This window comes from Chamaea fasciata, unplaced genomic scaffold (assembly GCF_029207755.1).
Source record: "Chamaea fasciata isolate MVZ Bird 193981 ecotype frontalis unplaced genomic scaffold, bChaFas1.0.hap1 SCAF_9, whole genome shotgun sequence".
NCBI classification, from domain to species: Eukaryota; Metazoa; Chordata; class Aves; order Passeriformes; family Sylviidae; genus Chamaea; species Chamaea fasciata.
The window spans coordinates 19397260-19507080 of record NW_027094094.1 but is presented as its reverse complement, the minus strand read 5'-3'; the positions used below and the strand labels follow the sequence as shown (position 1 = coordinate 19507080).

At 41.3% G+C, this 109821-nt stretch overlaps 1 protein-coding gene across 3 annotated transcripts; it reads left to right on the top strand.

Annotated features, from left to right (window-relative positions):
• Nucleotides 1-5869: 5869 nt before the first annotated feature.
• Nucleotides 5870-107097, top strand: GBF1 (golgi brefeldin A resistant guanine nucleotide exchange factor 1). Of its 3 annotated transcripts, XM_066191309.1 has the most exons (42): nt 5870-6089; nt 11544-11649; nt 12904-12970; nt 63763-63894; nt 68940-69058; nt 69687-69795; nt 70157-70217; nt 71881-71935; nt 73368-73442; nt 74800-74835; nt 78625-78760; nt 79988-80217; nt 80661-80829; nt 81007-81218; nt 81887-81985; nt 82387-82581; nt 82894-83080; nt 83568-83708; nt 84263-84351; nt 87364-87566; nt 87988-88111; nt 88411-88536; nt 89126-89208; nt 91434-91670; nt 92580-92673; nt 95262-95438; nt 95938-96002; nt 96102-96225; nt 96800-96871; nt 97768-97862; nt 98304-98457; nt 98674-98896; nt 100146-100309; nt 100630-100876; nt 101272-101471; nt 102420-102570; nt 102918-103048; nt 103403-103504; nt 104080-104193; nt 104422-104599; nt 104802-104939; nt 105258-107097. In XM_066191309.1, the coding sequence occupies exons 1-42, from the start codon at nt 6082-6084 to the stop codon at nt 105542-105544; spliced, it is 5715 nt and encodes a 1904-aa protein (XP_066047406.1). In that variant the 5' UTR covers nt 5870-6081; the 3' UTR covers nt 105545-107097. The 3 variants fall into 3 exon arrangements, with proteins under 3 accessions (XP_066047406.1, XP_066047404.1, XP_066047405.1); XM_066191307.1 differs by lacking the exons at nt 73368-73442; nt 74800-74835 and having other exon boundaries at nt 105258-107096; XM_066191308.1 differs by lacking the exons at nt 73368-73442; nt 74800-74835 and having other exon boundaries at nt 101272-101459; nt 105258-107095.
• Nucleotides 107098-109821: the final 2724 nt, after the last annotated feature.

The following is a 109821-nucleotide window of genomic DNA, read 5'->3' as shown; positions in this document are numbered from 1 at the left end:
TGGTTCAGTGCTTGGCGAGCCGGTACCCTGGAGCCAGTGCTGAGCACCCGCTCCTCTCAGTCCTGGCGCGGCGAGCCTGTTCGGGTTTTGCAGTTCGAACTACCAGGCAGACAAAGGTTTTTTGGGGGAACCAAGTCCGTAGTCAGTTGGAAGCAGTCGGAAGCGTTCCGCTGCACGATGGAGCAGCAGTTGCAGGGGATGCTTAATCACAGGCCAGTTACTGCACGCACTGTTGCGGCTCTAGGCGGTACCGGGGAAGCGCTTCTCTGGCAATACCGTGCCGCTCCTACCGGGACACGGTAGCCTCGCCGGCTGTACGAAAAACACCGCGCTCCAGCCCGCTGATAGGTCTTTTGGAGCCCAAATGCTGCTCGTAGTTTAGATTCCAGCCTGGCTTCTACTGAAGTTCACGGCAAAATCCCAGCGCAGGAGTGTAAGGTGCTGTCACTCCCTGAAATGTCCCCAAATGCTTGTACCTGCTACAGCAAGCCTTGAACGTGTTGGCACACACATTTTACTCCAACTAAACAGGTCCCCTCTCTCCCAGCGCTTACAGAGAGAAGTCTGTAGAAGCCGGGCTTAGCCTCTCTGTCCTGCTCCGGGAGCCCAGGGAAGACGCTTATCCCTGTCAGGCTCTTCTGGAGCCCGGTGTGTGAATCTACGGTCTGCTTTTCTTGAGGTCATTCCCATGTCAACCTGCTCTCCAATTTATGATGTCAAAGGTCACCCTCAAACTCTTCCACTGACATATTTTAAAGATTAGGAAATAATGTTGTGAGAATAGTAGTGAATTTTAACCCTGAATGATTTACCAGTCATACTTATGGAGCCTAATAAATGCATAACATGACATAAAGATACATGGGAAGACATGGGAAGACAAATGCACACGAAGCAACACAGGATGTTAAAAGAGGTTAAGCATTGTGGATTAGTGTTCAAAAACATGCACTGACATGTTAATTCAGTAGAAACACAGAGAATTTAAAAGGAATCACAACATTGGCACACTTGCGAGAAATTACTGTGGTTTTTCAATGGTAGTAATCTGCGGTTTATGTTTGCCTTACTGCTCTTTTGCCTGCCAAAAATGACACCAAGCAAGACCATATCTGTTTCTAGCTCAGATTTTAATCCACCCCGGCATAGGTTTGTCTCCATTATGAGAAGCAGACACAGTGTAACAGCACTAGCACTTTCCACGGGGCAGTCTGTCTCTATCACCACATTCCACAGGGAAGCAAAAAACAGTGCATAAGGTCTGCAGCAATGAAGGGACCGTATTTTCAGTTGCCTCCCCCTCCCTCCAAACCTTTCACCATCAGTAGCCTGCAGCAAATACAGTTTGTGCTCACACGTACAAGTAATAATGAAACAAATGTATTTTTAGCTATTTCCCTTGGGGACGATGTCACAAGTCAGTTCCCTGTAGAGCACAGTGTAAAGACTGTTGGATTAGACCATCCAGGGACCTGCAGAAGGAGTCTGTCATCAAGGCATCCTCAGTTCAACTGCTGGACTGACTCCTGAAGGCTGTCTTTGGGAGGGAGGTCTCTAGTGCTTGTGTAAATGTAGAGCTTGTTGGTTAGTGCCAAGACCTCTGACTGTATTGCATCTTGTCTTGCCAGCAGGATACTTCATTGCTGGGGAAGAGACCAAGAACTTCACATGGGTTCAGGAGACAGATGTATTTTAGGTAAAATAAAATAAAATAGAAAAGAAAAAAGCGCAAAAGCAAACTAAACCAAGAGCGACCCTGATTCATGTCTTGGCAGAGAGATGGGATATGCAAAAGAAGGGAATTACTCAGCATCTTAGACACCCTTCCCTTTTCAGCAGCTGGGAAGAGTTTGTTCTCAGAGAAGACCCTGTCTCCGCCACAGACAAACATGGTCCTCCTGTTGGATGGGTTCACTGCTCCTGGAGAGTGGTGCAGTTGTTGATGATCACAGTTTCCATCTCTGTGTCTTAACTGATCTTTTAACCATGCTGGGTCCATGCCATCAAATACCTTAAAGATCAGGACTCAAGCTTGAATTTGGCTTGGCTTTCATGCTAAAAGGTGGCCTAGAGAGCAGAGGTAGGTTTGATGCACTTGTGGCAGCCAGGGCTCCCACTGCAGCATGCTCTCCTTGTTGGCATTTGACAATCACTGTGGGCTTCATGCCCAGGTGTATCACGTAGCTGTAGTCTAGCCAAGAAGTGACAAAGATACGACTAACTGAGCCTGGCTTGCTCCTGCCAAAAAGGCATGGCTTGCTTTGGCCAAGGAGAGACAATGAAAACATTGCACTGGGAAATTCACGGTGGGAGTTTGATGTCACTCGAAGTGCAGGAGTGTTCTGGAGACACAGGCTAAGTTGAACAGCTGGAAGGGTATTTTAGATTTAGGAGTCTGCTCTGCAGCTTTAATATTGTACTTGGTATAGTTTGTACAGTTTTAAATAGTTTGGGCAGTTTCCAGAGAAGTGTTTTAATACTTTTAATTGTTTCTGCAACAGCAGCTCTGTTGTTTCAGTTGTAGGTAGTGTCAGATGCTACACATCAGTTTTCCTTTGGAGATCAGCTGGCTTTGGGCTGATCTCCACGAGAGCTTGCTCTGGAAAGGAACAACTGGTTAGAAACACTGTGGGCTGCACACATTCAGTAGTGGTTTTGGGATGCTTAGCTCTGGGGAGAGTGGCTGCACATAGTTTCTAGCCATGACAACTGCTTGTACCTTCTGAGAAATTCCATCTTTCTGCCCTTTTTTTTAGAGACCTTACTAAGCCTCTGAGGAACAGCAAAAGCCTCCAAGAGGATGGGAAGAAGTTTAATCTCTCTCAGACTACTTAACCTGCTGGAAAATTTCCGTGTTACAGGTGCCCATGGGTGTGATATCTGGGCTCTGCAGATAACCGTGAACTGGTTGTGCCTGAGCAAGAGTAATGGACTGTACAAGGTTGGTGCAGATTGCAGAGGTGCAGGTGGTTGGCAGTGTGGATTTCTGACAGTCTGACTAAAGGCAAGCAGTTGGTGTGACATGGAGACACAGTGCTTTGCAAGGGGCTGGCTGCTCAGATGTCTCAGATGAAAGCAGGTGAGCTGACCAGGTATCTGGGAAAGGCCTCGGGGGACGATTGTCAGTGAGTTTGGTGAGTTTGCAGCCCTTCCATATGCTCCTTGTGGGCTAAGGAGGAATACTCAAGACAGAAGCTGCTGAAAAGCTGCATCTTTGCAGTGAAGAAAAAGCCGAGCTTTCCTGACCAGATAGCAGGACCCTGGGGGATTTGCACAGACTGCTTGTCTGAGCTTTGGTTTCATTGTACCCTGTTGTGCGTAAGAACTAGTGCATTATCTTGGAAATAAAGGGACAAAGGATTATCCTGTGTCCTGGTCCTACACCCGGATCTTTTGGTGCAGAATGCTCCCACTTGCCCACACGTGTCCATAGCTGTGCACCACTCACTTCAAACACTGCTGGATCATGCAGTCCAGGCAATCCAGGTTTCCTCACTGCTGCCAAGCTGGGGACGTAGGTGCCACACTGTCACATCAGCAGGATTTTCTGTGCAGCCAGGGTGGTGCTGGGCTGTCTGAAGGCTGACTAACGCAGTGCTGTAGTGCGTGTGAATGAACTCTCCTCCCCAGGCAGTGTGGGGCCACGCCACATTGTTTTTCTCTCCAGACAATGCAGTGCGGGATTGTAAGTAAAAATGCAAAGCACATTGCAATGTTTGCTCTTTATTAATGCACTAAGATGCATTTGGGTGAAGCAGAAGGCTCCTGCCTGGCTTGGTTTCAAGCTCCGTGACAGGCTTCCATAAATAACACCTTAGCAGTGTCCAATTCACCAGATCTGACTGGGTGGGAGCCTGAGCTACACAGTGGGCACTGGAAGGGGCAAGAAGGCATGGAAGGGGGTCCAGACCCTTTCTTGGCAGGTCAGGCAGGCTTGATAAATGTGGACTGAGCTGCAAGGTGTACAGTGGCTCAGCCAGCACCTGAAATCCCCTTTCCAGAGCAGGGAGCAGAGGGATGGAGTGGCAGATGAACTCCTGTGGATTTCAAAATGCCTGGCAAATATCACCAGGGTGTTAGCATCTGCTAGAGTGGGGCAAAAAGGAAGGAGAAAACACTAGCAACTAATTTGATTGTTCTGCAAACCTTTACTCATTGCCTAGGTGGCATCTGAAATCTGGGCTTGGTGAGTATTTGACCGTCTGTTTTATAGCTGAGAAATTCAAGACAAACTGCATGTACCATGGCTGCAGCAGAGGCTGGAGAAATACATCTTAGCTTCTGAGCCTATGGCTAGACCACTGGGGCATGCTCTTTCTTGTTTCACCTCTAGGGAATGTGGCTGCTTAATGCAATTACAGCTTAAATTTCCAAATCCAAAGACTTCCTACATGCTGCCAGGGAAATGCCAGCGAAGGAAGGTCCCCTGGTGGTGTCAGAGCTGGGAGGTAATGGCAGTTTCAATGTAAGACATGTTGAATCCCGATCAGGCAACAGTCTGACAGCTAATGATGATACCTGACATTTTTCAGGGCAGAATTGGAGTCAGCCTCAGATATTTATTTGGCTGCCCAGGGAACAGTCCTCTTGGATGCTCCCTTGAGCCTTTGTCTGAGAACCTTCCTCAGCCGCACTGTGGTAGATGAAGTTGTGATGAAAACTGAATGAATACTTTTTGACCCTTTCACTTGGCTCCAGTGATTTGTGCTTTCCCTACAGAGTGTAAGATTTTGGGGTAGCTGTTGCTTTGACAACTCCAACACCTGCCACAGCCAATCCCCAGGCTGACCTGACTGAAGATCCTAGAGCTGTAAAACTGTAAGGTAACTACAAGGACCTTCTGTCCTCTGTCCCAAGTTCAATGGGCACAGGCTTAAACAAATAGTGACCCCTGCAAATTTCTGCCTTTATGGCACACCGCATTGCTACTGGAGCATAGACATCAAACGCACCTAAGAAGGTGGGAGCAGCACCAAGAATTCATTTGGCCAAGCGCTGTACTAGCTACAAAGCTGTGATTGTTTTTGCTGCAAAGAGCCGGCCAATAAAGTGGCTTCATAGAGCAGTTAAACTCCACGGTGGTCTCCGTCTGCCAGGATCGCTGAGCTGGATGAACTAAGGCTGCAGCACGTGGCTTACAGCCCAACTTGAGCAAGGAATCAGTTGTGTTCAGGCTTGAGAAGAGTTACTGGGGAGCAGGACCGCAGGGAAGGGAGAAGCGGCGTGTGCTCCTCCGGGCGCTGTCGTGCGCGATCTCGTACCAGCTGCACTCTGCATTCTCCTGCTCGCTCACGGGAAACAGCACAGCTGGGACACAGGAGCGAACAGAACGCTTGCAGAGGATCATCTCCCAAACGGTTTCAGCGGAGGCGCTGCAAGAGGCTGTAGAACAAATTGGGAAATACTCGCGAAGCACGGCGGAGAGGCAGTGCTTGCCTTCGGGGGCTGTGCAGCCGCAGCACCGACACCCACGGCAGCACACCCACGGCAGCACACCCACGGCAGCACACCCACGGCAGCACACCCCGCGTCGGGCCGGCCCCGGCTCCCCACACGCCCCGGGGAGCGGCCCGGAGCGGCGCGGCCCACAGTGCTTTGCGAGGACAGCCCTCCCGCCGCCTTCCGCCCCGCCGCCCTGGCTGCGCCCGCTCAGGCGCGGCTGCGGCGCCGCACCGCATCGCGATTGGCCAGCGGATCTGCTGCTTCTACCCTCTCGCCTCTCATTGGCTTTCCTCTGCTGTCACTGCAGGGCCCGCCTCCTCCGGTGGCAGACCGTGTTCCCATTGGGCTCCGCGGGGAGCTGCGCGGCGCATCGTGCGCGGGTTGGCTGTCCGGGCTGTCTGTCTGCGCAGTAACCAGGCAGCGGGTCACGGTGCACCGGTTTCCACGTCAGTGCGAGGGAGCGGGGCCGGTGTCCCTGCCCGTGCCCCGCGGACCCCGCGCTCCGCGGCCTCGCCTCCGCCGCCGCCAGCAGGGAGGGGCGGACAGGGGGCGAGCCGAGCCCTTCCGCCCGCGGTGCCGCCCGCCCGCCCGGTTATGTGAAGCGGCCGCCGCCGCGGGGAGCTGGCGCCGCCATTTTGGATGCGGGGGTCAGTGCCGGGCAGCGACCGCCTGTCGCGATATTGTGGCGACGTGGGGGCGGACGGGAGGGAAGCGGCGGCGGGGGAACCCTGCGGGACCTGCGCGGGGCGGGGACGGGGCCGGGGCAGCCCCGGGGGCCGGGCGCGGGTGGGAGCGGCGGGCGCCCCTCCGGCCGGCCCGGGCTGACACGCGTGACGGTGCCCGCGGGGCGGAGGGCGCCTGGCAGCGGCCGCCGCGGGCTGCGGGCATCGGGGAAGAGCGGGGTCAGGGCTCCGCAGGGAGCTGCAGGGTGGGCGCTGCACCTGCACAGGCATTCGCTGCCCGTGCGCCACGGTGGCTTGCTGCTTGAAATCGGTGGAGACGGGCTTCTCCTGGCATATGGCTGTTGGGGGGGAAAGCTCCGAGCTCACTTAGCGTCTGTGTTGTGCGGTCACCCGGTGGCATGTTTCATAGTTTCAACAGTATGAAATAATTGGAAGAAAGAAAATGCCCCTCACCATAATAACCTTAGGTTTCATTTTTACTATGCAATTTTGACAGGTAAATGCGACTTGCCTTTCTCTGCTTGATTCCCAGGCCCAACCTCACTGCTGCAGCTGAATGTGGAGGCTTGCAGAGAATCTTGTCCCTCCCTTCCTTTCTGATGTGCCACCTCTACCGTGTTGCTGCTGCTTATCTTTTAAAGGGCATTCTTAAGTGCCCAGAATTGCATTAAATGCCCAGGACTGCACAGTTCCTTTCCATACTTACGAATTATTGCTTTATATCACTTTTGTCTAGGCATTAGGAGCTAGCCTTTGGAGAAACATCCTGACTTCTCTGAACTTTTGCTGCCTGTGATGCTTTTTGCGGAACAGTTACTACTTGAAAAACCCAAGCAAGTTAAATTTCTGTATAGGGGTTCATGTACCTTCTATGGGAGGTTTAGGAGAAAAAAAAGGAGCTTTCTGGTTGCCAGTTGGGCTTCTGGGAAGCTGGCTGTGAGATTCTCAGGAGTTGTTTGTGATTCATGGGGTTGTGTGTTCTGTTTTGGTAGCAGTGTATTGTATCAGGACTTTGGTGGCCAAATCTAGGGCAGGGGCTATCTAGATTACTCTAGATTGTAAATTAGAGTTGTCATAAACAGTAAAAATTTAGGTCAGCAGAAGCTTACTTTGAAATATTACCTTTTCTATCTTGTGCTTATGTTGTTTTTCACTGCTGCTGTTTATTGGAGTAGTGTCACTGGGTTTACATCAGGTGCCATAGCTGAAGGCTAAAGTTGATGATAGGAAGGAGTGACCTGATGGAAGTCTGCTAGACGTTGTTGCTTCTGATGCTAACTCTTGCGTGTTTCAAGAAGAATTGCAGACATTTTGCTGCAGAAGAGGGAGTGTTGCCCAAAACCGTACCCAAGACTTCCTGTGGTAATACTAGGAATAATTTGGCTTCCTATCTATTGGGGTGTATAGGGGTAACATGTTCCAAGGTTGAGAAATGGATTGGTTCAGTGCATGTATGAAATAACATTTGCAGGTGTAAATCTTGTCAGTGTTCTCATAGGAAGATTCTACATGTGATGCTATTTCAGAAGTCTCAGAATAGTGGTGATTATTATTATCCACAGAACACTGTTGAAGGTTTTGACATTACGAATATGAGCTTTTGTTCTTTTTTGACATTATTAGGCATCAACCTTTTCCCACTTAGTGTTCCCAATGCTGTTATCAATGTGAAAGTTAACAGCCTCCCTTCTTCTCATGGTGGCCTGGGTGCCTTGTTGCCTTGGTTTGGAGCTGTCATTTTCACTGTGCTGCCTGTTGAACTTCTATACAGGAGCATATCTGAGGACTAGTCTGCAGTTTTAAGCAGATGTGTGAATCTGTCTTGATGAAGAAACAGGAGTTTATATACAACTAACTGAAAGATTAAGGAGCTAAAAAGCATTCAAAATTTACTAGGTACCTTTCTTTGTTTTATTCTTTTCCCTAACTTAAGACCACAGAACTGAATCCATTTGTTTATGTATTGAGCCTGCCATCATTTTGTGTTTGATTAAAGATTGCTTGCAGGAAAGGCATTTATTCTTGATTTGAGATCAAGAGATACTGAAAGAAAGCCTTTATTAGGGAGGTTGTTTCAAATTTTTTAATGATCTTCAGTGTTAGTTCTGTTAACCTGTTCAACACTTTTACAATATCCCATTCTTCAGACCATACCTTTGTAATATTAAGCCTGAATTCATGTTAACATTTTTTTCTTCTCTAAGTTGAATGAATGTCTAGTGGTTTTGCTTGACTCCCACCATGCTCTTGTAAACCCAGCTGATCATTCAGTGCTGGTCTGGTAAATCATTTAACTCCTTTGCTGCTTCACAGCATTCATTTCGATCTTAGAACTTCTTTAGATACAGGACATCTATACTGAGCTCTCAAGTGTGGTCAGTTATTGCTTGTGGTGATGCTACAGTTGAAGGAACACATACAGAAATTATCTAATCATTTAAAAGGGGGTAGCCTTTGGGAAGTTTGGAATTTAGTGAAGCTATAGCCATCACTTGAAATAAACTTTTACGTTTTTACAGGGGTGGATGATTCTTTTGGTGGGCTTAGTTTGCAAGGTGCATCTCTGTGAAAATAGTTGTCTGTCTTTCCTGCTCACTCTGTAGTTATTTTCTGTTTCCTTTTCCAACATGAAGTTGCAAAGGTCCTTTGCGTAAGTGAGGCTTTATGGTTTACTTTGAAATGTGTGTATGCTACTGCTTGGTTAGCTGCAAGCTTAAATATAGAGCAGTATTTCCCTCCATCTCTACCCAATGTTGGTGGGGAAGTGAGCTCTGTGTCTGATGTTCAGAGTCTGAGTGTGAATTTGCATCCCCAGCATGATAGGTTGTTTCAGTTGCACTGATCAAGTGGGTTTGTTGGTGTGCATAAAGTGAGTTTTTGTACTTGAATAAAGTTATATTTAATGGAATCCCCAATAAGGAAAGGAGTGCATTTTCATTACGTCTTCTCAGACAGTTAGCAATGAAATACTGCTCTAAGTTTTGCAGGGTTTTAGTATGTCAGGAGAGCCCTGCCAAGTAACAAGGAGTTTTTGCACCCTTGCTTGAAAGGATCAGGTGAAAAGGAAAAGGTGTGTTTTGGAGGTTTTTGTCTATTTTCTTCATATTTTGCCACTTGCAGTTAGCTGGGCATTTTAAGTTTCCTACATTCAGGAGAGATGGAGTTTAAGAAACTTTTTATTTAATTATTTTATGTTAAAAATAGAGAAGAAGAAATAGAAGTCTTACAAGCAGATTCAGTAGTATGCAGAACAGCATTTAAGCTTTGGCATCACTTTAAATACTGTCAAAACTATTGAGTATCTATATATGTGCAAGGTTTGTAATATGTCTGTCTGGTATTTGCATGCTTTTTGAAATAATGTTTCCATGCTAAATGCCTGGAATGGTGCTGCAGAATTTACATGTTCAGTACTGTTTTGAAGCAGTGAAGACAGGAAAAACTTAGGTTTGACAAATATGAGTGTATAAAGTATTTCCTCAGAAGTACTTCCTTGGACTAGAATTTTGAACCCTGAAATTGCTGATGTGGAAATATGGAAAACAATGGAATTACTGAAAGAAAAAAATAAATAAGCAAGGAATTTTACATGAAGGAGAAGTCTCTCATTCATGGCATGTACTAAAGCAAGGACAACAGATGAAATAGCAAAATTGTGATCAATGGTATTTCAATGCAATCCTATGAATAATGTATGGAATAATTTACTGTTGAGGATGGGTACGTTTCTCAAGCATTAGCCGCACGAGTAGGAAGTGTATTGGTGGTTCTGTTACATGCAGCTGTGGAGGAAGGATATAAACCTTTGTTCTTCAGGGCACAAGCGAATTACTTGGAAGCACTATTTGTCATGACTGTTCTTACAAAATACTTTTGTCTTTGCTCTTAAATTATCGTCTTACACCTGGGAATACCATTATGTATAATTTATTTAATGAAATGAACAATTTTGCCATAAGATTATTCATTTTATTGCAAACACCTGGAAAAATGAAGCAACAAATATGATGTTGTGCTTTGATGAGGTATCTTTTTATAATGCTTTGCTTTCTTTCCATTATTTATGGAGTCCTGAAGCAAATTAGTCTCTTTCATTCAGAGGATATTTGTGTATTTCAAGCGTTGTTGGTAATTCAGACATGTTAATTAACATGAAGCCTGACAGATCCAGGATGTATGTTCTGAAATTTCTGTGGTGATCTTTCTGAGGTCTTGAGTAATCCACCAGAACCATTTCCTTCCAGCTTTGCTTTTGTTACGTAGGCAAGTCCTTCTCATATTCTCTGTGCTTTTATTACCCCCTGCCTCCCCTTCTCAGCTGAGCCTTTAAATGAGCTTGTCAAATTTCAAGTGTTACAATCAGTGTTTCATCTGTTTTCAACCTTTTGCTTCCCTATGAATGACCTGTTGTGATTTCAAACTGGAGTCCTCGGTTTCATTCTTCTGAAAAAGTCTCATTATTTGGCTACTGTATCACTAAATCTTTTCATTTACAGACATGGTGTCATCTGACTCTTAGGCCTCTTCGTAGGTCCTGTTTATTATTTATAAACATCTGTCTGTTCATTCCCCTTCATTCTTACTTCTTGATGCTTGACTGTGTCTGGGCTACAGCTAGTATGAAGAGAACAGTAGTTTCCTCTTCTTTTCTTTTTCTCAGACTTTTACAAATCTTTCTTGCTTTTAATTTCTTTCCCCCTCTAATGCCTCTTTCTGGGTGCATCAGTTTAAGTTTTTTCCCTGAAAGAGCTCAGACTACAGGAGAGTGTCTGCCTTTACCTTTCTCACTTTTTCTCTCTTTGTCTCTAGTTTTGTCCATTTCTTTGTGGGGTTTTACTCACATCTTTTTTACTTTGCTGCTTTCTTGAAAGCTTTGTTTTGTGAAGCAAGTGTGGAATCAACATCTGTTATAATTTAATTTATTTTGTCAAAGTTTTAAGTCCCAAATAGGTTTGCTTTGGCCATCTTATTCAACCCACTGATGCATATTTAAGAGAGTATATGGTTAGCTTGGTGTTCCATGTAGGGCTGCAGGAATTTGCATAAGTGCTGGAGATGCATGTGTTATTGAATTGCCATGGATGTCTGTCCTGATACCCCAACACTTTATCTTTCTATGAACTTACGTAGAAGGGAAAAAAAAATGAGGAATGTGCCTTGGCAAAGTGATCTCTTGCATTACAAAGACCCTCTTAGAACTAGTTGTCTGCTGTCATGGTTTTGAAAACACACTATGGAAAAGTGTCTTCTTTTAATGAAATACTTGTATTTGTTACATATAATAACTTGTATTTTGTGCACACATTAAGCAAATCTGAAAGAGTTTCTTGTATCACTGCCTGCCTTCTCTTGGTTAGAGTCAACTTCATTTCATCTGGGAGGCTAGAGATTAATTTGAATTATCTTTTTTTTTTCCAGAATTGTCAGGATGGTGGATAAGAACATTTACATTGTACAAGGTGAAATCAACGCAGTGGTGGGAGCCATAAAGCGTAATGCCCGATGGAGCACTCACACACATCTGGTAAGTTGCCTTGAATTGTTGCCATCTGTAGCAGTAGGTAGAAACACCTATGACAGAAACCATGTGGCTTTGGAAAAGTACCTCAGTTTTTTGTAGCACTTGTCATAGTACTTTTGTAAGTAGAGTTGGAATAACTTTATGTTGTTTACATTGTTTTGGGCTGCTCATGTGCCAGTGACTGCAAAAGCCACAAAGCTGGACGTCTTCTACCTTTTTATCCTGTAAATCTGAAAACCCCTCATTGTATTCTGTGTGGGAATCATTTCATTTAGACTTTTTCAACCAGGGATGTCAGGGAATTTGCATTTATGATTTTATTTAATTTAGCACAGTGTTTTTGTGTATCTTTTGTACCCTCTTGGAGAAGACAGTCTTCACCACAGAAGCCATGAAATTAAAATTGGCAAAGTCATTATATATAGAGTATTTTTAAATTTTTCATATGGCATAGTATCTGTTTTCTGCTGGGTTTTTTTGCTGCTATCTAAGTACAGAGTTTCTAAGTCTAACCATGCTTTGGCTTGTTTATGGCTGCCACAGTGTAAAGGTGTGGATGTGGCACACTGTATCAGTGGTGCACTTCAGAATGTCACATGAGTAGCAGATGGCTGTCATCCAGCACAAGTGGTTTCAATTTGTCAAAGGGCAGGGCCCTTTTCCTTTCTAAGAGGCATTTCTTGATTAGAGCTCCCGGCCTCTCCCTTTGAGTTGTGGGTGCGGCTGCACTCAGCTTGGAGAAACTGCTGCTCCTCCTTATTTTAATATCATAAAGATAGACTAAGGCTAAAGGATGCAGCTAATTCAAATAAATATTGCACTGTGATTCTTTATCTAAGTTATTTTAATGGCATAAAATGTCATTGTATTTCTGTTCCCATTACAATCTGCATAGATTAACATTATAGCAAATCCAGATGAGCCATTTCAATATGGTATGAGTTAGATTTGCAGTGAAATTTATTGAACAGCAGAAGGCTAATCAGAAATACTTCTAAGGACAATAAAACCAAACCAGAATGCTCAGTCTTGGACCTGTGCTTTGACGTTTGAGCTGTATGATATTGGGGAGCACTGACAGGAAAATAAAAATGCTTCTCTTGGATCTGATGGTGTAAACATGCAGACAGTGATAAACTCTAACCACAGCACTTCTGTGAATGTGATGGTGAGGTCTATAACAGACCCATTATTAAGATTTGTGTTCAGGAATATGTTTGCCTCATTAATGACTTACTTCCTATATATTGCCTATAGGATGAAGAAAGGGATCCCCTGCTGCATAGCTTTAGCCACCTAAAAGAAGTGCTGAATAATATAACAGGTAAGCTTCTACAGAAATCATCAGGTATATGCATCTGCTAGGGTATATGCAAATAAATGTACAGGTATACTTATTTGTCTTATTTACTATCCAGAAGTCATTTATTGAAGAACAAGAAAAGAGGAAATATGCATATACTTTTAAAATGATACCAATGTAAACTAGCACAGAAATACCACTGCTGCCACTGTCTATAGGGATATATATATATATTGTGTGTGTATGCACACACGTTTTTTTTGTTAAGATGCATGTTTCTTTGATATACTGAAGCTTGTAGTAATATATGAAATGTGGCGTATTATCATGCATAGCTTTTTTTGTGTTTTTTTTATTCTTTCTGATCTGTGAGTGATGGAAAAAATCTGCTTAGAAAATGGTTTCTGTCTGTTTTTTCCTCACATTCTTCAGTTTGTTAGCTTTCATCATGTATTATCATGTAAGAAGTGAAGCATAGACCTCTGTTTCTATTTGGGTCTCTTGGATTTTAAGTGAAAGACTTACTTTGCGGTCACCTGCACTGAAAGAAACTGGAAATCTATATTGATTAGAAAAGCAGAACGCAAGGCTATGGTGTGTATTCTGACCGTTGTTTTTCTCACAATGCATTTTCTGGTTTTGTAGTTTCAGGAGTGATTGTTTAAGTAACCCAAATATATGTTGAGAGTGTGAAGGTGAAGCTAATCCTAAACTCCATATGGCATTCTGCATGTTCTTCCCAGGATTTTTCTTACTGTTTGTAGTATTTGAAAGTAAACTTCTTTTCTGATCCCTTTATTACAGTGAGTGTTCAGAACTGCACTCAACCTTAGTTTGAGATGAGCCTTTTGCATTTCTAACTGTGAAGCATGCTTATTCTTGCATCAGTGCTGAGTCTGGAATCCCGTAAGTGTGTTCCCTAGAAGCACAGTAGTGCTACTTCCAGGTGATGGTGACAGGAGGTGCTGAGGATATGTGCCAATTCTAGGCCTTTATTCCTACCTCTTTTGTGTCTGTCTGTAAGTGTAATGCTTTGCTTTTCTTTGCCGGGTGAACTTGCTCTGGTTATGAGCAGGATTTTTCTGTCAGATCATGACATCTTAGGGAACTCCTGAACAGCTTGCATTTCTGGATAGTATCTTTGTTCTGGATGTTATGCTTGTATCTGAACTACATGACAGTCTGGATTTGGGGTTTTTTTGTAAGCTCACTCACCTTCTGTAAGATATGTGTGCAGTCACCAAATGTGTATTGAGAAGAAATTTTACTTTTCTCCCTTCTATGAGATAATATTTTTTCTTAAATAAGCTTCCTGAAGTTCTGTGCCATTATTGCAAATATCTCTTCTCATCAACAAGAGCAGGGATTGTCAGGATGCTCAAATAAATGCAGTATAAGTAAATGTCAAGGACTGGCCATTTATCTAAAGCAGCTAGGTAAAACGTGCTGTTGACTTGTTGGGGAAAAAATGCAAGTTCACTATCAGCTTATGTTAGAGAAAGCAAAGTTTAATGTCCTGAGAGATTCAGAGACTCCCTTTCTATTAGTCATCGCGTAAGTGTGGTTCCTGCTGAGATAATAATTGCTTATATGTGGAGATGATAGCATGTTTGTTTGACTACATGGAATTCTTTTATATGGGTGATTTCAGCTGCGGAGACTGCTATTTGCTGACTTGTGTCTTGAGATAGGACATCATTGCTGTGCTCCATCTTTTTTCCATTTTAGACATGAACTTGTTCCCAAGCAATCCTTTGAATGATACAGAGTCTCCTGCATCATCTTCCAGGCAATCGAAAGTCCTGTCCCCAGCACAGGGGGTTTTTCGTGATTTTTTTTTCTCCTAGACCTTCCTTTCATGTCTCTTTCATTAGCTCATGGAAACGCATTGCTTTTATATTTAAATTTATTCAAGCTGTAATCTTTGACATTTGAGTTAGCTTTTAGTACAATTTTGCATTTATAGTAATATATATTATGTATTTTCTCAATCCCCCAAGAACCCATTTTAATCTGTTCCGGATGCAAATTTCAGGCTGCCTTGTCCCATCTCCCCTCTTGCTCTCTCCCTCCCTTCCCCTCCCCCATGGAGCATGTTTGATCAGGTGTGGCAGGAATATCCACTGTCAAGCTGCGCCCTTTATATTAGTCAATATTATCCTTCCTTCCCTCCCACTCCCTTCATTCTCCTCTGGGCTTTACCAGTTGATTTATAATTTTGGAATTCTCATCGGAGTCTGTAATACAGTTTGTTCATTATTTAACCAAAACCTGTTTAATGAGCAAAGAGAGGCAATGTAAATGTTAGGCATGTTGCAGTGGAGTACCTTTTGTTCTCCTCTGAGCTAGTGGGTATTAACTCTGTCATGACTGTGATGCTGAAATACCCTGGTCAAGGGTATAAAGATGCACTGTATGGCCCCAGTAGCTAAAGATCCCTGTTTCAAAGTATTGCTCCTCAAGAGTAACTAAATTACATTCTGGAAAGCTTGCCTGCAACTGAGTATGGTATCCCATGGTGTTGTAACATCTACATGTGCTCTTGGAGGAAGCATATAGAGATGTGTTGCTCAGCACAAACAGTCCTGTGATTATGGTAAGAGTACCTTCACTTCTACAATTCAACATACCTAGCTAAGGGCCTTGAACCTGAATTGTATTTTGAAGTTTCCCTTCAAAGTTCTGATAGAGAAACTTAATTTCTGTGGGAATTTTACATAGATTTATAAAAAGAGTTTAATAATTTGAAAATGAACAACATGTCTACTGTGATCCACTGTCAATTGATTTATTGGATGCCATTTGTACATATTCATGGGCTGCATGTATTTTAGCTGCTATGGATAGTGGTTGCCTGAAAAGCAGAAAGGAAACATAGAGGTTCTGTTGTCTTGGGTGATGCGTAAGTTAATCCGAGATAAATTTAATAGCTGAGTGCTTGCAATGCTAAGATGGCCACAATGAGCTCAAGTTTGGTGTGTCTCATATTTCTAGTGCTTAGAAAAAGCAGAAGTCAGTGTCGTGGATTATGACCATATGGAACCAGTGACTATCAAGGTTTTTTGAAAAATTGAAATATAGCTACGTTTTCAAAGGTTATTTTAAAACTGATGAAAACCTGTATTGATACAAGTTTGGATCTAGGGCCGCTTTCACCACAGCTTCCATTTGACTACTTTTTAAAGTGAACTGAGTACTGTGAAAAATATGTCTGCGTGTTGAAATATTCGTTCATTTTTCAGTTTTGTTATGGATTTAGGTCACCAAAAGGAAGCTTCTTTTTAACATCCAGTGATAACTGAGCACTGTCTCTTTGATGAGTGGTTCCAACTTAGGATGCTCTCTAGGTCAGCAGAGAAAGGTTTTATAACCACAAATAATTGCAAGTATGAAATATTTATAAGCCTGCTTTTCCTTGGTTTCATGAGGATTGGGTTTCTTTAAGTGCTTCTCTGGCTGTTGAAGTCTTCAGACCATTCTGATATGACGTGGAAGTAGATACTTCTGTAGTCATTCTTGTCGTTACAGAATTTGTGCTTTGCTCTGACCAGGGAGATGAGTCAGTAACCAGGATTTTCACGCCTGAGGTGCTGCCTGCTGGTGTGTAGGATGGCTTTAGGACAGGAATGGCTGGGTACAACTGCCTTGTACAAGTCATGACTGCAGTGGGAGAAGTAGGTGTTCATGGAAAGTGTGTGCATTGAGAGTCTATTTAAATAAGGTTTAAACTAGGTAAACACACCTGTGAAGAGGTGCTTGTGTATATTTTAGGTCCATGAGTGCCAGACTGCCAGGTTTGAGTCCTTTTATCCTCTGGTGGTTTAGAGTTAGTGCATTTAAACAGAAGCTGCAAAGTAAGCTGTTAGAAGCACTCTGATTTCATGCACATTCATGACATTTTAAATGAATGCTTGTACAGTGGGTTCAGAAGAATCTTTTCATGGCTTATTTCAGACAAGAAGCTGCTGCAAATCTCCATCTTTAGAGGGTTGGCTGGGGCATTAAGAGCTGGCTAAAGGTCAAATGACTGTAACCGTAGGAGAAGCTTTGCCCAGTGTACTGACTTAATATACTTGTTACTGTAGCCATCAGTTTTCTGGTATGTAGACTTGAAAGCACACTCATTTTCTCATGTCTGAGCTCTGGAAACTGTTTTTATGGAAAACCTGAAAGTTGTATAAAACAATACAGGAATTTTTTCCTGATTTTGGTTTCATGTCTGAACTTTTTCTGAAAGATCTAGTTTTAGGAAGTGGTGAATTGGTAGTAAATATAAATTTGTGGCCTCTTCTCAATGCTGTTGGTTAGAATATGGGATGTTCATTCAAGTTAAGAAATCAGAAAAAATAGTGTTAGAGTTTTTTTGTTAAAAAATGTAGGAATAAGGCTAATGAATATGCAATATGTAAAGTGCTGTCATGCTTATTGTTTTGCAGGTAACAGCAGTACCTTTTAATTTATTGTTTAGATCTTGAATTTCTGCTGGAAGAGCCTGAACTTAATGGCAAATAACAAATATGATGAACTGCATACTATGATATTTCTCCCATTGCTTTCATTGAAGGATAGAAATGTTGTCTAGATCAGCCATTAAAAAAACACTTTTTTTTTTTCTGTTTCATGTCAGCTTCCTATCAAAGATCTAGAGCATTCACTGATCTTATAGGTCATGTCTGTTTTTGTGATAACTCAAAAAAAAAAAAAAAAAAGGATTTTTTTTTTTTTAAAATAATGGGTATCCATAAGTGTTAACTTGGTATTTTTGAATACCAAGAAATTCAGGCTAACATTTAACTTTCGTTGCGTTCTCTATTTTTAAAGAAGAATGGAAAGGGTATAAGGAAGGTTAGGAAACTAATAGAATAAGGCTTCTTCCATAGCTTTGACCTGGCCTCACTCTAGTTAGTGGATGACAATACAATTTTAGTCCATATTGAATGACGTGACACTGTGTACAGAAGTGGTAATTTATTTCTCTTCGTATTTTCTTACTGTAAGAAATATGAATGTTAAGGTGCCAACTTAAATTTGATGCTTTGTTTGCAGGCTGAATCCAGATTTTTGCCAACTGTGTACAGACAATACAGTAATTATCATTTAAAAATTGTCATTTTAAAAGCAAGTTTCTAGTCTAAATGAATGCAGACATCCTCCCAACTGCACAGAGAATGTAAACCAGTGCAATATTTTTGCTTTGAAGCTGCAAGTAGTTCCAAATACTTTGAGCGAGCTTAATCTTTTTAATCTCATTGTAGCATCAAATGAATCAAATCACTGTCTTATGGCTGAGGTCTTTGAATTTTCCTCAGAGATACTTTTAGCATAGCTGGTGATATTTTGGTATTGATTTTCTTGATGTTTTCTTGGAGAAATAATAAATCAGACTTTTCCCCAGTTCTTTTGCTAACCTTGTGCTTTACTTTCTGAGTGGTTTTCCCAGAGTGACACTGATGTGTTCTAAGACACTGCAGCTGGCATGGGAACTTCTCAAGCCCAAAAGGATCACAAGAATTGTCATCATTTCACTCAAGGTTTTGTTTACTTTCTGTGTAAAGGAAGGAGGAGAAATTTCCTTGATTAAGAATGATTTACAGATGCACCAAGACAAGCACCATAGCCTTTTTCAAGGCTTTTTTCGTGTGTGCAGGACAGCATTTATGCAGAATGTGTGAGGAGTGGTGGTGTCACTCTGAGCTCTAATTGATTCTGTTGAACTGTACACAGAGCCCTTCAACACAGGTTACTGAATGAAATAAGAGCCCCTGAGAAGGAGAAGCTTGTCATTGAGATATTTGTAACTAATACTGACAAACAGAAAGGGATAAACTGTGGTTGTGTAGAATCCTTAATTTGATAACTTTTTAGCTCTTGTGTTAATCTTCTGTTTTGTGTTTCTGAGTAGTAAGAAACTTAATAAATAAAATCGAAAGAAGTGGAGTGAATCTATGAATATTTAGAGGAAAAAAACCCCCTAACCAAACCAGTAAGGTGGTCTCCACACTAGGTATTTCTGCATGTCTCCTGAAGTCCCTTATACTGTTCAGCCCCACAACCTTTGTGATACCTCTTAAGCATCCTTTCAATACAGTTCTCTGAGTGCTAATGACTGGCAGGTACGGGCAGGAGGTGGAGCTGTTGGGAGGAATTGTTTCCTGATCCCTAATCCTTAAGGACCCAAGGATTTAGATGGACAAGCACTCCTGGCTGTTGCTTGGAAGAGTTCCCACAGTGGGCTTGTTCTGTAACACCAGCCTTCTGTTACCGCTGCAGGGCTGGGCTCTGAAGAGCTGCCACATGTGTGTGGTGTGCAACTGACTCTCTCTTGTTCCACGCTTGTTGAGCAATTACTTTCCCACTTGTTGGGCACTCCATTATTTCCTTCAGTTACTGCTTCTGTGTGAAGTGGAGCCATGAAGGAAATGGCTTAATGGATATACATTAGGAGGCAATAAATTGCAGTTTGATTTGGTGGACAGGCAGTACCAGATGCTGCATAGAAGCTAAAGTTCCTCCTAAGTCAGCCATTGACGTTTTATATCAAGATTTTTTAATAGTGATGTTTTTGTTTGATGTTCAAGAGTAGTGGAAAGGAATTGTGCCCGTTTGCACAAACCCTCTGGAAGTAGGAATATACATGAAATGGCTTAATTCTGCTCGTAGTTTACTAAGTATATAGCTCTTCTGTTCCGTTAGCTTCCGTCTTTTAGCTGTCTTCTTTCCTCACTCAATAGTTGCCATCTAACCTGTTAAAAATATTGTCGCAAAGGGGATTTACTTCAAAGAGGCAATAACTTGTGTCAGAAAGTGCAGGTGCATATTTATATAGTTGCATAATGTGTAGTAGGACTGCCAAGAAGTGTTGATTATGCATACACAAGAAGCATACTGAAGTATTCCTCATCTCAAAGTCTGTGGCTTAAGAGGGTAGCAAAAGAGAGAAATCATTAAGTATACAAAGTTGTTAAACACTTGAGGGTTTTTCTTAATTGGTACCTCAATTTGTCCTTCAAACAAGCTGTTGTTGGCTAATCCCTAATATGGTTTATACCAAGATGTGAGTTGGGAGGAGAGGTTTGAAAGAAGTTAAGATTGGGCAAAATGTCCTTTACTTCAGGAGTAGTGCAGGGATCTGTGATGAAGTGCTGCTTCTCTCAATGATTAGTGTGGAATAAAAAAGTCAGGAAGAGGTAGAATGGCAGGTATTAAAAGGTAAGTGTACAAGTAGCAGACTAATGGAGAATGTTGTTATTAAAATAGCAGATTGATTGGTTAAGGAGCATTGTTAGTGAGGGATGTGTACTTGGTGGCTTGCCTGTTTGAGGTAAACTTGCCGGAGCTTTTTCTTTTTATGGTAACTATCTAGGTTTTTAGCTGATTGAGTGTTGTGGAATGGACTATTGCTGAAGGGTTATTTTTTATTTGTACTTGGTTTGGGGGGGTTTTCTTTGCAATCAGGAAAAAAAGAATCTTCCAATGTGTTATGGACCTCCTCATGGTAAGTTCTTAAAAGAAAGTTGGATGGACAGTCAAGATGATATTAACTCAGCTGGTCAGAGCACAGTGCTGATAACACCAAGGTCATGGGTCCATATGGGCCATTCACTCAAGAGCTGGACTTGATGCTTCTTGTGGGTCCCTTTCAACTCAGAATATTCTGTGATCTGTTATCTTGCTTTTGTAATTTGTCTTTGGAAAATGATACAAGACAGTAGATGTGTCCATGAAAGACATAAAATTGATGTATACAGTCCTAGGAAAACTGGTCATCTTTTAGATGACATGATTTTAACTTGCTGTTCAGCACATTTCAAAGTTACAAAAAAAGACAAAATTTGATGCATAAAGTCTACAATAAAGTGGCTTGAAGATAGGGTCAGAGGTTTTGTGATGTGATGGATTCTGAGGTGAGAGATGAAGGTGTCATGGATGAGCTTTTGTTGGTATCAACAGATTCATTCTGAGTAAGAGCTTTGTGAGTGAATAGAAGTCTGTTGTTTTGTTAAAAGAGTGAGGAAGGCTGAATAATGAATTAAATATATGTAAATGTTTTAGGGACAGTGAATCAGTACCTGTCATCACAAAATTATAGGAGATAAAAAACGCATATTGAGAAGGAACATTTTTCAAGTGGTTATTGTAGGAAATGGATAGATCTACACTGATATTGTGTGATGTACTGTATCCATGTTACTTGGAAGTGGTACTGGAAGTGTTAGAGCAACCTGCTCTTGCTTTGAACTCCTGGTTTGTAGATATTTGTTCTTTAGTTGAAGGGCATGGATAGACATAGAATCCTCCTCTGTTGAACTTTCTGAAGTAAATATGTCTGTGCTTTTTGCATGGTTCAGTTGTGAAGTTAAAACTTGTCAGTTCAAACCACTGTTGTATTCAACATGCTGTAAAAGAAAAAGCAGGTGTGTAGTTTTGTGACAGTTGAGGAATAGGTGAGACATTACAAAAACACCCCAGTGTGAGATGAGTAAAAATGAAAAAGTAAAATATATTAATGAGAATTTGCACATATATGCCACAGAACTAAAGTTTGGGGTGAGACTGGCTTTAGCTATCCTGTTAGAATGAACAGATTGATAAACTGCTAATTCTAATGTATTTTGCACTGTAATTGCAGTTACACAATTACAGTGCCCAAGGGGTGTACTTCATTAATGCTTTTTAGTTGAATATGTTAAATTCTCCACTGATGGTAGTTCTTTGATTATTTGAACCTCTAGCTATATCCTAATGCAAGCACTTAAGAAGTTCTGTTTTCCAGAACTACTTTTTTTGTAGCAGTAAATTGAAACTTACTCCTAGACATATTGAAGTAGGAAGTCAGAGTATTTCAGAAAGTGTCAGCTGGTGCAGGAGCCTAAGTGCTTGCATGACTGTAAATAACTCTCAAAGCTTGTGCTACTTAAATGAGATGAGATACTTGGAAACAGTGCTCTTCTCTTTTAATCACATTTAGCTTGATTCTGGGAGGATTTTTTTTGTTCACATGTGTCTTTGTGCCCTGTTACTTTTCATGAAATTATATTTTGTTTTGATACAGTGACAAAGTCTGCAAAGTGAATTAGATTCCACATAAAGCTTGATTAACTGCCTAAATAATTCAAGGGTCAAGTTGTAAATATGAGGAATTGTTGAAACAAAGAAAGATGTGGTTATTACCTTGACCATGGTGTACTGAAAGAGAATGGTCTATTGGGTCTGGCTAAAGCCTACAGGAGGAGTTTTGTTGTAGAAATAAATGAGTGACAGTGGGAAAATGTGGTTGCTTGTGTAAGCATTGTTAGTAACTGCAGCTTAGATGTTCTTCAGAGTGAGATTAGACAGTTTGTAGTGGCCTGTAATACTTTTATAATAATGAAAATTACTGTCATGATAGCATCCAGGAGCCATCATTAGCTGGTTTTCACTTCAGTCTGAGGTTTTCATGTTTTTCTTTTAGAAACACAATGTTTTTCTTTACATACTCAGCTCTTACTGAAAAAAATATTTTGTCTATCTGAAGTACAAATATATTCAGTCAGATTTAAAATCTAACAAGCACAGTCAGATTTTACTGTTGTGCTTCCCTCTGTTAAATACATTCTGCCTCAGCATGACGTTAGCCCTTCAGATGTGATCAGGCTGGTACAGGGAGTAGGAGAACACAGTCCTGGGAATATTTACTTTGGTGGCATTGTTGATGGTGAGCACTATGGTAAAGGAAATATATGTGCTCAAATATTTACTAGTCTGTTAAAATATAGTCAACAGAAAGAGACTTTTTCATTTGAAACAGAAGTACTAATTTAAATTTGGCAAAGCGATAAGTTCTAAACAACAGAATTTTCTGAAAGCATGTAACTTCTTTGTGTGATACAGGAGTCTGAATACTTTCATCATGAAGGCTTCTGTTTCTTAATGAAAAGGAATAAGAGAAGAAAGATCCATGTTCTGCAAATAAAAAAGTAGCACTTTCTTGGGGAAAAGGCTTTGCCAGTAGTGTTGGAAACATAGGAGAGGAAGAAATAAAAATATTCAGACATTATAGAAAGCAATAGGATTCTAACAGCAGCTGAATAGTAGTTCAAGAGTTGGAAAAAATAATGAAATTTCAGAGAAAATAAATCGCAGAAGAAATGTATTATTAAATAATGAGGAGGAAGAAGACCATCATAGGTATAATGGAATGCTTAACTTAATGGTTGTTTGGTAACTGACTATTGACTATTTAAACATTGTGTCACAGGTAACATCAGGTTGAATTTTGCAAACAGTTTCTCCCTTCACTTTTATCCATTAAAAATCTGAAAAGGCAGTTCATCTTGTAAATGCTGCCTTTAAATTCTAGTTTTTTCTTCTTGTAGTTTCTTAGTGCTGTAGAGTTTCACAGCCCGTACTGGTCCTGGTTCACATGCACAAGGCCCATGTGCTGCAGCAGAAGGTCACACACTCCCTTTCACTCTGCAGGAACAGCAGGTGATGGTCCCAGCTGTTCACATCCTTGTTTTAGATGCCTGAATTTGAGCAGCTGTATGAAGCTGCGAATAAACTCTTACATGTAATGCAGTTCATATCTTGCCCACATCTTTCAATTCCACTTGTAAGATGCTCTTTTTCTTCCTTGTACTTGTCTCCACTCCTCTTGTATGATGTGTTAGTCAGATGTTTGAAAAGTGTTCCAGTGTTGCAGATTTGAAAAGGAAAAGGTACCTGCAAAAACTGTACAGGGTTTAAGGAAGCAGGAACAATCTCTCTAGCAAAAGCATTTTAAAATTTTAAAGACTTAATGCTGTAATGAAATTAATCTAGACTGTTCTAAAGGATGTTCTTGTCCTTAAACTGTACTACTTTTGGGTACAAGCTCCTAGGTGTGTGTGTTAGTTTGTGTGAGAAGAATGGGTCAAAAGTGCTTTTGTTCTGAAGAATCTGCCTGCATCCAGCTAGTGGAAGAGGTCTTGTTATGTGAGTCTGCTATTGAAAGATGGCTACAGGGGTTTGTGGTTCCAATTTCAGTAACAAAATTGGTCTGGCAGTGAGTTTTGATAATAGCCACAGTTTATTTCAGCTTGTGCTTTTTATTTAAAAAAAAAAAGCTTGTTTGTGACCTCTTAGGACCCTCTGTTAAGCCTGTTAAATAAAGGGTGGAAAAGTTGAAACTGCCTGTCTGTGCTTTCCAGAGAAGGGGTGGAGGGAGCCAAAGGAAGGATATGTACCGTTTTAAAGCCTTTCAGCTCCTTTGTTCACTTCTTTCTCTTGCATCAATAGTTTAGCCTCCCACTGCCCTCTCTAGAAGAGTCATGGTACCTAGAGCTGAGAAATACCTTGGTTCCGCTGAGTGGCCACCAATGTGATGACAGTCTCTTCCTGCTAATGAGATTCTGAGAGGTGACTTTGCTGGTTTGTGGCAATTTTTTAAGTGGATTTTTTAATTGTTTCTTTTTCCTTTGGTTTTGTTGTGGAGTTGCATTTGTGGGTTTGGGGTGGGTTCTTTTTTGATTTTTTTGAGGTGTTTGTTTGGTTGGTTGGATTTTTTGGGATTGGGTGGGTTGATTTGTTTTTCTCCCATTGCTGTAATCTCAAAAAATGCACTTTGGATTGAAAGGAATATTGATGTAGGAGCTGTGTAGATCATCTTTTAGCAATGTGGAGGTGGGAAGAGAGTTTGTTTGTTCCTTTGCTCAAAGGATCTCAGGGAGAAATGCAGCAAAAACAAAGATAATGATCATAAGTTTAAGTGTTTTATAAAATTATGAAAGTAAGAGAACCTAGCTGAGTAGTTAGGGTTGGAAGAAGATAGCATGGGATCAGATGCATATGATAGAATGTAGGAAGACTATAACTGCTAATATAGTGAAGTGGCTTAGCTCAGATCATTCATTAGACCTTGTTCTTACTGCTCCAAAATTCAACTAATTTCAGCTAGGCAACATTCTTAAATCGAACTATCCACAATCTAGAACTGATGTGTGTTGCTTTTCTCCAGCAAAGATGGCACAGGGTTTTTTTTTTGGATGAGGAATTGGCCTCCCATGGCAGATTAGGGCAGTAACTCTTTGTTAATCATGGAGAATTTTTAAGAGAGTCTTAGAATTTCTTGCAGTACACCCAGTATTAATTGGTTGAAACAGCCAGTTATTTTTAATTTCATGTTTCATATTTTAATTTTTTTAACTGTTCAGGTGTCTCTGCAACCTATAAAGAAAGTGGTTGAAGTAAATCGCTGTATCAAATGAAGTACCTCTTGTCCCTGCTTCCAAAATAAACTGGGAATAATGCTTTACACATTTTGTCTCCTTTAACTCTACAGGCAAACAAGAGAGGAAGCATGGATTAACATCTAGTGATTTCTAGGAGCTCAGATTCCTCTGTGCATGGCCTGACTGACAGGGACATGTGGCTCAAGTGCATCTGGAAATATATCACTGGCAAAATTTGGTCGGGTAAATATAGAAGGAATGGGTTGTCAGGGCAGGAGACAGATTGTTCTGGGAAAGGAAGTGCTGTCTGTCTGTTGTCTTGATAACAATTTCCTATATTTCTGAGACATACCTATTTCTTTCAGTGTAACTAAGGTAACAGCAGGCTCTGACATACCATGCTGTGTTCTCCTGTAGTATGTTTATATGGTGGAAGTGCTATCAGAAATGGTAAAATTGGTAGGAACAGCTGTAGAGAACTGATACCAATATTTTCTATGGTGTTTAAATAGTAATCCCACACACTGTCAACTAGTTTAAGCTCTCTTTGTAAAGACGCACATAAAATGTGAGAAGTAACCCCCAGGGTTTCAGGATATGATTATACTGAAGAAACCTGACTTCTGCTTAGATGCCAAATTGTTTCTAGGCCACATGGTAAGCAAGCAAGCAAGTAAAAAAACCCCACCAACTCCTTCCTTGAAAATGGGCTGAGAGCCTGTATTCTAAAATTCCTGTCTTTATTGGCGGTTAAAACGCAGGTAGTGAGCACGGATAGAAAAAGCCAATCACAAAGCTTTTCTCCAACAAAAACTGATTGGCAAAGCCATAAAGCTTCTTGGAGTATTGTGATATTGGTTAAAGTCTCAACACAAATCATACTGTTTGGGGAGAAAATGAAACCAACTGTGTTAGAGGGTGGCCTACAGAAGTCTGTGCAGGCATGTCATATAAACTGTGTTCTACACAGAAAGGCATGGGCAATGACAATTGTAACGGATGCAGGCAGTATGAAATGAAACAGTAAATTACAGATATTTTGCAGTTTATCGAGGGGAGTTGGAGATGACTACAGATTGGAGTCAGTACCATTGGCAGCGTTTTCCTGGCACAGTGGGCTATTTTTTCATCAGCTTGCTCAAGAATATATTGAAGATAAAAAATGTGACAATTCTGTGTGCCGTAGAAGTCTCTGTTCAGTTGCTGATTCTATTGCCTGTCCTGAGAGGTTACATGCTGCTTCCCACCGTAGTGAGCTCAGTCTGGTGCCTTGTGATGTGGCTGTGTCTGGGGTGGGGTGAGCAGCCAACAGGTGCAAAGCATACCACGCAAATGTGGAGGCAGGGAATTTATGTCCAAGGGCATTGGGCGTAAATAACTGTAGTTGTAAGAGGTGTTATATGAATGCTAACATTTTCACTCAGCTATAAGTCTGTTCTGAAAACTGTCTCACAAACTTCCATGTAATAATCTTCAATTTCTATTCTCAGAAGTCTGAAGAGCTTAACCAATGTTGATTTTTTTTGGCTTTTAGAAAGAAATTGATAGTTTGCTGGAGGATGCTACTGATTCTGACTGGAGGTTGTCCAAAAACTTTTAGTTACAAGCAGTAGGATAAGAGATGGTATTCTATGTTTTTTGAGTAAAACCTGCTTAAGTTAACTATTTTGTCAGTGTACAGGGTTCTTCAAAAATATTTGTAAGCCCTCAGGATTAATTTGTTATTTCTTCTGATTGCACCAGGTCCAAATACTGCATGTCATGACATAGGCAGGGATAAAGCCTTGCCATTTCTCATTCATAGTCCCAGCTCAAGACTTGTTACCATTTACTAGCTGTGTTACATAGCATGCCTGGCTTGCCTAGGCCTTTTTCAATGTAAGCTTCAGCAGCAGGAACAGTTCATTAAGAGAAAACAAATCATCAGTGTTTAACTTATTGTTACTCTATTGTCTGCATGCATGCTTCTTACTCTAGGTGTTCCAGCTTCCAGCAATTGAGATTTGAAGTCTACTCTGTAGAAGCCTCTGTTTCTCTTCAGTGCTATTCTTCAATGCCCTTTAAATCTAGTTCTTTATTCCATTTGATTTTTCCTTTTTTTTTTATTCCTTTGGGGAATAAAAGTGAAAGGGCTAAACTTCATGTTTCAGGTGAAATTTCACATCAAAAGACACCTGTGTTCTGTGATCATCGGGTACAGTACATTGTTGTTTGTTTTACCGCATCAGCTGTCAATATGTATGACAACAAAAGACTTTTTAATCAGGTATCTAACAGCAGAAATTAAATCAAGTATAACTTATGTTCAGAATATATTATCTGTTGTTCCTTCTCCCAACATTTACATCTTTTTTTGAAATGGCAAAATTTTTTTCTGAACCAAAGGCAAGAAGCTGAAATTGTCTGTAGTGCATTAGAAGTGTATTTAAAGAATCAAACTGTGGTATTAAAAAGAACTGCAGTTACTTAAATTTGAAAGAAATCAAGAAGGAGCAAAGCACAAGGTAAAAGGGCTTTGAAATGGTAAAGTGTTAAGTGCAAGAACAGTGGAGTAGTGTTGGGAGGTATATGAGAGAAAGTTTTGGGCCTGGCTGTTTTGAGAAAGTGACTGGAATAAACTCTTCCACTGGAGCTTTTTCTGCAGGGATTTCTTCTGGGACCACTGTTCCATGTGGCTTTGCTCTAGATGTGTCTGCATGAGATTTATTCAGGGTGGCCGTAGAATTACTTTTAACTGTGATCTAGCTGTGTTGCTAGGTGTTGTCATGTAAATAGGAAGCATTTAATCCCTGTAAGTGTAACTATTCTGCATTTTACAGTTCAGTTGCAGCTGTCTAGGTAATACTAAAGCATATGGTATTTAAGCCTTTTTGTGATGGTAAACGTTGGGTTGCTAATCTGTTCTCGTATCTCAGCTGTTCAATTGTATGAAGAAGATAGTTGTTTCATTTGAAGCCTTCAAACTGTTATACTCTTGTAACTACTAATTCTGTGACAAGGATGCACATCATTAGGTGATGAAAGGAGTAAACAGGAAAATGAAGGTATATAGAATCTAAATAGGGGTGTAGTTACTTTGTTCTTGATGTCCTCAAGAACACCTTTTAGGTGGTAAGTTTGTGGGAAGGGAGTTGATAATTTCTTTCATGTGATACCTTAGTGTCTGGTATGTTCTGAGCTGAAATTTCATTTTGTGAAAATCACCTGAAATATTAGCTTAACTTAGTCTTCCAGTCTGAGACCATGACCTTTAGCTTCACAGAACCTTATTAGCTACAACAGGATGTTGTAAAATACTTCTGCTGCAACCTTATTTTTCGTTCTGAGAAAAGAATCATTTAATGCTTAAAAATGGAAAAAGCGGTGAAAACAAGCCAAACTTGGGACCAGCATGCAGACCTTTCATGTGTACGTTATGCATGCATAGCTGAAGTTTGATACGTGAAGAGACTTGCCTGAGTTTCTTGTAGGGCACAAACAGCACTTAAGGCCCATGTAAATGCTACAGAAGCTGCTTTGCAAAAACAGCATGCTTTTCCAAAAATTTTCTAGCTTTGTCTTCCATGACTCGTGTTCCCTTTTTCCCTTTTGTTGTTACTTTCTGTTCCTGCCTTTTTTTCAGTCGTAAGCCGTTTCTGTGTCAAACTTAAAAGTAATGTCACATTCAATAGGAAGCCCTGTCTATTTGTTTGACACAGTTCTTCTCACTCTTTATGTTCTTCCCATTCTTTATGTTCCTTTGTACAGTCAGCACTGAGTTTTTGTTGGACTTAATATAAAGGGACTTAGAAAGGCAGGTGCTTCTGGATTTGAATTTATGAGACTTCCAGACATGAGTGTCATATGTGCTTTTTTTTTTCCTCCTGTCTTCTGTAATGCTCTGTAGTCTGTAATAGGTTGAGTTGTTACATTCATTAAACCATTCCTCACATTCCCTGCTTTGAAAGCTTATCAGGACCGCTTTGATTTAGTTATCTGGAACAAAAAAAAAGCCATTTGTGAAGGTTGGAATGGAGCTCTGGAGCAATAATATATCAGAGAACAGGTTCAGGTCCCAGTTGTATTATTCCTAGGGATTTATTTGCCTGTGTACACACAGGCCAAGTGTGGTGTGTATGGAAGACTTGCAGGAATGCAAATTGGATGCATTTTGTTGGGAGCTATAGGGGATTTTCAGTGGTTCATAATTTTTCTAAGGTTTGTTATACATCAGGCAGCCACTGCCTCCTCTTTAAACCTTTAAATCCCCCCTCTTTTTCCTGTTCTAAAGGTCAGATTTTTTTGACAACTGTGTGCAGGAACAAGATTTGTTAAATCCCTTCATTTTTATTCATACAAATACCAGTGTTTGGTGAGCAAGAGTTACCCCAGAATTCAGAAGCACATAAAGCTCAGTACGAGCCTTCTGAACCTAAATTCAGTTCAGAGATGCATCTCTTGAAACTGAATCTGCCATCTGAATATTAACCCTTGGCACTGCACAGGGAATGCATGGTAGAAATTTCATCTTTGTGTCACTCAGTGGGCAGGCTTCACAGGCTCACCGGTGTCCTCTGAGCTGCAGAGCAGTGTCCTGCATCTTGTCCTGGGTGCTCCTGGGCTTAGGGCTCAAGGCTGAAGAATTGCATATCTGCTCATGCTCATCTAGCACTAGTCCTTTCTGGTGAAACAGCAAAATTTTTGAGCCTTTGCTGTTCTGATCCAGTCAGTGAAGTAATTGAGTCCCCGGTGGTAAATCCTCTTGAAGCTATTTATATTTTGGTTTTACATGCAACTCAGCTTTGAAAAAGGTATGTGATGGCCTGTTGATCTTTGGGATGTATCTAGAAGACTAGGTATCTATCCCCTTTGTATAGGGATGACTGACAGTGGTTTGCTTCTTGTAGATCTAGTTATAGAGCATCATCAGAAGCTCTGAAGTCCTCATCCATACCTTTCTTCAGTGTGAGTGTAGAGAAGAGGTTTAGGAGTGGGAAGTTCCTTTTCTTAGCCAGAATAGCTTCTGTAGACTAAAGCAGTTGACAGATGAGATCTGGCAGGTCATACTGTGGTGTTTTATACAATATTATAAATCATTCTGATAAGCAAATTGCTATGCTGGCAGGGTGGAGTTCCTGTTGTGTAATTACCCATTTTAAAAAAAAATCTCTCAACTCTGCGACAATGGTCAGGAGTTGTACATTTTTATCATCTGTCGAATTTCATAGTGAGGTGGCTGGGGAGTGGCCATATGTTGGTGTTGTTTAAGTCTCTTGTAGCAGTTGATGATTTTGGAGGAAGGTGGAACAGATGCCTGCAATGGCTGGACAGAATCTTTAGTGCTTGTTTCATCACAGCAGGATTCTCCAGAATGAGTCCATCTGCTCTCAATTTTACCTATGCCTTTTACACCTGTCGGCACATCTGTGCTAGCTGGGAGTAAGAGCCATGACCCTAACCACTGTCACTGTATTTCTATCCATGTATGATATCTGTTGTTGGGTTCCCAGAAGTCATTCAGCTTACATAGCATGTTTGTTTGCGTAGAGTTATGTGCAAAGCAGTTTTGTTAGCTTTGGTCATGCTAAATTTTGCCGATACAATATCCACCCTCACATGGTGCAGATATGCAGTATATTCATAATCTGTATCTTACAGTTCCTTTCCATCACAGCTAGTGACACAGCACAGATAACTTCAAGGATGCTTTTCCTGTGTGCTTTTTCTAGGACAGTCTAGGACTGGGAGGAGAGTTTACAGAGCTATTTTCATGACTTTAGCACATTAACTGGATTTAACGTGCCGGAGACAGCAGAAATAGTTAGGCTGGGATCTGGTTCTGGGGAAGAATAAAGAAAAATGTCAAATATTTTAGCACGGATCACTGTCAGCTTGCTTTAATATTAATGTCTTTTTTTTTTTTAAGCTACCGTAAAGATACTTCTCTGGACATCTTCTGCAGCTGGCCAAGAGTTTCTGTAGTGGGTTAAATTTAAATTGTCTAGTAGATGCAAACTTACCTGGTTGTTTCTTGCAAAGTTCTCAGGATCATGATGAGAGTGGCAAACAGTTGTTTTGAAGCCCCTGGAGATTGACCTCTGAGGCTGTGCCTGTTGCTACTGTTTAGAAAAGTGGTCTTGATTCTGACTGACCTCAATGCTAGAATACTATTTCATCCTTGAGGTTGGTGTTCTGAAGCCGAAAGGTGATGGTCAAAAGTATTTCACTATGCTGTCTGCTAGCCAAGTGACAATGCTTAAAGGCTGGCTAATGAAGAAGCATTTTGGCACCTACTTAAGTAATGGGTTAACTCATCACCTCTCCTCTGCACGTGGCTTTTTGCTGCTAAGTGGAATGATGTGGTAGGCAAGGATAACTTAAGATGGACACCAGCTAAAGCAAGCCTGCTTGTCCCTGTGCTCTGTGACTGTACAGCTGTGTTTATACCCCTCGTTCTCGGAGTGGGCAAAGCCCGCATTGTGTTCCATATTGTCCAGGATGAGAAGGGTTGTGTATGGGGGCCAAAGAAAAGAACATAGTCTGCTTTCTCAAAATAACGAGACAGCTAACACCACCTTGGAAAAAGACCTGGTCTGTGGAGGAAGCGTGTTCAAACAACATGGCTGGAATAGCTGAAGGGACTGTAATGGAATCTGTTGAAGATTAACCTTGGTGCTTTATGGGCGAGCCAGGCCTTCAGAAGGGTTTGACCCGAGTAGCAATTTTAAACATAAGGTCACGGTTAGTCAGTCAGAATGAGAGGGAAGGGAAGTAAAGTGCATAAAGCTTGTCATCCTTGGTGATTGCATTAAGATACTTTGGTATCTCAGAGACTTTTCCTTTTTTCTTTTCAATGATCAATTTAAATGCGGTCAACTCAACTTTCTGGACCCTCAGAAAAATGGTGGGGAAGGCCATTTGGCTGGCATTAAGGTAACAGCTAACTAAAAAGGCATGAATAAAATTAAAACAAAACAAGATGTAATTGCCTTTTGTATGGATAACCTGGCCTGCAGAGTCTTGATTATGCTGATAATATAGGCCAGATGTGACTTGAAATAAGCCATGGGAGAGAAGATGATTTCTACATGGATAATGAGCTGTCTGGAAGCATAAAGGATTAATCTGTTAATGTGTTAGAAAGTAGGATACAATTTATTTCAATGAGATACGTCATTTATCTCTTTTGAGTAACTTTTCCCTGTTGCTTTTCTTGAAAAATGTTTGGGATGACACCCCTGACCCACTGCTCTCTGAAAGACCAGTGGGAAGGTTTCCTTGGTGTTTTAAGTAACTTCAGAGGCTGCCTGATGCGACTTACCGCCTTCCTCCTGATCACATCTCTTACCTGTTTGTTGATGTCTTGCATCTACTGAAGGTGTTTAAAGAACATCTTGTAATTTTCTCTTGCCTTCTGAATGTTGAATCACATTAATGAATCCCTTCAGTTGTTAGTAATAGATGTCTGTAAAGAAGAATGTGGTGTAAATTGTTTTTTAAAGGATGTTGTTCCAGGATTCATGGCCTGATAAATAACCAGGTGTAGAAAGGAAAATAGTAAATTTCCTTGTAGCCAGTCAGGTAACACTGAAGGTTTAAATTCTAAAAGTTTGGGATTTACTGTGGCGTTTTTTGGTTGGTTTGGGGTTTTTGGTTTTTTTTTCTGGGGGCTGTTAGTGAGTTTGTTGGTTTTGTTGTTCTGTTTGGTTTTTTTAGTTTAGGCTTTTTAATAAGTGAGCATTTGATTTCTGTACGTAAATCAAACTATTGAAATGATAGCATAATTCTTGCTGCAGCTCATGTTACCTGAATCAGAGACAAATGTACAGTTCTGATCCATTTGTGGGCTTTGAAGTTCTTGTGGCTGGGAGCAAAGAGGTAATATTTTGGGATGAAATGTTTTTATCTGTGTAACCCAGACTGGAAAGAGTAAAAGATTCCCAAGTTTCTACTAGACTTAAGGCAAGTTGGAGTGATTAGTGGAAGTCATTACAATGCACTGCTTCTGAGCTGGTGGTCAGGAGCTGTAAATCTGGCTAGTTAATGGCACTTTAAACAGGGAATGACAAGTTTGGTTTATGCCTGGTGTGAAGGATGTTGCAACTGTTGTCCTGCTTCAACAGCTTTCAACAATATGCTGGGTGGATGGAGGGTCCCAGGCGAATGTAATTAATCAGGTTTGGGGTCTCTGGAGTGTTGACAGAAGCACTGTGTAGGATACAAAACCAGCTTCTGAACTGCAGCCGCTGGATAGCTGGATTAACTCCAACCTGTGGGGTTCGCAAGAGGCTGAATGGCAAGTATTTGGCAATTGGTCTCTGCTGCATGGGGCTTTGGTGGCAGTATAAAACAGTGATGGTAATTCTGATTGTGCTGGGTGAAGCCGTGGTGAAACAGGAACTTGGTTCTTCTGTAACATGTTATACCCTTAGCTGGCTACTTCCCTGCATTGGGAAGGAGATGTGACACTTTGCTGTATTGTGTATCCCTTGGTTCTGGATGGCACTTGTATTTCATCTGCTGTTCGCTATAGCAAACAACTTCTAGCATTCGTGGAGCTTACTAATTTCTAGGATAACCAAATCTAGCTTCACCATTCTTTGTTCGTGCTGAGGGTCTTTTTTCACAATTTTTAGTTTCATTCCTTGTGTTTAGAGTGGTTGGTGGTATCTAGCAGTCAGTATTTGAAATAATAGGCATGGAATTTATCAGGGAAATTACTTGGTGATAGATTTTGGTTTTTATCATGATACGATGGAGTTAGACTTGGTGGTAAGGAGAAGTACTCTACTGCCTGCCTGGAGTATTACTTCTTTTACAGAACAGGGAGAGTTTTCTGTTCACTGTTTGGCATTTAAATTTCTGAAGCTTGTAAAAAATTACCTTGAGGAGGGAGAAGTGATGGGAGGGACTTTATTTTTTTCATAGAAAAATCCAGTCTAAAGACTAATGTATGGGACCTGTTTGTGTCAGAAGAGTATTTACTTTACTACCTTACCTTTGCACGTAAAAAAATTGTCTGATCTAGTAGTGCTTCCTTCCTCCTCAGTGTCAAATAATTGTAGCGTGCCAGCTTTGTCAGGACAGATACTAACTGCCATTTCCTCCCTAAGTCTAAGTTTAAGAAATGAAGGCTAGGATTTAATTACTTTCCTTTGTGACAAGAAATTCACTGTGTTCTCTGTTAATGTGAAGGGTAACAAGTATAGAATGGATTTCTGAGAATTTATCAGTAAGCTTCTTTACGCTGGAATTGATTAAAAATGGAGATGTAGAGGTTTTGTCTTGAGCTGAGTTGGGTTTTAATGGAAGATTACTTTTTCAAACTTGGTAATAGGAAATCTAGCTAACCTAGACATAAAGATTTTTTTAAAGTTGTCCTTTAGTGAAGTTAAACTTCTGCAGTATGAGCTGTGGATGGATACAGCAATGGAGGTAACCTGTTACAGGAGGTAACAGTTGCTCTCCCTGAACGGCCAACTTCTATGCAGAAATTTCACGTTGTTTTAAAGGACTTGGATATAGCCACCAACAGGATATTTAGGTAAATTCATATTTAAAGTAATGGAAGCTGGAAAAATCACTTTGTCAGTCTATGTCTTAAATTTCACTTTTGAGAATATAAGGCTAAGGACACCAATGTATGACACATCAAGTGATACTAGGTTGAAAAATACAGTGGTACTGTGTAACTGGTTGTAATTCATACTTAGCTCAGATTTTTGTGAACAGTAAAAATTTCGCAATGTTGAAATACAGCAGATTGTTCTGCTATTTTTGCTCTGCCTTTCATTAACCTTTTCTAACCCAGGAAATTATCATGGTATACAAAAGTTGATTAAACTAACCTTCAGGAACTGCCAATAACGCCATCATGTGATGTGGTGAATGGAATGTGGCAAATAGCTGATGGGTTGTTCTGAGGGGCATTGGATATGCGCCCTGTGCCTCTAAAAATTAGACAGCTCTATTAAAACAGTCATGCGTTAAGTAACACATCACCAGGTCCCTTTGTGTTTCTTTATTCTCATCAGGTGTCGGAAACCATTAGGATCAAAGTTTTCCTTTTCAGTTAGATAATAGGCATTATGAAGTGGAGGAGAGAGAAGAGAGATTGAGGCCAGCAGTCCTGGTACTGATTAAGGGTACCTTCCTAATTTAATTAATTAATTTATTTATTTTGCTAGACAGAATCAGTGGTTTGCCTGTGTACAGCCTGCAGGCAATAGAAATAAGTTTTCATTCTAGTCTTGAGTGTCAATAAGCTGTTTTGTAGCACTGGACATGTATTGGTAGGGAAACTAAGTAATGAAAGGAAAAGTGTGAGATGAAGGACAACATGTAAAAGTAAAGATGAGTATGTACTTTTGCCCTCAAATTAGAATTCTACAGGTGTTGTTTTTTCCACTCTTCCTAGAGTTTCTAAAGATTATTGTTAAATTAGATGTTCAAATGCAAGTCATGCAGAGGGTACTACAATAATATGTTTATTTATGCATGAAAATACCCAGTTTTCTGTTATCTTTGCACTATTGTTGTATTTTGTGCAAGTAATTCCCCCCACCCTGAGCCCCTTCTGTAAGCAATCACTTTACTCCCCACTAAAAATTTATCCATACTTTAAATGTTAATTTGTTTTAAGGGAGAAGGTGATTTTAAAGCACAGCAGCTTTTCTGCATAATACCATGTATAGATTATCTTTCTTCTGTTTATCATAGTTCATTTTGAAAGTTAGTATTGAATAGTAATGTGTAAACAAAATCCTAATGAATGTCTCATTCTTATTCATTAGGTTGTATCCCTTCCTCTTGCTTAGAAAAGAGGTGATTGAGTAGGCATTGGTGGGTCATCAAATTGTACATTAATGCTTTCCTCTATGTCCACTTTGTTTGCAAAGAGGACTGAATGCCTCTTCTTGAATACTGGAGGGATTTAACTGGAACTGGGAAACAGATATTTTACTTCCTCAGCATACGTCCAAGCAGTTCTGCTTCTGAATCATGAAGTAGTATGGCTTTGATTTTTAGGAGTAATTATCACTCATACCATGGTTCAGCTGCAGATTTTTATAGGCTAATGGGAGTAGAATAATTGGGAAGAATTTTGATGGTCCCTATTTCCTGTTACTGGAGAGTATGCTTGGATAAAAATAATGCACATGGAGTGAGTAGGGGATTTTTTTTTCCTAGCTTTTTAAAGTAATTACTTAAACTGTGAGGCAGTTGATTTCCTTAATCAAAAAATTCCTCCATTTATGCATTTAAAGAAAGGAACTATTTGGAAAAGGAGTTGGGCAGAAGTCCTCCCTCTTATGCTATTCAAGTTATGGAGTTAACAATCGGCTCCAATATAGTGGAGTCCATTTGTTCTCAAAGTTTTGGTTATAGTACATTTGGAATCTGAAAAGCAACAGTTACAGGTTTATAATAAATGCAGAACTGTATTTAACAGTGATTTCAATGAAAATAGTTCATAGGAATCTGGTGAGTAGTTGTACTTTATTGTTTAAATCAAAGTGTGAGCTACTGCTTTAGCACATTCATTTTAATATTATCTGTACTTTGATGGCTCTGAGAAGCTCCACGTATAGTTAAGCGAGTGGTTTTTAAGCACTGAGCATGCATCAATATTTCCATTTGAAGGGACACAGCAGAGAGAGGAAACATTGCTGCTACTTTACAGGTATGGGTATTGAAGCACTGAATTAACTTTCCAGGGTTTCTTAGGAACTCTGCTGAACACACCTTGAAGATTTATATCTGCCTTTCTTTTAGAGCTAATGCGGTGTCAAACTGCAAAGCTGGCTTTTTCTATGGGGCTTGTCGAAGTACATTGAAATGAGAGATTTCCTTACTGGCAGTTTTTACTTTTCATTTTCATTTTAGGTTTTTGCTTAGTCAAATAGAGAACTAAAAATAGGAGGTTAAAATGAAATTCAGACCCCTGTGCTTCTCCACTCCCCTCTTTCTCTGAGATTGTAATTTTCTTTGTAAGGAAGAAGAAACTGGAAGAGAGTTCTGGGCAGAGGAATTTAGTAACTTTTTTTTTTTAATATTGTCAGGAGAGCCTTTAATAATATTATTATTATTAAAGGTGTCAGGTCTTTGTGGCAGTGTGGATTTGCAGTCAGTCACTTGCAGAAGTCAATACTTCTATTCTGAAGTATTTCTGTTATAAGGGACAGTTATTATTCTGTATTATATTCTGTTGGACTGTACTGAATTTTTCTGAACCTTTTGATCATGGTTTGTTGGTGTAACGCTGTGAATGCTCAATACTAGAGAAGCAAGTCTCTAAGTACTTGAGCTCCTAAGCAGATGGTAGAGATGTAAGAGTTCTTTCACAGACATTCTTAGCCTTTGAGCAAAGCAGAGATGTGAATGGTGGAAATTTCTTTACTACTAGCAGATTTGGGGCACTGTTCATTTTTAGTCATTGGACATGTTGATTAAAGAAGGAAATGAAGCAGTTCTCATGGCTGGAAGATGAAGACTGGTCTCTGCAACAGCTGTGGCTTCTGCAGTAATTTCCTGCTGTCTGGCTCATGCTCTCTATTAGAAGATGACAGCACTGGGCAAACTTGACTCATGAGCTAAAAACAATCTAAGGTCATCCTGGCATAGGCTTTTTGCACTTGTGATGGGAAGAAAAGTTTTGTGGAGCTTTGACATGATTACTGATAAACTTAGTACTGGAATGGCTGGACCTGTTTTACTGGGGCTGAGTTGCTTGTGTTGAAGTGATTGGTGTGAGCTAGAAATAGCACAGTGTCACACCTCACCAGCATTAGCTCTCTGTTGCCTTGGGGCTGTGGATTCACTGAGGGAATGGCGTCTTGGTGAGATGGCTGTGTCTTCTTCCCGATAGATGAATGTGCCAGATGACTGGTATGAAGTCCTACCTTGCAAAGACAGAAAGGTGGAAGCATCTACAGTTCTAAATATAAATTCTAAAATACTTTTCATTCATTGATTCTTATGCAGCCATGGTCAGGGAAAGGCTGAAAAAAGGGTGCATGTGCAGGATTTAAATTTCAGGCCTACCTTCTCAACATCCAAAAGCACAGGTATAAACTAAAATTTTTTCTCAGCTACTCACTAGCCTTTGTAAGATTAATGATACAATTTTGTTTCTGCTATCACTTTTCAGCTGATATATTGCACTTGATTTAAAAGTTGAAGTGTGTTTGGGGAGAGACCAGTCTTATTTCAGGAATGCCTCCTTTCTTCACTGCTGGGTTTAAACTTTGTAGTAGAAATTCAAACTCAAGGTGGTCATTCTTTCTTGGGGTTTTGTTTGTTTGTTTGTTTTGTTGTTTGTTTTTTTTTGCTTCTTCTGCGAGTGTACAGAGGACTCTTGCTCCTTGGACTGATTGTTTGGCTTTTTTAAACTTAATCACTTACACACAGAAAAGGAGGAGGGGTTTGTTTTTTTGCACCTATTGCTGTTCTCTCTGGCCTGTTCTCACCAAGGATTTGCAGAGATGATGGCAGCTTTGTCATAAGCAGTAAAGCTGCCCCCTACTAACGTGAGCTCACATTGGTCAGGCTTCAGAGACTGATGTGTAACTTGGGCTCTCATCATATCTAGTTGTCAAGGGAAAGCTCTATCTGATTTCTGCGCCTGATCAGTCACTGACTGATATGACAGCCCATGTGTCTGAAGTGTTGAGCAGCAGGTAAGTGCTGACACTTTGATTGGTCAGGCCACAGTTTGGGGATTGACAGCAATGTCTGCAATGACGTTGGAAGAGCAGCCAAGAATTTACTTTCAGTGGACAAATGGGATTAGTTGCTATGTTTAGCTGACATTAAGCTATAAATTATCTGAAAGGTGGAAAGAAATTCCACTCAGAGTTCATGTAGAATTTCCATTTACTAATCTGGCTGCACTCAGTCTGAATATTTATAAGGGTCTTCCTTTACCATGTTGTATATGTTTTTGATGGATGTTCTCGGTACTTAAATTTGTTACAACATTCAAAGAACCCAGTTAGAAATCAGGCCTGGGCATAACAGGTGCTGTGTAAAGTCATAAATTTAAGCTCTGAGAAGCTTACATTTTATTACCCTTGTTGTGAGAGCAGCCAAGTATTTGCTTAAAATTAGGCTTTTGGGTGTTCATGTTTGGGGTTGTGGAGTTTCCTTTTATTAATACTTTAGTGTTTAATGGCTGTTTTATCTAATTTTTCTGTCTTTAAAGTATTTGCAGCCACATGTTTGTTACAGTCATTCTTAGGTAGTTTTTCAGGGGTGGAAAACAGTCTGCCATGCTCAACTCTTTGAAGAGAAGGTAGATGGCCATTGGTGCTGCATTCACCTCTTCAGTGTCCGATACCTGCTCGTAAAAAAAAATCATTTAAGCACTGAGTCATTCTTTATCTGTTAATGAAATTACCAGAGACCTCAGTTTGAGTCTTGGGGAATTTTATTCCTAATACTCAGCCCCCTTTCTCAGCGGAAGTCAGTCATTACTTATTCTTCTTAGATGAAGTATGTAAAGCAAGTATAGCAGAGCTAACATCTAGGTGTCACAAGAACTTGATTTCAGGGAGATGTTTGTCACAATCCCTATACAGTGACAACTTACTTTGTCCAGTTGTAAATAGACTTTTGCCTCTTAGTCCACCTTTATGCAATTCACAAGTTTAGGGGTTTTTTTTCTTGTCTAATAGGTTATTTTTTAAAATTACCTCAGACAATGAAATTTTTAAATTTTGTTGGTTTGTCCATAGTTAGGTCTGATGGAAAATAGTGGGGAAATATTCTTGTCTCTGAAGAGAAGGGAGTAAATATAAAATAATTGTTAGCTTTAATAAAGGTGTTTTGTTAGCTGATTTCTACCCATTGCTGTTTGTGACAGGAAGTTTAGTTTGTTGTATTCAAATGTTAGGCAAATTTTGCTTTAAGCTGTTGTATATGGCTCCTTTGTCAATTGTTTAGTAATTGTGCAGCCACAATTCCTGTTTAATGTTGTCCTTAGGAGAAGGAATTTAGTGTATTGCTCTGCAAACTTTGGCTGGCCTTTTATATTGCAAAGGTTTTGTGGCTGAAAAGAGGCCGGTTTTGATGGTTGCTGTCTTACAGCTGGCAACTGATGGATTTGGGGTGGCTGGAAAGCTGTTTTGCTTATACATTTCTCTCTTTTGTTGCAAGTCTTTCTAGCCCTTTTTCATACCGTGTTTCACATCGTTTTAGTTTCATGTGTGCATTTTGAAGGATGCCAGTTAGTTTGAGTAAGGATGTTTGAGAAGTCTCATGGAGCAACTGAATAGGAGAGGAAGGAAAAGAGTCTGGCTGTGCTTACAGTGGACTGGTGGCACCTTCTTACTCTATGTATTTTATTTATCTGTGCTCATAGTACTGGTGAATCGTTTTTTAATAAATCAGTTTAAAAATTTGCATGTTTCAGCATGCAACAATTGTAATTCTGATGTTGATGAACGAAATTTTAGAGAGATTTTTGATACATTTCTGACAAACATGGTATTCAAGGTACTCCAAATTGTTGAAAAATATTGAAATTTTTCATTTGGTGCTTCTCAGTTACTGGTTATCTAAACCTTTAACCTGTTACCTTAACCTGTTCAGAGTAGAAGTTAGAAATGACCAGCACGTGTATGCCCTATATATGTTTCCAGTGCAGAGCCTAATGGTTAGATCTACATACAGCTAAAATCTCAGAGCTTGGCATTATGTATCTCTACAGGCTTTATGCAGTATTTGCTTTCAAGTCTCATGCAAAGATTGCCGTAAATAGAAGAATGGAAGGCTCAGATAACAGTTCACACTCTAGAGTTAGTTGTATGCAGATGTTGTATCAAGGGTTTGCAATACTTTATCTGGGTGACTTTGATGTCTTGAAGAATATTTCCTTTTCCATGTAAAAATTGTTCAGAATTACTGTTATTTTTCTTATTTACTAATGTAAATTGTAAATGTAATGTAAATTGCCATCTATCATAAAGGATGCTAAAGGTATACTCTAGCCCATTAGCTGTATGAGTTTTTTATCTGTGTTTCTTTCTCAGTTGCTGATGTCTTCCTTTTTTTTGAGAGAAGTTGATATAGTTAAATTTATTCTGCATAGCAGGAGTGAGAACCCTTCTCCATAAGGCCATGTATCAACAGTGAGCTGAACCAGACTTCACCATCTTCCTTAGATGGTCTTGAACCTCCATTTTTAAAAAACTTTAAAAGGAAGACCCAGAGAACTACAAGCCAGTTAGTCCTACCTCTGTGCCCAGCAAGATCATGAAGCAGATCCTTCTGGAACTTAAACTAAGGCACATGGTGAAAAAGATCTGATTGGTTACAGTATGGCTGTACTAAGGGCAAATCATGCTTGACTAATGTAGTGGCCTTCTACAAGGGATTTACAGTGTTAGGGATAAGGGAAGAGAAACTGATGTCATCTACTGTATTTGTGCAAAGTGTTTGACACTGTCCCACATGACATCCTTGTCTCTTATCTGGAAAAACATGGATTTGATGGATGAGCCACTCAGTGGATAAGGAATTGGCTGGATGGTTGCTCTCAAAGAGCTGTAGTCAACAGCTCACTGTCCAAGTGGAGACTGGTGACAGGTGGCTCAGTTGTCAGTGGCAAAGCCCTCAGGGATTGGTATTGGGTCTAGTGCTGTTTAACATTTTTGTTGGTAATGTGGATGATGGGATCGAGTGCACCCTCAGCAAATTTGTGGATGGCACCAAACTCCATGATATCGTCAACACACTGGAGGGAAGGGATGCCATCCAAAGGGACCTTGACAGACCTTCAGATGTGGGCTAGTGTGAGCCTCATGAAGTTCAACAAAGCCAAGTGCAAGGTCCTGCACCTGGATTGGGGCAATGCAAACACACATACAGGCTGGGAGGAGAGTGGATAGAGAGCGGCCCTGAGGAGAAGGACTTGGGGTATTGGTTGATGGGAAGCTTGACATGACCTGGAGAATGTGCACCTGCAGCCCAGAAAGCCTGTCCTGGGCAGTACCAAAAGCAGTGTGGCCATCAGGTTGAGGGAGGGCATTCTGCCCCACTACTCTGTGAGATCCCACCTGGACTGCTGCATGCAGCTCTGAGGGACTTTTGACAGAGGCTGGAGGACAAGGGGGAACTGACATCAAACCAAAAGAGGGAAGGTTTAGATTACATATAAGGAAGAAATTCTTCACCATGAGGATGGTGAGGCACTGGTAAAAGTTGCCCAGAGAAACTGCAGATGCCTGGTCCCTGGAAGTGTTCAAGGTCACGTTGGATGGAGCTGTGAGCAACCTGGTCTAGTTGAAGGAGTTCATACCCATGGCAGAGGGGTTGGAACTAGATGATCTTTCAGATCTCTTCCAACCCAAATGATTCTATGGTTTTATTTTTTCAAGCTCTAGTACTTGAGCTATACCGCATAAGAATAATCATGTATGCAAATGCAGTCATTTCATGTGTCACTATTTAAAAGTGCTCTGAAACTTAAACCATTAGAGGTGTTGGAGGCAAGTATTTCCACTGAGTAAGGTTTTCTCTGCAAACATTTTTCACTTAGACTAAGCCTTGTGAGTACTAGCTTGGGGCAGTAGATGAGACTTAATGTGTAAATGGTAACTGAATGCTCCGTTTTGTCTCTCTCCTTAGGGATCCCTTGATAATTTTTTCAACTTTTTTTTAATTATTAAATGGGTAAAGGCTTCCCCATGCACTTCCAGTTTCACCCACTACTTCATGTTGGCGGTAAATAGTCTGCAAAAAATGTCATTTGCTGGTGGATTGTTTTTCTGTTTATTGGAGGTGACATGAGCAGTGGGGCAGCGGCAAAGAGGCCGTGTTGCCATTGCTAAATATACATCCCTGACAGTCTGATAATGGGTTCCAGGAAGTTCAGTGGAAAATTAAAACAAAGCAACATTTATAGCTGATTGAACTTGAAAAGCAGTTTTCATGTTGAATGGCAAATATGTGGACTTCAGCATTCCAGGAGACTGATGCAGCTCCACTGGATGGGCCTGACCTTGTGTGCAGAATGGACTGTGGACACAGCAGCAGGCAGAATGGCTTCATCTATAGAGGACTTCATGGGGAGGAAAAATTTGCTATCGTGCACAGAAATAGTTCTCACATACGCCTATATTTATACAGTGTCCACAGGTCTGAATAGCATCTTTCGTATGAGGGTTTTGCAGCCTGTTAGCACTACAAGAATGTCTGGTACTGGGACTGTCTTTGTCCCTGCCAAAGCACTAAAAATACCCTTCCATCTATCCCCTTTCTGAAGCTCTAAGCAGGGTTTACTTCTACTGGTTTTGTAAATTATGGCAAAAGTTACAAATCATGTTCTCAACAGCAGTTAAGTGGACCTTGACTATAGAAGACTCTATTTTCCATGTCTGCCTTTCTGCGTTTAGAAGGTACCCCTGCCCCCAAACCCTAGTAACTCAGAAAATACATCAACTGAAAAAGTGTTTAATGATTAATAATACTCAGTTGTCCTTCATTTATGAAGACCCAACACTCTTGGAAATGTAACTTATGAGGTAGAAGAAGAGTAGATTTTTTTCTCACAACATTGTGTCAGCTAAGTTATGGGTTAGAGCTTTTGCAGGTCAAACAGGAAGCTGCAGGCTGGATGGCTGACTTCCACTGAAACCCAGTGCTAAAAGTAAATTTGATGAAGACTCCCTTGTTTAAGAGAATCGGAAATAGAATTTGTAAGTGAGCTAGCTACTACAGGTTTTGAGTACCTATTTCAGATTGGAGTAGAGTGAATGTTAAAAGATGACTAATGACTTCCACTTCGTCACAAGACTATAAGATTTACTACTTTGTTTCTTTTGGCTAGTACTCGAGGTTGCACATTGAGTATTAAGGGTGTGCATAGATGAAAACATGTCAAGTGCTCTAGCCTCTTGCGGTGTTCGAAGTTTGGCAGATACTAGTTTGTTGTTGGACAAACTATGATGGTGTTTGCGGATACCTTAAAATCTCAGCCCTTTTTGTTTTGCTTTTTTTAATAATAATTTTGAATTGTGATATTCAGAATTCAGTTTTGTGGAGTTTTAAGTATCAAACTTAATATATGACAGTTTTTAAATCAGCCATTCTGGAGTTTAAAACATCTAAACATTTATGTGGGTGTATTGTCTGTCTGGTTACATGTCCAAAAAAATACAGTCTGTGGTCTGCCTATGTCTGAATGTGCATTTGGATTGTAAAATGTTTCATCCATTCCAAAACAGCTGGCCCACCACACAAAACCCTTCCTTGATCATCTGAAATCGTTTTAGCTGCATGGCCTTTACCTTTTAAAAGGTGCTTTGGGACTTCAGCCCATTGACTGCTGAGGGCTAATGGAGTATAAATCCTGAGAACATTGCATCTTGTTAAGTCTTGAATTTTCTTTCTTCGTCCTTTCCTTTAAAACAAACAACTCCCCAAACCAAACAAGACAAACAGGTGTAAGAGTGTGAGCTGAGCACTTCGTTGTTGCCACATACTTCTCATATGAAAAAAGCAGCAGATTGTTTACAAATACGGAAAATGTCAACTCCATCTCTGGTCCATTCTGCTTCGGGAAGGGTTGGACAGTGCCCGTAATGGAGCCCTTCCTGTCTGCCCAGCCGCATGTGATGCGACTCCACTTTGTCTGTTTCCTTGTGTTTAGTTTATAAACTTGGATAAACTGGCACCAGTCCCTTGCATCACTTATGTGTTAGCGTAACAAAAATTCAAGGCTTTTTCTCTGTCATGTTTAATGTAGTGATCCTTTTCTGTTCATCGATTGTGAGCCACTTGCTTCCAAGTGGTTGTACTGAATTCAGCTCTGCGCTGGATCTGCGCTGAGTTTGAGGCTGCTGTTGCGCCTGGAGGACCTGCTGAGCTGTTAATAGCTTGTGACAGGCCTGTGCTCCAGTTTAAACTGATCTGTCTTTTTTTTTTTTTTTTGAGGGTCTAGAGTTTTTCAGTGAAGGCAGAAAATACTGCTGACTCAACTCCCCCTTTTTCATCTGACATTTTTACCAACTAGTCTCCAGAATGCAGCTGTTTGACTGACTCTTACTTGTTCTGTGGCACTCTGAATTAACTGTGAGCTGTAAAAGGCTACTGCTTTTTCAACACTTAACTGCATCTAAATCTGCAGTAAACTAAAACTGAACTGGAATTTTATGCCAATGATTGGGGTTGATATTCTTTAATATCAATGAAGTCGAGACCAGGACCCTTACATGGGGTCTTTGCTGGGGCTACGGAGTGCAGGACTTTATCAGAAAATCAGTTTGTATCGGTCCATTTTTATGCTTTCGTTTAACATGAATGCTTTAGGAAAGGACTTGCTCTCCATTTTTACGAACTCTTTCTGCTTGTAATGATTATTCTTGCCAAGAATAAAGCAGTCAAATCTGTTGGAGTCTGACATCCTTTTTAACCTCGGTGCAGTGAGTTATCCTTTCAAATTCCCCTGCTGCTCTCATCCTGTCTGAATGCTGCTCATTTTAGCTGTTAGTTCCACAAGCTCGTTTAAAACGAGTAATTTATTATGAGTAATGAGGTGTGTGCTTTTAAGTGAAAGAAAACAAATTGGCTGCTGTGCAAGCCTTTCAAATTCCTGAGTGTGCTTGGAGGTGTGGGTTACAGGAGCAGATAGCGAGTGAAAACAACTCTATGCTGGGCTCAGCTGCTCAAAGTATTTGTGGTGTTGTGTGTTTATTTATGAGCCTGTCTTTGCTGGGGATTCGCTGCCCTGTATCCTGGTAGAGAAGACTCACAGGCAGAATGAGGAAGCCCTCATTAGTCTTCCTGCTCTTGTTTAGAATTTCTTGTGCTGCCCGCTGCAGCTTCTGTTGGAGCGGGGACTGGCCTCTCGCAGTGAATTGAAATGGCTAAGATTAATATTAATCCCTTTAATACTGCAGCTCATGATATAGTCATTAGGTGACTTGGAACTAATCCTGCCCACCTAACTAGTGTGATTTATTAAATACACATGGAGGATTTAGTGTGAATACAGCTTGGTGGAATAGGCATCAAATAAATACCGCTGTGTATCTGTGTTAATGCTGGCAGATTGGGGCACAATTGCAGGACAGGCTAGGAAGAAACAGGAGTGCAAGGGATACTTATCACACGGTTCAATGGAGTTTACCTTTTTTGGATTAGCAGTAATGGTTTTTCTGGCTGGACATAGCATGTGCCAAAAGGTAACTGCAGCTGAAATGAGGCTTAAAAAGTAGAATTAATAGAATGGGGAAAGCACGAATACATTTTTATGCTGCACTTAATAGCAGAAATGGCTCAACTTCCTTGCTGTGCTGTGAGGAGACAGCAGATTGTCTTCATTGTCTGCCTGATCCTCCCAATGCAGGGCACCAGTTAACATTCCCTCTGCAAACATTCAAGGTGTAGAATAGGAAGACAATTAGTACGGAGCTAATGAGCATTAACCTGCTATTTCAAAATAATAGAGGCCTCTGTTGCAACAGTCTGGAAAAATAGCTGGTCTTTTTTCCTTATGTGCATGATAGAGGTCTCTGTGGAATTGTTTTTGAGGGGCTATTTACTAGTTTTGGTTAAGAAAGGATTGTTTAAAGCAACTGAGCAGAAAACGGTCTGGGTAAGTAGCGTCTGTGTATATAGCTCTGAAGGGATGACTTCCTGACCTCAGCCCTAGTGACATACCCATTTTGACATGGTAGGGAAGAGAGATCAAAGGTAAAGTTGATCTGTTTCTAGATGCTGGAGGTAGAAAATTGTGAGAGTTTAGGAAATGATTTAAGTTCAGTCCAAACAGTGACTATGAAAGCTGACAGGCTACAAGACACTGCACTGTGAGCGGCACAGGTTTTTTGCTTATCATCTAAGAAACCTTTGTGTGAGCTGAATTAGCCATGTCAGAGCTGGCAAGGAAAGATTAAAATCTGTATGCAAAGATTTTAAGCTCTTTATGCCTATCATTTGCTCTTTGCACTTTAAATCTTTTTAGTTAAAGCCACAACATATGGAGCTCTTTCTGAGTTTTCTTCTTTTGAGATGTTTTCACTAGCTCACTCATGGAGAAAGGATGAAAATACAGACGCAGTATGACTGAACCAGTAGCTCTGAACAGGTTGAGGAGTAAACTGGGTTGTGGCCAGGTTATCCTTTCCAGAATGTGGTCCAGAGGGGCAATTTTTTTAAACCAGAGCTGCAGGCTGTAGTGGCAGAGGCAAGTGTGACGGACAGCGCTTGCTGAGCTGTACCTGACACAAATGCAGAAATTATTTACTAGTATATTTTCTTTTTCACTTAAAATTTCAGAAAAAGGAACGGGTTTCTATGTTTGAAGGCTACTTGAACTGAAGAGGAATTATCTCTGTGGACAGAGGACTTGCAGTTTGTTCTACTGACTTCCTCAATATTAGTAAGAACAGAAAGTTGCATTTCAAGTTGAAATGCTTACCCAAGCAGAGGTTTGAAAGATCCTGCTTAGGATCACACTAGTGTTGGAGAGATGAGTTGTTCTGTGCAACAGGGCAGATACTGTTGACTAACTGTGAGCCAGCCTGTTGTTCCAAGGATCAGTCTGATACATTGCTTGTGTTAACTGTAGTTTTTCCAAGATTTTTTTTTGCTTCCTCCTCCTCCTGAGCTTTATTAATCAAACCTTTTTAAACCAGCTGTGTTGCTTCCACAACTCCTACATACTCTTACCTTTTTTTTTTTTTTTAAAAAAAAAAGGTCTGTACTTGTCATTCTGCCCTATTTGGAAGATGTGTGCTTTTGAATTGAATTTTCTTTGAGATATAACCCAATTCAGACCAGACTGAGATCTATGTTGATAGGTTTTTAGCCTTTAAAAGGGGACATAGGGCATCTCAGAATTTTTTTCTTACTTTTGTCACTTGGGATCTGAGTATGAGGTTGTCTGATGCTTTAAGTGTGATTAATTTTGTTTTGAACCATGTAATAGAAAGCCAGAAATGTTTAATTACGAGCAAATTGTAAGCAAATAATTTTTTAGTGAGATGAGTTTAAATGTCTGGCCTCTTTCAAAGAGGGGACGGGACTCTGCTTGCCTCTTCAGTTGTCTTTATCAGTCAATGTGGGAATACAGCTGTGACTTCTCATAAGGGATGCAAGGTCATGCACTAACTCTTCAGAGACCATATACAATTTCTGATGGAATAAATCTGGTTGTAGCTAAGGAAATTCAAAGTATGCTAAATATGAAGCTTGCTGAATTGTATGTTTTGATCTTTAACATTTGGGGTTTTAGTTATAGATTGTCATTCATTCTGAAATAACATTGTCTGATACAAAATGGTAAAGATTGTCAAAATAATTGTTGTCCTGTTAATGATTTATCAAATAAACTTACGTTATTTTATCTAGATTTTGGATTTTACTGAGTAATAGTAACAGATTCCTAACATTTATGTGTAGTTCGGTGAAGAACTGCTTTGAGGAGAAGGAAATGTTTTTCTATATTAATCTATTGCTATTTACTAATTATCTCAGGATGATAAGTGCTAGCCTCTCTGTGCCTTTCTGTATTGATAACCCCTTGAGAGCTCTCAACTCAGTGAAGATACATCTTTTTTTTTTTTTTTCTCCCCCCCCCCTTTTTCTTAACGGCTTTCCTGCCATTCTGTAATGGAACAATCTTTGGTGAGCGGGACCTAATAGTGGTTGTCTTCTGTCTAAAGGAGGATCACAAAAAAGGCAGAGCCACTTATATGGGCCAAGAGATCCACAGTCATGGGTATGGATTAATTCCAGTTCTACTTGGGGGGAAAAAGTTGTGAAAGAGTTAAATATTGGGGCATGGGAAGAGAGAATGGAATCTCCATCCATGGAGATTTTTAAAGCTTGACTGAACAAGGCCTTGAAGCAACCCGTTAGAACTCCAGAGCAGTCTTTGAATGCTGATTGAAGTAGGTGACCTCCAGAGAGGTTCCAGAGAACTCTTCCAGTCCAAACCTTCCTGTCATTCTGTGCAGGTTATCTTAGTAATTCTTGATGTCCACTTTGTATTTGTCTGATCATGCAAGTGCTGCCTGTTTTTTAAAACATAATCAGATGATCTTTAAAGTGCACATACTCTTCCCTGTTTGCTCTGTACAGTTGCTCTTTTTATGTACTTGGCACAAATGTCTTAAGTGTCAACTCAGGTGACTTCCATGCTGAAACATCTCGTCTTAAGCAGCGGAATGATCTCTGCCAGAATGATTTCTGCCAGATAATCTCTGGCTTGGCTTTCCAGTATGATCCAAAAAATGTGGGAGCAGGAAAGGGAAGGACTACTTCCTTCCATTTCTCCCAGTGCCTCTTCTCTGCTTGAAATGTGAAGTGAGTCTGAAGGATTCTGCTGGTCCCTTGAGCATGTCATTATCCATTTGAAGGAACCTAGCAGGTGAAGCTAATATATAAGGAGCATTTCATTTTCTCCTGCTCTCTCAAATGCACACAGTTGTGGATGTTTGTACTCAACAGAACCAGTGTGAAATTTAGTCACAGCCACAGCATGTGTTCTGATTTTCCGGGGAAACTTTCTCCCAGCTGTGGGTTAACTCTTTCTCTACTCTTCTTTCTGCCTCTCCAGCTTTTGGGAAATTTCAGTGAGCAGTTTCTGTGACCAAGGAAGCCTTGAGAGCTGGAAGAAGAATTAGTTCTCGGTGGTCGTATTAGGGAAGGGAATAAGATTAAGTAAGAATAGGTGTTGGTGGGATGTGTGTAGGAGATTTGATTTGGGGTTTTTTTGGTTTCTTTAAAACAATTGAAACAACTGTATTTCTGCACCCCTCCATTTTTCTCCTATGCTATGACAGAACTAAACTGAAGTTACACTGCTGCCATCAGTCTGGAGGTGCAGCTTACCTAGTGTAATGCTGCCATGGTGTTGTAAAGGTTCTGAGCCCAGTAAAGCTGCATTCATTTTAGGAGTTTTGCTATTCTAACTCATAGGTTTAAATTGGATTCTTAAGGGAGATGGTGCAGATACTGTATTGACCAGGACTAAAGGGAGTGTCTTTCTTTCTTTTTTTTTTTTTTCCAAGCAGATATGCTAAGCATGAGAGCATTTCCTCTGTGGAAGGAATCTGCTTGCAGGTATATTGTTACGGTTTTGCTACCACTTCTTGAAGCCTATTATAGTGAGGAATAAATGTGGTTGACATTCTTTCTCTGCACTAGAAAAGCATATTTGGAATTATATTTTGTAATCTGTGTGTCCTTCTATAAGAGAAGGGAAACTTCCTGTCAGCAGGAATATATATTTTTAATATAATTTCTAGATTTTAAATTCTAATGTTACTGTGGTAAACAACCATAGTCTAGTAATAAAGTGATTCCAAATCATACATCAGTGCTGAATCATATTTTACACCATTCTTTGAAAGACCATTGTCACAAATGTGGAAAGTAATGCCTGCTTAACAGTAAATACAGTAACCATCAGGAGGCAGACTGAGGGGAATGAGGTATGGGTTGTAGAGGACACCTTACTTCATAGCACACTGTCTTCAGCTGCTCTTTCTCTTTGGCCCTATTAAATTATGTTGTGGCTTCCTTTGCCCACTGCTGCTCTTTTCACTCATTTCTCTATTTGGATTCTTTTTGTACTGAGATTCAGTCGTTCACAGTGCAGCAAAATGACATCTCCAGACTGCCTGCTGCCAGATCACAGCAGTTTCAATTGGAAACTTAAAAGCTGAAGCAGGTGCTGGAAACTATTCTTGCTTTGGTTGGGTTCATTGAATGCCTGCCTTCAGCTGAGGAATGGGGAAGGGAGGAGAATTGATTTTGTGACTAAAATCTCGGGCCGATTAATATTTGCATTTCTTCAAATAGTAGTGTGAAAGTGCCATAAATTAAATCTGAATTTAGAGGAGCTTCAGGTGGTTGCAGTGTGACTTGTTTTAGATCTGAAGTTACGACTCTGGCCCAAAGTGCTGTTTATTTGTTGACATTAATATCTGCAGCAGATGTAATATCTTTTTAAGAGACCAAAGGAGCATGCTCTATTTCTGCTAGCTTTCTTAAAGTTTCGAAATTTAGTAGACTATCCAGGGTTTGTTTTAGGGGGGTTTTGTTTGTGTTCTGGTTTGATTTGCTTTTTTCAGTTCAGTTACAGCCTGAGTTTGCAGTTTCTGTTAAGAAAACAGATTGTTAAAATCAAGAATGTTTTCTAGGTATAGCTCTGGAATGAGCTTAAGCTTGGTATGTATTGATTGCTGCTACTAACCAATAGAAGACCTGGGAAGGGAAACTCTTTACTCAGTGGATGTTAGAGAGCCTGCATGTACAATTACAGAGGGGGCTTTGTGTTCCTGGTAAGCACAAGTCCGAATTTAAATAATTTAAGTAGGAGGAGACCTCTGGAGTTCATCTGCTCTGATACCCTGCTGAATACAGGACCAACTTGTAAGATTGTGTGCAGGGTTAAAGCCTGCTGAATTCTGACTGTTTCCAGGCATAGAGCTTCTATACCTTCTCTGAGCAAACTGTTCTGGTGCTTGACCACCCTTCTTTAGAAAATATCTTTCCAATACCAGATTGGTGTTCCCCATGTAGCTTCTGTCACTGCATCTCATACTATTCTGCACTCTTGCATTACTTAATTCCTATTAGAAGAGATGTTTTTTGTAAAAGTGTAAGGTTGTCTTTCCATTCTCATGTGGTTTGTCATGTTTGGACTAGCTTAGAGACATTTTCATATGCTGTTTGGGAGAAAAGGGACAAGGAATGCTTCTGCTGCTGGCATTTTAAAGAACTCGTGTTGATTCATATATGGCCCTGCAAGTCTGGGGTTTCTTGATTTGTAGTACGTAAAAACAATAACACTTTTGGTATAACAGTGTAGCACTGAGTCATGATTATCAGTTGAGTTTGGATGTTTGATTCCAAAACTTTGTCTAGAAATTGCAATAACCTTTTGAGTACAAGGTATTTTCTTTTCTGGTTATTGCTCAGCATTGACCGGTGGAAATGCAGGAGGAGAAAGCCCCACAGCTGATTAGGAGTTGTCTGAGGAATGATTTTGGTAATGCTGAGTGGGCATGAGAGATTAGAGTATTTTGAAAGGTTTATCTTCTGACAGTGCTTACTTATTAGCCTTAGGTTTTTGGAAACCTAATTGAGATGTTATGCAATCAGACAATTTTTGTAGAAGCAGAAAAGTCTCATGTCTCAATGGTCTGGAATAGAGCTTATGCGTCGGTGTTTTCAGGGCAAATACTACCTTGTGCATCATTTCCACATGTTATTGGAGAGCCATGAAAAAGTTAAAGTGAACCATCATCTGGATGTTTTTACCCACCCTTAATAGGAATAACTTTTGCCTCTGCTCATCACTGATTCTCTCCTGCTGCTTCTTTTTTTCTTTTTTGTTTCTTTTTTTTTTTTTTGTTAAAAACATTCTTTTTAATTCAGTGTGATAAAACATCCGTTATTTGTAAGTTGATTGAGCATAAAGTATTTCATTATAAAATGGTCATCCATCACTGGAAGCTGGGGGCTGCAAAAAACATTAACTGTGCACTTTTGGCTGGAATGCAGCTTCTCCAGAATAATGCAGCTTCTGTGTAAAGTATGCAGCATAAAAAAATCGACTGTTCAGGAAAACAGGTGCTTGCCTTGCTCTCCCAGGGCTTTGGGATTTCATCCCAAGTTTTTGGAAGGGCCCTCGAAGTCCTTCTGTTACCTAGAGTCACTCTTTGGTTTTAAGCAGTGGTCTCAAAGCTCAAAAAGCTGGGGTGTGTCAAATGGTTTCATTCTGACAAGGCCGTGAGAATTTACTAGCTGTTTAACTGCTGCTCTTTAGAAAAATAATGTTTATTTTCTTCCCTTCATTCTTTAGCTCTTCTGAAAATTAGGTAGCTTTTTTAAAAAATCAAGTTCCTTAACACTGACACCCCAAAAGTGAGTGGCCAAGCACTGCCAGTTTTTTTCTCCAGTTTGTCCTTGTAAATCTCCTTGATATTTCATAAGCTTACCTGCTGTTCTGCTGTTCTTCTGTGTGATAAACTATAAAGATCATTTTGATTTAACTTGCGTTATACAGTGCATGTCATATTCCCCTAACTTAAATATTTAACTTGAAAAATAGCTGTTTTAACTGAAAGTCTTAGTTAACTTTTGATTTTGGGAGTATAGGGCAGGAAGTATTTATTGGATTGCTATTGCTGGGTTTGTTGATAATATTTCCAGACAATCTTATGGCACAGCACTAATATGTTCCCTTTTCATATGAGGAGTTGAAGCAGAGATTAAGTGACTTGCCCAAGAGCACGAAGGGGAGATGAGTGGCAGAGACTGAGTAGACTGATTTGCCTGTCTGTGTTCAAGGGCCTTGCTAGCAGTTGATGGTCAGTTTATTTGTATATGTGCTTACATCCTGTCAGAGCAAATTCTGTAGGCCTAGGCTTGAAAGGAAATGAAAAGGAATTTCTTCTGTCTTTAGCTTTTTACCAAGTCTTGGGAATAAGTGCTGTTGAAGTATAATGGTTCCATCCCAGAGGTCACGGCAGCAGAAATGCTAGGGGTGAGAGGTTAAAGCAGAGTTGTGTCCACTGACCTGTTCAGTGTGTGTTGTGTATTCCAGTTGGAGAGCTGGGCTGTGTTGTGCCCTGGGGGAAGAAGAGAGGGAGGGAAGAAGCCTACCTAAGTGTGTGGGCTCGGGGCTGCCTTGAGCAAACAGCCGTGTTTGTCTGAACGAGCCGAAGTTCTGCGCTGTGCTCTTGCTTTTACATCGTTTTGCTGTGCAGCATGTAGTCAGTGATGGCCTTTAGCAGGATCACTCTGTTGAACTTCAGAGCCACTCAGATGTGGTTTCTTCTGTCATGGGCATGTACTACATCAAAACCATTAGTAATAGAATAAAATAGATCTGTTTGACACTTTCTTAGAGACTGTAACCAGTATTCTATTTCTTTACATAGATTTTAGGCCGTTTTGATTCTTCATGGTTTTTTTATTGTTTTACATCTGAATCATGATTCCAGAGCGTGGAAAAAAAAGTATTTAATGGAGTTGGGGATTGATATAATATTCTTTCCATGATGCTTGTCTTGAGATACATCCTACTTGGTGATCACTGAAGTTGAGTAGCATTCACAGATCTCTCCAGGTGCAAAAACTAACAAAAAAAAAAAAAAAGGTCAAAAGTGTTAAAACTCAGAATTCTGTTTCTTTTCATCTATCCTCAGGACCTTGTATCAGTGATTTGCTCTAGCACATTGCAGTATGCAGAAATTAATTTCTTTTCCCAGTCCATTGGCAAGAACATAATGCTCACTTGTCATTATTATAGGAATTGAGATGCCTTTTAATGCAGGTAGCATCAAAATTTTGGCACATGTGTGTGCATGAATTACTGATTGCTTCAATTATTGCTGGGGGGGATAGAAAAATGTTGCTTAATGTTTTTACTGTTTCAATGTCTTAAGGTAATGGTTGTGTTGGCTGCAAGCAGGCTGGGCTCTTCTTCCTTTTGCTTCTGTTCCACTCTTTTGGGTTTGAAACTAATATCCCCATGATGTTTTGCATTCTGCTCTCCACAAGTCTCCCGTTTTGTGTGTGGGTTCTTGAGCTCTGGGCCATTGTATTTTGCCATTAGCACCTGGGAATTTTACTTTCTGATTATATGGCAAAGCACAATGTCTCCTAGATTAGTTCAGGTTGAATAGAAGAATTTGTGCAAATCATAATAGCAAGGTACATTAAACATTTGAGAGATTTTTGTCATTAAAAGATTATTTCCTCTTGGGCCATCAGGTTTTTCTTGATTTCGTTCTTTGGATTTTGTCTGTCTCACTGATGCATTTTTGATTCTCCGGCAGCACAAGAAATGTCTTGGCTTGTTTGGGATTTGTTGTTCTTCAATTTCCTTTTAATTTTTCCCCTTGGCACTCATGGGCTTCCCTTGAGGAAAGGGTAAACAGAATGGAGTAACATTGCGACAGCTAATTGATGATAAAACTGTAATCTTTTTCTCCAGCCTCCTAGAAATAGCCAAGCTTTCCTTTTCACAACATGGTGAATTTGCAATGAGAGCTCTATTCGTAACATGGTAGGCACACAAAGCTGTGGAGAATTACTGTGCTTTAAAATACCAGGGAAGGAGTTTTAATTTCTCCTGGGCTTTTAAATTGCCTACTTAGCTTGGGCCTGGTACCGTGCAAGATGTGTAAAATATCATAGTGAAGCAAGTCCAGTGACTGAATAAGGTTCTGTAGAGTGTCACAATCTAATTGCTCTTTCTTCCACATGTGCCAATTTCTTTTAGAGAGGAAAAAGAGTGCTTAAACTTGACATACATCAAACTTGTACTGTCAGTAAGATGAGCAGCTAAGTCCATCCTCTGGACTTGGCCGTGTGCAATTCCCCACAGGTTTCATTTAGCCTAGTCTGTCTTGTTAGACTGGCCACGCTCTCTTCCTCGTATTAGGAGGGAACCTTGGGAAACCTGGCTCTAATTCACAACTGCAGCAAGATCAATAACTATCAGCATTTGGTCAAGGGCAGATGAATTTGTCATGGGATGGCTGCTTTTTGATTTGGTTTATTTTGGTTTAGTAATTTCGTTTAGAGTTGTGTCATTGGCTTGGGGGAATGCAGTGGGTTCTGAACTTCAGACCTGGTGCAGTTTCATCACAAAAACTGGCTATTGTCATATACATGGTGATTTTCTGCAAGAATCATTTGAAACAGTTTCATCTGGTTCTATAGAGAGAAAAGGTGAAGCTTGCCTTCATTTTTTTTTGCCTGTTTTTAATGAGATGGTTTTGTTTTGTTGGAGTTTTTAAGAGTGGATGTTAAGCTTCAATTACCTGTGAAACTTGTAATCAATTTGGCTTATTGGACTTCAGGCTAAGTAACTTCCACCTATGGGAGAAAAATGCTTCGGGAATGGGTAAAATCTCAAATCAGTTTCTGTGGAGTCATTGTTCAGTTTTCTGGAGTAGAATTAAGTGCCATTACAATTGGCATTAACAGTTTAGAGCTTGTGTCTGTAAAAGCCACAGAACTAGTGGTATATTCCAAAACCTGTCAGAGGCTTAGATCAGGTGTACTACCCCATCTCCTTTCCCTCAGAGCAATCAGCCTTCCTGTAAGGGAGATAAAAAACTATTTAAGCAGTTCTGAATTTGCTTATTTCTATCATATGTAAATAATCTTACGGTGAAATGTGCTAGCAAAGTCAAGTGGTGCTCTAATGCTTATCCTCTACTGTGATGTAGGAGGAAGGGTTTCATGAAAACAAGATTAGCGTTGAAATTACCCTTATTACTCTTCACACTGGCAAAAGATCCACTCATGAGAGAGCAGCTTGGAGATGGGAGGCTTTTACTATATAGTTACTTGAGTTTTTGCTTTTCATCAGAATTAGTCATGTCCTTTCAGAGGTGTTCAGGTCACAGGATGGGAAGAAATAGTCTAGGATTTTTAGCAAGGTCTACTCCTGATGACCTTCAACCTTACCGTACTAAATTACCCTTCAGCTCCCTTTAAGAGTTCTTCTTATTTTGAAGCAGTCTTTTGATTACAACGTCTGACTGGTACGTCTCAACCATAGCTCAGAAAAAAGTTTGTCACGATGTGATTATGCCCATCTCTGCTTGTCTCCTCAGTACTAAGGAATAAAATGAGAATTAAACAACTTCAGCTTTTGAAACCTCATATCCAGACACTCATGTGTCAGTCTTCATGACTGGCTTTAGAAATTCAGGGTGGAGCAAATAGTTATGTCTGTACTTTTAAGTCTATCCAAATAGAAACCATGGAAGTTTGCCTCCTGTGTAGTTCCATACCTCTGTTGATGGCATTTGCTTTCCTTGTGATTGAAGTGAGTGTCTTCTGCTTCTTGTAATAACACTCTAGAACAGAATACTACAGTTGGGTGAAAAGCACTTAAAGTAACAGTGGAGACACAGCTGGAGTTTACAGCATAGTTTTGTCTGAATATACTCTAACAAGTACCTGCTTATGAAAAAATGCCCAGGAAATTTTGATGGTCAGTCAGAACAGCTGAATTTGAAGCACAGCCTCAGATGAAACTCCTTAGAGCTAATGACTTACACTGATGGCATCCTTAGTGTTTCTGCTTTACTGGTAGATACAAGTAATTCCATAGAAGACGGTATTTAAGTTGAGTTTATGCTGCCCTAACCAAAGGATGTGAAGAGTCAAATACTCAGTATGCATTGTCATGCTTCCCCAAAATAAAAATCTCAGTTCTGGGGGGTGCTTGAGATCTTGGCACTATGGAACAATCATTTGTAAAGTCATGTTTAATGAAAGGGAGATAAACACATGAAGCTGGAGTGTGACAAATGAAAGCATTTGTGCCATTGTTATGAAGTTAGGCAAACAGAACAGGCTTGACATCTCTGGGTTCCCTTTGTCAAACTGCATTTGTAATTCCAGCTTTGCATTCATGTGTGGCGGTGAATGGCACTGTTTCGCTCTTGATTTGGTGGGTTGGGGCCCTTGAATGACCACTTTAATTCACAGGGCATTTGCTTTGAGGAGTATATTTTACAGACATCCTTAGAAAAGGATTGCATTTAATTCATGCTTCTCCTTCATTGGTCTGAATATCCTTGATTTTCAGCCTGTGATCATATTTATTGTATGCAAAGCTTTTGATACCATGCATTATAATGAAGTATTGATTTCAGAGATGCACAAAGCTTGCTTCCACACATCCCCATGGTGTGTATACCATGTTGTGCAATTTTCATAGTATTTATGTGTTCTAGAAACTAGGATGTAAACTTCTGGTTCCTCAGCTTCTCCCTAGCTGGCAGGATCCTGTTTTCTTTATCTATTAAGAGCTTAGATTAGGATAAGACTATGATATTTTGGGGAACCCAGAGAGAATATTCAGTGGCTTTTGATGACTTCTAGTTTATGAAGTTTAGTGGATATTGCCATTATTTTCAGGAAGGAGAACGAGAGCTTCCTCTCATAACACTAGCTGCTAAGTCACACTGTATAGGTGGCAGTCTGTTCTCAGATCAGAAAATATCTACAAATGTGCTACCAATTACACTGTGTTGCAAGGACTAGTCTAGAACTTTCAAGAAAACAAAATGAAAACAACTAAGACCCCCTTGTAGGGGAGAGATGGCAGAGGGTTCTTTTCACCTGGAACACTGTCTGTACCAGGGCTGTGTGGAGCAGAACATATGCTCAGGAACTAATGAGTGCAGGTCATCTATACCATAGCTTTGTTACACTTCTTATCCAATATTCATTGGCCATTGTTGATCTGGGGTTAAATGTCAGAGTCAATTTGCGAGCTGGAAGTCAGGGTATGTCTTTTTGTTCAGGTGCCGAGTGGCATGTGTTGCAGTCAGTCTGGAGAATTTGGAGAATTTGTTTTTGGTGTGGTGAAAAACATGCTCCTCCTCTGTTTGTCAGCTGTAGAGCTGCTGTCGTTGCAGTTTTGCCAGGGCATCTAGAACCAGTATGCATATACTGTTCTGTGCCTGTTACCTAGGGACTCTGTGTAAAGCAAATTCAAGCTCTGCTGATTTTTAGGGGAAGAAGTTACTAAAATTCTCTTTGCTGCTAGATTTGTTAACTTCTAAATTGAACAGCTGATAATCGCAGGACTAACTCAAAAGAATTTCTCATTTCCCTGCAATCCTGCATTTTGACTTGGCTGAGATTAAGCCAGTACTTATTTTAGCAGTTAAAATGTTTATGAAAATCCAGAAAGCGTGACCGCTCCATACTTTTAGACAGTTTTAAAAGGCAAGTACGATTTTGTCCTTTTTCCTTGTAACTTACTCAGTCTGACTTGCTGACTGCAGGGGCTTCTCATCCTTTGAGTGAAAAGACAAAACGTTTTGGTGTTTGTTGGGCGAACTGAGAATAAAGTGCACGTCATGTAAGCCAGAATGGCAGTGTTTGCAGAAAGTGGTTTTTTGAGGATGACCCAGGAAGCACCTGCTGTTACTCCAGTTTTCGGTGGTGTAGATAGATTGAGCCCTAATGCAAGAGTCCTGAAAAGCTGGATTTCTCCTCGTTGCAGTGTTATCTTTTTTTCTTTTTCTCACCTTAAGAAAAGAGAATGCCTGTTCATTGTACAGTTCTGTTTGTAAGCAGGGAACATAATAGTGCATGCTCAGAGCACTGCTGTTGTCTGAGCTCGTCTGCACTGGAGAGGTGCGTGGGATACAACTGAGACAGCCTTTCTGAAGGCTGGGCGTCAAAGGCCAACAGCTGCTGCATAAGAGGAGTCCAGGTCATGTGGTTTGGGTTGCAGTTGCCTGTCCTCGGGACAAATGATGTTGAAATAACTTGTCATAAACAATTTTTTCTTGTTCATTTACTCTGATTCGGAACGCATAGCCGATCCTGATAAGAGTCATTCAGGAGTGAAGGGTTGAACTGCCAGAGAAAGCAGCTTATGTGAGCGTTTTAGATCAGGAATGTGCCAACAGTGTGCTAACAATAAGAAAACTCGTCTGAGAGGGACCTGCTCCTGCACTTCAGGAGAAAAGGGACGCCGGAGGTCTGATGCAGTTTGTTTGCTGAAGTGCCAGAATGGCTGGATGGGATTGCTGAAATGGGAATTAGGTGCTTAAACATGAATTAGTTGATTAAATATCGTTATAAACATGTGTGTCTAAGTGCAAATAATCCATAGGAAGGATGAAGGAAAGCACTGTGGTATCAAAGGAATTGTGTCCTCATTAAAATTGCCAGCCTGAAGTGTTGGCTTTTTGGTACATTACTTAAGATACTCTTTCTCTTCTTCTCCATTTCCATGCGCTGCTTTAGGCTAGCTGAGCATTTCTGAATGTTGTGCTGATGCTGGTCTCCACTTGCTTCTCTGAAATTTTTTAAAAGGACCTGTGTGAAAACAATGGGGAGCGCTTTCCAGCTGGTCCCCAAAGCAGACCAGGCTCTTCGTTTAAGCCTTAGTCATGTTTCAATATATTTTTTCCCTGGCTTTGAGTGGATTTCAAAGGAAGGCTGCTTGAAGGAGTCCCTTGTGAAATTTTGCTCTCTTTGTGAATAGTTATTTAGTTTTTCCTTTTATAATACCCTTGGGCAAAGTCATGCTTGCAGGTTTGGTGCGTTTTCAGGTGGGGTTTTTGTTTGGCTGATTTTTTCCCCAGAGCTGAGACTGGTTACTTTAGCAGAGAACCATCCTGTATTTTCTAGTTAAAACACTGAGAAATGTCTCTTGCTAGAAAATATACTTAGAGAAACATGAGAAACATCTGTGTAGTATTTCTCAATTCTATCACTGGTTATAGTTACCTCACTTTTAATGCCTGAACCTGAATCTGGCAGAATAAGAGCGAAAGTTGATAATTCAGGGCTACTTTTTTTTTTTTTTGGAATGTTGTTACAAACATCAAATTTGTACTTCCAGACATTTAGTATATACCTTAGGTAGCCTTTGTTTTGTCACAAGGAATTATTAAAGTAGTAAATGATTTTGCTACATTTTCTGAGGTTCCTAGTTATTTTCAGGAGAGCACGGGATTGCTTTTACAGTTAGATGATGGCAAGACTTCTATAGTCTCTCTTTCGTGAAGTTTTAACTTGTTGGGCAGAACAATTCCCTCTAAAGACTATGGTCCCACCTTACCAAAGTATTATGAAAAGAATACTATTCGTTTCCTACTGTTCTGTGCTCTAGATCAAACCTGAGCTGTACTGGAAAAGCTGGCATGCAGTGTACCTTGCTGTTGTAGCTATTGATCCAAAAGGGCTGCCAGGTTTGTTCTGGACACTGCCACCTTTGGTGTACAAGGCTGAGAAAACCCGTTGAGGAAAGAGCTTCTGAACTAGCTTCACTGACCTCAACAGGATTGAGTTAAAAGAAGACACATGTTTGATTTACTGGCTTGTTTGTAAAATTGTCACTGTGTTAAAAACCCAGTAGCTTTAGGAGGTAGGTGGATTAAAAAATCCAGGTAGCTTTAGTGACACTTTCAGATGCTGAACCTCCTTTAACCCGTGAAAGTAATCTGTTTCAAGACAGGATACGGCAAGAATAGCTACAGTGTGAGTGTTCTTCTGTGCTCCCAAGCTTCCTATTGAAGCAAAGGACCACTACCGGGATTATGTTCTGCCTTGAAAAGGGAGCTGGTGACACTTGTAAGTCCTCCGTGCCTGCAAATGGTAAGAGGAGCTCATTGTAGTGATTAACTGAATACTCCTCAGGTGTGAGCAATGAGATTAGTGTTTCACTGACATTTAGATATTTCAGACAGTAGTCCTTTAGTGGGTGAGTCCTGCACTGAACATGCTCTCTTTTTGTCTGGCATGTTTTTATTTTTTTTAATACCACAGTACAGCTACCCAGTCTAAACAGTTTTACAGCATAAGCCATCAGTTTCAGAGTGCTTAATGTAAAGTGCTTTGTTAATGTAAAGTCTGGAATCTCTGAATATTAGGAAAGCTGGCCAAAGTTGCTCTGTAATCAACAATATGTGCCTAAGTTAAATCCTAATTATGAGAAGCTGTTTTGTGATCTTTATGTAAGTTAAAATTTCAGTTAGACTGCAAGGGAATCTGATCTTTAACGACATTAAGATTTACACTTCTAATTGAAAGGGAGAACCTGATACTCCCCCTATTCTTGTAAAGAACGTATCTATTTGTTGTCCCAAAAGATGTATTAGTGGGAAGTGTGATGCCTTATACATCCTCTGCTCCCAGGTGTGTTTATATAGTCTCATTCTATTGTGCAGTAATGTACATCTGCTGAAGTCCCATTTTTCTTACTACCCAAGTGCAGTGTTTTCATCCTGGAACTTACTGATTTGAATGAGGCTCGAGGAACTGACAGGCTGATAGTCTGGTCTGTAGAAGAAATCAGTTTAGGGAAAGAAGAATTTGAGTTTTGATCCCTAGTAGTCTTACTATATTTAATGCTGTCCAAGTGCTTGTAACCAGTCAAGCGTTCTATAAAGCACACTTAAAATAAGCATTAATGCAAGGATGTCTTATGATCATCTGGATTTCCATGTGCTCTTGAGAGGTGACACAATTGTAATGTTACACCAGCATATTATCTGACAAATTGGGGGAGTTGTTCTTAAGCCAAAAAGGTTGAATCATCATGTTCCTTTTTAACCCCTCACAAGTTCGTGGTGTTGGCCTTATTTGAACTGGTGGCTGAAATGTAAGAGATGGCATAATGATTCCCAAAGTCCCTTTTTAATTGCAGTTTTGCTTTAGTTAGCAGAACTTTGGTGTTCTTCTCTGTGCTCTTAACTTTTAAAAACATCAGCCTCTGTATAGTTTTTCCTGCTTTGCTTCCTTGCCATAATTTGACAGTTATGTTAACGTACTTTCTGACAGACTCTTTTGCTTTGATACTTAAGGCTTCTCAATAGGAGCTGTGATAACATGGAATTTCATTTATCTCAGAATAAGGGTTCCCTCAGCAAATAATTGAATTATGTTGGTAGATAGAAAAGCAGCAGCTTGTCTAAGGTTTCAGGAATTGCAGTCTTTTTTTCTCCCTGCCTCAAGGAAGCTCATAGGACACATAAGTTGAGTATTTGATTATTTGATTATTTGTGACACTATTAGCCATTAGACTTGTTAACTTCTATTAGGAATAAACAGTAGATTTCAGCAAGTTGAGCCAAGTGTTGTACTTAAATATTTCTGGTCTCAAAATTATTCAGGTTACTTTTAATGCATTCTTCAATGCCTATGGGCTGCTGTGTTGTGGTTGCCTTCACCTGCTTTTTAATGCTTTTTCTCCTAAATCCCCCTCAGGGCTCCTCTTTTCTTGATTCCTCCTGTTTTATTTGGTTGGGTTTGGTTTTTGTTTCGGTTTGGGCTTTTTGTTTGTTTTTCTTGGTCAATTTTCCTAGTTCTGGTTATTCTCTTCTGTATTTCTTTTCCATTCCCAAAGCGTCCTTGATCATCTTGGAAAGTTCAGGAAGCTTGTTAGTTGTTTTTTTCTCCAGCTCAGTAGCTCGGTGCCTTCTTGTACTGCAGCTTTAGAGGGGATCCTTTCTGGCCTAAACAGCAAGTGGAGAAGAGTGTGCTTTTTAATTGTTTGGTTGAGAGGCTTATACAGTTATTTTGAGAACAAGACAGAAGAGTTTTTAAGTTAGGCTATCTTGTGGGCTTTGTGTCTTTGCCAAGCAAACATTTAGTGTTGCAGAAATGCAGTTTGTATTCAGGCAAAGAGCTGCAAGAGGTCCAATGAACCTGGTTGAACATTTGTACTCTGCTCGTGATTAACACGGGGTTTTATCTGTAGCAGGATGTTACAGGGCTGGCAGAAGGTGGGGCAGGGTCTATATCGTTCATGGGGTCACACAATTCCAAGAGTAATAGGAAAATGCAACCAAATCTGCCAGTGAGTTAAAGCATAAATTTAGGCAGCAGTGGCCTCTGTGTTGTTTACAGAGTGTTCCTACAATCAGATTTTAGAAGGCTCCAGAAAGCTGTTTTGAAGATTGCAAGAAAGTGAACTTTACAAAGCATTGCTTTTAAAATATACACATATACCTCTGTGTGTGTGTATGTGTGTATGTAAAAGCAACCCTGACCTTCCAGCCAGCCTTCTGAAACTAACCTAGAGCAGGCTTTCTTTCCTCTGAGATGAAACTTGCTGTATATTCTTAAAGAGAAAGTGAATCCTAATAAATCAAGTCTAATTGTCTTTTTAAAATTCTTTTTATTTTGCAGAGCTATCTGAAATTGAACCTAATGTCTTTCTTCGACCTTTTCTGGAAGTAATCCGTTCTGAAGACACTACAGGCCCCATAACTGGATTGGCACTCACCTCTGTGAATAAGTTCCTCTCATATGCACTAATAGGTATGTTATGTGACTTGGTGGGATTTACCAAAATGCCAGCCAAATGCATCTCTGTGAGCTGCCTTTGGCCAAGATACATGCTTGCAGTCTTAATGTGGAGATTGGGGAAATAAGAAAATTGTCTTTAACACTGGGGAAATCAGCATCTGCAGTTTCTTAATATCTTACTGGCTGATCTTTGATGGTGCTGCAGCAGTGTCTGGAGTCAGAGCCAAAGCCTCTGGTCTGCCCTGACTGCTGTGTGTGTGCTTAGGGCCTGCTGGAGGACTGTGCTGGTCACCAGCTGCTTTTTAATGCCCTCCAAGCAAAAGGGCCAGAGAGGGAAGAATACCAGCTTGGATTACAATGTTGTAACATGTAGAAACACAGTAGGATTTATTTAGTTTTGTGGGCTAATATTTCTGCTCTAGAGTGAGGATGATTTTTTGCCCAGTCCCAGACCTTGTCCAGTGGTGTGCCAGTAATCTTCACTTTCCACAATTGTCATGGCAGAGACCATACAGCTGCTGCCCAAACTTTCAAATTTGCACATTTTCCTTTGGATGTGTGAAAGACTAATAATGTGCATGTGGTTAGTTCCTGTGGCTCAGTTGGCTTGTAACTCTTTAACTGGCTTTCTGTCTGCCATCAATGTGTCATCCCGTTGTTAGTGGTACTCGAGTTTCCTCTGTAAGTTCTGTTAGTACTTCGTGGTCATACCTGTGCAAATTACAAAACCTGTTATCTGTGTTTGTTTATACATAGTCTTACTTGAGGAAAATAATTTTATCAGTCTTCGTTTCCCCCTGAGTTCAGATTTCTCAGCTCTTTTTCTCCTTTGCATTTTAAGGGAACACTTTCAATTTTTGGTACTGTTGTTTTAAATATTTAGTTCTTTGGAAGATAGCATGAAGGCAGTTAGAGAAAGAAAGGGCTTTACAGCAGTGCAAATCACTTTTGTGGGAAAGACAAAACTAAAATGATCAAAAATAGAGAGTTACAGGAGAAAAGATGTAAGTGTTGGATGAAAATCTAATGTATGAAGACTTCAGTTAGTGGGTAGTATTTGATGTAATTAAGTGGCAAAAATATAACTAGAATGATGCAATAATGATGTAAGTTCCTAGGACGAAAAAGAAATCTTAAAAAATCAGCCTGTAAAACATGTCCCCCTGACGGATTAAGCAATAATGCAAAATATGACTTTCAGCATTACAGTGAGGGGTGCACTCTTCTTCTGGGCTCTTGTGATCTCTATCACATGTCCAGGCAAATGTCTGCACAGCCAACTGACTACAAACACTTCATTTGAGGCAGAAGCAGGAAAAAATGGGGTTAAGAATTTGTAGCCTTTCTCTAGCTACTTGTTCTTTAGAATATTAATTGGGTCGCTACAACAAGACTTGCATCCCTGTAACTGTTGGTGACTGTGTGTCTTTGTAGTAGACAGTGGAAGACTCTCTGCCTGGCTTTTTTTCTGGGGCAGAACCTGTAATCTAAGACCTTAGTTGTTGCTTCAGGTGACGTTCAGAGCAGCCTTGTCCTTTGTGCTGCTCCAGATACCAGTTAGACTGGGATTAGTGGTGCTGGCTGTACATCTGGCTGGGTCATGTTGTTAAATGAAAGCTTTTTGGTATTATAATTTCTTTTTGTAATATGAGACTAAAAGTTGTCTGAAGACTGTTTGCCTAAACATAAGAAATTCTTAAAACTGTTCTTAATGTACAAATGTTTCTAACTATGCAGAGCAAAAGAGAAGGATGCTGGCATAACCATGGTAGGGAAATTGCAGTGTGGCAGATATTTATAGCGTGTTTTGGGGATGCATAATGACAGGTGAAGCCAGCACTTTTTTAAAAAGTGACATTAGCTTTGTCTGTTCTGTGAGTGGTTGGTTTTTGCTGTACACATTGGGTTGAAAACCAGGATGCAGTGAAAGGGCCAAACTCCTCTGATAAATATCTTTGTTTAAAATGGCTTTCTTTTCCCATTTCCAAAGTATTTCATTGCTAATCCTTGTGCAGTCTCATTGTTTTTTTATTCTGTCACATGTCAGAAGGTGGTTATCTGTCTCCTTTTTAGGCCAGTATTGCTGAGGGGTATGTTTTAAAACCACTTAGAAAAGAATAATTCTTGAGTAGAGTTTAAGACCTCTGATCTCTATTAGTTTGAATTGCAAATTCACTAATGGTATAGTGTGCAATCACAGCTCAGATAAAATTACTTTATATCCACCATGTGTGTGTTTTAGCAGGAATAGTTAGCCTTACAGTGATTATCCTCTGCTCTAAGTACTTCTTACAAAAGTTTTAATTGATAAATTACACAATAACTTTTAAAGTACTAGAAAACTGTGTGGCAATACTAAACTTCCATTGATTGTTATCCCTCAGATTAGTTATTTCCTTGCTCAGCAGTTTTGCAGTAGCTAGTGAGCTGTCAGCCTACTGGATGACCTCAACCCCTAGCTGTAGGAAGGCTAGTGGCTAAATTTCAGAATTGGGTTTTTCTGTATTCCTCTCAGAAAAAGTATGTGCTCTTTTTATTGTCCACAGCAGCTTCTGGCTCCATTTCTAAAGTTAGCTTTCCCTGATGTTGAGGGAAACATGTGTCTGGAGAACTATGTATCTGTAACTGTTGCTCAGCTTCCAGTGAGAGGACTTGCTGTGTAAGGAGTCTAAAGCTTGTTCTCCCCTCTACCTTTTCTGTCTCCTTGGTGATTTATTTTAGTTCCGTTAAAGGTGTTACTGAGCAGGCTTCTGGCTTTCCTGAATTCCCTCTGATTCAGAGCCTGGAGTTTCTGATTTCTATTTGTTCTTTTGCCCACCTGCTGTAAAACTGCACCGGGTATGAAATGTGTGTATCTAGATGGGGTATCTAGATCTTTGCATTGTAGATGGCAATTTTCAAAGTATTATTGTGCTCACTCAAACTTCTTGTTAGTGATTCTGAGCAGGCATCGATACATCCTTCTGTACTGTTTTCTCACAAGGGAACAAAGATTTTTTTCTGTATCTTGTTTCTGCAAAGTAGAAGTATCTGTGCTTTTAATTGAACTCAAGAGGCTTTATAAATTGACCTGAATTTGTAGTGCTGTTCCAGGGAGCCAGAACTGAAGTAGTCAGGCGTGATGTGTGTCGGGAGAGAGGTGTTGAAGGTAGGGGCTAGAACAGTGAAGCACTACTCATAGATGTGTTAAAGAAGCATGTGCACAGCTTGCTTGCATTTCCTTTTCACACAGACTGTTAATCTGTAACTACAATTAAATATATCCCTAAGACTAGAGTAACTCACATCTACTGAAAAAGGTGACAATGAAGTGAATCTTCATGGTGTCCTGCCTGTGGGAGCCTGTTCTGCAACAAGTTGCTTTTTTGTGTTGATTCCCAGGGGGCTGCTTTCCACTGTGGTTACTGAGGTTGGTTAACAGTACTGCTAATGTAGGTGCTGGCATTATAAAAGCACTGGTCTTTGCCTAATTTAATTAAGACAATTCAGAATGAGCCTACGTCACCATTGGTGATTTAAGCTGTTACCTCCACGAATAAGAGTGCATGAGGCACAAACCTATGACTGATTTTATTGCCTCTGGTGGAAGAGTAGTAGCTTCTCACTGGATTATAAGCCGTTATTGGAGGTATGCAGAGGACTGCTTTTGACAGCCAGGCCTCTTACCTAATGCTTCCCCCTATCAGTTTTGTATCCTGTTGTGTGCTGCTGCTAAACTAGGTGAAGAGTGACTGATTGCTTTTAGAACAGCCTTCTTGATAGCTCAGTGAAGTTTGCCTGGCAAACCAGGAGAGGAACTCACTCTAAACTGTGCAAGATTTCTCTGTGTGTGTGAACAATGCCAAAAGTAAGCAAGTTCTGTTCTTAATAGGAATATGTAAGAGATGGCAATGGCAAAGGGCTGTTTCTGTGCAGATTTATGTGATTCTAAAGTACACTGCTGCCATTTCAGTTTCATGCAACTATGAGAAATTTCCTATCCTGCAGCTGCTCAGGGTAAGAGTGTGGTAGAGGCTGCTGTCTCTGGACCACAATAAGTGCAGCTTTCTTTAATACCAAGATAGCCCTTTATAGCCTTTCCTAGATGTGAACATTACTGGAGTCAAAGAGGGAATCGATGAAGCTTCTCTACAAAGCATACAAGGTCTTGGGTGGTTCCTCCGTCAGCATCATTCTTGCTGGAGTTCAAGAGGCCCCATTGCCAATTAATGAGGTATTAAGCAATGTTTAGATTGTCTCCTTTCTTTCCTAATGACTGTTTAGGTAGAAGGGTATCAAGATTCTTGCCCAGTGCCATATTGTCTAAGTGAGAATGAAATCAAAGCCAGAGGCAGCTTTTCTGAAGCCTCTGAAATGTAGCATGAGATACAGTTACTAGCAACAATCTCATCCTAAACATTCTCTCAACTGCACCATTGTTTGTAGCTGTAAAAGACTGAAATAGAGAGAAGGAGCCTTGATGAATGATTGGAGTGGGAGGCCTGCAGCTCTGACACCTAAACTGTGATTATGTCTGTCTGCTGTTTTCTCTGGGGAAAGCTACTGGTCTGTTCCTTCCCAGCTCTTGCTCCTTGAGAGAGATGTAGAACAAGAGACAATTTTCCCTTCTCAATTTAATGGAATCTGTTTGGCATTTTCTTCTCATGAGAGTAATTTTAGGTTCCCTATGTTTAAGAGCTGTTTTTTCTTTATTCCTAAGGAGGCACTCAATGCATTTAATAGCTGATTGTGCTGTATTGTAGGGAACAGAACACAGTCTTAGAAGTTAATTTCTAAAACATAGAGAACCAGTGACAACAGAATTGTATTTATTTTCTTTGTTAAGGTGTATCTTTTTGCAAGTGTAAGTAGATTCTTGATATATCTTTCTGAAAGCTCCCAGTTATAAAGCTTTTCTGGTAGTGAGAGGTGAGTTATGTTCTTGTCGGGTCAACTCACTGCAAGTCACATAAATTGAGGAAGCTGAAGGTCACACAGAATCTCCATGTAGATGTCTCCCCACAGAGCTGGACTGTAGATGGCTGTTCCCTGACACATATTTTTATTCTGTTATTCAGATCCCAGCCATGAGGGCACAGCAGAGGGGATGGAGAACATGGCAGATGCTGTCACTCATGCTCGATTTGTGGGCACAGATCATGCGAGTGATGAGGTTGTCTTGATGAAAATCCTACAGGTAAGAGGAGAGAAATGGTAATTACCATAATGGTTGCTGCCTGTTGTGGAACATATCTTGTTACATAGAGATGAAGAGGAGGGAGCAATGTTTTGACTCTGTAGGAGCTTAGCGATAGACTTTATTTTTAAACAGATGGCTCATATACCTGTGGTAAAAGCTTTTCCAAATGAAAATAGTTAAAAGCTTAAATTAAATGATTTTAAAGTTATGAACTTGATAATGTGGTAGTATTGATAAGCCTACATTGTGTGTGATCTGTGTTGAGGGGGTTAGTTAAGAATATGGAGCTCTAAAACTTATTTTTGAGAAAAATTCTCCCTAGAGACAAAACTATGGAGTGTATACCTCTTTGGTCTGTGTACTTCTAAGCAGATATCTAGTTCCTGAATAATTATTAAATGTTGGGTAGCATGCAGTGTATCGGGCCTCTTTTAGAAGTGGGTCAGGAGATCTTTCTTGTCTCCTAATTGGCTTCTTGAGCACAGCATTCAGTTTGAAATGACTCCAGGAGAAACCTCCTTAGGTTTTCTGTTCATGGCAGTCTTTCTTGAGGAAACCAACCTCCTCTTGGGAATGCATGCACATATCATTGCAGTGTGGTACATATGGGTGCTGTTCTTTGCAGGTGTTGAGGACGTTGCTGCTCACCCCAGTGGGAGCCCACCTCACCAATGAGTCGGTGTGTGAGATCATGCAGTCCTGTTTCCGCATATGCTTCGAGATGAGGCTCAGCGGTAGGTTTGTTCATACTTCTCCCGTTAAGAAATTGATCAGGTTTCCTCAGCATTAACTAGTTCTGTTGTAGAGCATGCATCCATGGAAAGCTGCTGAACTTTATATTATTGTGTCGTTCTACAACTTCATGGAAAATTTGTTGGGTGTTCGCTGTACAAGTTTGGACTGCTCTTTTCCCCAGCTGTGTAGCGCCACCGTGTGATGCCATGACCGTTTGCAGTAACGCGGGGTTGGAGCTGGTTTTAATAAATTTGCCGTAATCTCTGTAAACAAGACTCGGAGGGGAGTCTGCTTGAAGAAGCCTCTTGATAATATCACACTGAGTAATGACACCTGTGTTATTTGTTTTTGTCTTCGCAGAGTTATTGAGAAAATCTGCAGAGCACACTCTGGTCGACATGGTGCAGCTGCTCTTCACAAGGTAAACCTGCTTGTGTTTGCCTCAGCATTGCCGAGATGGCCCTCTAAGGACAGAAAGATTCCACACTTCCACTTAAGGGCCCTCAGAAAAATCATCCAAAATGGTCATTATTTAGAGGTGGAAGGGGATGAAGGATTTGGCACTTTTCTCTAGGGCTGACCCTGTCAGACTGCAGGGAGACAGAGGTAGGGAAGGTTGCCTGGTTTAAGGTGTCCTTTGAGGAGAGATGGACAGCCAAGTAATGAAGAGCTTTAGGATAGAGAACCAGTTTCAGGACAGAGAATGCAAACTTCACTGAAAAAAAAGGTGCTCTGAAAAATATAGCTCTCTTTAGCAGAGAGAATAGAAATGGTGTTAAATAGCCACACATTGATTTCAAGCTGAGAGCTTTGACCTCACACATTAAGGAACATTTAAAACTCTTGAAACCGTGTGTCTTGGACAAATGTTCTGCCCTTTTCAGCACCCTTCAGGTGATTAAGATGACTTCTTTAAAACTCAATAAGTTAATTATCTTCAAAACTGCTTCTCCAAACGGTGAAGTAATCATAGACTTTCTCTGGGTATTGTAAAAAGGAAATTTTTATAGGTACAGATATACTTCTAGTAGAAGAGGATTTTGGTAAAACTGACACCTTATGAACCACAGTTGCATCATTTTTTTCCCGTTGTCACAGTTCCAATGGGATCTCCGTTTTTTTCTCCTCTCCATGCCCTGCATCGTGCAGTGGGCAAAGTCAGAATCAATCTCCTCAAAGAGGAGAGACCACATTACTTTTTCTCCAAATGCATATGTGCATATGCATATGTGAATTTTACTTGGTGCTTTTTCATTACTTACTGTGTAATCCTCTCCTCTGTCCTTGATAAGGCTTGGAGACACCATCACCATCTGTGCCTGTGGACATTGGGATAGAGATGCAAGGCAAAGGCAGCAACTGCAGGGGTGGTTTGGCCATCTTGCTTTCCAGAAAAAGAAACAGCCAAAGCTGTGCTCCAAGGCTTTTATACCCTCATCAAGTAAAGACAGAATTGTAGTAAAGAAACAGAAGAGAGAGCAGGGTGTGTGGAATTGTAGAGCTGGATGTGCTGTCATTTGGTAGCACAGGTGAGAGCAGTCTACCTCATTCTGAGATAGGAACTGCTTATCTCCAAAGATTCAACTTAATGTACCTTTGCTGCACTCCACAATTGTGTTTATGTGATGCAGAACAAAGGGTCACTGCTGGGGTTTCTACAAATTCCGAGAGGAATTGCCATGATTAGTAATAACATGTACACTGCAAGAGTCCTGGTGTGGACACTGACTTAGCAGCTGTTTTTAGCAGCACTAGAGAAACCTGTTTTGAACAAAAGTAAATGGTCCACTGCTGAAAACATGCACTGAAGGAAAAGAGGTGGTCTTTACATGGCAGGAAAAATCAATATAGAAAAATAGCCATTCGTAGTAATAGCATGCAAAGCACCTCTCATCTATACTTGTGTGGGATTTTTCCAATGGCATATTTTGGCAGGAAAAGAAATTAGGAGAGTCTCTCTGTGAAGAAAACCCAATTTGGATTTTCTGGTATCTGCAGCATGACTGGAAAGACCAACCTGTTTCTTTCCCCTTCTTGTTAATCCATGTAAGCTTATGTGTTTTGGCTTGCTCTTTATATTTCAGGTTGCCTCAGTTTAAAGAAGAGCCTAAAAGCTACATGGGAACTAACATGAAGAAGGTAAGACTCAGCACTGTGTTGACTGTTCTGCTCCTATCTTTGGCTTGCGCTCATTTCTGTTTTGTTTGTTTTCACACTTGTATTTCTTCATTTCTACAAGTCCCAGTTCACTGAAGAGCATGTTTAACCACATAAATAGACATAGAATCATTAATTCTGTGGGACTAAGTCCACATGGTCCAGTGGCAAGTCTTTTTAATGATACTGCTGCCTAAGTGAGACAGTCTGGATTCTGGGAACAGCCATCAGCTGCTGTGGGCTAGAAAACCCCAGCAAGTTCTGAGACCTGATGGTGTCATTGTGTGGTTATTTGCTGTCTTCTGCTCTTTCTCTAGCTTCTTTTTCATCATTCTTCATTCACTACAAGTCTAATACTGAGCTCCTTGGATATATTTTTGTCCAGTTTCTCCCGTGTAGAAGGGAAACTTTTAAAGGCTGGTGAAATAACATGAAAGCATGAAATTGGCTTTTGTAGAAAAAGCTTTGGTGACTTCTAGAAGGGACATCATTCTGTGGTGAAACACCTTAGTTCACATGATCAATGCCATCTCTATTACCAGCCAAATCAAAGTAGAGTTTTCTTTATCTCTCTTTCCCTAAATGTACAGTTTTCTGAGCATGGAAGTTCTGGATTTGTTCAATGCCACCATCCTGATCAATACAGTGAAGTTTTTAGCAGCTGGATTCAGTATTTCAAATACCATGATGTGACCTTATATGATTATTAGTGTAGTAATTTCTTACAAAAGAGAGATCCCATTGAGGAACTGCATATCTTCTACTATATTCTTTATATTCCATATGAAGAATATCAGTAAAGGTAATAGAGTCTGCTGTCAAGAGCAACAGGATGGGGAAAAGTGCTAGAGAAGAAATTACCACCTTTCAACTTAACACTGAATATACAGTTTATAACTTCCACTCCATTTTTATTTCAATGAGTTGAGAGAAGGAGCAGCATAGGGTAAATGAGCATACATTTCAGAGCCAGTATAGCAGTGTTTTGAGAGACTGAATGCTTGGTTGTAGGAATCTAAAACCTAGTAAAGCTTAGGGCTTTACTTGTTGTATAATAAACTAATGACTGCTTGTTTCCCTTGCTGTGGGAGAAGCCACAGGATTTGTGATGATGGTAGGCTGGCATATGGAAAGCTAAAAGAGATCAGGCTAATGTATGGCAGGTGTGAGGTCTGTGTACAGAAGGTGTAAAGTGAAGGTGACTGAATTTAGGAAGGCTGCCCTTACCAAGTGATGGCTGCTCCCAGCTCGGTTAAGTGATGCTCTGTCTTGTGTCCGATCTGTGCAGTTACCCTGTACTGTCTCTGCTGTGCATGCCAGGAGTGTGCCCTGCAGCCTTGCACTCTGCCAGGTTATTCTTCTCTTTGGGTTTATTTTGCTTTGTTTAAACCATGCGTTTGCCTATCTTTCACAGATTTCTTCAGGTCTCCTCAACAAACTGGAGCTAAGTAGTGGGGAACAGCCCAAAGCCCTGAACCAATTAGAGAGGGTATTGATCTTTAAGAACCTGAAGGTCTCTCTCTCCCTTCTCCCTTCTTACCTTACTCCCCTCTTCCTTCTCTTGTAAACACCACCTGAGAGATAGTTACGTTGTGTGCAGCAAATCTCCCTCCACTCATTTGACACAGCATGGCTTTTGGAGACAGTGCATGCCATGGTTGCTTTGCAGTGTTGTGGCTGCAGCTGGGGCAGGCTTGGGAGGGAGAGACCCTTGTTTTACTGCAGTATTGAGTGTCTTGGTGAGTGCTGCCTAAGACACCATCACAGCATCCTCTGGAGGAAGGGAGTGGGAGGGCATGGGTAAGATTTGACAGTGAAAACCCAAAAAGAATTGTAAAAAGTGTAGATTTGTCTCTGAAGTGTTGTGTCTTGCCTGTTGATCTCAATTATAGACATAGCTCCTCCATATATCTGAGGAGTCTTTTGACCCAGCATGCCTTAAAATTTTTGTAGTCGAGGTTTATCTCTGAACTTTGTTACTTGGTACAGGGCCACAGAGTTCAATGCTTTCTAAAGTTTTTTTGAAGGAGACTGCTGTGTATTTTCAACATCTTTGTTCATGTTTCTACTGAAATTAAGGACGTGTCCAGCATAGTATATACTAATGGGAGTTCAGTGGGGCCCAACTGATTTATGAAACATGTTAGTCCCTGCTAATTCCCCTAGAAAATACTTCTAAAGAAATACTGTAGGCATGCAGACCATTTGGTTTGGATCAATCATAGTAACCCTGAAAAACTAACTTAGACAGGACTGTTCTCAGTTTTCCGTGTTGGTTCATAAACTTAATGTAACTTTATTTTTTGTCTGCCATTGATGTTACTTAGTCCAAACAGAGCTGAACGGAATATTTAGAAATGCCACTCTTTTGTCCTGCGTCTAAGACAAAATAGTTACACAAAAAGGATAGTTTGAAAGGCAGTGGCTCAAGACTTGCAGATTTACACAGAGGTACACAGAAAAGAAGACTAAGAAATGTTTCCCTTTGCAATAGAAAGTGTTCTAGGTAAACATTGGGTTCTGCTGTGGGAATTAGGAGGAAGATAAATCTGAATTTTCACAGATTTTTGGGGTGGATTTTGTTCATAGTTGCCTAAGATGCATATATCCATTTCACCAAATAACCTTTATCAGTTGTTGCAGTACAGGCAGGTAGGTAAATGAGATGACTGGATAGCCTCGGTGTCTCCAGGACTCGGATCGTGGACTGCGTTCTCTCTGCATGCTTTTGTGTCTTGAACGCTACTTGGTGTGCTGACCAGTTCCATGCTGCATCTAGAATGAGCTTGTGTTTTAGTATAATCACTTTAATTACTAATCATTGGCCCCTGCCCTTTTCTCTTGAGGCTTACAGTATCTTATGGAAAAACAAACGAGTACAGGTAAGGTGGCTTGTAGAAAAATGAGATCTCATGGACCCTTTAAAAAGAATCTTGTAGTATTACATTTTTCTTCACCTTCCTAGACCTTAACTAGAGTTTTATTCGTAAAACCTCATCTATCAAAGGAAGCATTTCGAGTCTTGTAGTTTTTTTCTTCTATAATTTTGTGGACTTTTTTTTAATGCAAAGGTAACTCAGATAAATGTAATTGAATCCATACAGAATTCTCAGATGAACGAACAGTACCATTGAGCTCCCTCTCTCATTTCTAAAGAATTTTTTTTTAAATACTAACATTAAATGGTTTTTACCATCAAAAGTACAAGCTTAATGTAGTCTCAAGGATGTTGATAATTAGAAAACTAATGTGACTCTAATATCACTGAGCATGGAAGAGGGAAGGAGAGTTTTAGATAATGTGTAAGATTCAGGATATGTTAATGATCTATTAAATGCATTTAGTCAAAAAGGCAGCGTTAGGGTTAAAATATCAGTGTGTTAACATACAATGAAGCTTTCTAGAGAAACTGGGAAATGCCTAGGAAGTGAAGGTAAAAACAAGATTTAGAAATAGTTCCTTTAGTCAAAGGCAAACTGTACAAGTGTTTTTACTTTTTAATACTAACATTAAAAGCAAGGAGTCATGAGGTTGTTGCTTTTTAATTCAAAGAAAATTCAGAAGGAATGATGTTACTTTGCTGTCCTTTGATACATGTATTGTTTTAGAATTCCCAAACTCAGTGTTTGTTTATTAAAACAGCATTTAGCCTCTTGACACTGGTGAAACGTTTTTATTAAGCGTTTCTGTTTGCTTCTGAAAATTTTTAAAGCTGTGATTCGTTGAAGCAAAAGGAGATAGCAAAAGAAAATAAAGGAGGGCAAAATTATATGGGAAATAGTCCTATGTAGTCCTACTGAGTAATTCTAATAAAAGGACACCTGTTTGTGTAGGATGTGGAGATTGGATGGTATGAGATGGAAAAGACCTACTGGGCAATCTCATCTCACCCCAACCACCCCTCCACTCCCTGCAAAAAAAAACAAACAGGAAAACCTCCCCCCATCAAACACCTCCCCTAAAAAACCAAAACCAAACAAACAAACCACAAAACCCACAAAAAAAAAAAATCACCCCCCAACCCCTAAAAAACCATAAAAAATCAAAACAAAACAAAAACCACAAAAAAATGAAACCCACAAAAAACCACCCCAACCAAAATCCTAAAAAACACCGCAACGAAAACCACCTAAAAAGCTCAAATATATTTAGATTCTGGTCTGAATGATTTATAGTCTGACTGAATGTTTCAGAATCTTTAAAAGTCAAGCGAGTCTTCTTGCTTGCCTGACTACACTGTTTCCCATCCATGTGAAGCTGTTGTGACTCAGTCTCTGAAAGATGTCACAGGTTCATCAAAATGATTACATATGGGCCTGTATCTTATGACCCTCAAGATGGCATCTTCAAAGTCAAAACAAAACAGAGGACAGTTGCAGAGGGTAGATTTTGTGCCTGAGGAAAAGTGCTTTTTTGAAAGGGCTAGTGTTGAATTGAAGTGGTATTGGTGTTGTATGAAAGGGGAGATTAGAAATAGTAATTAAATTGTCAGGTTGCATTGTTTGATAGAATGTTTCAAACGTTAGGTGTTTCTCAGGAGCATGACTGAGGGCAAAAGGAGTGGTACATGATTAGCCTGTATCAGTATCTCAGCTCCATTTTGCTGATTCAATTTTGCATCCTGCTGCAAGTAACTTTTAACCTGGCAAATAATAACAACAGGATTTATTAGCTAGAAATAAAGTCTATTTTGAAATTGTGTGAAACAGACTTTATTTGGTTTAATGCTTCCAGGTTTCCTTCCTAATGAAAGTAGTTCAGTACAATGAACCATAAATCTTTGGATTTTATTGCATAAGTTACTGAAAAAGGAGAAAAAAAAATACAGCTATTTCTATAATAGCTGGTAGGTAAAACTATCTGATCTAATTTGTAGCTTAAGCCTTTAATAAATGCAGCTATTGGTAGTATTTAAGGGTGAGATTTTAGAAATTGGCAAGAATCAAAAATAACGCATATTTATATAGCCCTATGAAGCAGTAAATAGGAAAGATGAGAGAGCTGATAATTTTGACATGAAAGGGTTGTGATCCATAAGCATTGTTAAACATTTTGAAATCTGCAAAATTTTATTTTTGGCTGTGTGCTTATCATGTAAGTACTTGCCAGAAGCTGTGATTTAGAAGATCCTTGCTGCAACATTTGAAAGAAATAACAAGGAGCAAAGTAATTCTGAATCTATTAATTAACACACTCAAGGAAACTGTAGCGCAGCTAAAACCTGGGGATTAGTCATCAAACAAATACAACTTGCGGTGTGAAGAAAAGTTACACAAATGGTTTACTGCACTGGGATATAACATTTTCACAAGCTTTGTTTAAATGGGAAGAAGTACAGGCTGAGGCCATATACAGGGAGTTAGAATTCTACCTGGAAAATGGAAAGAGAAGGCAAAGCAGTGGTGGAACCTAGGAGGTTTATTGGTATTTAAAAGTAGTAGTAGCTGGAAGGAGGTAAGTTGCAGAAAAAGGAAGAGACTATAAAGAATATAGCTGTCTTCTACATAAGTTAAATCTGATGCTAGAGATGTAAGAACTAAGGAATATTATTGCCCAAAATAAAACTTAACTGTGATGAATTTACAAAGAAGAATACTGAATAGGGGCTGGTACTGAAACTTGCTGAATGGTTTCCACGACATGCAAGGTACCTGTTCAGTGCTTAAATTTGCACCCAAACTGAGGAGGTGGCAACAACAGAAAAGCTGACTGCAGCTACCAAACACAAGAGTAGATGCAATCCTGCACTTGGAGAAAACTTAAGTTGTAAGGAACTGGTTCTCATGCTGGCCAGGGCCATTAGCTATGTGACTATATGTCATGCTGGTTTTAGGAAGTTCTGGAGCACTTCTGCATGGCTGAAATAGCAGTGCTATGCAGCAACTGCCACACAGTCTGCCCTGCTCCTGCTTTTGTTCTTGTTTTCCCAAGCAAAGTTTTATCTACAAACTAGAATCTTGGTCAACAAGGATATCAAGAGTTAAGGTTAGATGTAGATCTGAGGAGAAATAATGACAGAAGGCAGGTGAAAGGAGAATGAAGTTTGTTTCTAAATCACTAGGGTGGTATTTGCAATGTAACATGCACCAGTAGCAAGTGCAGTGTTAGAAATCCTTGTTAATAGTGAGCATGGAGGAAAGTGAGCATGGCATTGCTACAAAGATGAAGAGTGAATTGAAGCGAGAGATCAGTGGCAGAGCTGCAGCATGCTCACACTTCATCCCCAGCTTGATATATAGATGGTGAAATTTTAGTTTCACATCAAACCTAACTAATGCTTACTTAGATACTTTAATTGATGCCCTTTGGAAGTCTAGGAGCTTTGGCAAAAGCAAAGAGATTTGAGATGTGTAGGTCTAAGAGAATTTTTAATCCTAATTTAAAGTTCGAAGGTATGGATAGGGAATAGGGAGTGCTGTGATAATTGAACTGTTAGGTATATATTATAGCAGAGTAGTGCAGTTAATTGTCCCTTGATTTAGGTGTGGAGTGTTGGCTAATATGTGGGGAGTCAAGGGGTAGTTTGCATGATTTTGAGATGCTGATTAATTGGTGTGATATATCTACGTGCTATTGCCTGACTTTTTGAGATAGCCTTTGTGAGTTGGCTTGTGTAATCCATTATGCTGTGTGGTTTTGCAATACTGATATTAATGATTATTGGTTTTCAGTTGAAAATGAGAGCTGGAGGAATGAGTGAATCATCGAAATGGAAAAAGCAGAAGAGATCACCTAGGCCTCCTCGACATGTAACTAAGGTCTCTCCTGGGACAGAGCAGTCAGCAGGCAATGCTACTAATACCACAGGTAAGCTGAAATCTTTTTCAAGAGACCAGATGGCATCCATGCTAGAGCTTTTTTGAATCTGTCTTTACTTCATTTCTCCTAATATATTATTTTGCATTAATTCTTTTCATATTAGTTCTCAGTGACTGTAGTAATAAAAGATATCATAGCTTTTTAGGTCCAGGAGAATCAGTTTTCAGGAAACGGAATACATGTTGATGCGAAAGGGATGGTCCTGCAGAAAGCTTGACAGCATTCCTGTGCCTTCAGCATGCCTCATAGGGGTAGTTTGGACAAAAGAGCATGGACACCTGGAGAAGTGGTTGGGGTTATGGACAGCCATGTGGTGTAGAGGAGTTGGAGGATGCAGCAGATAGATAGAAGAGACTGAGACAGGAACACTGACAAGAGGAGAGCCAAGGGCAACTAGTGACAGACAAGGGGACATAGTCTTAAGCTGCTCGAGGGGAGGCTTGGCTTTGACATTAGGAAGAATTTATTCACAGAAAGGGTGATTAAACGTTGAAATGGATTTCCCAAGGAGGTGATGGAGTCACAGTCCCTAGAGCTGTTTCTGGGTAGACTGGATGTGGCACTCAGTGCCATGGTCTGGCTGACATGGTGGTGTTAGGTCATAGGTTGGACTTAATGATCTCAGAGGTCTTTTCCAACCTAACTGATTCTGTTATTCTGTAAGGAACATTTAGATTCTTGGAGCGCTGTCTCATATATAGATATAGTAAAAGTTCTTCACTGCTCATATTTCAGATCCATTTGAATTGTAATGTGATTTCATTTCTTTAAGGAGAATTAAAGAAATCATTCCTGCTTTAGAATCAAGTGAAAATTCTCACTTTGAACAAACGATTAATTCTTGATGCGAGTATTTAAAGTGGTTGTGCCATTGTATTTAAGAGTAAAATACACCTTTTAGACTCTTTCAGTTTCCTTCTTATGTAAATCCTCTGCACTTTATCTAACTATATAAGTTACCTAATTTGCTGAGTCAGTTAGACTCCAATTATTATGTTAAATTTGGAGAACTGCTAGTATCTTTGATGTTCATCTATTTAATTCATTAATACCTAGCAGGAGAGATCTTAGTTTACTTGTGTTCTCTCACATTAGTGTGCTGCTTAGACTATTTGTTGTGTGAAGTAGTAATGAAAGAATTTGCTGCGTTTGATGTATGAATTTGTGGTTGAGGGACAGAGCAATACTAATCCTTTTCCTTCTGTTTCTTCTCAGCAAGCGGAGTTGCTTTCATAGATGCTCCTTCTCCCAGCTCCTCTGGGAGCTCAGAAAATGTTTCATCAGCGGTCAGCCCTGTTACAGACAGTGGGTTGGAGCTGTCCTCACAGACGACATCCAAAGAAGACCTGACAGATTTGGACCAAGTCGCTTCTTTGGGACTTAATGCAGGAACACCTTCAAATGAGGCCAAAGTCACTGAAAACCAAAATCAGCCTGAACTCCAGGTACATGAATATAATTTGCAAAGGAAAGTTCCAACTCCCAGCATAATCACTTCTCCCCACAACAGTAATGCTATTAAGAGGATCATAGAGCTGCAGATATTTTGAATGGTAAGGAAGACTTAAACAGAAGTAGTGTGCTGAACTTGTGTAGCATTTAAAATAAAAACAAAAGAGCAAAATTTTGACCTCAGAGGCAGTAAGAACTGATAGGTTATAGGAGTATTTTTGAGGTAAAGTCCTTAGTCTCACAACCTAGAGTTATATAAAGCTTATGTAGAGGCTCTCTTTTCTCTTAAATTTTGTTTTTCTGATACTCTTCCATTAGTGACCTGTGCTGTTCAAATAGTTACAGATTAACTGCAAACAAATTTTTTTGTTCACTTGTCTGGCGCTTGTTAACTCTTCTTTTGCTTCTTTAATTCTCAAATGAAATTTCATTGAAGAATGAAACTCTGAGGGAGGAGAAGGTCCAGTCAGCTTCTGTTGAGTCTATCCCTGAGGTCCTAGAGGAGTGCACATCTGTAGCAGAACATTCTGACTCTGCCTCAGTTCATGACATGGACTATGTAAATCCCCGGGGAGTACGTTTTACTCAGTCTTCCCAAAAAGAAGGTGAGAGGTGGGCAATGCAGCTGAAGTCCTCTGTCATTTCTACTGTTTTGTTTCACTTCCTGCTAAGAGGCTGATAAGCTCCTATTCCTTAGCGGGTCTGTAACAATTAAATTTTTAACATTTGCTAGGCATCTGCAAAAAGAAAATTTAGGTTGCTAATCTCTCTTTTTTCTTTAGGAGCAGCTCTGGTCCCATATGGGTTGCCATGTATTAGAGAACTGTTCCGCTTTCTCATCTCGCTCACCAACCCTCATGACCGCCACAACTCTGAGGTGATGATCCACATGGGACTGCAGCTGCTGACTGTTGCCCTGGAGTCAGCGCCCATTGCAAACTGTCAGTCCCTCTTAGGACTCGTGAAGGAGGAGTTGTGCCGGCACCTATTTCAAGTGAGTCTGGCTTATGCTCACATGGAATATGGCCCTGGGGAGTCAGATACAAATTTCTATTGAGGAGTGTATTGAAATTTAGTATTATGAGGTTTGGCAGGTCTGCAAACAAACTCTCTCCTGCACTGCAGTGAGAGTGCTGTATTGTACCAAATAGTGCTGTTGCAAAGCCAGAGAGGTTGTCATGCTATTTTCTGCAGACCAGGGCCAAGAAGGCTGAGCGTGATTTGAATGACCTGTTACTGTGGGATAACACTGTTTTGATATAATTGGTTTTGAGGTAATTATGCATGCAAGTTACCAGTTTAATAGTAGGCAGAACCTTTGGGAGATATCAAGCTGTCAATTGCACTGGGGTCATCTCAGAGGCAGGTCTTCTTCCATGTTCCTTCACCACTAAGGGCCTCTGTGGACTTGGCAAAAGAACCAAGTTGTAGTAGGTAAAGTGTTACCACATACAGATGAGAATTAAGTATATTCACCCTCACTAGCAAAAATAGAGACCAGGAGGTTGAACAAGGGATTGTTTTTTAAAATATTGCTGTGGAGGGCAGTGTGTGGATCTTTGGTTGGTTGCAGATGATGCCTGCAGTGCCATAGTACTGCTACTTACAGCACATAATGACTTGCCTTTGTAATTCTTAAAGGATTTTTTGTTTCTTGTTCAGCTACTGAGTGTTGAACGGCTCAATCTGTATGCAGCCTCTCTCAGGGTGTGCTTTCTTCTCTTTGAGAGCATGAGAGAGCATCTGAAATTCCAGCTGGAGGTGAGTTTTTTGAGTATCACTAGGTGCCTCATTGGCCTTCAGTTAAATGCATATATCTGGACAGTAAAATAGAGTCTAAGTGTCAAATTATGTTTGTATAAATGACTCAGTGTTATGGGTAGGCTGTGTAGGCCTTTTTCTGTTGAAAAATCAAATGTCTTTGAGAGTGGTGTACTCTGCTGCCTGCCTTCAGTCTGTTTTTTAGAACTGTAGATCCAGGTGCACCAAACGGTAGAACTGTTTGAAAACTTTTTACAGCCTCCTTCAAAATGAGCCATCATTAAAGATGGAATGTTATGGGGGAAGGTGAAGCTTAAATCTCCCTCTGCAGTCCTCAAAGCTATTCACTGTCCTGCTTTTTTTTTCTTTCCTTAAACTGAGCTGCCCTGTGTTTCTGCCAGATGTATATCAAGAAGCTGATGGAAATAATCACTGTGGAAAATCCAAAGATGCCCTATGAAATGAAGGAGATGGCTTTGGAAGCCATTGTTCAGCTGTGGAGGATTCCCAGTTTTGTCACCGAGCTGTACATAAACTATGACTGTGACTACTACTGTGCCAACCTCTTCGAGGAGCTCACCAAGCTGCTCTCCAAGGTGCTGAACCGCGGCGGGGCAGGGAGGGGCAACCGGTGACTCAGGGCAGAACTTAAAAGGGGGAGCGGTCAAAGGGTCCGGGTTGAGTGTGCCATAGAGATGAGGAGGGCCATTTCACACTTGGAAGCAGAAGAGAAAAGGAACAGTCATGATGCTTTAATAATAGCAAATAAACTACTATATATAAGCTAGAAAGCTTAGGGTGTTCTGTTCTAGTTTTTTGCCTTCCCTGAGCTGTGGGGGGAAATTTACTTACCCTGTTATGGTGAGAGAGATGTGAAAGTTCACTAATACTTACATGTTCTTTCTCAGAATGCCTTTCCAGTTTCTGGACAGCTGTACACTGTCCATCTGCTGTCTCTGGAAGCATTGCTGACAGTGATAGATAGCACTGAGGCACACTGCCAGGCCAAAGTGCTGAGTAACATACATCAACAAGAGAAGGAAGTTGTCAAACCCAGCCCAGAAACCATCAACAGCACCAAAGAAACAAGCAATAGTAAGACCCCTTTCTTTGATATTTTAATGTTAAGCTTAGTCTTATGCTAAACTTGGAGATCTCATTTTGGTTGCTGACATAGTGAACTCCTTAAATACATGTTTTCAGTCTTCCTGTTGCATGTTTTATAACTACACACTGATGTTAATAACCTTGCTATTTGTAAAATTCGCAGATATTAAAATTTGTGTCTCATGAAGCTTTATATAAAGGCCATGTCAAGACTGGAATCACAGCAGAATGAGGGTATGCCATGGAATTCATAGAGACAAAATACTGAGGATACTGCAAAATCATAGTTACTAAAAAGAACTCCTTTGAATAAGCACACTCAATTGAATAAGCGAGTTCAATTTAGAGTGATCAGTTCATTATTTCTCTGTTGTACCTTTTTTCTTGGCTTATGGTTTTGTTTCCATGTAGTTGTTTGGTTTGGGATTTTTTTTCTGGGTTTTGTGTGCTTGTTTGTTTGTTTTAACTTCTACAGATACTGAGAGAGTGTTCAGTGAGGGAAAATCTTCCAGTGTAGTCTCAGAGCCAGCTGGGGCATGTCCTCCCACCAGTGGATGCCTTATGGCTGACCAGATGAAGGAGAGCTGCATGGAATTGGAAGGAGGAAGTGAAGCAGGTAACAGCCTTGGCAGTAGCCTGACACAATACCCTGGGTGTCTAAATCCTAAGAATAGTCCTGACATTTGCTGACAGGTCCTGCTACAGTGTGGACCATTGTAGGTACTGCATTCAAAATTGGAAGGAGGTATATGGTGAATGTATGTTTATTATATGTGTGCTATTTATGCCTACTAGGTGTTACATTTCTTCTGGGAGCAATTAGATCTGGTGGGTCACTTTGGGTCAAAAGTGTGTGAATTCATAGCAGTGCTTAGAATTTTGAAGGAAGTTAGGGGCTCTCCAGGGAATCAGTAACATAGGTAGCCAAAAGAGCCAGAAAATTAAATCTTGTGGCTGTGTGAAATTGTCTGGGACAAGAAGCTACTATGCAATTATGCTGAAGAAAATGTTGGTGGGGGGAATGTAGTAATCAAACTGAAGTGTGACTGCCATTCGCAGGACAACATATTGCAGCAAAGACTCCATGACTGAAAGATATTATGGGACACTCTCATGCCTGAGTGCTAGTCTGGGGATAGGTTTGACTGTAACAATGCTTTGTCATTCTAGCTGAGAAGAGTATCCCCAGGAAACCTACTCGATTTTCTTGTATCCTTCCAAGTCCTCAGGAACTTATGCAGATTAAGAACAAAAAGAAGGTATGGTTTGAAATATACTACAGGTGGCTCTTTAGTGTTCTCCTCATTTCCTATCCCATATGGGCTTTGCATGACTGGTCATATCGCAGAAATTTTGAGTTCTGGTCTCTGCTGATCAGAATTAGAGTCAGCCACTGAAAACCCTGCTACACTGCAGAGACAGCAGTGATTATTACCTGTTCTGGTTTAGTTGTGCTGAAGGTTGCAAGAGGAGTCAGGGAAATTTTGTAGCACAGTTTGTAAACTAGGTCTATCTGATTTCTGGGTGGGAAAATCTCTGGATTTAGTTTTTTAGTTTATAGAGATAATCAGGTACTTTGATCAAAAAGGGCAGCTTCACTACTCTTATCAAAGATGTAAATGGAGAGCATACCAAGAGGTAGTAGAAACTAACTGGTCTGTTATTCTGATTTGGTAATTCATATGTTTGTTTTGTCATAAGGGTGACCAGAAAGATTGTCTTGATTGTGGTAAAGCCATTCTTTGTTTTCAGAGTCTGTTTCCTTGAACTTCATTAATCCAAGTTACAGTCTAAAGTTTATACCACTTTTCATTCCCTGAGTGGGTCCAGTCTAGGCCCAGTGTTGATAAAGGTACTCCATGCTAATGGCTTTGTATTTATCTGCTGTCTTGTGTCAGATATCTGGTACTGGCCTGCCCTTTCACCTCCAGAGACAGTGGATGAATATATCTTAAGTCCCCAGGGGTTACATGGGACTGTTCAGGTTTTTTTTGTTGTGAGTTTCTTGAGAATTTTTCCATTCATATGTGTTCTTTGTACATAATTTGTTCTCAACACATGCATGAAGTAGACTCATTTCAGATGTGAGAGATTACTAAATTTCAATATGAAAATAATGCATGTTCTGGATGAAACACGAGTGGCCGTAGTAGCTGTGGGTAAGGAGATGGTATAATGGAAAAGTAATTAATGTCTTTGAAGGATTCACTGGTGGTAAAAGAGAAAGGGTTTTCTATTTGTATCTGACTAAAAGGCTTCTGGCTTCTCTGTCCAGCATAGGTGGTTTTATTTTACATTTTCATAAGGGATTGATGGTCATATTTGTTTAAACTTACTAATCAAAAACAGGAGAAAATACAGTACATCTCTTTCTGCTACCATACTAATCTGTGCCTTGTGATCCACTCCAGCAGTCTCTGGATCTGAGTGTAATTCATAGTGTTTGTTTCTCTCTAGGAAGTTTACTGCAGTACTTGGAAACTTTTTTCTTTACCTGCAACACAGTGCTGCAGTGGGGTAATGGTAACTGGCTTCACCAGCCACAAGGACGGTGGGGGGAACTGATCATCAGCACAGTCTTCAAAGGAACCACCAAGTTCTGACCTTAAATCTTGCTTTCATTGCAGCTCTGCTTGATGGACTCTGTGAAAGTCCATTGTTGAGAAGGGAGCTTGCATAGTGCTTCCTCTGTTCTAACTGAAAACCTTTGGTAATGCTCTGGCTTTGCTCTGCTGGAAAACAAGTTTAGAAGAAATCAAGAGTAGAGGGCAGGAAGATGTTAATAAATCTCTGAGTTTGCCCAGGGAAAATCGTTTTCTGACTTTAAATCTCCTAGTGGTTTCATCCTAAGCACATAAACAGGGCATACCAAACACTCAGCTTTAGTTATGTTGATGCTAACCTGGCCACCAGCATGTTCTACTTCCTTTAACCTCTGAAGTACTAAATATTACCACAGTTGGAAGGAAGAAAAAAGCTAAATAAAAGCAGAAAACAAATTGTGCATCAAAGAGAAAGTTTTCTTTGTTTCCAAAGGCGGTGACCAGAAGCTCAGAAGCACAAGACTGACATGATTGTAAATACAGTGCAAACTGCCAGCAGTCTGACCTCCTTTCAAGTGGTTTTAAGAAGTCTGTGGACTCAACCAGTCCATAGAATATCCTTTATTTTGGGTTTCAGGATTTACAGTTAAATAAAATGCTGCTAATGTTATACAGGCCCTTCAGGCCTGTTCAACCAGGGCAGTGCATGGTTATTCTTTTGTTATGGCCTCACTGGGTCTTTTACACTCCATGCTATTTTAGGGTCTTCGTTTCACTGCAATTTTGAGGATGCTCACACAGGCAGGGGAAGCAGAGACCAGAGAGCTGGTGGCTTCTGAGGTACTGAGAAAACCAGGGGAGCTAGTAATCATGATGGTCACGAATTTAGTTCACTAGGTCATTGCTAGCAGTCTGATCATGATAGGAGCTAACAGGGAACTGACATTTATTCTGGTTCCTCAGTAAAGTTCATACCATTGTTTGTGCTTTTGGTTTTTCTGAACACCACCAAGAACATTCAGTTAACCCCTTCTTAGTTGTTTTATTACACTGTGACTGTGGTACAGTCTAGTTTTCTAGGAGGGCAAATTAGGTGACTTCCGTGCATTGCAACACTTCCCTTCAGAACCAGATATGTAGCTGCTCTTTCCAGTCTACAGATAACCCTGTCAGGCTGGAATGCCGGATGTTCCTGGGACTATTTCTCACTTGGAGAATGTTTGCTAGTTCTTAGTTTTAGCTTTTGCAGCATTGCTTCCTAACACCTGCTGAATAAGTGCTGAGGATTCTTGCTGCCTGTCTCCTGATGGTGAGGTAGTTAGGAGAACCTGGAGCCAAAGGGACAGAAGAGGACAATAGAGCAGCAGTGCTGCTTTGTAACTGGGTAGGGCTGATCTTGCCACATGCCTGGGGTTTATCTGCTGTGTTTACAAACGAGAGCAGGTGAGGAATTTGAAGTAGCAGAACTTATTGCTTGGTTAGACATTAAAACTTTTCAGAGATGGCAGCTTATGCTTACTCTGTTCAGTACTATTTGATGGTGAAACCATCAAAAGATGAATGCAGGTTTTCTGTCCTTCATTAGCCTTTTTCCTGGATTACACAGTACAGTAAACTTGATCATGCTGAGGTTGATCTTTCTTCTGTTTTGTTTTTGGTTCAAATGCCAAGGACAATCTAAAGAAATACACTTCAAGCTGTAAGTGAACATCCGAATTTCTCCTGCAGCTCCTGATAACGGGCACAGAGCAGTTCAACCAAAAGCCAAAGAAAGGAATACAGTTTCTGCAGGAGAAAAACCTTCTTGCCACTCCCATTGACAACAATGAAGTGGCCAGGTGGTTACGGGAAAATCCTCGCCTGGACAAAAAGATGATTGGGGAATTTGTGAGTGACCGTAAGAACATAGACCTGCTGGAAAGCTTTGTTGGGTAAGTATGTTTCTGTATCTCTTTAGTCGGGAAACAGTGAAAGTTAAGAGTTTAGTAATTAAAAATGCAGTAGAATGGTAGTTCCTGGAGGCATTGGATTTCTATCACTTGGTTCTCTCTGCAGTGCCGTGCCTTAATTCTGTGCATCTCTCGCATATGGTAACACCTTAAGTGTATAAAAGTATGATATTTGAACGCCTTTCAGCAGGGCCCAACTCCGCAAAGACTGGAGAGATAATTACATACATAATCACTTCTAAGATTATTGACTCTCTTTTATTGTTTCTTGGCTGTTCATGGTATATTTCTTTTCTTCTCACCCTCCTCTCTACTGTTTAAGCAAACAAGATTGTAGTTATTAAGTTTATCCTACTTTTCCCATCCTGTTTCAGCTTCTCTTTGCATTTCATTGTTTTTGCAGGACTTTCAGCTTCCAAGGTTTAAGGCTGGATGAAGCTTTACGACTTTATCTAGAAGCCTTCAGATTACCAGGAGAGGCACCTGTAATTCAGAGATTGTTAGAAGCTTTCACAGAACATTGGAGGGTGTGTACTTGGTGGCAGAAAGCTCAAAACTGCCTTCTTTCTTGTCCATCTGTTTGCCACGATGGACATGTCAGATCAAATGGCCTATATAATTGCGCTCTGCAAGCAGCAGCTGTTGTTTTGTAGGAGCTGGCAGTGGTAAATAGATTCCTTGGGCTGCTTTTTAGAAGCTGGAGCCAGAACCTGGGATTTTTGTTTGTCCCAGAGATGATTCAGTACTGTGGTTAGGAAAATGGCTGTTTTGGGCACTGCTATCACTGTTCCTGTAGGATTAATTTGTGCATGTATTTGCCTTTCAGAAATCAAATGGGTCTCCGTTTGCCAATAGTGATGCCTGCTTTGCCCTGGCCTATGCAGTTATTATGCTGAACACTGACCAGCATAACCACAATGTCCGCAAGCAGAATGTCCCAATGACTCTGGAGGTGAGTGTTTCCAGTGCAGGCACCTGTCTTCTCTGGTCTTGAAAACAGTGTAGTACCTCTTTTTTATCTCACTGGCATTGTCTCTTTTCTTTGGCCTTCTTCACTCATATACACAGTAAGCTGGAGTGCAGCACCACAGCTGAGTACAATTTGAGAGAGTAGCTGTAGGCAAGAGACAGAAGAAACAGGAGCTTGCCAGAAAACGTAGCAAATTCTTAAAGTGGCTTGTGTGTCTGTGAGCAATCTGTATCCTCAGACGTAGTAACATGGAGAAGATTGTTGTACTGCTGTGGGCTTTTAGGGAGTTCAAATCATGTGAGTGCCAGTGCAGTGGTACAGGCTGCCATTCTGATGTCCAGCCTCAGCTACGCATGTGTTGTGTCTCTCCTCTTTCCTTGTAAGCATAGACAGGAGACGGTGCACACTACTCCCACGAAGAATAGCAGTTACCTTTGAATTTTGAGTCTGCATGTTGAGGAATGCAGGAAAATCTCCCTCTGGCCCCATGAAAAACAAGTGGAGTACTGATCCCAGCCAAACAGTTGAAGTTGGATATACTAGGAATTAATGTTGGTGTAACTTTTTGCAGGAGTTTCGGAAGAACCTGAAAGGTGTGAATGGAGGCAAAGACTTTGAACAGGACATCCTGGAGGACATGTATCATGCCATCAAGTAAGACTCAATCTGCCATCTCCATGTATTCAGAGAGCAAAGTAGAGTTGTTGGGTCAGTGACATATCTGGAGAGTATGGAGAGAGATTCACCACCATGTGCCTGTTTGCCTCAGACCAAATTCCAGCTCTGTGTGGAGCTGCAGTAAACAAGCCTGTCACAGCAATTACATTTGGATTCGTATCTTGGATTTTTGCCATGGTAGTTTAATTCAGATCTTAAAATAAATTTTAAAAAATATGTTGCTTCTATGAATATGGAAAATAATGGCTGAGCAAGACCAGCACATGTGAAATGCTGTATCTAAGAAGGCTCTGTTCTCCAGACCAGGCCTTTAGACTTTTTTTGGAACTTTTTATGTGGTTCAAGAGGTAATCTCATCCCCACAGCAGCACTTGTGCCCTGACACAATGTGTCCAGGTCTCCATTTAATATATTTTGCTTTTGAGCTGGTCAGATGAAACTGCTGTCTGAACCAACCTCTTCTGCTCCCCCTGAAGCTCTTGGAACACAGAACAGTATTTGAGGAGAGTTCCTGGTGGCTGAGTCCCTTTAGTGCCCAAACTAGTGTTGGGTGGGAAGCTTTAATAATAGCTCAAAAATCAGTAAATTGGTAAATCCAGGCCCAGCCAATTTGAAGCTGAGAGGATGTGTCTGAGTCTCAGCTGATTTCCATCTGCAGTGGCAGGCAATAGCTGGTGCTGGAAGCAGGGCCGTGTGATTAGGCTGACCCTCCCTCTCTTCTCCAGGAAGGTGGGTGATGCCTGTCTGAATATCTGGAAGCTCTTCAAGACAGAGCTCTACCTTTCAAACAGAGCTCTAGTTTTGATTGGCCCTTCTCCCCTGAGGGTTCTCTTAATGTTTTGAATAGTAGACTGAGTACAGATATACACATATCTTTGTTACCCAGTGCCTCTCAGTCTATTTCCCTTTATCCCCCCTCCACCAGATATTTCAGCTTTTCCAGTATGTTCTATGATTAGAATAATTGATGTATCATTTAAATATTGCTCCATCTCAGATAGATTGCCCCAGTGTCATAATTGAGATTGAGGAACTATTTGTTTATTTGTCTTATTAGGGGGAAAAAATAAGACTGCAATCTGTATGAAGTAGTATGTGATCCTCTTCAAGGTCTTCGCATTACACTTTTGACCACATTTTCATTTCCTGAAACCTTCCAAGTAAACCCATTCACTTGCTTCTGTTAATTTCAATCATATATGAAATTTTAAAAATAATGCACTGTTTACTGCAAACTTGTTTTCCTATATTATCCCAGTAATAACAGCTCTTGTCAAAATATGTCAGCACCTGAAACTGAGAAGAGCTTATTTCTTATGCATAAATCGGGAGCAGTTTCTACAGTTGTTGTTAGCACATGACAATTGCCTCTTTGGCAATTGAAGTATGCTGTTTTTTGATTGTTGCAGAAAGAACTCTTCAGATTGGCTGTAATCTGTTGTTCATAGTGCTTTGAGGCTCTTGTTCACTTAGCTGGTCATTTGCAGAGGATTTTCTCTTGTGCATTGATACCCAAGTCTAGAGAGTATGTATTTAGGCTTTATATGTTTTAGTCTAGGATTGCAAGCAGTACTTGGCATTGATCATAATTGTTTCATTACTTTCATTACTTCATAGCTTCATTCAAGTTAGAGTAAGGATCTATAGTACCCTGGTTATAAATCACCCATCATGCTTTTGGTTTCTTATTTTAATTTTATACTACTTTCCTTTCTAATATTTGATTTTTGGCATAATAGGAATATTTCCATTATTCATATGCAAAGATACTCTTGCTTACTGGTGACTGCAGCAATGTAACTAATTTTAACTGGGAATAATGATATGAAGAGAGCACTCTAATAGGTTGGGAGTTGAATGGAGGTTGAAGCTTTGCCAGTGTGCTGTCCAGAATTTCCCATCATTTAACGGCAGTACGTGTTGTGTTTTGCACTTGTAGCAGTAGGTATCTGCTTCTTCAATACTGACCTTACACAGCTGCTGCTGTGTGATTCTGAGAACCACCAGACTTTATATTCAGGATATCTAAGAAGGGCAAGCGAAGCAGGGAGGCCTAGGAAAACAGAATGTTTCAGGAGCTGGCAAAATCATTCCAGAACAGGTATTGCTTAGCTCTGGGACTACATAATGAAAGGCACTGTGTAAATGTTAGGTTTGGCTCAGAATGAAAAATTCAATCTTTTTGCTTTCCTCCCTTGTAGAAATGATGAGATAGTGATGCCAGAAGAACAGACGGGTCTGGTGAAGGAAAACTATATCTGGAATGTCCTGCTGCATCGTGGTGCCACTGATGAGGGAATATTTCTCCACGTGCCTCCTGGAAGTTACGACCATGACCTCTTCACCATGACATGGGGCCCCACCATTGCAGCGCTTTCTTATGTTTTTGACAAGAGCTTAGAGGAAACAATAATCCAGAAAGCTATCTCTGGTTTTAGGTAACTCTTACCTTCATAAAGACCCAGAAGAGTAAAAGCAGGACCATTGGCTCCTATTTATCTGCTAGAGAGACATCACAGTCATTATCAAATGTTGCTTTTCCTAGCAATTGAAAAGCACTTTTTTATGACCTACAATCCTCTAGTGTTCTGTCGTTTGTATCAATTCATCCCATCTTGGCCCCTCTGGCTTGTCAGTCACTGTTTAGCTTGACTGCTGTTGTAATAAATCAAAGTGCCCAGGGTACGTATTTTTAAACTCCAACCTGGTTACATTTAAAGAATCTACTGACACAGCTAGGCAATTTAGAAGTGAGGGGGAAAAGTCACTCAGCTTCTACAGTGATGCTGACAAAATCTCCATGTAGGAACAAAACCTTTCATGTGTATGAGTCCAAAGGGGTGGCTGAATGGGATGGGGGATTTTCTTTTCCTTCCCAGATGACCAGTAGTTAAAAAACTTGCCATCTGTGAGCAACTCTATTGGAATGATCTTTGGTCATGCTTAGATCAGATCAAATGATGCTTTAAGCATAGTTTTAAAGCTTTCTCAATATACTGCCTTAGCCATGGTACCTTGGAAACTGGACTTCAGCGCTACCACCAATCTCAGCAAACTTTCTTATGGCAGGACAGGAGGTTGGATATAATGTTCAGGTGCAAGTGGTCTGTCTGTTTAGACTCACTCCTTTAAATTGATCCTTGCATCCGCGTAGAAAAATATCAGTATCTATGCATAAGGATTGAGTTTATTTAAACAATAATAGCAGACTTTTGTACATAAGCATTCATTATGAATGGATGGAGAGGAAGGTCTAAAATGTCAACAGAGAGGGTCTCAGATTTGCTGTTCTGTAGACAGACTTGTCTGTGCTTAGTAGATTATTTTCTGTTTTCTTCTTTTCCCAGAAAATGTGCAATGATTTCTGCTCACTATGGCCTTAGTGATGTGTTTGACAATCTCATAATTTCTCTCTGCAAGTTTACAGCTCTCAGCAGTGAGGTAAGTTTGCAAAGAGGGGAGAAGGAGCATGACTTTTACTACACTGGAGCTCTCTTCCTCTCTTAAGCAGCAATATTTGCTTATTTTAGTTATCATTGTATCTGGAGTTATCTATCAGCCCCTGCCCAGAGTTTTCTGGAGGAAGTAATGGGAAATGTGTAGTGAAGTGGGACTTCCATAGGACAAATTCAAATATGCAAATTTTCTTCTACTCACCAGTGTCAGTTTGTGCAGAATGCCTTGATGTAAAATTGTTTATTCACCTATTTGATCTGAAGAGACTTAGATCTCTGTGATCCCTAGCAAGTTCATACATTTCAGACACTGACTGTTCTATTACAGAGTTAATGCAGTGCCAAGGGGGACTGTTTTGTGAGATGTACTTCTGAAGTGTAGGATCTATGTAGATGCACAGCATAAGCATAAAGGGGTTAGAAAAACAAATGCTTTGAGTTGTCATTTGGGGTGTGGAGTATGGTAATAAGATCGGCTGTTAGCCTCACATTTGGCAAGCTCTGAAGACTTTCTTTGGGGTGTACCATGAGAATAAATTCAAGGTGCTGTGGTTAGTGTAAACTTTATTGCCCAAATCTATTTGTGTGTTACAGCATCCGCCTGTTTTTCCCCAAAGTGTTTGATAGACAGTGTGTGGCAGATTATGCTGTGTATTAAGGAGTAGTTGACAGCAATTCCTGCAAAGGGTCAGAACTCCCAAAGGATCTCACAGTATTGCTCTCAGAACCAGTGCAAGAACCACAGTGAGCAGAACAGAATTGCCACACATACAGGAAAGGGAAACAAGATGATTCAAGACTGAAAGCATGGGAGTAAAAAGGCCAAGACAGGTAAATTTTTTAAAAGACAAATCCCGAGCAGAGGATTTGCTTTAGATTCCCTCTTCCTCCACAGCTCATAACAGTAAAGATGCAGTATTTGATCATCCTCAGGCACTACCAGACCTCGAGACTGCCAGTAGGAAACAAGCAGAGGAATGTCTGCCATGAAACAGTTTGACACAGATTTACACAGCAGAAGCAGCTAGACTAGACTAAGCCCTCAGATGCACCAGCTATTGCCAGCTGCATCCCATCTAGTTGTGAGACTGGAATCTGGAGCAGTCTGAGGTCTGAGTTAATTAAGCAAGTATGTCTTTTGGTGATGACATAGAATCAGGGACTTGTGGATTTGAAGAAGGCTGAGTTTTTATCTTTGGCCAGATTCCAAGTACATAGATTACTTTCTGCTGTCCTAAATTCTGTAAGGCTTGGAGACAGTAGTGGAATAAGACAACTGAACAAATACTTAAGTGGCTGGAGGAAGGAGAGGAAAAGGGGCTATCTTCAGAGGACTGAAGAGTCAAAGCAGGCGTCTTCTCCATGCACTGCAATTGCTATGCATGGCCACTTTGATTGAAAGAAGGGAAATGGAATGGAACATGGATGGGCTTTAAGTGATTAGAAAGAATGGGTGCCCTACTTCATGATCCATAGTCAAGACTCATACTGACTCAGTATGTAGTAGCAAAACCTGTGTGTGTGGTTTTCAGTGATGTGGCTTCTTGCCACAGAGCAATATCAGGGATATTGCTGTTTGCACCCTAACACTCCAGAGATGCATGTATTCATGTAGCTTCCCCATAGCAACAACGGATAAAAACCCAAATTGGTAGTTGCATTTCTGCCAGATTTCAGATTGGCACTTCTAATGGAGTTTGCTTCTAAATCAAAGACCCATTTTGACAACAGTTTTGCCATCAGTTTGGCTGAAGCAGGAATCAGTGTTTCTGAACTTGATACCTGAGATAGGATACATTGACTCCTTCAATCCCTTGTCTTCTTTTCCATTCTTGGTGAGGGGGTAAATATGGATTTTGTCCACATAAACAAGAGAATGGCAAAGCCCATCTCTTCACAAAAGGAAGATTGCAGTGACCTTAGGTAACTGCAGAATCGTGGAACATGTTACACTGTTCGATATTAGCTCACATGGTTGCTGGTTTTTTTTCTTGTTTTGGCAGTGTATGTTTGGTTGGTTTCAATGACTTAGCACACTTTTTGTATTTTGACAAGCCGTGAGTACGTTGAACAGATGATGAGGATTTGAGATCCAGCAATCATTGGCAGAGACTTCAAGTTAGGATTGACTTACTTTGAATCTTGCTGTTAGATAGTGGTAGGAGTAATTTTACGAGTCAGTAATGGTTTTTGCCATAGTTTCCTTCTCTAACAGCATGGCAGAGTAATTGCTGCTTCCAGAGGAGATGTGGTCCTTTTTGTAGAAGGCTTTGATCCTGAACTGAGTTCCTGTAGCAGGATAAATTAGTGGGTTTTCAGCATGCACTTTCAAAATGTTCTGAGTTGTCATTCTTGGGAAGTTTATATCTAGCTGGTTCAGTGATTCAGCTTGTATCAGGTAAGTTACCTTTTCCTTGTTTTTGTGCAAAGTGAATGTGAGCTGAGGAGTTATCCAAGCATCGTACAGACAATTGTTATCTTTCCCATAACCAGTTCTGAAGCATCTGCCCTAATTTCTGTTGAAAAGAAAACATCTCTTTCTGACTGATTGCCACCGCCTCTTCTTTCCTGCAGTCTATTGAGAACCTGCCCACTGTTTTTGGAAGTAATCCCAAGGCCCATATTGCAGCAAAGACAGTGTTTCACTTGGCCCATCGCCATGGTGACATTCTGCGAGAGGGCTGGAAAAACATCATGGAGGCCATGCTACAGCTTTTCCGAGCAGAGCTGCTGCCCAAGGCCATGGTGGAGGTAATAATTAGCTGGCTGGTGGATAACTGATGAGTTAGGGGAGTGGGAAGCTGGCTTTTCATAGATCCAGCTCCAAAAGTAGGACAGCTCTCTTGCAAAGGCCTTGCTTTGGATAAGTGTGTACAGAACTTAGAGGCCTGTGAAAGGTATAGTGTTCAAGTTATGTGCAGCTTTCTTTTAAAGCTTGTTTCATTTTTTCTCATTTTATTTCTTGTTAGATTTGAGGAATTGCAGCATTTATTTTACTTGAACAGATTTTGAATGTTGTGCAGAAGAGGGATATGCTTATGGGCATGAAGTACTAGAGCACTGCATTGGTGTTACCACATGAGAATGGTGCTTTACTGACAGGATTGTGGGGTGAAGAGCTGGGTTTGACTGCCCACATATGGGCTGTTTGGTGTAGTGTTTCATCACTAAGACAAATATAATGGGGTTGGGGAAGAGAGCTATAAAATGTGGACAGCTGGTGATATGCATGTCCTGGTCTGTGTTCCAGGTTGAAGACTTTGTGGATCCTAATGGCAAAATCTATCTGCAGCGTGAGGAGACACCATCTAACCGGTCAGTGGCAGTTGTCTCAGGCAGTCTTTCTCGTACAAAGGTTGGAAAATAACGTGATTTCTTGTTTTCTTACTGATGCTGGTGTCTTCTGATTGGCAGTGGTGAATCAACAGTACTGAGTTTTGTTAGTTGGCTCACCCTCAGTGGGACAGAGCAATCTGGTATGAGAGGACCATCTACGGAAACACAGGAGGCAAAGCGAGCGGCTTTGGAATGCATAAAGGTAACCTATAGGCTGTAGAAGAACCTGTTTGTTTTCTTTTCTCGATGACAATACTGTTTGGGTAACAGGCAACAGAAGCATAAATATACATGCTGCTTTGGCAGTATTGCAGGTAACAGAAGACTTGAGAACTGAAAGAAACTACAGAGGAGCCTGTCTGGATTGACAGCTAAATGGTCCTTTGTGCTACTGTGCACAGCTAACACATCAAAACAGGAATGATTCCTCAGGCTGGGATCTGCCCTGGGTGTCACAGTCCTATATTTAAAGACAAATTAATGAATTCTCAAACAACTAATGTTTTCCGAGACAGTGTAAAGGTATATGGTGCCAACAAATTCTGAACCTGGGGTTCTACCACTCTGTGGCCAGAGAAGTTATCTGATAAAATCTGTCTAGCACAGATCAGGTCTGTTAGAAGTAATTGATGTTAAAGAGTGAGCTAGTTGGAAGGCCTTTTCCTCCAGATAATAACATCTGTGTCTTTCCTGTGAACATGTCGTGTTTCTGGAGGATCTGTTTGTATGCCTTCCACAGGCTCCAGGTACACAGTTGTCTCTTCTGTATTTTGCAGCAATGTGATCCTGAGAAGTTGATCACAGAAAGCAAATTTCTCCAACTTGAATCCCTCCAGGAGCTCATGAAGGTGAGAGAGATATTGGGCAAGGGACTGGATGGTAGTGGAACAAATATGCTGTGCGTGATAGTGGATATGTGCTGTGTACTCACTTAACTCCTCTGTCCTCAGTGGAGGTCTTGGAACAATTTGGGATGTGAAACTAATCTTTAGTTCACCTGTTAAAAGTAACTTCTGTGCTGGCAGACACAAATTGCTCTGGCAGTAGAAGAAAACATTAAATTGAGGAATGCATTCTAAAAGCCTTGAGAACTCTTGGCAAATGTTTGAAAGTATTTGTAGTTCTGTGTCAGAGTTTAGAGATTTTCATCATTTCAGGTGTGCTGTGTACCTAATGAGGGCATTCTAAGAGGCTACTATAGAGGCAAGAGCTCTACAAAAATATTTGACAGCGTGTCCCTAAGTAGTATGGTACCTGGCTGCTGTGGGAGATATAGTAAGGCTGGACTCATTAGCCTTTGGGCTAGAGAAGCTCATCTCCCTAGGGGAGTGTCATCTCAGTTCCAGGGGAACATAGTGCTCCTACTCCAATTACGTCAGGAATTCTCCTTCATGTACAAGCTGATGGCTTGAGAAGAATAACTCCAGTATTTGTAGTCATTCTTAGGTACGCTTGCTTTTTCTGCACTTCACATATTATTAGTTAGAAGCTGCTAGATATCAGAGCTCCTCTTCATCTGAGACACTTCATCAGAGTTTAACATCTTTTAAGTTCATACTGCATTTTGCATAATAAAAAAAAAATTATTTTTCCCATAGATTCAGCTTGGCCTCCCTATCCAATGCCTTTGACTATGCATGACCTCACTAGGCAGTGGAGAACAGTTTTGGCCAGACTCAGAGCATTCTGTTGGTTCCCCATTTTTGGGAGCTTGTGATTTATAAAAATATCATGGTTCTTCCAGGCTCTAATCTCTGTGACTCCTGATGAGGAGACATATGATGAAGAAGATGCAGCCTTCTGCTTGGAGATGCTTCTGCGGATTGTTCTAGAGAATAGGTATGACTTTGAAATATATGCACGTTCCATGCAATGTCCCTGCTTTACTGCAGCTGCTGCCTGGTCCAGGGAATGAGTTCCTTATGTCTGTGGTTTGCCAGCTGAAGCAGCATGTGGCTGTAATTTCAGGGCTTAACAATTCCACTCTGGCATGTGCAAACAGAAAGGCTATTAGCTCATGAATTAGTACTTGATATCCTGAAATCTGAAAAATATAAACTAAACTCCAGAGGGAGAATTCTCCCACCTGATTGCTTTGCAAGTCATGAGTAAGTTTGATAGCTTTGTTGTTTCTATGTGTCTGTTCTTGTATATCCCAACTGGAATTTTTAACGGAAGTTAAGAAATAATGGATTGTCTGGAGTAGTGGGAGAGGCTGCTGGATCCCGCTTGTCTCACGTCCTTTCATTCTATCCTTTCCCTCCTCCTTGTTGTGGCTAGGGACCGTGTGACCTGTGTCTGGCAAACTGTCCGAGACCACCTTTATCATCTCTGTGTCCATGCAATGGAGTTCTGCTTCTTGGTGGAGAGGGCAGTGGTGGGGCTGCTGAGACTGGCCATTCGACTGCTTCGTCGAGATGAGATCAGTGCACAGGTAAGGGACTTCTGACAGGCAGTTACTGGGATTTTGTGGCTATACCCAGTGACATAGGAAACCAGTTGCTGTTGGATGGACCCATATTTAACCTGTCTGTGCCGCAGGTAACAACAAACAGCAGTAGTAACCAGCTCTAATCGATGAAGGAGTACATTGCCAGAGAATAGAGTGTAAGTAATTGGGTCTGTTATTCTTGTCTTCTTCTCTGGCCAGGTTCTCCTCTCGTTACGTATCTTACTTATGATGAAGCCAAATGTGCTGTCCAGAGTTAGCCATGAGGTTGCCTACGGCCTCCATGAACTCCTGAAGACCAATGCTGCCAACATTCACTCTGGGGATGACTGGTACACGCTTTTCACCCTCCTGGAGTGCATCGGGTCTGGGGTGAAGCCGCCCGCTGCCCTGCAGGTTACAGCAAGGGCAGATAACGACACAGGTAAGACAGGCCAGCTTTTGCTAGGAAATCTGATGCCTGCCTGCCAGATAAGCAGCTGCTTCCTCAAGCTTTTCAATTAGCAAAGGGGACTGCAAGAAAACAAAGCTGATATTAAACTACATTAGCAAGATTAAAGACCAGCACCTGCTGTTCACTCCTCATGGTCTGTTCCTGTCTCTATTCTGCCATCTCTTCCTACTCAGTGAGCATCAATCCAGGTGCTAGTCCCTGGGGAGCAGTGGGAGGAAAACTGATATCAGTTCTGGCAGCTGTAGGAGGTCTTTGCTCTACCCAAGAAGCATTTTCTGCTGGTTGTGGTTTGGTGCCTTGCCCAAATTATACAAATTATTACATTATATGCCCTTATCTGGGCATATAATGTAAACCCAGCTGCTGTTCCTGTCTTACTTGATTCTTTTGTGGGACTGGTTCTTCTCCGTCCCCATTTTAAGGTTCTCATAAAATGAGTTGTTCTTTAAAATTATATTTCCAGATCCATTTGGGGATAGTTCATTCCTGCAAGACCAATGCACTATTTCTCACTTCTCTTGGCTGTGTTAGAAAGGTGGTCTTCTCAGCAAATTGTTCAGTTTTGCTTTAGCCAGCTGTCAATATATATGAGGCTGATATCTTCAGACTTCTAAAGCAAAGAGCAATAAAGGTCTTTTCCAGAAGGCTTTGTTTTTCTCTTTGCTTTTCTAGAACTTCTTTGATTGGTCCTGATGCTTTGTGCTAGACAGATGGGAGAAGTATGATTTTTTAAAACACTTACGTACTTTGCCCTCTGGATTAATGTTGAGCTGTGTCTTCTTTTTCTTTTACTGCTTCTGTCTTTGCTGGTAGAGCAAACTGCTTGACTTGGCACCTTGCACATCAAAACATTAGTCCTTGTAGTTCTCTATCTCCTGAAAATGTTTGGTGCACTCTGTTCACAGCAATTCTGCCTGTCTGTTGATGAGTTTCTAGATGGTGTTGAACAATGGAGAGAACAAGTTTTTACTTCTAAATAACATATCAGTAATTTAAATTTGTCCCTCGCAAGGGCTTCTCTCTTGGGACATGTGAAATTTAAGGTTATCCTAAATGTCAGGGCAGGTAGATCTGACAGGTGTAGAACATACTAATAACCACTTGTGGTTCCTGGTTGATGCTAATCTGACTAATCTGGATTCCTTCTCCGTTATCCACATCTACTCTTGCAAGTTCTCGATTTGGCTTTGATCTAAACCCCATGCCTTTTGTCTTTAAGGTGCTCAGTCAGACAGCGAGGTGTCCTCCTCCTATCATCCCAGTGACATGAGCCTGGACCGCGGCTACACCTCTGACTCCGAGGTGTACACAGACCATGCGAAGCCTGGCAAGATGCATCGCTCGGTCACAGATGTGGATGTCGTGAACAGTGGCTGGCTAGTGGTGAGTAGCCAGTGGGCTTCTGGTGCCCAAAGAAGACTACTCCTACCATGGTTGTGGTAGTGAGTGAGCAGAAAGTGTGGTAGTGAGAGAAAGAATAAGACAGTAGAAAAGAGAGCTAAGATGAGCTGATAATGTAAAAGCAGGATGGGGAGAGACACAGATGGAAAGGAGAAAGCTTTGAGGCAAATGAGGAAGAAAGGGAAATGAACCGTACAGAAGCATTACCTGTTGGCTTCTGAAGAAAGGCTCTTTCAGTGTGTATATGACATGCTTCTTTTTATGCTACCCTCTCCTGCTTACCTGCTTCCTGTGACCTGCAGGTGGGGAAAGATGACATCGACAACTCCAGATCCACTGCTGGGCTTAGCAGGCTGGGTCCATCACCTCTCGTCAACCAGTACAGCCTGACTGTGGGGCTGGATTTGGGCCCACATGACACAAAGTCTCTCATGAAATGTGTCGAGTCTCTGTCCTTCATCGTGCGAGATGCTGCCCATGTTACACCTGAGAACTTTGAGCTCTGTGTCAAAACAATACGTATCTTCGTGGAGGCCAGCTTGAACGGGGGTAAGATGGCCCTTCACTTGTCAACCAGGATTCGGCTTGGGGTGGCCAGTCAGCAAGCAGTGTGAAGTATGCTGTCATAGAATGAGTCCCCAGTCCAAAGAAAAAGGTCTACCAGGAGAAAAGTGTCCTGTCTCCTGTGAACAGCAGGGACCTTATTCTGATCCGCCTCCCTGGAATGGAGGGGAGGTCTGGAGTAGATGTGGAGAGAGCAGTATCAGCTCTTGTGGAAAATTGTTCTTATGGGGCCCTGGGTCCCCTTCAAGCAAGTAGTGGTCACGTCAGAGGACAGGGCCCTTCACTGGGGAAATCAAAAGGTGGCTGCCCCATGTGTTGAAAAGCAGAACATTTTGTAGTGGACTCTTGTATATGGAATGCTGTTGCCTTTTGTATTGTAGGCTACAAATCCCAGGAGAAGAGGGGGAAGAGCCACAGGTATGACAGTAAATCCAGTCGGTTAAAAAAAAAGCCAAAAGACAGCTCCACACGGCGATCCCGGGTCTTGAGCCAGCACCAGGCGCACACACACAGTGATGAGGACGAGGACGAGAGCATCCCTGCCAGCTACCACACTGTGTCTTTACAGGTTAGTCAGGACGTAAGTATAGCACGGATTTCCTCCTCTCCTTTCCCATTCTTAGGGTCTGGCTAGGTAATCACTGGAATTCTTTATGGGGCAAGGGAGAGCTGCATCCTGGATAAGTGGGCACTGGATGACAGAGAGTGTCTGTGGGAGGCAGTATGTGGCTCGGCAGTGAAAGAGGAAGGCTGCAATTTGTACTGGCGAAAGCAGAATAGCAATGGAGAGGGAGGTCCTCTGAAAAGCAAGGAGGAGGTTGGAAGCTGTGAGTCGCTGTAGTAGGTAAAATGGATTAAGGTCATTTGGAGACATGAGTTTCCTGTAGGCTTAGCAAGGAGTCTGACAGGGCATCTGAGCTTGAGGAAAGGGGAAAGCCCTGTTGGCTGAGGCACTGGAATTTCAAGTACTGAGGACTGGGCTAAGGGAGTAATTTCTCCCCACCTGGTACTTCAAAGGTGTGAAGGCACAGGCCTGCTGACTGCCAGGATGTTGGGTCTCAGTTCAGTAGTAAACTGACCAGAGTGCTGTCATGTGCCCATACAGGCAAGGGAACTTGGCATGTGCTTCACATGCCTTTTTTGTTAAGAAAAGCAAGTTGCAGAGTTGTTCTGGATGGCAGAGCTGAATCACTGGGTTCATCCCTCTGCCTGGGAGAGTCAATGCTCTGTGCCAGGAAAGAGCCCATTCTTCCTTTAGACAGGACTGGAATGGTGTTCCTCAAAGATGGGATTGGCATGGCTACAGAACTGACAAAAATCTTGTTGAAGATACCTGGAACTTGAACACTTAAGGAGAGCATAGACAGCAGGGCCTGATGCCATCTTTATTACTGTGCTTGGCTGTGTATATACAGAAAGGAGGCTTGAGTAGCTTTAACCTTTTAGCTTCATTTGGAGAACAGCAGAGATCAGAGCTGCTTCAAAATTTAAAGTCCTGTGTGTTTCTTACTGTGCCGTGTACATGCAGCTCCTGGACCTCATGCATACCTTGCACACGCGAGCAGCTGGCATCTACAGCTCCTGGGCAGAGGAGCAGCGACACCTGGAGACAGCGGCCAGGAAAATCACAGCGGATTCCCGAACACTGTGGTCCAACTGCTGGTGTCCTTTGCTACAGGGTAAAGCCATCCCCTGGTGATGAGAGTGACCAGAGACACTTCCAAAGTAATGGCAGGAAATTTGAGGAGCCAAGAACTAACTGTAGAAAGCAGGCATAGGTTGTTTCTAGGGTCTGTTGTAATTGAAAAAGAACTTGTATCAGATTTGGAAAAACATCTTTAGGGTGAGTTAGCTGCCAGCATTTTTCTGGATCTGGTAGTAGACTGCCAGTCTGTGGCCTGGAACAAGTATAATCCTTTCTTTTTCACAGAGAGTTTTTGATCTTCATTAGACTTTTTACTCTAGACTGGGGAAGTAGGGATGTGACACTCTCCCTGTGATCTTACCCTGAATCCTTCTCTTGCAGGTATTGCCTGGCTGTGCTGTGATGCCCGACGCCAGATACGAATGCAAGCACTCACTTACTTGCAGCGGGCCCTCCTGGTACATGACCTGCAGGCCCTGGATGCCCTGGAATGGGAGTCCTGCTTCAACAAGGTAACCACCTGGCTGGGATGGGCATGAGAGCAGGGCAGCATTGTCACGAAGGGCAAAGCTGTGTGCAGGAGTGTTGTCCTGCTTCAGCACTGTCTTCTTGAACAGCATGTTCACTGCAACAGACAAGATGTTCCCTATCCTGGTCCTGTGAAAAGTTCTTCTCTCATTAGGCTTCTGACAGGGCCTTTTGGAGTATTGAAGTGAATCCACTCATGTGCATGTCCCATTGCTTCTGTCATGTCCTTTGCCTAGAAGCCACCAGTCCCAAAAGCCAGTGCCTTTTTGTAATGCTGTCTGTGAAAATCTCATCAGTCATTTTTCAGCACTAAAATATCCATGTGTCTGATCCAACAGGTGCTGTTCCCTCTGCTAACTAAGCTACTTGAGAACATCAGTCCAGCTGATGTTGGTGGGATGGAAGAAACTAGGATGAGAGCCTCAACACTACTCTCCAAGGTGAGCACACCTCTGCTGCCTGAAAGCTTAGAGGAAACCATGTTCCTCAAGAAAACCAAACTGTTTGCTGTGTTTGCTTCTCAGCATCTCTGATCTGGACAGGTGTCAGGGTGCTAGTTTGACTGTCTTCAGTGCTGGGCTTCTCCACCAGCTTCTGCTGCTGGGACATGCTTCTTTCCAGAATTGTCTCCATGATTCTAGTGGAAAAGTTGTTAGGAAGAGGTTTGTGGCTTCATGACAGAGAAAAGTATTTCACTCAACATCAGTTGAAGACAGTCTCTTCTTGGGGTGAAATGATGCGTGTCACAAGCTGATAGTCTTGACCTGAGGCAGAGATCTGGAAGGGCTAGAAGACACGGTGATGCAGATCTGCAGAAGCCTTCCACAAAGGAGACAAGATCCACTCCTTCAAATACGCAATTCAGAAGAGTAGAGGCCTGTGGCATCCTCAGGCCAGTCCTGTGCATGTTCCCAGCCTGCCACAAGGAGGGGGAATCCAGATTTGTGAGACTGGCTTGTCAGTGAGCAGCAGCCCTTATACTACTTGTTGACAGTAGTTGTGTTTTTTTTCCCAGGTGTTCCTACAGCATCTGTCCCCTCTGCTCTCACTGACCACCTTTGCTGCCCTGTGGCTCACAATCCTGGATTTTATGGACAAATACATGCACGCTGGCTCCAGTGACTTACTGGTAAGGTGCTGGATGCAGTCCTTTGGACAACCATTCATTGCATTTTAACCTTCTTGAAAGGTGTTTTGATTTGATGTGGGTTTTGGGAGTTTTTAAACTTTATTCCTTTCCAAACAATTTTGTTCCATGGTTTCTTGCCCTGGCCACAGTTTCCAAGGCAGCCCATCAGCCGTTTTGAGCTTTGGTTCATTGCTATCTGTCCATTCCGTGTCCTGTCTCTGATTATAGCTGGAGGCCATTCCAGAGTCTCTGAAGAATATGCTGCTCGTAATGGATACAGCTGGGATATTCCACAGTGCTGACTCACGGACAGGATACTCAGATCTCTGGGAGATCACCTGGGAGCGCATTGACTGTTTCTTACCTCGGCTGCGGGATGAGCTCTTCAAACAGACAGTCATCCAAGGTACAAGAGGCTGGGAAACCTTAAGAACACAGGTTTTGGACCAGTGCTTGCATCTTGTCCAGTATCCAGCTGCCATAATGGCTTTATGCTGATGAAAAGAGTTGTAGGAGGCTGTGGGAACTTGGCACAAGGGCAAATTGAGGGAGGGTGAAAGGAGTGAGCAAACTGGTGTGTGGTCTCACTACATGTTTTGTCTTCCCAGATCCTGTCCCCAACATACCAATGGAGCAGCAGCATCAGAAAACAATAGTGTCTGCCCTGCCGCCTTCTCCTGTGGGGGATGTGAGACCACCCACCCATGTGGCTTCTTTGGAGAAGCCTTGTGAACTGGGTGTCAGTGGTGAGTCCCGTTTTCTTTTTTCTGAAATCACTTTCCCAGCATGGTGGCATAGATCTTCTTTTCCTTGCTTTAGCATGATCTCTGGTGACCAGGCCTCTAGTGTTGTAAAATACTGTTCTTCCATATGGATAAGTTGCTGCTGAGGTTATTGGGGTGAGCAGAATGACTGCGATTGACCCCTGCTCTTCAGGGCCTTTTAATGACGGGGCAAGTCTGAAAAGGCCCCTGAGTTGATTTTCAGCCCTGCTTAGTTTTGAGCTAATAGGTGACTTTGTCAGGACCTGTGTAAGGATCTATTTTGTCTCTTCCTTCTTCCAGATTCTGAGAGACCCAGTGCACCTGCCTCACCCACCATCAGCACCTCTGCCTCTCCTTCCTTCCCAGCATCAGCTTCAACAAAGTCAAGCCCTGTTACAGACATACCTCCTACGACAGCACAGCCACCACTCATCCTGCAGCCTCTCGCCTCTCCCCTGCAGGTTGGGGTACCACCTATGACTCTTCCAATCATTCTCAACCCAGCCCTAATTGAAGCCACCTCTCCTGTTCCCCTCTTAGCTACTCCACGGCCCACTGACCCTATGACAAGCTCTGAAGTCAATTAGTTGGAGGGTGTCAGAGAACTGTCTGCTGAGGAGGCTCTGTGGGTGGAGGATGCTGGCCAAATGTTCTCTGGTAGTGGGCATGTTTGTTTTAAAGGATGATGCTAACCTGAGCAGAAGGGCTGTTGCTACAGTCCTCTGGAGTATGTCCCATCCTGCTCCCTTCTTGTGGCATCACCTAGAAATCTGCCCAAAAATCCTTATCTCCATGGAGGAGTGCCCAGTTCCACTGACCAGTCTCCTTCCTGCCTTTGCAATCTCAGGGGCCAGGCAATGCCTGTGCCCAGCAGCCTGGGACCAAGCTGCCACCAGTTCATCTGGTAAAGAGGGAAAACTTGTTGATGTAACACCAGAGAGTGGCTGCAGTACAGGACTGCCTCTCAAGATTACTCAGTCCAGTCCCTGGGCAATTCCCCAGCCATTCCCTAGCTTTCATGCTGACTCTTCTGATTGCACTGCTTTGTTTGGGATCTGGGCATGCCTGAGTTCAGCAGGTAGAGAATTGGATTAGAAGTGTGGATTGCTTACAGTGCAGCTCCCAGATTGCTACATAGGGCTTCTTGCCTGCTGGCACATGCTTTCCTTCCTGCGACATGGATGACAGCAGTCCCCAATCCAGATACAGATTAAGCAACAGGCAAGTCTGATAGGGGCTTTCATCCCTGCTCCTGCAAATGTAATCTGGCTTTCTGTTTGGAGAAGGCAAATCCAGAAGGCTCTGTGTAGCTGAGTAGATGAGAAGGAAATGCTGAGAGGAGAACACCATGGCCATGTCTCACACAGCACTTGTGGGGCCACTGTGTGTTGCGTTGTTTTCCACTCGCTACACATTGGTCTCTTGGTGACCAGCCCCTTCCTTAGGACAGCATCCTCTTCAGCTACAGATGTGGGGATCTGTGGCCCCTGCTGACAGATGCCCAGCACGTCTGCAGTGGTTTCTCCTGGAAGCTCTGAAGAGATCACACCCTTCTTTTTGCATCTTCTTGTTGGGATCCCATCTCCTTCTACCCCCAGAAGGCCCCTGCAGCTGAGGCCCTGGCAGTGATTCTTGTGCTTCCATCTTGCCGCAAGGAGATCCCGCTCTTCCTGCTGCTCATGTCCAGAGCAGAGCTGGCTGCCTGGCAAGCGCTGCATCACTGACCCTCCTCCTCCCTCAACTAGTTGGCTAAATTCTCAGTAATTTCAATCTTGGAAATCCCCCTGGTGACTGGGAGGGGCATGGGTGGGACTCCAACCCAGTGTATCCTGTATGGAGAGGAACCTGCAGTGGGTGTGGGAATACAACCAGTGTACATACAGAGTAAATGGCTACAAATCCAATGGACTTTTTACAGTGTAATAAATACATCCTGTAAATGAATGTTCTGGTGTGGCACTTCTTTTCTGTAATGGAACTGTGGCTCAGAGCTTTGGGAAAAGGGGAGTTTGCTTGTCAAGGTGTTAAGCCCTGGCTTCATATACCAAGATTCTTCAACAGAGTGCTCTGTCTGGAGGGAGCACAGGGGCACTTGTCAGCTCAGGGAGGGGGCTGCAATGGAGGTTAGCCATCAAGGGCTAACCAGTAATGGTTCCCATCATGGACAAAGCAGAGCTGTAATAGAGAGATTGGCTCTTTCAGAAGGCGACAGTTTCATGTGGGCTATAAATTTCTGGTGTTACGTTGGTGTGTGCTCGTGCACTACCAGGGGAGAGATGAGGGCTGAGGAGCAGGTGCTCTGTTCATGTGGTCATGGTGGCAGAACACATACCTCGGTAACAACTCAGCTCATACTGATGATTCTCTGATGAAGAAGAAATCCTTGTTTCCATGGACAGGACTTAGAGTTGGAAAGGGCATGAGAGACACTGGGCTCTTCCACGGCTAGGGCTTGCGATGGATTTGAACGACTACACTTCCCTCCTGGTATTTTCTACTTCGTTTCATGGCAAGATCACAGTGCATGGTGTCCTCGGAGCTGTGTGAGGCACCAATGCAGTGCCTTCCCTATTCCAAGCGACTCCTACAGACTTGGTAAGGGGGTTAAAAACTTGGGAGTTTGTTTGAATTGCATGAGAAAAGGTCTAAATATTCCACAATGGAAAAGTAATGTGCGTAGTAGGAAAGTCCTGTTAATAAATCCTGGTTCCCTTAACCCCATTTGTACCATTCCTGGAATATTTTCACTGCTGCAGCTGTCTCTTCCTCACCCTCCACTGCCTGGAGATTGTGTCTTTCCAGCCCTTAGATGTTTTCATTAATGTATTTGAGTCCTTGTGCTTCTCATGGTGCTTCTTTATCCAGCCCCCCTCTCTGTCTTGTCTTTCTGAGTCTTCGCTTCTATTTACAGCTCTGTTTTTCTGCTTGTTGAAATCTTCAGATTATTAACTCTTTGTAAACCATTGCTCAGTTGTCAAGGGCCTCAGTGTCGGGTGATCCCCAGGTGGTCCTCTGAGTTTTGGGGGTGGTGTCAGCTAATAGCGAAGCTCCCTTTTGCCAGCTGCCTTCAGATGGCTGTTTTGGGCATATGCTATGTTTTAACCTGTGTTTGCAAACCCAGCTTCTACTGAGAGCAATACATCTTGACTCAGACAATTATGGTGCAAAGCAAAAGCCACCCGAGAGAACTGCAGGAAGTGGGACTAGAATGGAAGGAATGTTGACTGGAAAGACAGAATTGCACTTTAAACGGTTTTCGCTAGACTGTAGGAATGGACTGGAAAACCAGAAAAAAATTTTTTTGTATGTTTGGATTTTGCTGGAGTGAGGTTTAATGTTACAGAGGAAAAAAAATCAGGGAAAGTATTGAACTGAAAGGAGATCAGAATCAAGTGACAGGTAGCATGTGCTACCTGATATGTTTATCAGTAAGTCTCTTGAACTCTATTTGTAATAAGTTAAATTACATAAAAGCTGGTCATACTACTAATGGCTGCTGGTGAGGAGTGCTGTTTCCAACAGTACCCCTTAGATTTGTCCTAGCATAAACTTTTTCTAGTCTTGGGCTTTCTCAATTTTACTCAGGGTCAGAGTAAGTTTTTTCCAGAGGAAGCTGAACAGACATCACTCTTTTTTGGATTTACCTGCCTCTTCTGTTCCCATTTACATCAAGGACTTCTACTGCTAAAACAGAGTAGAAATATGTACTGGGATTTAGCATGTGCCTGGAGAACGCTTTATTGTGGAGCTGATGTTTTCCTCATTGGTATGAAGCTTATTAGTGTGAAAAGTCCTATGGAATGATAAGCCCTGGCTGTAAAACATAAATTTGGCACTGAAACTTGTGAAACAGAAGCACTGCTGTTTTTAATTTCAATTTAAAAATTGGATCTGAGCATACTCAAAAGATCTGTAAGAAAGACTTCCAGGAAGCATCAACAGTGAGCTGGCTTTTTAGAAGTTACCCTCAGTCCTATAAATGCCAGCTGTTGAACTCCCCTGGAAAACTTTGTACCTGTTACAGAGGCTGATTTCTTCTGAAAGCGACTGTGCCCGACATTTTCGGCCCAGCTGCGCAGAAGGCAGCCCGGCGGAGCTTGTGCCTCTGGCCTGTGGCCCTGCCGAGGCTGCTGGAGGCGGCAGTCCCGGCGCAGCGGGCACTGTTCCCACTGTCCGTGTGGTGTGGAGGCCGCCGGGAGAGGGAGGGCCAGGCCTGCTGCCTGCTGGCGGACAGGAATGCACGGGGCAGCTTTGGAGCACGACCGGCTCGGGAGCCAAGTGCTAGAACGCAGCTCTTGCCCGAACTGATGAGCTGAACAGCAAGGAGAGAGCTGGGCCTGTGAGGAGGCTGCTTGAAGCGCGATTCAACGCAGAGGATGATGAGATCCCCCAAGACTACACGTCCCAGTGTGCAGTACTGCTCCTGCGGTTGTGTAACCAGCACCCTGGCCCGGCGGAGGTGGTGGGCAGCCAGGGCTTCTCCCCCACACAGGCCGGGGCCAGAGCTGTACCCGGCAGCTCCTCTCTGCAGAAGGCAAAGTGCATGCTTTATGAGCACCAGATGCTCGAGGGCTGTGCACACCCCTTGGTGACACAGGATGTGTTGGGACTTGAAAACACATCCCCACAAGCGGCCAGGGGGCAAGAGGGCAAGTTACTGCTGAGTTCCCAATAGGAAAATAGGATGGCCGTGGTCTTACCACAGCCCTGCTTCTCTGCCAGGTGAATCTGTGCTTCCTTTCCTCACGTTTTCTGTATAAGAAAAATGGACATTTCTCTGGGCAGCGGGGTTGGTGGTTGGCTGCTACACTTAATCCCGAGTTGTAGAAAGCGTATGGGATCAGAGAACAAGGTAACTGGGTCA

What these genes read in the sequence shown, in the direction of transcription:
- GBF1 (XM_066191309.1), top strand. An exon ending in CGGATTGTTCTAGAGAATAG is followed by an intron (nt 97,863 to 98,303) that starts GTATGACTTTGA and finishes TGTTGTGGCTAG; the next exon opens with GGACCGTGTGACCTGTGTCT. An exon ending in CAAACAGACAGTCATCCAAG is followed by an intron (nt 104,600 to 104,801) that starts GTACAAGAGGCT and finishes TTGTCTTCCCAG; the next exon opens with ATCCTGTCCCCAACATACCA.